We start from the raw sequence: 121,896 nt of genomic DNA, 5'->3' as shown, positions 1-121,896 counted from the left end.
AGGGCAAAAAGTCCTTCACACGATTCTCTAGCTCTTAAAAAATAAATAATTGATGAGCTTAATCATTTATTTGACATAAAGCATATATAGTCCTCAACTGTGCAAAATCAAGACCTGTTCAAAAAATCACTGAACATCTCACTAGACTTAAAGAAAGTGAAACAATCTTTTATCCATATCAAAAATATAAGGTTCTCTTTTCAGGCCCAGTCCTCATTCCTCCACTGGACATCCATGTGGTGGTTTAAATGTAATTCTGCAAACAAATGCACCAACAAACAAACTACAATGACCTTCAGCTATACAACACATATTGTACACGCTCGTGGATATATTAGTCCCCAAATGTTCAAGATCCATGAATTAACTACTGGGAAATCGGTTAAATTGTGATCAGATCAGATCTTCACAAAAATGTAAAAGTGTCTTTACTGAACTGCACCACGTCCTGCCAACAATGTCCCTTGTCATCCATTCGGTTGTTTTTGTGCAATCCTGCTGACAAACAAACAAACAAACCAGCAAACAAACAATGGGATAGTGGTGAAAAAGTAACCTCCTCGGTGGAGGGAATAAATGCTGATGGTGTTTTGAAGGAAATTGAATTCACTTGCTTTATTTAATCACATTAACACAATAATCTCAACAATGCAACAAAGGCAGTGTTCAGAAAAATACAAATATAAAAATCTACATGAACGGAACTAGACACTCCTATTCAAACTATTCAACTTCTACATTTTAACAATACCTGATACCTGGAACTGATTAAGTCACTAAAATAGTGACGGTCTGTTTTGTGTGGCCACTGTAAGTAAAAGTAAAATTCTTCCAATCATAATGAGATTTGTGCCTTTAAGAAATTCTTTATTCAATCAATCAATCAAATTTTATTTGTATAGCCCATATTCACAAATTACAATTCATCTCATAGGGCTTTAACAGGGTGTGAGGGTTTATTGTCATTGTGATTAAAGTTTTAGCAGTTTGTTCGTTTTCAGAAGTCACATTTGACCCATGAGTGTGTCCTCTTAATATTGTAAATAAAGCCCTGTACAATTCAAAACAGCACAACAAAATCAAATCACAACACTTTTCAACATCTTTCAACAATGTTAGTAATCTTTGAAACACCTTTGCCATCAAGGTGCACCGGTAACCCCGTAAAAAAAATACTCTCAGGTCACAGAAGTCTTTTCAAATAGTGTAAAAACCTTGTGTGATCTGTGAAATACTGGGACAAAAAACAAAACAGGACTCTCCAGTGTCAAGATCAAACGATAAAACGAGGGCAAATTCTTTTTGTTTCTTGCTCCTGCTGGGACTCACACACCCAGAAAACGTGAGGGCACGGCAGCAGCCACATTCAAGAACCATTCTTCGTTATCAGTGCCCATCACAGGAAGTGTTGAAGGCAACGTCCACAGACATGGGGTTGGCCGGGTGTCAGCTTGGGCGTGCGTGTTGCACAGAGGTTTCAGTGTGTGTGTGTGTGTTTGATACTGGGAGTTATTCACAGGCAAGTTTGCCGTCGAAGCTGGAGAGCGCGATGGCAAAGGCCTGCAGCGCGCACAGCGGGTAGCTGAAGTCCAGTGTGAAAATGTCGTCGGCTATCCGTCCAAACTGCATCACAATGTAGTCCACTGCAAAAGACAAGGCACAGTTCAGATAGACAGACACACACATGACCCCTGGATATAAGCATACAGCCTAATATATACTGTATATAACATGGTAAGATGGAGCAGCGGATTCTCCGGTCCGATGTCTCAGTAGAGAAGCTGTGGGCCGGAGACAAAAGTATCAAATCTACTGCGGATATTCAAGTTATTGTTTTACGACTCTACAGGACATATACGGAAAGAAAACCTAAATGAATGACCGCCATGGACACAAGGGACGAGTATCCTCCGCTTTTACTGAGAGTTCTAATATTTAGTTTTTATCGACAATTATGACGCCAATACCACTCTCCCATAGAACAGAGAATAAGCTCATCCACAACATTTCTTATAAAAATGAATCATATTCTTGGAAGCTGCATTTATATATTTTAAGCAAATGAAAGATACTCAAGATATTTATTTAAGTAATCTGAAAGGGCAAATCTAAATCACAACAGGTTTTTAAAGACTCCGTGTTGATGTCTGATCCTTCGCTGCCGGTGCTGTTTTCATTTCACAGTATTTAACTCACACTTGTGCTCAAAGTGAGAAATGTGGTTCAGGGCTCTCTATTTCCAGCATCTCTCTCCATACTTCTCTCTTCCTATATCTCTTTCTCTCTGTATCAATCTCTCTCTCTCTCCATCTCTATCTATCTTTCTCTCTCTCTAGCCATCCATCCATCTACCCATCTATTCCTCCCTCCCTCCCTCCCTCCACTCACAGTCCTTGCTGTGGACGATCTGGAAGTTCTTGATGGAGGCCTGGGTGACGCGGCCGTTGAAGTTGAGCACGTGAGAGGACGATTCATCGTTCCACACTGGCGTCTTGTTGTGAAGCTCGATCAGATTTTCCATCCTTCTATTCTGGTGTCTTATCAACAGGCCGTCAAATTCCTGGGATGAAAAACACAAAGTCACTTAACACCAACAAAGAGCAACGTGGTTTTTACACACTGGCCTTGTGTTGCTCCTCATAATGAACACACAGCATTCCATAAATCAAGCTGTGGGCAGTATGGATATCATCTGATGGTCTCGGCCTCACAAACACAAACCAACAAGTCACAGTTAGTAACTGTGTGTCTGATAATCCCAACAACACACACTTTGTTTGCTTTGTGATGTTTATTCCTTTCTTTCTAAGGCACTTTGCTCTTTTCATCCTTCTCTTGGCTAATTACCTCTGACCACTCATTTTTATTTCAGCAGGATTACACAAAAAATCTACAGAATGGATTTCCATAGAACTCAAGATGATGGGACAAGGATCCAGAGTAAGAGGCAGATCCAGGGAATTATTCATCACTTTCTTTAACTTCGTGAGAGTGAGTGTTTATAGATTTTTTTCACCAGTTTCCAAATTCATGGATCTTGATAAATAAAATCAGGCATATTTATGGAGCTGATATCTAAAGCTGTTTTCAGACATGCAATGAACTCTGGATATTCTCTCGAGGTTATCTGAAGGGGCTGCAAATGTCAGGATGAGTTGCTCTGGACTTTCTCTGGAGTTTAATAAAACCTAGAAGATGCCAAAGAAGAATATTTCAACTTGAAAGACAATGACAGTGGACATTACATGGAGTTCAGGACTGAAAACACTTACAAGTGTGTGCAGTTTGGCGGAGGTATGCATTCTCTGAGGGTCATTCGAGTTACATATGACCATGATATACCAGTGAAGAAGAGGCAGACTGATGTTTGGAGTTATGTTGTGTTTGTTTGTGTGTGTATTTAGGACACGTGTTTTCTCTGTTACACTCAACCAAACATACAGTTAACCAACCCTATTATTTGAACAAATTACAGTCTGTGTCGCTCCTGATGTTCTGGTCTGCTCTATAACATGACGCATATGTTGTGTTGTCTGTTCTATTCAAGGCAATATGAATACAAAGATACAAATACAACCATAGAGCAACGAAACAGAAGTGATCTTACATTTCTCGGTCGGAGCGGTACTCGCTCATTGTCCTTGTTCATTCCTGGAATGATGATGGACATCCTTCTGGGTCCTTTCATACCTAAAACATTTGTTTCCTGAATACGAAAATGAGTAAAATTATACATATATCAATACATTTATGTTTGTGTGTATGTATCTACATATATGTATAATATACGTCCAGTACATTATCTAAGAGGGAGCCGTTAGACGACTTACATAGATGATTCCTGCTAACTCCTGCCGTGCGTTGGACATGTCTGGCAGAGCTCTCTCGGGATTCAGAGCGTTGTCGAACACTGTGAACTTAGTCCCCATTAAATTTGACCTGAGAAATGTAGAAAAGAAAACTCAGCAGGTAATACACTTTATCCAGGCAGCTTTTGAATGAATGAATTGTTTTTTCTAAAGCACTGTGTACCTCAGCTTCCCAACAAAGTTCTCTCCACCTCTCGATAAATCTGTGGTGTCGATGGAAATGAGGTAATTAGAAGTTGCACACTTCTTTCTTTTCCTGCCGGCCAACAGGAACGTCTGCAAAGAAACAGACAAGGAGACATTTCAGAATAATAAAACTGAAAACATTAAAAATTAAACAAATAGTGTGTCTATTTACACACATCCCTAAAGCTGTCATAAATAAAATAATAATACTACTACTGACAGGAGTGCTCTCTGGGTGTTATTTACATGAGAACTGCTCATTTGCATCGCTGTAAATCATGCAAACTTTCAAACTCTAACACAGATCACTTCCTGACCTTTTTCTCATTGTCCAGATGAAAGTAGTACAGCGGGTAGAGGCTCTTGTCCATCCCTCTCTGGTCTCGAGTCACTCGGCATTTGATGGTCACGCCCTGCGGAGCCGGCTGCATCACGAAAGTCTCCAGGTTGTCGAACTCGATCTCAGGCGACGGAGACCTCTCCTGATCGAGAAGGATAAATAGGTAAACTGATTTTCTCAGCGTGGTCCATTCGATTTGAAATTATTTGACCGCCTGTAAATAAATGGATCTAATTTGTGGGAATTCACCTTTTTCTTCTTCCCTTTGCCCTTTTTCTTCTTGGATTTTTCCTCTTTTTCAGAGTCAGAATCCTCACTCACATCTGCCTTGGCTGAAACACACAACAGGCGTGTTGTTTACTTGTCATTGACTCAAACAGAGGAGCAGAAGAATACGTTACTTCTAAACTTGCCTTTCTTCTTTGTCTTCTTGGTTTTGTCCTTGTCTTTGTTCTTGTCTTTGTCTCCTGATGTTTGAAACAGGGACGTAGACCCAGAACTGGATTTCTTCTTCGATTTGGTCGACTTTGTCTCTTCTTCGCTGTCGTCGCTGTCAGATTTAGCAGCTGCTCGATGGGACGAGGCGTAAAAGATTTCCCGTTCAAGTTAAACTTAGAGTCAACATTTTGTCAATTGAGCATCACTCTACATGTAAAGTCTCACGTCCAGTAAAATGGGATTACTGAAACTGTTTAGTCTCACCTTTCTTCTTGCTTTTTGTTTCTTTCTCTCCATTTATCTGGAACAGTGAAGCTGGCTCCTTCTTCTTCTCCTTTTCCTTCGACTTAGATTTCTTCTCTTTTCCATCGGAATCTTTGTCGTCTGAAAAATTGGACAAAGGTGACATTTTGTAAAACAAAATTCTCTTATGCCAAAAAACTGGAAAAATATGTGCAGGAATTTCATGTATTTTTCCCTTCAAAAGGAAAATACTGTACATCTCCCCCCTTCATGTACTGGACACGGAAAATGTGTCTTAATTGTGGTGAGCAAGCGAAGGCTGACGTTTGAAATCTGCTCTTACAGTTTCTTGTAGCTCAGATTCTGAACAGTTAATATGGTGAGAAGGATTTTGGCTTCACCAGGACTTGCCTTTATTATGGCTGTTACGTCAGGGTGATTTTTTAGTGTAAGTGACTAAGACCAAGAACTTCCCTTATTTTTCTCCTCAGTGCTCATACAATGGATTCGCGCTAAAACCTAGAATTCCTAACTCGGAAGACGTCCTGGAAAAAGAGGCCAAATTCCTCACTCAGATCTCATGGCGCAAGTGCTGTGTCCTCAGACCCGGATCACACTGAGAATACTGTCAGCGCTCGCCCTTAAAACGTGTCCCAACATGTTCTCACACCTCGACTTTCTGACTGATTACTGCTCCACGCCATTTCTGCCGCTTGTATAGTTCCAGCATCAATGAACGGTGGGGATGGAAAGCACATGGTTCAATATTTTGAAAATCTGCTGAGGTAAACACTTCATCAGCAGAGGTCTAGGATCTGGTGAATACTGGTTTGACCAGTTAATGTTAAATGTCTCTTTTAAACGCTGTCAAATATAAGGTTTAATCTTTGTCTCCCTTTGACAGTATTCAAACGATATACGACAGATGAATGATGGTCTGGGTTGGATACTTTGGGGCTAACATGTTGTAAACACAACATGGACAAAAATAATTTCCCCCCGTTTAAGTTTATATTTTGAATGGCTGCCAGTTCTTGTCATTAATTTAAAGTATCAGTTATTTCTGTCCACTCTAGTTCCAGCCCTGTTGTAGAGTAGTCACCAGCTCCAGAGGGAAACATCTGGTTGTTCAGCTGCCAAGTGCCCTGACATTTGGTCTGTTTTCTTCTTTCAGAGCTTTTTAGCTCAAAATAACTACGTGCTGGAAAAACGACAACAATAAAAGTGAAACGCAACAAAAACAAAACAATTAGCTAGAAGACTAAATAACGTTGGAAAGTGTAGCCGATGCTCATTTTAACACAGACTCAATAGTCATGTGATCCATTTTTAATACAAACACATTGATTATATCCATTTTAGGAACAAACTGAAGTGTATTTTGGTTAATGAATATTATTTAATTTAGAAAAAAAAAGGTGTTCATGGTTCTCCCAAAACACACTTGAAATTCCTTTTCCTAACATGTTTGTTTATTCCTGTTCGTACACAAACCTATTTACCCTGTTTCTTAATTGTTACCTTCACCGAGGATGTTATGTTTTCATGTGAGTCTGTTAGTTGGCAGGATTATACAGTAACTAGAGGAGAGATTATCATGAAACCTGCTGGAAAGATGAGGAGGGAAGAGAGTTCAAGACAGCTGGACAACAAATGAAATGTTAACTGAACCCAGACTTAATATGCAAAATCTTACTGTGCAATTTACAATTCTATAAATTGCATCAGTATAGTACAGCGGACAGGCTCCAACAGTAGCTAAACCGATACACTTCTTAAATCAGGCTTCTGCTTGAACTCAATCTATTGTATTTCCATGGTCACTTTAAACAGAACAGCTGTCTTTCCTTCACATTACTCAAGGAGCTGGAGCCTCAGACACAAGTTAGTGCAGGTATTTCTGAAATGACTGAAGGCCGATCAAAGGGAGAGAGGAAGGTTAAGTTAAGCTCACAGGCAGGAGTTCTGGAGATGATCCAACCAACGCTCTGGGCTACATTATACAATCATTTCAACTGGGAAGAGATAACCAGCTCAATTTCCAGTTAAAAAAAAGGTCAATCTCTACTGATACTTATCTCAAAATAGCAGAAAACTTGTAAGTGCACACTGTAACCTTCTTGAGAAGAGACGTGTCAAAATATTGTTTTTATTCCCAAAGGAAAGATTTGGGAGCTCAGTGCCGAACATGCTTTGCTGAATAACTGAAATATCTGCAGTTTTATCACTGGTAGAACTGGATTGGTGAAGTTAACGATTATGCTAACACGACTTGGGTCTGTAAATGTTAATGCTGCTGATGGCAATTAGGCATAATGTTTACCTTAGTTTTAGTCTAGCGTATTTGCAAATATTATTATTATTAAAGATTTGCAAAACTTGGCCCAAGAAGGGTGTGAGATTAAAAAAGGGATCAACAAAGTAAAGACTGTTCTGTCTGTACCAAACATCTTTGGTTTTGATGTATTGCTAAATGCCAACATTAGAACGGTGTTAGACTGATGACACTTCTCCACAATAATGAAGCCAAACTATCCCAGATATGTATGCCGCCATCTTGACGTAATTTAGATCCATATTCTGCGCAGTAGTGATCGTCAGGTGAAGTAGCGGTATCAAGGTCTCATAGCGTATACGCTCTTGACCTATTTTGTCTCAGCTGCCAATCATGATGTTTCATCCGATTTTTAAACAATTAAATAACTAATTAAAACCAAATTCAACAGAAAACCTTAACCTTAACAAAGCTTAAAGCTCAGATATGAAATGACAGAAATCATCTTTGATGTCATCCTCTCTTACTTTTTAGTTTAAGCGATGTCCAAACTACCCAAGTGAGGGAGTTGGGGTTTATGACGTATACTACAGCCACTAAGACTACCGGCCCAAGATTGCCTTAATTTTTGTGTAGATGTCATGTCGTCCATCTTGTATACTGTCTGTGCTGTACATGCAGCTATGGGGGCAAAGACACAACTGTCTTTCAACCAAAACCTCCACTCAACAGTTAAAATCAACTCCAGGTAACTTCTATATCTAATAACTTCTTTTTCGTTTCAGTTTTCAAGGGGCTAAAAACCCCGTGTTCACGTTCCCACGTACACACCCTACACACTGCACACACCCTGCACACTGCACACACCCTACACAATGTACACACTGCACACACGCTCTTGCCCAGGGCTACACGAGTGGCGCACGGTAGCATCGCTACTTCTTTGAAGATGACATTGAATGATGCCGCTTTGAGACGAATTTGAACATGGGGGCTTAGGGACACTTGGATGACACCACAGGAGCAGAATGGAGGAACGTTTGAAGACGTCATTAATTTCAATTGTATTGGAACGCTGTTTACCACTGAAACTCCAGAAGTGTTTTGTGGACTCAAACACCTCACCCGTCCTCCATCGACATAGTGGTGAATAGATAATGATGATAATTAAAAGTGAACTATCCCTTTAAGGCAATCTTTTTGTCAGTTTTTCCAACAGGTGAACAAACCAGTTCCCTAATCAGTGTTTCTTCTTAGTTATTTTGTCTGCAGGATTGAGCAAAAACTACTGAACCGATTTCCACGAAACCTTGTGGAAGGATGGGACCAAGGCTAAGAAAGAATCCAATTAATCCTGGCAAGGATCAAGATTAATGTTTTGTTTACATTTCCCACATTAATCACTTGAGGGCAAGTTACTCACTTGAACGTTTGATTCTGTTGCCTCTGCGACCAGGTGAGTGTTTCCCCCTCTCTCACCGTTACACAACAAATCATCTAATCCTCAAGAACATCAGTCTGGTCTCATAACTGTTGTGTGTTAATACTTTTAGAAAAGAAGAGTGTTTTGCTGCTTCTTGTCATACCTTTAGATTTAGCTTTCTTGTCTTTGGTGGAACTTGCTGTAGGTGAGCTTTCCTTTGTCGTCTTTTTCTTGGTTTTCTTCTTGGGGGTGTCCTCTCCGTCATTATCGTCATCGTCGTCTGAGCCTGATCCTGTGATCAATCCAAAATATTTCTGGTCTTTTCAGAGATCATTTCCTAAAAACTGTATATTTGTACCCATTTGGTTTAATTAATTTCAATGTGAAAACCACTCACCTTTCTTCTTTTTTGGTACACTTTTAACTTTCTTTTTTGGTTCTTTCTCTTTCACTTTGTCCTTTTCTGGGTCATCCTTGTCTTTTTCTGGTTTCTTTTTCTTCACCTTTTTTCCATCTATAATGTTGATGAGGAAACATTGATGTAACCAACGTGATTAGATTATAGTATATGTTAAATATCATGTTTAAATATAACAAGTAAACTCAAAATGTCCGTGCATCTTCATCTTCATATTCAGTGCATCTCACTTTGGACGGCTGGATTGTCGTCTTCTGAAGCATCCTCATTTTTCTTGATCTTTGTTTTTTTGGGTTTGGCTTCTGTTCCGTTCGATTTGGCATCTGTTGTGACGTTGGCCTCTTCTCTTTTCTTTTTTGGCTTCTATGAAAGACTTGTGAAACAATGCGAGGAGAAGAAAGAAAACCTGACCTTCAATTTGGGGAAAACATTTTTTTTTTGGAGGATGAACTAACTCTTAATTGATAATAAAAACTCACCATTACAAAGACAGATGTGAAGGGTGGCGTGGGGAGGAAAGAAAAATGATAATGTTACCTTTGTAGAATTGAATTTATGTAAACCCATTATGAAATGGCATCTCTTCATTCAAGGTTCCATCATCGTTCAATTTTAAGATAAATACTCGTACTCCAATAACAAAAGCATATATTGATATATTTAGTTTCTGGCAAGGTTGTACTTAAAGCTGCAGATGCCCACTTGTATTTATTAAAAGTAAACAGACATGTTTAGTTACAGCTGGTCAGGGAAGTACCAGGAAACGAGGTAATTACAGTGAGAACTTTCTAGAACTGAAAAATCTATTAATATTTGCTGAGATTTCCTAATAGAAAAAAAAGTTCTGTGACCATTTTATGTAACTTTCTCAGGCCTCCTCCTGAGTACCACAAAATGCTAATATACAAACAACATGGTTGCAAATCGCAAACACAGACATGCGACTTCAAGTCAATGACTTTATGAGGGTTAAAAAAAATTAACTGAACAAAACGGAAAGCTGCTGAGATGCCTGAGGAGAAAATAATGCGACCCAGTAGTATTTAATGTCAGTCTGTATGAAATATGTCCATAATAACTGTATTTTTTCCAAATGTCATTATAACTCCGGTTTGCAGTTCTTTCTTCATGGCCTGTAACACTGTCTTCCATCAGGCCCGTCTAGACACTACCAACTGATGCACTGGTCCGTGTGTATGCGATCATTTCCACTTGTATACAGTCATCTGTGCTATAGGGAACAACATGTGCTGCTTGAGTTTGAGGAGTAAGCTGTGGAGTGTTACAGTCCCATGCTACAGAAGGAGGTCAGTGTGATGGCGGCCAGCAGAGACAGTAAAGGTAATCCTATTACACGTTAGATCCTCCAACGATGGAAGTCTATTTGTGTCCACAGACAATCCACGAGTCTGAGTAATGATTTGGAATTTGTCGAACTGGAATCCGTTGAATAAAAAAAGAGAAGGCCATTATAATTAACTGCCTATCAGTTGTAATAATACTTCAACCTACGACCATGGCTGGTTTTGTTTTTGTATTAAACTTCTTTGACAACAACATATTGAAAAAAGTAGATACCACTTTTGAAAGTGGCCTCAGACTTTAGGTGAGTGCATGAAAATATATGACCTTAGAAAATGTTTATTATTTGCTTTGTAAAATACTGGAGTAGCTGAAACCATCATTCTGGGTAATGGGAGCTACAAAGAGGATTTAGATTTGATGAATCATCTTCAAAATGGCACCAAAACAACACAAATATTAATGTTCCTTCTGCATTTGTAGATGTCTGATTTGCATGACCCCCCAGAAAATGATAATTGCTCTAAAATATATTAATACACAATAAAAGAGGAAAAGAACCTTAAGAAGGAAACAGCATAACAATGTAAATGCTGTTGCAGGCATCACCACAGTAGCATTGATGAATGGTGGCTTGATTACTTCAATCTCTCATGCGTGCTTTTGCAGATGAGCTACTCAGCAGATGAGCTCCATAAGTTTAGACATCATCAACTGAGATGCAAGTCCATGGAGGAGGAGAAAGAGAAGCTACAGTGGAGCTGCCTACAGAGACGATTCCCTGTTGAATGTCTGGAGAAGGTCTCTGGTGGACAACCTGTCTTACTCCAAAGGAAAACCTCCCATGCTGGCATTTGAAACAGTAACCTCAGATACGGGTCAGAGATTTTTATCCACTTAATCGTTTTTAAGAATATCTTAGATTTAACTTTTAATGACCAAAGGATTCTATATCACAAATATAAATTTGAGATACAAAGAAATAGATTGATAATGAGCATGGGATGAATGCACTCACCCCCTGATTGGATATATCTGCATATGTCGAATATTGTTGTATGGAAAATGCAAAGGGTGAATTGTCTTTAGTCTTCCTTTATGTCTCACTCAAAATATCATTAAATGCCATAACTAGGCATCTAAATTTACACTGAGATGCGTGGAAACTCAATAAAAACATCCGGAGCTCGACTGGTTTACCTTCTCTGCAGACATGGTGTGGTCAGCTCTACCACTTCTCCTTTTTCACAGGTTAGAAAATTAAAAAAATACAGGCTCCTCACTGGAGATAATGAAAGAGAGAGAGAGGCCCGTAGTCACTGCATCTCCATCAGCAGAAAGTTGTTAATAGGATTTATGTGTAAAGCCATCTGCTCTGTGGAAACGCGTCAACGGGAGAAACCAACAAAGGCTCAGGAGGAGGGAGGAGAAGACTTGTTTATCACTATGTGTTGTCCTCACACCAGGAACTCAATGTTCTTGAGCTATAACAAAGCCGTCAACCAACAAGATGTTAGTCCATATTCACCTCCTTCACACATGAGAAGCGTCTGTGCTCCTCATTTCAACTGAGGGAGAGAGATTTTCTGTTTCACTTTACCTGAACCTGCTGCTGCTGCTGCAGGGACGAATCAGAATCTTCATCTTCCTGAATCCTGGGGCAAGATAAATTAGAAACATGTGATTACCCAAATGATGAGGATAACGATGACGACGACAACAACAACACATTTCGAACGTCAGCCTATTGCTTGCTGCCGGTTCAAGAGGGAGACATTTATGAAAGCTGCATGTTTATAACATTATCCAGGTTGGTGAGGGAGAGACAAATTAATTTAGTTTGACCAACAGTCACACAAGGATATGGTATTAAGTATTATAAAAATATGTATGATAAAATGTGATTATAGCCATCGTGCACCAATTTTCGACAACCAGCCGCCGTGACTGTGTGAAAAGCTTCTGATCTTCCCCTTCCCACAGGCAGAGAGCTCTGTGGAGTCATTTCTACATTAATAGGTCACACAGGGTATGGGAATCAGGCCCGAGCAGTTCTGCCTGACAGCGGCAAACAAAGCTTTCCCTTGCTACTTATTGGTTTAGCACCACTTGGTTAGTTCCGAGGAAAGTGGGTGTGGAAGCAGGAATAACCATTCAGAAAACCACAGGGCCTCAGGTTGGGCTGAGGGACGGTACACGGAGGGTTGATCACACACATAGAAACCAATGCTCTCATGACAGATGTCTGTGATGCTGTGTGCTGCTGCTGACTCACCTGTCCCGTGTCCAGGCCTCTTTGACGATATGCTTGTGGAGGGGCATGGCTGGTGTGGAAAAAGGTTACATCCCCATCCTGGTCTCAATGAACAAACAGAGGAAAGAGAAGATTCTGGTTGATGTATCACCAACCCATTTAAACCATTTATGTAAAAGGTACTTCATTGTGAATGTGTACAACATGCATGAACACAGTGTCTCACCAGGCGGGGGTCTCGTCAGGCTGCAGTGGGATTGACTCCATCCAGCTTGTGAATGCCCATAAGTCTCGATCCTGCAGCCCAGAGACACAGTCACATGACGCGACTTCTAAGAGGATATTTAACAAAACAGGTCCACCCCCCCCCCTCATCGACTCCCACACAACCAGGAAGCCCTGACCCTTCAAATAGGATTACTCTAATTAGCCACTCACCATCTGTGAGCATTTCTAGGGATTTAATGGAGAGAGTTTTCCTAAAAAAAAAAAAAATGATTCAGGTTAAAATATATATATTTAAATAACTGTGATTGCTGCGTCCTTCATCTCTGTCAGACTTTTTCTTTTGTTAAAATACTGTAAAGATTGATACATTTATGTTAAAAAATGTCTTTTCTCATGATTATTGTCATTTTGTTACTTTATTGAAGTGCTCTGATACAAGCTGCATCATTTGCACTTCTGCCCATCTACAGTCAACAGCTACAGTTATGATGTTTTTAACAATTAGCCTGTGTTTGATCTGCGAAGCAGGACAATGCTGAAAACATGTGAACTTCTCTTAATCAGCAGAGTCATAGGTGCCAATGTGGTGAGTTAAGAGTGTGATTACCTCAGTCGGCCACCAGATGCTGCTGTTCCCCAAGAGACAAAACACATGATGCAGGACAGAAGCTGTGAGGCACCAGGGGGCACATGGAAGTATTGAACAGTAATTTCATTTTACGCCTAGATAAAAAAAAATGACTGACCAGGCCTCAGTAGCAGCGTTGGAAATGTATAATTATCCATTTCTATGGGAGTCCTGCGGCTAAAGGAGTCTCAGAGAAGAGGGGAGGAGACTGATCACAGCTGAGGTGAACAGTAACACATGTGGCAGGAAATAAAGAAGAAGTAAGGCAGTCTGGTCGTTTTAAAAGGCAAGGCCCTATGTCTCTGCTCATCGCTGTGCTGCTCACGCTGTCCAGTCTGCTGACTGATGAAAAGGGTCTAGACTAATGGCTTTGCTGGCATTTCTGCAAACGCTTGACAGTGACATGGCCGTTGGCAGGCGGCCTAAGGAGGGCCAGCGACCTCCAGGGAGCAGCAGTGAAGCCATCAAGATCTCAAAGAGACAGACACCGCAGAGCCTTTCTCGCCACATGCTGCGTTTTCCAAATCATGTTCAGGTCAGTTGTGTTTTATTGCTGCAAGCAAGAAAGTAAACAGAGCCGAGGCGGCGAGAGGCGGCGCAAGAGAGTGCCCCGTAGCAGAGAGGCTGTTAAACCAGCTCTTACTATACCGACAACTGTAACAACAAGCTGGAAAGGAAATGAAAACACATTAATCAAAGTTGTGGCCAAACAGGGACCATTCAAAGCAGTTGTGCAAACACGAAGCCAAGAAGAATTATGTCAAATACATATAAGGTACAGCTTCCAGTGGCAGTGACCGGTGTTTGAGGAGGGGCTCCGATGATGATATTTTTGTTCCCCTGTGGGTTTAGTGCTGAACCAGCGCGTCAGTGGGGACGTGAACTCAGTGGCACTGTACAGGCCGGTGAATCATCAACTCAGAGAGGGCCCATATCTCAGGAAGGACAAACAATGAAGAAGAAACAGGAAAATCTGGGTTAAATGAGTCTATTCCCAAAGGAAGAACTGTAACAGGAATACGGAGGGTTAAAAAAAAAAAAAAGACAATGGCAGGAGGTCTCTTTTATACATATGGAAAGATGCTATTCAGGGAGCAGAGGGTTGTGGGGTTGTAGAAAGGACCTCACAGTCTCAACACTGAGTCAAAGAAAGTCACACTGCCCCATATGTCAATTTTAGAACTAGTTTATAAAAAGAACAAATAAATGACTGTCTATCCAAAGAGGAACATTGGTCATATCGGGATCAAGCTCATGATCACACAGAATTAAATCCACATCCATGAAAAACAGAGTGCTCGGGCTTTCCCCCTCCAGAGCTGTGGAGTTGATCCTGATTCAAATCGGAGTTTCTCAGAACTCTGAACCCGAAGGCCCCGCTTATAGAGAGAAAAAAAAAGAAAGTCATTACAGAATGAATGTATGAATGAAAGCTTTATTTCCCCTCTGGGAATATGCATTGCACAAAGAGTATAACAAAATATATTTCTCATAAATGTCCAACAATGACATCATATAGAAAATAAGCATATAAAAAGCTTAATTTAAGGAGATTAATAAAGGACCATTATTGAAAGTTCAACCAGGGTTTAAAATGCTATGTAGCTGAATGGGATGAATGATGTGATGCCTCATTTAATCTTCAGCTCAAAGATAAGATCACACTTTCAGACCACAGAGGATCATCGGCTCTGTATTAATCTTGTGAGTAAGTTGATGGTGTGCTGGTCTGTCAAGTAATAGTTTAATTATTCTGTCACATAGTTACAGTAAACTCATCCAAAGATCATTGTCAGCCGAGATCAGTCCACCATAAAACTTCTAGGTTTCCTTAAAGCTAGGGTGGGTAATCTTGGAAAAGCTAGCCAGAGCAGGCTACAGGTACAAATGAAGTAACTGGTATGCTCTCGGTTGTGTTGTTTATAATCACAGGTAGCAGAGTAGCCATTGATATGTCTTTAACCAGTTATCCAAGTTGTTAATCTCAGATCTATAACCCGTCCTATCCTCACTTGAATGGCCGTTGCTGCACAGTTATCCTGGTGGATTCGGTTTACCATCTTAACAGCATTGGTGAGAAGACACAACCCTGTGGTGCCCCAGGCAGATGAAAGATAATTGTTCTCCATACATGTGATATAAACACATGTTCTGTTGCCTGTCAGGAAAGAAGCTGTGCATCCATCTTGTGAAGATGTGATTGAAACCCAGCTGCTTTTCTCAATAGATCTGCCTGGATATTATTAAAGGCAGATGATATATCAGCAGACTGTGTGGGTTGAGATGGTCTATCAGACTCATCACGTGCAAAAAGCATTGGAAGCTATTGGCAAACTGTGATGTTTGTCCAAAGCTCGTCTATAGTGAGTTGAGGCCAACCATTGTTTTGACTCCCCACCACGCCTCCCAATCGTTGTCCTCAAGTAGCTCCCTCTCTGCTTGGTGTACTGCGTGTCTGAATTAGTTCTCCTGTGCATCTGACATCTGACATTTAATTCAAGTTCCAAGAAGCGTTTTATATCAGCAGTAACTCATTTAGTTCAGTATTTGCAAATGTTTTTAGATGTTTATTTGGGATTACATGAAATACGAGGATGTTAATATAGCATTTGAACACTTTGGTGTGCTTGTCTATATCTGGCCTTTGAAACCTCTCCCAGTCTGTAAATCAAAATAAATACTAGTAATAGTCATCACTCCACACTTTTAGTGATATTGATTTATGTTTTCAGTTTAAAATTTTTGTCAGCAGGATGGTGGTGAAAACTGAGGATCATTGTCATATCCACATATCGGCTTTTGTTCAAATCTAGCACAGTTTTTATTATTATTGAAAATCAAAGATTTACTAATTAGCTAAAGCTAATGCTAATTAGTAAATAATGGTATAAACACATCTCTAAACAATTATTACATTATAAACAAACTTTTATATGATAGCAATGTTAGTGTAATGATAAAGCAGTTTGACGTGAAATAAACCTTCAACAATCAGTTACTACATTTCAAAGGTTCACCATTTAAACACAACAAGTTATTTTTATCTGGACAAGTTGAACTCATAACTGTTCCGGGTGTTTGGCACTTACGTCATTGATAGAAGTAATACTCCCTTGTATTATGGCATAGTTGATAAAGTGAGCTGGACTCAGATAGATGGTGAGTGTGTCAATTAATTACTAAATCTTTAATTTGTAACTTTTGTACAAAAATTGACACTCGCCCCTTTTGAGTTGGTGAGCGTCCCAACTAATGTAGCTAGAGGCGAAGTTTACTACTAGTTTCATGGCCTGGACTGAAAGTCGTGCCTCTACTATCAAATCTTCAGTTTATAGCTATAACATCTCATCCACATAAAAAAAAATTCAATGCTTTAACTCTGTGTATCTTATGACGACTTCATTTTTTCCTCTGGACTCAGGATCTCAGATACCAGGTGTCTGTTCCTCTCAACACAAAGTTATCTCTGTATTTGTAGCGATAACACGAGACAGTTTGGTGGGTTTGTTGGTTCGGTGAGAAGATAAGAGACAATGCTGAAACAAAAGTTCCCCGTGGAGGCTCGAGCAGCAACGTGCCAAATCTAATAAGGAGCAAATTGAAAACGCTCCTTCGCTCACAAGCCTCTCTGGTATCTCTTGTTGATGAATTCCTCCCAGCTAGATAACCGGGAGTCATATTATGACTACACAGCCCATTGTGCATTACTTGGCCTCAGTGACCCATGGAAGAGAAGAAGTGGGAGGTAAGTTATTTGAAATACACAATGATACACATGATGTACAGTCAGTAGGTGAGGACATTGATGCTTTATTATGAGGAGACTCCATAATGGACAACGCAAATTGGATCGGAGGAGTTCTTAGACTGTAGGGGCTGTTGCGCCAGATATTTTCTGTAACTTTTCCTCCCAGCTCCATAATAGAAACGAAATATTTCAAAAGAACTAATATCTCAGGATGAGGAAAAGATGCCAAGACACGTAGAAGAAGCTGAAGACGACGTCAACTTGGACAGACCATAAGATTCAAGAGCTTTTAAAGAAAAGAGTCAGCACCAGTGTTGATTGTTGTGTAAACAAAAACCCATGATACATGCAGCCATATTTATACATCATCTTCTGCCTCCTTTGCTCTACCCTTGCCTGAATGTTCCAGGTCTTTTCCTGTTGTTGTGAATGTATCAGACCCACAAACACTCCTGCTGCTTCTTGATATGCAAAAGTTTTCCGGATGTTTTGAACAGTACATGTCTGAAATTTTTTTATAGCGATCCTTAAAATCTAAAGAACAAGGTTTTGTGATGATATTCAATTATCGCTTCTTACTGTAAATCCCAAAGACAACTGTGCTTTTAAAACCTCTGAGAAGAAGCAGTTGTTTCTCATTCACTTTTTACAGCTCACAGTCGGTTGTGTGATCTTTGACATGTTTCCTGTTGCGGCGATAGCTGTGTGAGGGGTCAGTGTATTTCTGGAGCGCAGACAACAGTTCGGGTAAATCCAGGCAGGAAGGTGAAAATGTTTAGATAATTCTTGACTTGATTCCAGTTTGTATTGGGTTTAATGTTGAAAAAGTAGTCCTGCCAATATTGAATACGTTCGGCAAAGCAGATTATAAAGACAGAAGTTGGAAAGAGAACTTTGAGAACAAGAGCTCACCCTTGGAAAGTGACAATAGTGTTAGTAAAGGTGAAATTGCTTTGTGTTGTTGAATGTATTGCCATTTAATGCTCTTGAGTGTAGAATTTGCATTGAAACATTTTTGACGACTTTAAAATCTCACAAATAAAGTAATGTGGAACATAAGCCAAGAATCCCTGAGCAACTCCGAGCAGAAATAAAGGCAAAGCAGCCGGGAACCTTGTTTGAATGTAACACAAGCAGCGCTGAGCCTCGTGAGAGTTTGACACACATCTGAAATGGAGGACAGAGGATCCAGGAAACAGCGCTGCAGCTTGCGTTTCCTATTCTCTGGGCGTCCGTGACAGAGAGCTGCTAGCCCGGGGCGATCCAGATGACCGCGGATCTCTAACACAAGAGCAGATGTCTTCTTGTCTGAGCTGGCACAAGCTGGCATCGCCCTAGGAGCAGAGAGTTAAAAAGTCCTGAGAGCGGTCACCGCCCAGACTCCCCCAGGAGAGGGAGAGACAGAAAGGGGGGGGGGTGAGAGTGCAAAGAGCCAGCACTCCCCTTTGCAGACTTGTCCCCTCGTTTTTTCTGAGACAGGCAGTGCTGTTGAACCGGTGCCAGGGGAGGCTGGCCCAAACCCCTTGCAGCTGAAACTTTAACAAGCTCGATGTTTGCGAGAAGGAAGAGAGGGACACAAAGTGAGATTTGTAGACAGGGAGTTTGCAGCTCCCCTCGTCTTCTCTCTCCTCTTGTTCGACCCGCCTCAGATGCCAGCACAGTGATTCACGTTCGATACCCTCCTTGAAGAATATGCAGGGCATGTTTTGGAAGGAGGACTGCATGAGGAGGGAAACGGTATGTGAGGATATAAAAAAAAAAAAGAAAAAGAAAGAGTCAGTGACATCACACAGGAAGCTGTCTTGGATATTGCCTGAGGAGAGAAACTCATGAGTGTCCTAGGCACTCTGTGACATACTCGCATTGTGTCCTTTTCAGCACTTGTACATTGGATTAGATTGGACTCTTCCTTTGCCCTTATTTCATCTTCATCCCTCCTTTAACTGCGTGGGACTTGAACAAATACTGTTGTGAACGTCCTAATCCAATTCTCTGTTATTTTGATAGCAAACCTCGGTTTATATTCGCTGCTAAAGTCAACTTTAATCACAACCCCGGTGGATTTTTCATTTTCCTCCGTCTTGCTGTGCAACAAACCAGTGAGAACACAGGCAGGTGCAGAACAACTAAAAAGAGACGTCCGGAATGACGACCGCAAATGTGAACCGTGAGGCATGTACTACCTGGGAATGTTGCCAACTGCTGACAAAAGGCTTTACTGCCCGGCTCTGAGAGGAGCCGTAAACTCATTTGCTCCGAAAGGCTGAAGCAATATCTGACACTGACTTGTTTGGCCAACTGTAGATAAACCTATCAAACCTTCTGGCTTCGTTTCAAGGCAACATGTAAGTACTCACGTCTGAATACTTTACTCTCTGTCTCTCTCTCTCTCTCTCTCTCTCTGTCTCTCTCTTTCCCTCTTCCCTCCCAGCCCGAAACCCTCCAGTCAAGTGAGTGTCTATTTGATGGCACACAATCTACACTTCACGTGACTGCATTTCTTGAGTGTAGTCAACTCCGTGACTTCACCTCAACACCCAGCTCTCTCTACTTCTCTGCACACTCCCCTGTGGATTCTGTATTTCTAATGGGAGTGTGGAGGGGAGCATTTTTGACTTCATGATTTCTTTTCCTGTCTCCCTTTCTCCTCGCTGTCTCTCCTTCTTGGCAGCGGGGCAAAAGTGGGCAGGCAGAGAGGAGGGCATGGCCCAGAAACTGCTCTCAAGCCCCAGCCCCTGTTCGAGTGGGGTTCCTTGCTGGTGTACTACTCAGCCTTTCCCTCGTCTTGCAGGCGAAAGAAAGGGATGTGGATGCATTCTTGTCTCCTTTCTAACCCGCCGTTTTTTTGGGGGGGTTTCCACCATGGCCTTCTTTTGCGGGCCTGACCCGAACTAAAAAAAGTAACCTCCAGGTATTTCACATTTTTGATTCTGCTTCTGTTTGGGCCTTGATACACTTCTGTGTACTCGAGTTTCCCTTTATTTGTGCTTGCTACAATTGCTAATTTATTTTACTGTTACACGTGGTGCATATGTCTGCTATGGTTGCACCGAACTCGATGCTTAATTCTCCACCGTTTGCGCTCGACTCTTGGGTTGAATACATTAAGAAATAACGACCGAATCGTCTGTATATTGTCTGTTTACGTAGCAGTGTTCGATAAACTTGTGTCCTAGCTACAAATAACTTTTATGGTTGTGTGACTGTCTCATAGAGTAAATCAAGGTATGACTCGGGTAAGGGCCTAAAGACAATGCAACTCCAGTGGCTCGAACAAATAAATGTCACCGCATCAACACAGATTATTACCTGCAACCCTCAAACAGGGAACTCTGCGACGAAAGTCATTTAAATCTTTCTATAACATATGTTTTGGTTTCTGTTTTTGCAGATTTAGCTGTGAGACATCTGCAACCAGGTGCAGCGTAAAATCTCCCCAAAGCTGTAGTGTGGCTAAACAGAATTTAAATATATATTTCAAAAGGTAGAATAGGCCTTTTAGAAAACTTAGTGTCTGTGTCATGCAAAGCGTGTTCCTCCTGAATTGTTTCTTGAATCCTGCTGTTTGATAGATGTGTTCAGAAACCAGTATGAACCAGATCTGTTTGTTGCAAGCATTGTTCTATACATGAAGGGGCTTGCATTGAAAGATTGGTTTCAGATCGAGCTCGTTCGGTTCGTTTGGGGCTTTTACAACCACGAGAGGCACGGAGATTACAGAAACATTAACATTAAAATGAAATACATCCATAAAAGCGACGGCTCTTTACCCCGAACGAATCGATGTCTTATAGAGAAAACCCGTTCTTTGCACACGGACCCAGATAGACACATGCTGTGCGGTTTGCACTTCTTTGTGGTTTTTGTTCGCGTGTAGATAAGTGAGCTTTTTTGGGGTTTGTGTAGTGAGTGTGTGATAGTGCCAGATGAAGGCATACTGTACTGTACAGAAAGGGTGAATGGAGAAAAAAAGGGGGAGGGATTAGGGGGGGATGGGCAGGGAGGGAAACTGAACTTATTTCCTCCTCCCTCCCCCCCAAGTTATCCTCAGATGAACTTTCTATGCTGCTTGATGACATGTTGTTTGGAAAGCCATATCCTCTGCTATTTGCGTTGCTCTCCTCCCATAGTTAGAGTGACTCCGCGGTGACCAGGACCAAAGTCTCTCTCTCTTTTCTTTCTGTCGGATGTTGATTTTATCAGGTCGCACTGCATACACACATTCCACTATCCTGTTTGTTCGCAAAAAAATGACCAGTGGGCTACAAAGTGCATTTGATGCGACCCTTTTGTCAACGCCGATCAGGAAATGTTAATAAAAAAAGCTCTTAGTAAAAGCTATAAGAGAAAGACATCTTCAGAGCATAACATCTGGATGGTCCAGATGTTAGAGCCACGTACGACACAAGCTCCACTGAGTAAAACTTTCACACGCTCTGCTGAGATCATCGAACTTTCAGGCACTCACGGTATTAGCATTAAGTAACGCTGACTAAAACAAACCAGAACAAGAACTTGTAAAGACTCTCACTAGTTAGGATTCTTGAGAATGTTACTGTTGATAAAAGATCCACCTGTTGTACTGTACAACAGTATATTGATGTGATGTTCAGACCCAAAGAGGAAGCTACACAGCCATAACAAAACTTTCACCACAAACTGCAGTTATCTCGCCCACTCACTGTTAGACCATCATGAGATAAACCTACATTATCATTTAAATGTATAAATAAAAAGTAAGATGTCAGCATCAACCTCTGCATGCCAGCAACAACAGCAAATATTTTAGCATTAAAAATAACGTAATAAAATAACGTTTAAACTGTATGACAATATTTTGCTCAAATGCAAATACATATTTATATATTGACAGTGTTTGAATTATCCCACAAACTAGGTCGGATTTTTGAAAAGAAAACACAAAAGAATAGAGAGTAAGCATCAAAACAGGAAAAAGGCCAAAACAAAGAGGGAAATTCAAACTAAAGAAATGACACAGTGTCCAATGATTTTAAGTTTTCTTGCAACATCTGGTTTCTGCAACCCCCCCACCCCAAAAATAAAATGGAACAGACCGGTCTTTTTCAGCAGTTAAAACACCTGACTTTACAGGAGAAATAACAATATGACAGCAACAAAATTATATATCAGAGCTGTCGTTGGTGAAGTTACTGCCGATGTTGATTGGTCAATCAGAGACGGCAGCTAAGTTACCTGATGCTTCACTGAAATTACACATCTTTCTGAAATGAGGATCTAAATAAGATCGTTACTGCCATATGTAGATGTGTGTCTGTGTGTGTGTGTGTGTGTGTGTGTGTGTGTGTGTGTGTGTGTGTGTGTGTGTGTGCGGTTCCAGGTGGACGTAAGCTACCTGCTGAGCTGAGCTTACGAAACCAGATACATCCCAGCTGATGAGATTCAACCGAAGCCTTGGTCTCAAACAAAACGTAACTACCGGTCCGACATATGGACAAAGTCTGCTTATGGAACAATGGACCTTTCTCTGGAACGTGTGAACACGTAGCTCATGTAGCACAAACACTGCACCGAGCATCTGGCAGCAAGCGACGGCACCGAACCCGACGGCGCAATGTCATCCCCCCTTTTTTTATGACACCGCATCCTCTCATTGCATTGGCTGCCAACACTCTCCTCCCCCCCTCAGTGGAGGATTCTGCCATGCTGCATCCACGACATCATCCCCTTTTTGTGTCTCATTCAGATTCAGCTTGGCACGCAGACAATGCCGATTTTCTTGGCACCAAATATTGGGAGAGCAACCTGTAAGAGAACCGCCCTCAGTCTTCTCCCTCACAGCCGTCCCCGAAATTCCGTCGCTCATCATGGATCACCGCCAACTTGTGATGGGTATATTTTTTTGTGTGTCTTCATCTACTAGATTGTCGTTTTGTCTTAAATAATGTTTTAACAACGTAAGATGAAGAAAGCAGCCCTGGGGGCGTTTCTATGTGAATTAGCTGTAAATTAACAGTGTGAGCGATATGTTCATTAGCGTGTTGTTTGTTCCGGAGCCTGTTATTGTTGTTTACGCTGCTTTTCAACAGAGCGGCCATTTTCCTATCACCAGCAGCTGGGGGGAGCATCCTGTGAAAGTCAAACCATTGGTTTCAGGTTTATAGACAAATAAATGCTGTTATTATTGATTGGGAAGTTAACTAAATATAGTTTCTGTTACAAAACGTTGATGCACAATTAATTACAGGATATTTAGAGAAAATCAAGGTAAGAATTTAAAAGAAAAATCTAAATGTACCTGTTTGCAAACGTGATGGAAGAAGTTTAGATTGTTTTACCTTCTCCAAGGAGGTTTTACTTTTATTGGCATAAAGTTTGTTTGTTTTAGCTGAATTACACAAAAAGCAATGGACAGATTACCGTGAAACCTGGTGGCAGGATGTGGTCTGGTTTAGGGAAGAACCCATTAATATTTTGGTGCGGATGCAGATCAAGGGGTGGATCCAGGACTGTTTTCTTATCAACAACAACATTTTACTCAATTTCTTAAATAAACTATTCATGGGTCTTGATGGGGGGAAAAAACTTGGATATTTATGGGGTAATGTGCAATTAAGTGCAGTTCAAAATAAAACTTAAACGTGTATTCATAATTGGACTGTTGGGCATTGGATGGAGGTATGACTCAGTTTAAATCAGACTGACCATTGATAATGTAATGAAAGAATGTGACTACATATGTGGCGTTGTGTTCTGGCTAAATAGACCAGAGATTGAACTAAAAACTTGAAAAGCAGTTTTTCATTTGTTTTGCTTCTGTTTCGTAACCTAAAGCTTTAAGTCACAGTTTGAAGTTCACGCAACTTTGCACAAATAAAAAGTTGCATGCTGTCCTGCTAAGGCTCTGTCCGCTCTGCGTTGGCCAGTTAGAGGAGTTCGATACCATTTACCATCCGATTAATTCAACATCTCAATTAAGGCCTCCCTGATGCCATGGTGCCTTTTCATTCTGCACCGGTGAGCCCGGCCTGGCACCACCGCCGCACAGTCTGCCAAAACATTTCAATCACTGTCAGCATTAATTAGAACAAAGAGGAATTCAGAATGTTAATGAACTGCCCAGACGCTTTTCAACCACCGTGGTTCACATGCTAATTTATGCAAAGCACCCTAGCCTTTGCATGGGTTGACCATCGTCGTCAACAATAACAGTGTCTGGGCTCGGTGGGCTCAGCCAATGTGCAGCTCTGTCGGGGCCCAGACGGCTCGGCCCAGCTCGGGTCCCAGACTCAGGCTGGCACAGTAAACAGTCTCCTTTTTTTCAATTGACATGAAGTGGCTTTTACACTGAGCCAAAAGGGCGATCTTCTGAGTCATTCCTTCAAATTCTCTATTAAAACATCTGAAGCACAATCAGAAAGCAGGACCATGATTCCTTTGTCTACCTTTTTGAATCAGACGCTCCCATCTCTCGGAGTTGATTTGCGAACAAGCATATCCGTCTAAAAAAAATTGATCAAGCTTAGATATCAGCTCCCTAAATATGCCTGATTTCATAATGAAGATTCGTGAATTATTCCCAGGGAAATCAGTGAAAATGTTTAAGTAATCGAAAGATCTACACCGAATTGGAATGTTTTTTTTTCCTGACTCATATTTGGTGTCATGGAGAACCGTCCTGTCGTTTTTGTGTAGTCGTACTTACAATCAAACAAACAAACAGGGGTGAAAACACAACCCCCTTGGTGGAGGTAAATATTCTTCATCATTATTTTTGGGGGAGAAACAAGTCTATATGGATCTGAAGCACTAGGTAGAAGTTAACAGGTTGTACCACGTGTAGGGTCTTGGTGCCAAACATCTCACTAAAATGGCCGAGGTTCTGCCATTTTCCATTCTCTTCCTTTGCTTTGCATTAGTTTCTTGACGAAGAGGCGGACGGGACCAAACGGAGACAAAAGGACATTGGTTTAAACTGAACAAGCTTTTTTTCTCAGCTGCTGTTCATTATGTGCCAGCATTAATGTAAAATGCATTTGTGTTGTACATCCCCAGTGTGCCCTAATGTCCATCACACTCGCCTAACACTGACCGATGTAAGATATCTGACTAAGCCTGATGGACAAAGGTTTTTTCTTTCAATCTAGAATGTGATGGAGTCTCTGAAGGGGTTGGGTTTATACTTTCCTGGAAGGTAAATCCTTCCGAAAGTGTTACCAGACCACCTAACTCCATAACAGCGATTGTCATTTGAATAATGTGGTATGATCATATGTACACGTGCATGTGTTAAGTGATATTCCTCGGCCAAAAGGGTCTGTTTCCATCTGCTCATGCAAAAAAAATACCAACTCGAGGCACCTGTCTGGTTTTGTTTGAGATTGTAAAAGTTTACTGAAATGTAACGCTAATGCTTGAACACTGATAAGAAATCCTTCGAAAGTCTACTTGGCAGGTTTTCGGTGATGTACTGCTTCTAAACACAATCTGGAATTTTACTAGATGAAGTAAATCTTACAATCTCGTCCTCTACGAAGAATCAAGACTACACTTTTCAATCGTTCTTTCTCCTGGTGGATACTGATCATTTTCTCTCTCTCTCTTGTTTTTGTCTCACAGTTTGACTGATGCGTTTCCACTGCTGCCTGCATACATCTCTGTCCTTAAGGCTGAGGTAGTAGATTGAATAGTTGTGGGGTTCGTGTCCTCCCTCTGAGATAACTATGCAATCTACTGTCTTTCCTAAGGAGACAGGCTGAGCTGCTGCGATGCACACGAGGAGCTCCATGGATGAAGGAACTCAAGAACCAAGTACTCAACTCTGCTTTGTCTGTGATCTCTTCAGGGGAGACTTTACTTTAAAGCTGCAGGTTTGGAACATGTTCATAATTAAGCACGTATTGAGTGAGAACTCATGTTTCAAGATGCTGTGCTTGAAGTTGAGCCTAGCAAGGTGAGGTAGTAGGTTGTATAGTTTATGGGATGGAGTCAATCCTACTCAGGCGTTAACTATACAGTCTATTACCTTCCTTGAGAGGTACAATGTGTGCTTGGGCGGAAGCTACTGCTCTTATGGCGAAGGAGCCACTCTGGTGCCACCTAGTGGCTAAAGACTATCCTCACCCTGGAAATGATCTGAGCTTCCTCTCTGTTGTGTGTACGAGGAGATGTTTTCTGAAATCAACCTGAAGATGAAAGTATCTATTAGTCCTTTTGATCTAAGAGGAAGTTGTTAGGCATTTCAGCACTAGAAGTAGATCCTGAGAGATGTTGGAAGACCAGAAGACACAAACACAAACTCACGGTCTGTATTCTTTTGTGTAAACAGAACAATAAAGAACATATTTAATGGCCGTTTCAATTTTCTCAACAATAAATCAAAACAACCCATAACTACGGAGTCGACTGATGGAATAAAATCTATGTGGTTGATGTTTGCAGTCTCACAATCATTTGTCAAATCCAATACATTCAATAATCTGCAACAACTACAATAAACCCAAATAAGAAGGTAGTTGATAACTGCTGAATTAAATCACTGACATATGGTGAAGTACAACTGAATTTGTTTGCAGTAAAAATATCACATGCTGACAGTATTTGGTGCCTCAAACAAAATCCAATGTTTTCATTTGTTTCACATATGAATTAAGATGCAGTTTATAAAATACCAATTTGAAATCAGTCTGGATTCCATTTCCTTTCTGTCTTGCACTCTTTCACAAACTCATACTGAGCTTCTGCTCATTGGTCAAACACCAATTGTTGCAGTCATGAGGAGGAAGTTAACGAATGTGTTGATCTCACACTGAGGGTAATTCTACCACTTCTCTTTATTTACCTTCCGTTTTTAAAGTTGCCCTCAGCAGCTTTAAGAATTGCTCTTGAGAGAAAAAACTATTTTGCAACTTTTAGCACACAGTTGAAGAATTTCGAAGAGTAGTATCGGGTGTTGTGTTAATGCAGCCCTAAAATATGAGGCCCACAACACAACCTAAGTGTGATGGCAGCATTTCAAATTAGTTCTGACCTGGTTTTGACATGGTTCTTTCGGTAACAAATTAAGAACAAAGGAAAGGCCGTATAAAAATGAGTTGTGAGATTCAGGGGGATTTTAATCGAACGATGCACTGCTGAAAAAAAAGAAGCCATAACTCTGTATGGTCCAGGGATCTGTGGATCCATCCCCTGAATAAATCCTTTCTGATTCTGATAAATATGTATATCACAGATACTATTTGTGATTTCTAGCATCAATTTGATCGACACCAGTTTCAGTTTGTCTCTTCTACTTCACATCTTTCTCCACTGCGGTTGCGGTGTTGTGTGTGAGCGAACCTCTCTTTGCAGCTGAGGCGATGACACTGATGAGAAAAAGCCCTTAATAACAACCACAAGTAAGAGAAGAACTGGTACTGAGAAGAAGAGACGATGAAGAGGAAGGAAACGCCCCCGACAGACAGACCCTCTGCTTTGCTTCCTACACACACGCTTGAGTTGAGAATCAAACCCAGGTGTCACGGCTGACAGGTAGAAATGATCCCACTCATTACGATGCTTTCTAAACTTTTGGCAAATTATTTAGTGGTAATAAATGATTTAAGATTTACGCAATTAATGATGCACATACATTATAAATCATGGTTCACTGCTCTCCTCTAAATGAAGCTGCATTAAGCCACTATTTAGCAGAATCAGCATTTTCTGGCCCTGAATCACGAGAAGATTCTGCAGCATCACACGTTTCCTGTAAGTTCTTGTAAAAGTAAGCAACTTAAACACGCATTATTTTTTCATAAAGTGCCTTTTTGAAAATGTTTTGCCATTTTATAACTGCTGTAAGATTGCATCAGTAGAGAAGTAGAGCCCGACCGATATATGGAATTTTGACGGCCGGTGCTGATACAATATTAAATACAGATATATTGGGCGATGTATATTTATTTTAAAAAATTGGCAAATATTGCTAAGATGCTGTAATCCACCCCCTTTAACAAAGAAATGTAACTTGATATTTTACAGTTTAAACATAAACTTAAACCATAATTAACTATAAATAAAAATAAAACATATATAGAACTTTAATAGAAATTAAATTTAAAAAAAATTCAACATAAAAAGGAAAGATAAATGCACAACTTTTCTGCATTCTGCAAAATAAGTTTATTTTTGATATATATATGTTTTTTGTATAATTTATGCCTGTGTATCAGCGATACAATAAACACATCAGTAAATATGAAGATTTGTACAACTTTGAAATAAATGCTATAAAAATAACTTCAACAATCAGTTTGTGCGGACACACATGGTTAACATACAATAAGAGGCAGTGAAGGTAATTTCCAAGAGTGAATATGAAGAACTGGAACTTAGGGAAAACAGAAACAGCAAAAGAACAGTGATATGAAACTTGGAGTTAAATAGTGAGAGTTTAAAAACAAGAGCTTTTTAAACAAGCGGAAGTTCATATTTGTTCTCCTGTGCGGCAGTTTTTACAACACACAAACAACCCCACACCCAAACACCCACACACACTCTAAAAAGATACGCACACACATTCCTAAACATCAGCGATAACAAATGCCTCAGTGCACATGCCTAAATATATTCATACTTTCTTCAGTCACTCAAACTTCGCCCTTAAGAACAGAGACTCACAAACAGTGAACTCTGCCTTTATTCGTCATTGGTCCCGCTGTTGATGCTGTGATTGTTGTTCTCAGCAGAACCGGACTGGGATCCTTTATTCTCAGTCCCACATGCGATGAACCGTGTCCAGATCTGCCGGTACGCTCTCCTTATCTTCTGTATTTTGAACGCATACACCACCGGGTTCACAGCCGAGTTTGCATGAGAGAGCAGGATGCCAACGTGAAAAGCAGTTTCGGGGAGGTTCTCAGAAACAGTGAAGTAAGCGATGCAGTTCATGATGTGGATCGGGAGCCATGACAGAGCAAACAGAGCCAGGACCAGAGCCAGGGACCCGGCCAGCTGCTTCTCTTTCCTCAGGTAGTTCAGAGATGGTCTCTTAAAACTGTGGCCTGGTTTCTCTCGGAGGCTTCCTCGGATGATGTAAAACACCAGGCCGTACAAAATGGTCATAATCAACAGCGGTGTCAAAGTGCAGAGGAAGAAGTCAAAGTAAACCAGGTATGCCATGGGGATAACGGATGTAAACTGGCACACAATTGTGGAGTTGAAGGAGAAAGGCAAGGTTTTGTTGTCATACCATCCGAGCATGGGAGCAAAGCTTAGCGGTATCGCAATAAACCAACATGCTGCTACCACAAGCCACGAATGTCTCCGCGTTACTGTCCTTTTGTACCTAAGAAGAAAAAGATTAATGATGAATGCAGTTAATGCACAGGGCAATCAGAACTCACATGGAAACCTCATGAAGACCTGTTGTTGTAGTGAGGTACAGGAAATAGAAACATTTTGAGAGTTAAGTTGAAATGTCAAGACAAAAAATTGAAGTTTGTGTTGTTTCTCATTCTGTATAGAAGCAGTTTTTTCAGCACAATACTTTAAAAGAGAGAAACAATTTTCTTGTTACTAAAAGTAGTTATGGGGTACAAGTTCACCTAGGCAAGGCATTTTGTAGAGGCAGTCTTATGCATTCGTATATTAGTAGTTTTATACATTCAAATTGAAGGTTTATTCTCAAAATACTGACTTTATCTCAATATGTAAAAATATAAAAAGTATATTTCTTCTCGGAATGTATTCGACTTCATTTGCAGTAAGCAAAATAAAAATATATATATCACTCCTTTGGTGTATTTCAACTTTACTATTGACATTTCAAATTCTTTTTCTGAAAATGTTTTAAATAAATCTTCATCTTCCCATTGTTTCTTATACTTGGTCCTAAAACCTAATATTCTATAAGAGCTGGAGTTTAGATGAAAGTGGATATGAATGTAAAACTCAGCTTTCTAGTGATGCTGAAAAGTAAAAGAAATCCTACCTGAGGGGGATACACACGCGGAGGTAACGGTCCACAGCAATAGCCGCAAGACACAAAACTGAGACCGACATCAGCAGGATGACCACGCAGCAGATGAATTGACAAGTGTGAAATGAAGTAACCATTCGTCCGTCCACCAGCACAGCCAGCGGTATGGCCACACAGCCCACCAGGAAGTCGGCGGCTGCCAGAGAGACGATGAGGCAGAAGGTGGGCAGCTGAAGGCTCTTACTGGTCCACAGAGCCAATATGACCAGCATGTTTCCCAGGCAGCAGCTGACAGCGATGAGCACCTCCAACAAGGTGTAGATCACTCTACCCAGGCTCATGGTGCTCTCTCTGTGTGGCTCCTGTTTGGGCTCTGGAGAAGTGTGTCTGATTGCAAGTCTGACCATGCTGTGCCGCTTATGACTCATCTCGATTCTTGTGCACACTTGAGGAAGTCAAGATGTAGAGGAAGCCAATCTACAGATCCATCTATTCACTGCATTGAAACCGGTGCACACAGTTGACACTAATTATCAGATGAGAGATTTGTTTTCAGGTGTTCTAGGGTTGTTTAATTATGATGGATTCGGGTCTAAATAAGGAGTAGCGACAGCATTGCACAATTTACCAGTAAAGATCATTTCAGGAACCAAGCTAATTCTGAGCTGAGGAATTATTTTGCCCTGGCCCATATCACTAGTAGTGTGAGTAGAAGTGTGGTGTTATACTGTGCATGTCCTCGTACAGGCTCACAAAGTCACCAATCTCACTTCCTTGAACAATCCCCAGTATTAGTAAGCCACAAAAACAAAAGAGACAAGCAAAGGGACATAAATAGATCTCATTACTAATACAAAAGAGAATCGAATGTGATAGTATCAAGCCAGAGTACCCCAAAGAGCTATTTGGATGAAAATGTGTCATCGAGCACGTTGATAGTAGCTTTTGTTAGGTGGGGGAAATGTATGGTGTTTAAATATCACATCCTTATAGCAACTTTCAAACAAACAAACAAACACAGATGAAAACACATCCTTCAGTGGAAATAAAAAAAAACGCAGAATGACAACGACACAGCCAGAGTCATAAAGAACCATCTTCATCAACAGCTGGAGCAGAAAGTCCTGACGACATGAGAGAATTGGTGCCAATTTGAAGGCAAAGGGTGTTCACACCAAATATTGATTTATGTCAATTCCACTTTGAATGGAGTTATTGTTAAAGTAGGGCTGAGCTATACGACCAAGAGTTATATCCAGATGAAAACTTGATGAATAACATCAGTCCATAGAGAAATAAATGTCACATTAAAGACAGATGTTTGCTCCTGAGTGAAGGTTTGGGCTTAAATGATTAACACTTGTTAAACAGCAAACATATTTTACACATAGAAGGTGTAAGCAACATATCAATATATTTTGTCGGATAATAATAAATATAAATATCTGTGTATTACCTGCATATTGTCACATGTGGACAACAATAATATTCCAGTAAATCAGGAGGCTTGTGAAGTGCATTTTGTCCATTTCACTTCACGACGAGGAAACACAACTGTGTATTTTACATTTAAAAATTGTGATTTTCTGCATGTGTGTGTGTTAGCATGACATTAGCTGTTAGCTTGTTATTGCCAGCTAGCAGGTGAGCTAACGTCATAGCACAGATTAAAAGAAAGAAAAACACTGAATCCAGCTAAATGTCAAGCTAACATTAATCAGCCGTGACAACACGTGAGTTACACATCACCCACCTTGTGTGTGTTGATGTCCACAGGTGACAAGCAGCAGGTTGACACGTGGTTCAAACTTGTGATTCCTCCAAGAACCTCCATGGTTCCTCTCATCTAGTTAACTTCTCACCGTCTGCATTAACTAGTCCCGCACAACAACAGCAGGGGGCGCTATCTGAATAATAATAATAGTAATATTAATAATAATAGTAATAATAGTAATAATAATAAAACTGGTTCATTTATTTGTATAGCACTTATCTAAACAAGGTTAAAAGTGCTTCACCGGATGAATTCCAAAAGACAAATGTACAAAATTACAGGAATTCAATTCTATTTTAAATACCAAATCATAACATATTGAGGTCGAGACCTTAAAATTTAAACCAAATGTATCTTTCTCTCTTTTTCCAGATTCGAAGTAAAATCGTAGCGATTCTTTCTCATCACACTTAAGATGACGAATGAATCAGTCTCTAAGAATTATTATTACTTCATGTAGTAGTTCCTTTTTGCCCTGGTGTGTATGTGCCTAAATGAAAGATCACACCTTGTTTGAATCGGGCAATGGATGGAATATTAAAATGCATAAGCATAAACTAACAGACAACATAAAAAAGCTCTCTGACTGGAGCAACACAGACTTTATCTCATGGGCACCGTTTGCCCCTGTGGAGGGAATGGATCAGTACATTTACAGTGAAAATTCAAAGCCACTTCCTGTTTATGTTTTTGATTGCAAATTGATCTGGACACTTTTGGGAGGAAGATAAGCCGATATTAGAGAAACTAACAGACCATAGCAGGAGAATCAGGGTGAAATGATCTTTTAATTAAGCTGCGGTGGTTTGTGAGGACGTTGAAAATCATTTTCCGCTAATGTGAACCGGTAATGGAAGCTTCACCGTTGTGTAATCTCTGCGGCAAATGCACAAGCGGATCCCTGCAAGACTGTAATCACATTCACTGCTATTCAATTGTCAGTTAGATGCTGACAAATGAAAAATATATTTTGGCACCATCAGTATCTCGGGTTGTATCAAATCAACTGGCAAAATAAAACCACAATAGCAGCAATGGTTTTCTTGGATCAAGAGGGGGGAATTAAAGGGATAAAGAAATAGATAAAGTGCAACAGTATAACTTTATGACCCCTGATTTAAATATGTTTCATACATAGGCTACTACATATTCAAATTTTTTGGGACGTTTGATATTTACAGACACAATAATGCCTTCTACCACTTGAATGATGAAATCATGCTGGAGGACCGAGACCCAATTTGACTGATTCAGCGTCTGCTGGCTCACACTCAATGAATACACCACAGTCTGATAATATATATTGACAGTGTCTCAAAGCAACATCCTGACTCATTGCTTTCTTTTAAAAAAAAAAGACTCAAGCGATCAGACTGAATTTATTTACAGGCAGATCCTGAATATGCCTCCTCAAGTAAGTGCAGACCATTTCAGTGATTGCTTGCTCAGTCCTGCTCGCTGCCAAAGTCTTTTCATTCTCAGATGGACAATTACATTAAGTTTTTGAAAGTAAGTGAACCTTTGGAAGCCGTCTGCAGCTAAAACAGCAGAGAGAGAGAGAGAGAGAGAGAGAGAGAGAGGGAGAGGCTGGATTTAAAATGTGTAGAGAACAGTAAGAAGAATAAATGTGACTTTAAAATTTAATGCAAGCCAGTGAGTTCGAGAATAAACATTAATTGATTATATTTAAAGAAAAATATGTGACAATGTGTAAATTAAAACAGAAATGACAAAAACACTTATGTTTTTCGCACCATATGGACAGATTCATAATTAAAAGCTTGGATTTAAAATGCTGCAGTGTAATTTGTGGCTACTGATGGTAATGGTTGTAACAAATGATGAATTACATAGAGGCTACCGGCGAGTCTGTCATTACACAACTCCAATCATCCCTAGGTCTTTCAGGTATTGATGTAGTATTATTAAAATAGAACATGTGCAATGTGCAGCACGGTTGATCCATATGAGAAAGGAGAGACACTGGAGTCACATAAAAGATGATGAATTCCAACATAATCGACCTGCGCATGACACAGGCTCCAGACAAGGAGATGGAACAGAAATTCATTGCAGCAGTAAAATCTATATATATATAGTAATGTGGTGTAGTACACAGGTTGGGCCCATTAAAGGAAGCACTTGCAGAACCTCTAAAGCTGACAGCATGTTAAATTTGCCAGATTTTTCCCGCCTTGGGGACAGTCTCTGTGTTATTCCCTGGGAAATCAGTGTAGGTGAAAAAATGAGAAAAAAAATTAAACGTTTAAGAAAGGGATAAATAAACTTGTTTTCTCTCTTGGCCGTAGCTTTTCGTTGACAAACAAGCCAACTAAAAAAAAAACAGGGAAGGGCAAAAAAGAATCTCCTTGGTGGAGGTTGACGTGATAAGCTGTGGTTTTATTGACCTGTGACTGCGCAGGAAACAAAACGTTTTATCAGCGTCCCTTTATCTTTGGTGATAGATTTGTGTGCAGATACACACCGAGCAGGATATTGTGTGGTTGAGGACAAAGCTTGTCAGGGCTGTGTGATGGACTAACACTATTTCTGACGACACGACTGAAGTCTTGCACTTTCATCGACTCAACAACATGCTGATGCTGAAATGTTGTGATAAGATCAAATCAGCTCTATGTTCCCATGTTCTGCTGAACACGTGTCCTCTTTAACATCCTTAAAGAAAACACCAGCATGCTGTCAGTCTTTATCTAAATAAATAACAACAATGAACACTTAAAGACTCAGCAGCGATGCAAATATTCTGAATGGGAGTGGAAGTCCTGCTGCAGGGTGCTGCAGAAAGCAGAGTCCCTCCCCTCGATTTTATGACTCGCTCTTTACAGAGTAGGGAGGGAGTGAAAAACAGAGAGAATGTCACGCTCTGGTATCTAGTCTTGCGCGGAGCATATGGAGGATTCATTCAGCATCCCGAAGTGACACTCATTGTGTACATGTGTGTAAAGAATACACACCTTTCAGCCGAATCTACACACAATGGAGGATGTTTCTGATCTGAGGCAAAACCCAAAGTGGAGTCAAGAAGTTTCAACAGACAATTTGAATTTTTTCACAATCTGACCAAAGTGAGACCTTCGATCAGTGAGAATGTCTTCCTCTCCTGGCATCAGGGCTCGGGAGAATGTGGACATGATGTACATCTCCATTGAGACGGCTATTGCCCTGGCCTCTGTTCTGGGGAACGTGCTGGTGGTGCTGGTGGTGTGTGTGAACCGGGCTCTCCGCGACACCACGTTCTCCTTCATCGTGTCTCTGGCGGTGGCTGACATCGCCGTGGGAGTTCTGGTCATCCCCCTGGCCATCATCATCAGCCTGGGATTCAACACTGAGTTTTACACCTGCCTCTTCCTCTCCTGCCTGCTGCTCATCATCACCCAGAGCTCCATCCTCTCGCTGCTGGCCATCGCCATCGACAGATATCTCAGAGTCAAGATTCCCATCAGGTGAGGAATCGTCTCAAAACCACTAAGTTTGAAGGACTTTAGCTTTACTCAGATTCTTAACATGAACCAAGGAAAAGAGAGGATGTGTTTGTTTGTTGTTGTTCGATGGCTAATGTAATGACGTCGAAGTATCTGGAACAATAAAATATTCATAACTGATATCAGTAACATAATCTCTTGCTGGTGATGATTGCTTCCCGTCAATTGGAGGTTCCATTTGCCTCGTTTTAAAATAAATCATAGGTAATGCGACACAAAATCTTCAAAATGTCTTAGTATTCCTTCAGAATAAAGATATGGTAGTCGCTTAAATTTATGATAAAACCCCTGAATTTTATGATGAAATTGTTTTCTAAAGTTGCCCCAATAAAATTGTAGAATAACATATAGTAGTAGCAGTAGTCATAGTAGTAGTAGTAGTAGTAATAGTAGTAGTAGTACAGAGAGCTTCTCACCTCACTCCTTCATTAGCCGTAGTACCACAAGTGTTAATGCACATTTTATCCTCCAGCGAGTAAATCAACAGGAGGCGTTTTTTAGCGTTGATGCCTGACATGGCACAATATATTATTGCCTGGTTTGAAGTATATCGATGGGCTGCCCATCAAAAGCTTTTAAGCAAATGAAATGGTTTCTTTCCGCCTAGATTCCTGACATAGGCACAGATTGTGCAGGGATCTGGCAGCTAACCATGCAACTTTGTGTTTATCCGTTGGAACCTGACGTCTACAGCTTGCACACAAGAAAAATGCTTTGGAAGAAAAATCAAGGGACTGGCATTTGTTCATGGAAAACTACTACAGTTGTATGTATATGTGTATTAAGGTAATTAAAAAGTCTTTCTTCCTTTCCCATTCGACATGTGGTCGGTTTTCTCCAGGTACAACACCATCGTGACCCAGGGGAGAGCCTATGTGGCCGTCTGTCTGTGCTGGATCCTCTCCTTCCTCACTGGGTTGGTTCCAATGCTTGGCTGGAATAACCGTGAAGCCCAAGGGAACCTCAGCACTTCCAGCCAAATTGTGTGCGAGTTCACCACGGTCATGAGGATGGACTACATGGTGTACTTCAATTTCTTTGGCTGGGTGGTGGTACCGCTGACCATAATGATCGCCCTGTATGCTGAGATCTTCCGGGTGATCCGGCAGCAGCTGAACCGACGTGCGGAGGCCACGTGCGATGGAGAGCGGTACTACCGGAAGGAGCTGAGGCTGGCCAAATCCCTGGCCTTGGTGGTCTTCCTCTTTGCCGTGTGTTGGCTGCCGATACACATCATGAACTGCATCGACTTCTTCTGCCCAAAGTGTGACATACCCAAGTCCGCCATGTACGTGGGGATTTTCATGTCCCACGTGAACTCAGCCCTCAACCCAATGGTGTATGCGTTCCGGATAAAGCGGTTCCGAATGACACTGGTGCAGGTCACTCGGCGTTGCATGTTGTGTAAACCTGCAGAGCCCACCCCGTGCCCCAACAGATCACCAGCCCTGACGAAGAAAGTGGATGCAAACCTGTGACGAGGACTGGAGGTTTTCTGAGTTCATCTCTCACAGTGTTCATCACTCACAGTGAGACATAGCTGTGATTTTGGGATTATGTGATATTGGGAATATCAACCCATTAGCAGAGACACCAAAGCACTCAGCTGAGTCATGAAGCCAATTAATTTTTGACTCATTCCCATTTTTCGGAGAAAATGATTCTGCCATCAAGGAAAACAAAAAAATCCCCCCCATCATCCATCGTTCTGCATTAATACGTTTTCTCTCAAAGTCTTCTTAATCAATTCATATTGAATTATCATATGTACGTAAACATAAGTAATGCGAAAAGCATTTCATGTTCAAAAAGCTTGTCAGTTTGTTGTACGGAATAAAATACATGTAAATGCTAATCTTACAATTATTATTTCATAATTACATTCACAACACTTTCAATACATTTTGAACAAGTCTGCTAACAAGGCAACAACTCTGTGTTTGAATTGAAAGCTAACATACTCACTATGACAATGCTAAGTAGGTATCAAGTTTACTAAGTTTCTTGCTATGTTAGCATGCTAACATTTGATAATCAGCACTAATCAACTTTAGTTTGCCCTGTATGTAGAGGCTGGCATCATTTCACGGCAACTTAAAGAACAGTTGTTAAGATATTTCAGTCAGGCTCAAAGTGGTGGATTGGCTGAGCAACAGGGTGCTGTCATGAATAAAAAATAAGATGAGGTTTCTTGCATTGAGTTAGTTTGCAGAAGCTAAAGCATCAAACATGCATTGCTGCTCCGTTTACAAAGCTAATCTTCCGTTTTGACAAAAGTTTGAATACATTTTAAAAGATTGAGTCAAAACATTAAAAAATTGCAAATATATGGAGGGAATCCGAAGGAACTTTTTACGGCAACTCCATCACACAATTGTAGAGGAATTTTGGTCAGAACCGAAAGTGGTGAATTGACGGACCGACCCGGTGCCAGCATGGTTAATATAGATTTTGCGCAAAAGTAAACCATGAGCATCAGAGTCCGAATGGGAAGATGCATTGGTCGCAAAGATCGATAGAGAGCAAAGTGTGTTTGTATTTGCTAACAGAGAGAAGGTGAGAGGCTTTTCTTGGAGAGAATATTAACAGTGAAGTTACTGAACCAAAATGAAACAACACACTGGCAACATCGAAGCAATTCAGCCGTCAGTCTTAATCACAGGATGCAGGCACCTCTTCGGCTAATTCAGTTTGTTCCGGCCATATTTCAATAGCTTTGGAAGGGTGATGAAAAAAGGGCTCAGAGGCATTTGTGTAAATTACCCACAGAGCATTAGACCTGACTTGATTTATTCATCCTCTAAACTCCAAAGCTTCTGCTAAAGCTGTGCAAGTTCTGCTTGGTCATCAGTTTGAGTTCCGCCTGATTTCACTCACACCACTTCCAATCACATACATAAAGGCACTCAGTGGAGCGCATACCTCTGCAAAGGCCCAACAGTCCCCTTATAGCCGATCAAGCTGCACCAAATTGCACACACACCTCGATATTAGTCCCACGATTGAAGAATTTTGCATTATAAAAATGGTGAAAATAAAAACACCAAGAGGAAAAGACGCCCTATATCGTATTGTTAAAGAAAGTCATTCAAATCTCTGGATTATTTAAAATGATTGTTCTTTACTTGGCTCATGCACCTTACACCAAGTTTTGTGGCAAGCCGTTTTTTGCATAACACGCTGACTAACAAAGAAATAGACTTGAGTGAAAACCTAATCTCCTGGAGGTGAAAAGGGTCAAATCTGGTTTGGAGATTGATGTTTAAATGTCTTTCGATGTGTTTAAACCATCAGGGTTGTGTAGTTCCTGACAGCTCCACAATACTTGTTGAATTCTGTGCACCCTCTTTCTCTCTGTGTGTCCCTGCCACACAAATACATCATTGGGCATTATACCATCTGTCACCTTCATCCTCGCTGAGGGATTTGAAACTGCTGAGTGTGGTCTAATCCCCAGCCCTCATCTTAGTGAGGTAGGTGCCACGAAACCGATCTGGCATTTACTTCGTCCACACCTGTGACTGGTGGCCTACCGAATTCTGAAGAGGCACAAGCATGATGTAGGTGTGGAGACCAAAGCCAGGAGTCTGTATTTTTGTTTTTGTTCCTAGTAATCTGCTCTGAGGTAAGAACTTTCATTTTCATTCTCAGACAACTGCAAGAAATTTGTGAGGTTTTAGAAACGACACAAAGGGGATTATGCTTCGGTGATTTGAATATTCCCATAGCACTAAAGGAAACTTTAATTTGCAGTACCAAACCACAATAACATGGTCGATACCGATGAAGCCGAGGCCGGCCAAGACCCGGAGTCTCCAGAGACAGAGATGGAGGACGAGGAGCAACTCTTGCATCACTTCACTGCGTACACCGAATCTCGGCGTGCGAACCCTTGGGAGCAGTGGACCTTCAGAGAGAAGGCAAACTATTACATTGACCGCACCTTCCTTGTGATGTTAGTCATTTTCCTGTTTATGGTGCTGGCAGAGTTTGGCTATAAAATGTGGTATGTGACGAACGTGGCGAAGATTGCCGAGTTTGTGACGGAGTCATTGGTCTCTGTGTACGAGTCACTCTTCACGCAGGAGAGACCGGAGGAGCGGGCTGAACTGTAGTGAGAAAACACCGCTGTGCAGCTTCTGCTAAATATCCCCGGCATCTGTGGGAGGATGTCTTCAGGGGATGTGGTTTTTCAAAGGCCCAGATAATAATCGATGTATAGCCACATCTCAACTGAAGAGTCAGTGATGCAAAAATCATTTATCCACTTTACTTTTGTCACTGAATGAATTGAAATAAATTTATGCAATTAACTGAGTTCTTTTTTTGTCCTTCTGTACGCTAAACCCAAGATATGTGGCATCTCCACTTCCACCTTGTGCTTCTTTGTGCTTCTTTGTGCATGTTATTGTACTTTTAGAAATGTTCTATACATTTGTCTTTATTAAATACAATTTAATTTCAAATTAGTCTCAGAGCAGGTAGAGAATGTCAGTTAGCATGTGATGCAAAAGGTATTTAATGTGAATGGACAATAGAGAGTTAACTTAAAGGGGAAATACAACTCAATCAACTTTAATCATTAACCACACACTTTTAATGTATTTTTTAGGCACTGTGGTTCTTACTAGATATCATTGACTTAAGCACATGAAATCACTACAGTCACTCCTATGGATTCTTTTACTGGTCTCTGAGTTACTGATAAACAGACAATCTTAATTTGACATTATCAAACTTGATTATTTTCTCTCCATAGGATAATTTATTTTTATCATGATATTTCAAACAAATATTAATTGTGACAAATGCTCATCTCAATGAAATATTCATGTTGCTCGAAAAATCCCCAAAACAACAGGGAAATGGAGCCACTTCCCATTAGCTTAATGACGATTTGAAAGTTACCTCAGTAATGCCATTAAGCCTGAAACATAAGCCTCAATTAATTTATCAATTACTTCCACTTGAATTGATGGAATTAAGATGTGTGAGATGCCCTTAATGTTTGGGGCAAGTGAGGCCTTCTGTAGTTGTTTGTGTAGTTGCCATTTCATTAATTAAAAAATTATGGATGATAAAGTTCCACCAGATTTTATCAAATGAAAATCCTCTAAAGTGAGACTTTATTTATCTACCTTTTATCGATCCAAAAACTGGTTGCTAATTTCCTCATACTTATATCCTGAGTTAAAAGGTATTGAGAATATTTGAAAAATCGTGTTTAGAATTTAAAAAAAGAATCAGTCAGAAAATAAATCCAATAAATCCTACAGAAGTTTACTGAGGTCAACACATGAATAATATATGGCACAAAAATGTTGATATGTTAATAACAATACGCTTTATTTGTGTAGTACTTTTCAAATAAGTTACAAAGTGCTACACGAAATGATAACACAATAAATGAAGTGAAATGTAGGGTTTACATATAAGTAGATGATAAAGATGAAGAAAAACAACGTGTAGTTTATGTTTTTTTTAATGTATTTACTTTCTTTTATTTGGAGTCACTTAGTGTTTACACTCCACACAGTCATCATGGATCCATTTCGCTTAGTTTTAAAGTATTGATATGAAACATATGGTGTTTCTAAACTAAAATAGATACGATCATATAAATGTCACAGATAATAAATATATAAATATAACTATCTTGGATATTGATGTTTTTGTGGCACAACAAAATAAAAGCCTGGTTGCTTAGGCAATGACGTAGCCGCCTGTCACCCCCTCCCCTGAACTGACCAATGAAACCGCAGCTCTCCGTTCTTGTTTCTACACTTTCCGGCACCACCCCCTTCCTTCTCCCACAGTTCCTGGCGTGACCCACGTTTCGTGTCTGTTTAGACTTAAAGTAAGTGAACGAATCCGCTTCTGAGAGAAAAAACAAGCGTGTCTCCATTATTCATGTTATTCACGTTGTTTACGATGCGACACGAGCTGCTGTGCTGGTTTGTATTGGGAGTGACGCAGCCGGAGCAGAGAGCCTTAATGGCGGACACACGGTCGATACTTGACAGCGGCCGCCATGCTTCCTCACTCGGCTCCAATGTGTCACCGCTGCCGGGTGTTTCTCTGCTGGAGGAGCCGCTTCATCTTCCGTGAACTGTTAAATACCAACACGCACCTCCATACCATCGTCTTCATGTCCGCGTGTGACCGAAGCTAACGCTAGCTAAAGCTAACTGTCCTCCAAAGCTTACGCTAGCTCAAGCTCAACGTGTCCTCCCTGCAAGATCAACACAGTAGTTTTATAGTAATTTGATAGTGATTGTAATACTTGTGTATATATTGTGTATAACAGTGTGTACTCGGTGTGTGTACATCAGTGTTATTACGCGATGGTTAAAGGTAAACAATAAACCTGCTAAAATGAAAAGCATTTGTCCAACCCCCTAGTGGTGACATTTGAGAGTGACAGGATGTTTATATGGAGTTCTTCAGATACTATAAATAGAAATGTTAAACTCCTATAGTATATCTTTGTTAAATTTGATCTTGTTGATAACAAACACAGCTGAACGTATCTAATAAGATAGTGTGGTGCAGAAACCCAATCTCCATTGAAATTTATATTTTCTTCTATATTTTGCTGCACAAAACCAGCAGTGTGAATGGTTTTATGTGAATAGTTATAAGCTGAGTAAATCATTGATAATGAAACTATCTCCCCCCCAGCAACTAAAATGCATATTTTTGCATCAACATTTATTTCTTGTTGAATTATCTTGTCATTAAAATGCTTCAATGTACTATCGTTTGCTCTATAAGGAAAAGATAATTATTTATTCTCCTTTTTTATCTGACAATTATTTCAAAATCCCAAAGATATTCAGGTTAGAAATAGATTAGCAGCTAATCTTTGTCATTTAAGAGATTTGAATTGTGGGGACCTTTGACAATTTAACCCTTGAACATCTCTAATTAATTATCAATACTGCTGCTTATGAATATCATATGCTCAACTAATAATTATGGACATATTTATATTTATTTACACTGGTAAACTCAGCTTGAACTTAAAGACAAAACAAGGCTCCTGAAGGTTAAAACCCCAAAGTTTAGATATTTGTCATTGTGTCTTTTCATTTTTCACCATCACACATTATTCACCTGTTTCTCTTCTGTCAATTGCAGAATGCGTTACGTGGCCGCTTACCTCCTGGCTGTGCTCGGTGGAAACACCAGCCCCTCCGCTAAGGACATCAAGGCCATCTTGGGCAGCGTCGGAATCGAGGCCGATGACGAACGCTTGAACAAGGTACATCAGTTCAAATTATATTTAAGCAGGTTTTAAAAAGATACGATCTGATCATAGTGAAGACGTTCTGTATCTGAAGTTTAAATCTTGTATTTTTCTGTGCAGGTCATAACTGAGCTCAATGGAAAAGATCTCAATGAAGTCATGAACTCAGGTAAAAGCCCCTGAATTAACACGGCTAAAGATTTCAGGTTCTTGTAAATTGAAGATGACTAAAAATCGTATTTCTCTCCTTTTCCCACAGGCCTCTGTAAGTTAGCCTCTGTACCAGCAGGTGGTGCTACGGTGGCACCGGCTGCTGCTGCCGCCGCTACCGGGGCCACCGGAGCTGGGGCTGCGCCTGCTGCTGGTAAGAATATATATATATTAGATTCTCAGCTTGAATTCATGTTTTTCAGCTCCTGCAGGATTATTTGACATTGTTTATTTGAGTCTAACACATTAAGATAATGCGTTCTCAAATTTGTCAATTTAGTCAACTGCCCTGAGCCAAATGTTCTATTTAGTTAGATACGTTCTAGTTGACTTAAGGTTTGGGCATTTCAATTTTTATCTTAAAAGGAAGATATAATTAAGTCTAGTTTTAGGCAATGAAAACTTAAAATTTAAGAAAAGGATATTCAAAACAAATTATATTTAAAACATATAATATCACCATTGGTACTGTATGTGGTTAGAGTTAAATGAGATGAATGCTGTCTTTTCTTAAGCTATGAAAAGAAGATGGTTTTTGTTAACAAGATTAAACTGAATATCGAAGCTCCTGAAAAGTGTTGCTGACCGTCTTTCTGTAGTGTTGACTTTTTTCTTTTTCTGCCTTGTTTTCCAGCGGAAGAGAAAAAGGAAGAGAAGAAAGAGGAATCTGAAGAGTCCGACGAAGACATGGGCTTTGGACTCTTTGATTAAGCTGCCTTCTCCCCGGTTTAAAAAGCAATAAAAATGTAAAAGGTTTACACAAATCACGTTGTGTTTTTGTCCTTTTTATTGGTTTTAAGTCGATCTTATAAATTATGACTGTGCATAAATGAAAAACACTCTGTGAAATAACCGGTAAGTGTTCTAGAAATAAACCCGTCTGGCCTCCAGTGCTGAGATGTTGAAAGCTCGAAATAGTCCAGACTGGACAATCGGTCACGATTGGGCAATCCAGACCCAGCATGTGGTCAGTCCGGCCTGCTGCTGCTCAGATTCCAGAGTCACATGATGCCACAGGCTTAAAGGGACAAAGCAATGATCCAAACACAAAGGAAAACGCACCGCACAACCTGAAAACAGATTTGGGACCTGCCGTCACTTCACACCTGACTGAGTCTCAGCTGTTACTTCATGTAGTGAATAACCACAGTGAAGCTTTGGTAGTTGTGGTAACAGACTTTTTTTTTTATATGACCTGAAAACCCATTAAACCCGGCCTATATATGACTGATTTTTAGATTCTCCACTTGAATTCTTTCAGCTGTGTCGGTAAATGCTAACATCTCTTCAGTTCACAGAATCCACTGTTTCCAGCCTTTCAGAGAACGACTGACGGTAAAAATGTTGATTGACAAAGAGGTCACAGTTTGTCAGACGAGGGCTTTATGAAAGTTTCCACATCAACTTCAGAAGTTTGACACAGTTAAACTTGTTAATCAGGTTTTACACTTTTATGAAGTGTTAATAATGGCTGCTGTGTGAAATCCTGGTGTTTACAGAGACTTTAGGGTGAAACAGAACTTTTTATGTGAAGAAGGATCCAGATCTATTCAAATATTATTTAGTCATCCTTAAACTACTATCATTAACTGGTGCTGCATCATTGTTGCTTCTATCATTACTAACATCATTACATCTATAACCACCCCTTTTATTGTTGTCATTATAACTGACAGTGCTTTAATCGATGGTTATGCAACACTTCCTGGGCTTTCCCTCTTCTCTCCCTTTTTTTTTCTCACTGTGAGACCTGTTGTTTCTCTCTGTAATATCCCCAGGTCTCGACGTCACTGTGTAAAGTGCTTTGACATAATGCATGTTGTGATAAGGTGCTGAACAGACGCCTTCAGTAGATTGACTGCAGTGAGTCAGTCTGAAGCTGACTCAGTGTTTGGACATTGACATGTGACTCAACAATCAAATCATAATTTATCTGTTGTAATTTCATTTTAATTCAGCTCTGATTTCCCAGCATCTCGTTGAATCACCGAACACGTCGAGGTCAGTAATCCTCGAAAAACAAACCCGACCTGATTGGTTCCCTGCCTCCCAGCACGTCACCTGCTGGTCTCTTGGATTTTTCACAAGACCGATGAGCAAGAGCTTTAGATGTCACCTTCGCTCAGAGCAAAATAACATATCTCCACCCAGCTGTCAGTTTGTTATGATGGTTTGTGAGTGAAAGATGAAGCAAGATCAACTGGACTTTTCCACTGATGCCTCTGAGAATAATTCCCCGTATTGTAGGGGACTGATATTTATGAATGTGTGCGATTTGTGGCAGGTTCAAATAGCATCCGGTTCTATTGAATTTAAATGTGGTTTCAAACGGCGGCTGTTGGGGCTTTGGTGAGGTGTGTGCTCTACTTGTTTTCTTTTCTGGAATGATTTGGTTTTGTTGTAAAGACCCTTGAGCTCAGTTCTACACTGTTAAAAGGACCATTCAGTTTATTATTATTATTATTAATGTTATTTACACTAGTTAGATTAACAGCACTGCTCTACCTGGCCTGCTGTGATCACTAACTGGTTTCCACTGCCTCCCTCTTCTCACTGGTGTATATGAGTGCATGTGTTGTGTGTTGCATTGCACCGCGCTGCACTGCACAAGAATCTTGGGTGAACCCATTAGATCTGGTAAGACCTTCAGGCGGTCCTGTGTCTAGTCTGAAAGGTCCCCTGCCTGCAGAGAAACCTGTTCCACAGGCGAGACACACTGTCACATTCCATCCCATAGTTATATCCATCAGCCTTGACACCAGGAGTCTATTATATAAATTGTTCACAACGCCCGCAATGTTCTAAATGCATGTGAATGACACCATTTTAACTTCATGTCCTCGTGCACACATTTTATTACAAAACACTGATCAACACACAATCTGCATGTGGTTGCATCTATAATGATTTCAGTGGAAGTTGTTTTAGGAATGTACTTCTTAAAAAAAAAAATGTTGCAGGCTGTTGTCTGTGCTTGTGAGGACGAGGTGTGGCCGAATCATAGTTGTGTTAATTGCTCTAATCTCTCCACGCATGGTTTCCTGTCTAAAGGTGCTAATGTCTTAAACCTGTGATCAGTTTTTTTGTGAGCGCTGGTACTAGTTTCATAATTCTACCAGAAAACATGACGCAAACTAGAACTACCACCCTGTGGTTTGGTGCCTCCACCAGCCAGTGCAGTTTCAATCCACATACATTTTTTGAGACTCATGTGAAGCCACCATGACCTTCGATCATTCTAATCAGATCCTTCGTGAGTCTAAGTGAACATTTGAAAGGATTCTATTAAAGCATATCTAACATGTTGACTTCAAATGACCAAAAGCATGTTTCATGTTTTTATGTTTCACATAACGTCACTGTGACTTTGACCACTAAATTCGAATCAGTTCATAATTGAGTCCAACTGAACACTTGAACCAAAAGTTGAAGAAATCCCCTCAAGGGGTTCTTGAGGTATATGTATTCTGAAGGAATCCTCCCATCTGAAAGTCTCTTCCCTCCTGAACAAGTCCAAACTACAGATTTCGCCTGCAGCCGTCTGGCACCACTCATTCCATTGCATAACAACTTCTCTTTGATTTCTGGAGAATAAAAAGTACATGAGCAGGAAGATTTTATCTGATGAAAAGAGAAGATAACACATCACTGAGGCCTTTGTTAAGACGTTCGGCCACAGCTATGGAGAGGAAAAGTTCAATAACCAAAGAGTAAAGTGGGACAAGGATGACAAAAAGAAAAGTTAAAATAAAAAGATATTGTTTAATTTGCACATGTGTTGATATGAATGCCAGCACTCACATCAACAAACATTAACAGATATTTCACATTGTAGTTGAGCTTCTATTAAACACACTAAATCCTAGAAATGTAGAAACATATTGCACAGACGGGTGGAGCTTATATACATGAACAGTTTTCACAGCGCTCATTTGGATGATCATGAAATCAATGTACAGAAACGTATTGTTATTGAATGTTTGATTTGAGCATCACATCTTTAGTGTCGGTACAGTGGAACCGGGTTGATGGGGAAACACTGCAGCGTGTTCTGGGACGGAGCCGACAGACGAAGAAGCCTTGAGTCAGCACTTCTACTCCCCTTGGAAAAACCCACAAGCTGAAATGTTCCGAAGCCGCTCGACCACGTAAAGACAGTTTCAGTTTGAAAACAGAAAGTGGCTCGTAAGTGGATTTAAAGGTTTTTGCCAAGCGGCTCTTCTGTTCTTCAAAAGTTTGTAAAGGGAAGTGAAGCTTGCAACACGTCCTTGGGCCACATGGGCCGAGCTGAGAAAAAGCTGAAGTGTGGTTGTGAAGCTGACTTTCAGTCTTCACTGTCGGACCATGGGTGATCTGTACACGCCTGCGAAAAAGAGAACAAGACATTTAACACCTCCTCTGCGACTGTTCAAACAGAAATGTGCAGAATTTGTGCACTGTGCATGGGTTAAAGGGGAGTGCCGGTATTTTTCACCCTTGGTCTGATTTCTATAAATGTCTGTGTGAATCCGTCCAGTAGATCATGGATTTATTGAACTGCTCCACGAAATGTGTTGTGATTAAGAACCATTCATTTAAACCTAGGGCTCAGATTGACAAACATTGGAATTCCCTACTTTCTAATGCTTAGCCTCCTCCTCTCCTCCATTTCTCTTACATCTCAGACTCTCACCTGGTTGTATTCAAATCTGTCCTGTAGGTAGCGGTTCCCCAGTCCTGTAATGTGACTAGCGTTCTGTCTGGAGAGCTTGGCCACCATGGCCGTGAAGTCGAGCGTGAAGGCCAGGTTGACCAGCTCGGGCGCTGTGGCCAGCACGGTGGGAGGATTGTGGGTGGGCGTCGCCTCCTTCTCCAGATAGGCATCGGCCAGTTTCTGGAAGGCATTATAGGACATCCCCTGGAAGAAGCTGTTCAGGGTGGGGTTATCCTTCATCTGGAGGAGGTGAGGGGAACATGGCCGTCAGTAAACCCAGTATATTGCCACTGCTCGTAAACATTTATGGTGAGAGTAAAACATTATTGTGCCTGTAAAGTTTTGTAATTTTCGAGCAGTAAACAGAAACGAAATGATGGCTCATCACGACATTTCAAGAAAATCAGCTCAACCTCACGTCAGCTCAATGCTTCGATGAAGCAGCATTTCAGAATCATACATTCAGATAAGCAGATAACATGCTTTTTCTTTCACTATTGATCCATCTGCAGACCTTTTATTCATAATTAATATATCTATGGTGAAAAATGTATTAAATCCCAAGAGGATGTCATCAAATTGATTGTTTTGTCCTCTGCCAACGAGGTTATGTTTCATCTACATTTGCTTGTAGGATAAGGCAAAAACTGATTACCATGAGATTTTGTGGAGGTCAAGAAAAAATAAATAAAACTTTCTTGTGGGTCAGGACCAGGTTTTGGATTCATGATTTTTTGTAACTTGTTGCAGACATGTTTATTCAGTTTTGATCAAATATAAATATTGTTGCAGCCTCACAGTTGTTTTAACTGTGATAAATGCAGAGCAGCAGTCACATGACATGCTGTGGTTGGTTTTGCACAGCGACACTTTCAGTTTTACTCTTTTCGCATGCTCCATTTAAAACGTTCACTTCCGTTTTCACTACAGCGAACGGTTTTTCCTGGAGCTTTGAAAAATACATGAGTCCTAACTTTGATCTGATTGATTAAATAAAAGCATTATTTTACAAACGACCAGACAATAAGAACTTATAAACCTGCAGTCAACTCAACAACAGGAGCGTGTACCAACCTTGATGTCTATGGCGTCCCCCTCCTCCTTTGTCAAAGCAATGATCCTGTTGATCAATACCTCTAAAAAACAGAGGGAGGAGAAAGTGTGATTAACGTTTAGAACAACTCATGATACCAGAATCTGTTGTTATAATACAGTTTTAGCTATTAAATTAAATTAATTTAAATTAATTATTTCGAGGGAGACTAATGTGCAACCTGCAGAAATGCAAATCAGAGTGAAGACAGAAGGATGAGAATTTCCAGCAAACTGTCACGAGCGGAATCAAGCAGAGGAACAAGTTGATTGTGACATTTTCCCCACTGTACCGGTGGTTTAATGAGAGTGAAGAGAAACTGTTTCTCACCATCTGACAGAGCCCGATCGTCCTCCTTTTCTTTGACCTCCAGGACAATCTTTTCCAGTTCCTCCGACACCTTCTCGTAGTACGCCTCCGTCGGCTCCACCCTCGTAAGAGCTGCAAAGGAAAACTCGGTTATTCATCCCAGATGTGTTCTAATCCCCAATGAGTCTTTTCTTCTCTCAAACACAAACAGGTCATTTATCCATTGAATCCTGAAGTTCACCTCCAAAGTCACTGATGTCAGCAGCGATGAGATCTTTCCCGGGCCTGTTTGGTTTTATCAGAGAGATGCGCCTCTTGGAGAACCTTCTCTTCATGGACTTTTTCCTCGAGGACTTCTTCAGTGAAGCTGCTGGAGTCGTGGGCAGGCAGGTGATCGTGGCCTCGGAGGCCATCTCCAGCGTGGAGTCCCTGGACGGCTCTGTGGCGCTGTCCTGCTCCTCATCTCTCTCCTCGCTGCTCTTCCCGGAGAAAAAGCCCACAATGCTCTTCCAAAACGAGGGTTTCCTGTTCTTCCATGACCTTTTCTTCTGTTTCTTTGGTTCTTTGGCAAACGTTTCAGGCAGATCGTTGGAGGGTTTGATTGCAATAAATGATCCAATTTCACTGTCTTCATTGTGGAGGTGAAGGGACGGGTCGCTGGAGTGTCGTCTGTCCTTTTTGGTCACCCACTTTTCTTTCCTCTCCTTCCCTTTCTTCGACAGGGACCCATCGTTGACGCTGAGGCTGCGCTTGACGAAAACCTCCAGCAGGCGGATGGTGTCCTTGTGAGGCACATAAATCAACTGGCCGTTGTTGAGCCCTTGTTTGTGTGTGTGTGTTTCCATGGTGGGGAGACTGTGGAAGAAGGACAACAACATCACACACACGCAATACTTATCATTCATTAAGCTCCTGCTGTGTTTGGTCCAGTTGACCACAGCAACTACTTTGTTTTGCATTGAACTTCTGTCCCTTTCAGTCCAAAATCAAACAACCGAAAATGTCTGAGTTATTCTATAAAACATAACTTTCAACTATGCTTATGCTTCGTCCTCTGTGATAAGGATTTACTGCTCCACCGTTTCTTTAATTAAACAAAGAAACATTTCCACAGCGGGAGGGTGGAAAGGTTTACACTCTCTGTAACATTTGTTTTTTTTAACATTTACACTGCTTTTCGAGGGAATAACTCTTGGATCTAGTTTAATCAATTTCTCATACTTATCTGATATTTATGAGTTTGTGCAATTTGGACTGTTGGGCCTTGGCAGAGACTGCTCGCTTTTATTGTCTTACAATAAACTAAAACTGAACTTTTGGTTTTAGAGGGTGCGTTGCAATAAATAAGAATTAAGGGTTTTGAAATAAGCAATGGGCCTTTTTCACTGTTCTCGTATCAACTTGTACATTTTTTGTACAGGATTAGTAATTAAAGTAGATGCTTATCTTTTTATTCAGCTGGGGAAAAAAAACATTAGACCCAGCCCTAAGCTTAACCAGGTATTAATTATTTCCCATAGACTATTATTTACATTTAATCTAATCAATAACATCACTTTACTTAACTTAAACTATTATATACTTGTAAACAGTTAAAAACATTCATCACACAATGTCAGAAGCCTGTGTTGACTTATTCAAATGACCTGTTTGCCTTCAACAGTCACACGCAATATTAAAGTTACTCAGTAAACCACCAAAATATGTTATAACCTTTCACAAGCAGGAAGCCTACGCATTTATTTAGCTTCCGAGTTTTTTTTAAGAAGTAATCATTTGTCAAATTTTTTAAACAGTTCATTCTCTGTCCATTTATGGATAAACATGTCATGTTTGAGTTAAACAATGGCAAATAAGTAAATATTGAGTTAACTTGACTTGTGTATTTGTATTCTATTCTAATACCAAGACTATGAAGCTGTACCTGCAGAAAAGCAGAGACGTTTTCAAACGCTGTTAAAAGTCCAAAGGGAGAAAGAGGAACAGTAAAAACTCGAGCGTGTCATGGCGACAGCTGTTGTTCGCTCCCCTTAAAGCTGCAGACCGAGGATTGAAGTGAAGAACTCACCTGGTCTCAGTCATGGTCCGTGATGTGGTCTCAGATCCGTGTCAGTGGTTTCCACAGAGGTGATGCACACTGTGAGGGACTGTCGGCAGCTCGAGGCTCATGTGAAACGTGTCGTCTCTGTTCTGAAGGGAAGCTCCACCGTGTACATACCTCCTCCCTCCATGTAAGGACACGCAGCCCTGATCTGTACCTGCAGGCAGCCGGGGGGGGGGGGGGGGGGCAGCATATCACCTGTCTTCCTGCTCCCTGACGTCACTTGTTTGTGGTTTCACTCTTCCTGCTCTGAACGTAGAGGAAGTGAAACCAACGACTTTTTATTAGTTTAGGTGGTTGAAAAAAAAATGTGGAAAGAGGTTTACCTCACACCGCTTAATCTTTTTTATCTATATATAGTATTTATTGCAATAATTTAAGAAACATGGAAAAGGTGAAAAAAAAAAGAAAAAAAGATCCTGGAACGTTTTAAACACGAGGAAATTATTAAAAACTTTGAATTGATTTCACTTTTATCTCCTTAAATTATCTTGTGAGCATTTTGTGCGACAGGTTGTACGCGCAGTACACAACACAGGTGTGTAATAATGCAGGGACATGAGGTAACACACAAGCCCACATACTGCAGGGCCCCTAATGATACACATCACGTCCAATTCCAACAGTGTAAAGGTTCCTCAGGCGTCAGGTAAAGTCGTCATATTGGTCTTTTCACAACCAGCACGTCCACGACCCAGACACTTTCAGTTTACTGCGGATTTCCCCTCATTTGCAGCTCGAGACTCAGATCTGCTATCAGTAGTTCCATGCTTTCTATAAAGCAAAGGTTGAAACCCTCACTAATAAACCATATCTGTTCACCAGCGTCTTCACCTTTAAAGTTGTTAATCATTTACTACACAATCGCTTCCTGGAAATCTTTCACCCACACACACACACAGTTAAAAAACAGTTTCCTCTGTTATCTAATCACTATGATGTCTCCCTAGGTCCTAGACGTGTGTGAGGTGGGACTGCCCGGCTTGTGTGTGTTTGTGTATGTGTGTGTGTGTGTGTGTGTGTATGTGGGTGAAAGATTTCCAGGAAGCGATTGCATAAAATGTCATCTGATTTCCATTCAATAACAAAAGCTTGTTTCTTAATGGACAAGTGTATTTGAATCATGACGCATGAAACTTGATGAGTCATCTCTTATTTGGCCTGTTTAGAAGGAACAGGAAACCTTTTACTGTAAATTAAACTTTCTGTAACATCACTGGTCGTCCTCCTGTTGGTGGAACTGGTTTTTGAAGCAGCTTCCTTCGTTCTTCCTTGCAGCAGGGGACGGTCATTTGATTCTGGTTCAAATGACCGTCCAGTTTTCCTGTAACTGTTATACCTCACCATCCCATCACAGGACTGCATGGTTAAAACCCTTAATTAAATATAAAGACTTCAGAGATTTGCTAATTTGACAAAAATGACCAAGTAACCAACACACTTCTGCCCCCCCCCCCCCCCCCCGCTTGTATTTGTGTAGTACCATATGCAAGCCACAGAGTGTCAGACTAAACACTGATATAGTTTCTGATGCTCCCTCTATCCCAGCAAATATTTCAGATTGTGACATTACATGTTTGTTTCCTGTCGACAGAGGTGATATGTGACTAACCACATTTAATGAAGACCTATATTTAATGACACAATACTATTCTTGAGTATTTCCATTCACATGCAACTGATTTTACAATTAACTCCATGTTACTCCATCGCAATGTATTCAACAGATTTAGTTACTTTAGAAATCAAGATCTTAAGTGTAAAAACAACCCGGTGTTAATAAAACACAATTAAAACTTTTTGTTATTGTCAGTAAAGTTATTGTCAGTAAAGGTGGAGTGTGAGTCGGCGCATTGTGTGTCAAGCGGTTTTGTTGTGATCACAGTCCACGATCAGCTGCCACCATGATTCACAATCCACCACCATGATCTACCAGCATGATCCAGTTCAATATCCATCCATCCTGCCGACACGCCAAGTCAGTACTGATGAGACATTAAAGTGATGAAGAGGGAGATGGGGAAAGAGAAGTTCCATCATGTCTGTCCCCTCGTACTGTATCAGTACAAGAAGTTTAGTATTTTACCAAGAAACAAAAATAAATTTGAAATGAAATAAACTATAATAGATAATAACAGAACAAAGGGGAGAATAGTAAGAACACAAACACTCTTCCATTGCCTAATCTAATTTAATTTATCTGTTGGATTCATCTTTGTATGAGTCAATAGCTGGATGAGCATTATTATTCTCTGCACATTAACAACTCCCCTCTCTGCTCAGTCAGTGTTCTAAATGTTCTAAATGTCCCAGAGGTGAAAACGGGCCTGTGGTCACCTGCGTGTCGCCTGCCGTCTGATCCCAGGTGATACTCCAGGTCACCTTCTTCATTTTTTATTAGCGCTAAGCAGGACAAACGTGAGACTCGCGTTTCATTCCACAAAGTCTGGTCGTTGACCTCCAGGCCGACGCGCTGCAGCACAGCAGTCACCTGTCGTAAATCTTTATCTCCCCCCCCCCGGAGTTAGGGGACCTCTGCTTCTCTTCACATGATAGATGGGAATTAACGCACCCAGGCGGAATGGAGCAAACTGAGCAGGTACCAGAGAACAGAAAGGCTCCATTGTTATCTCTGCATCCCAAATTATGAATTACTTGTTCATACAGTTAGCCTATAATATTAATTATAAGGGCGTATCTGATTATATACAGGGAAATGCACATTGCTTTAAGCCACTCCCAAATATCAAATTAGTTCAAATTGTCAATGGGAACAAACTGAACAAACTTTGTTCATCATTTGATTCTTTAGGTCAATTGAAGTTTTTTATTTGTCCATTCTACCTCCAGCTGTTTTTGTTAAAAATGGTTCATTTGTTTTTAATATGATTAATTTGCTTTAAATTATTTGTAAGTAGTGTATTTATTACTAAGGTTTGCAAACTTCTTTTTCTTGGTTTCTTGGAATGTTCTATTTATTAACTGTTCTCAGTGATGTATTGTAAATGGGGTCTCTACCTCAGTGTATTCCTGAGTCAAATAAATGTTGAATTAATAATATTATAATAATAGAAATGATAAAAGCCTTACTCTCGTTGCAAAGACAGGATCTGTAAATGTTTTACACATTTTTATATTTTCTCTAAAAGTCTGAAACACTTACACGAGGGAGGAGTGTGTTATGACCCTGAACCTCCATCACTTCCAGTAAAGAGTGTGGGACAGATCAAGATACAATACATTCTACCTTCTGACTTAATCACATTCGCTCTGCATCCAGTCAATAAAGAAGTTCTGAAAGTGATGCAGAGGCCACGTCTGGACATTCCTGGTCAGCAGAGTTGGTGCCTGGGGGGGGGGACTATAATCAATAAACACCTTCATGTGCTCCAAAGCTCCTATAGTGTTTCCTTCTTTGATATAAAAAGATTCACAAGGTCACAGCAGCGGTGAAGCAGCCTGATACTCTCCGTCCTGCGTCCAGCCGGAGACACTGGACACTTCAGAGGGTTTCAGCACAAACACAAGACGCCCGGCTCCAGGTGACTTTGCCCTCTGGAGGGCGTGAACCACGAGCAGGCTGCTGTCTGTGCAGCTCTGGAAACGGACTTAGAACGTGTCTGCTGACAAAACAGTAACTCAATCCACCGATCAGCGACTCACTGTCTCAGCTTTGGGGCGTGAGATCCGTCCCTTTGTTTCCCCTCCAGCAGCGGGACACAGTTTGTCGCCGACTTGCAGAGTAAAGCACCCGCAGAGCAGAGGTGATATTTTTAGATGCATTAGGGGCTGTGGGCGCAGTCTGCTGTGTCACAGTGATTGGACCCTCCGTGCCGCTCTGTGAATGGATTTCTTGGAGGGGTGAATCTTTATCAAAGCCTTCGGATGGATGTGATCCCTTCATGGAGCACTCGCTGAATTATAGATGACACGCTCACATTGGCTGTGACCTTGCAGAGCCACCTGTCTGTTAAATGCCAAATGTCGTCAGGCCTGGTGTGTGGGATATCACACAGGGATCAGCGATCATCAGGGCAGAGTGGCGGCGTGCCGACCCATCAGTTAACCAGTGATTAAGATTAATATTAAGATTAAGATGCATTTATTTGTCCCAAACACATGCACAGACATGCAAAGGCACACTCATGCAGGTAGGGAAATTTAACTTCTGCTTTTGACCCATCTGGTGCAGGACACACAGAGCAGTGAGCGACCATGTACAGCACCCGGGGAGCAGATGTTGGGGGAGTAAGGTGCCTTGCTCAGGGGCACTAGACAGGGTCGGGAGAATCCTCTTGGATTTTTGGACAGATCAATCCAGGTTCGTCTTTTTGCCTGTTTCTTTTAGAGTTAACAGGCCTGTGAAGAGTCCGTAAAGACAAATCCAGGGGGTTTCAGTTGGGTAGGACGTCAGCAGGGGGAGGAATCATCTCAGAAAAACTAAAAAATCACAAGTATCACACACACAAAATCCACTCAGGTCAAACGTAATGATCGAACACTGGCTGAGAGCACGGCCCTTGATGTGTCTGCACAGGAGAGTGAGGCATCAACTGAAAGAGCCGGTTCCCAGCCTCCGAGGCTAAGATAGATAATCCTATAAAAGATTAATTTAGACTGCATATTTAATTTGGTGCTTTTGCTTTTGAAGCTATCCCTGTCAAAGACATTGTCGAGCTCACAGCAGCAGAGCAGAGTGGTATTTATAGAGAGAAACCGCTAATTGTGGGTTTTTTATTCTACTAGCGACAGAAATCATGCCAGAAATCATGGCGCTGGACCGCGGCATGATTTGATGATCTATTTTGATTTTTGTTTGTTTGTTAGTTTGCAGGGGAATGCAAAAAGAAAATGACTCAATCGATTTCCATAACATTTTGTCTGGACTTTTCTTTTTTCCTTTCCAAAAATCTGACATGTTTAGGGAACTGATATTGCAATTTGGTGCACACATGCAAAACATCCACATCTAATGAATTCACTGTAGTTTCAGAGGAGAGGTCCTTTGTAGATTGTGGCCCCTGTATTACCCCTGATTCAGAGAAATCCTAGATCTGCCACTGGTCTGTCATGCCATGGTGGAAGTCGGCACGTCTAGTTTTCTTCAATAGAAACAGAGTTGTTGCAGGACACACATGTGCTTAACTCAGCCATCTACACCCCCACACCACACTTACATGCACACTCATGAACAGAGAGGAAGAGACATGACGTCAGTCCTGAGAACCAGCAGTGAGACAGCGTTAAGAACAGCAAACATGAGGCAATGATGAGCATTCAGCTACTTACACTGCAAAAACATGTGCATTTCATTTTTTATAAATCTGCCTGATGTCACGAGAGATGAAATCATCCGAGGGGAAACTTCACGCAGGTTAGGATACGCGTTTAATGAAAGGCACTCTTTACAGGGTTAAATGAAACATATGACACTGTATACTGCACAATGTTGACACACACACAGTAACAGTCCTCCAACATGAAGTGCTCCTCACCGTAGTAAAGTGCAGAGTAACCATGTGACTAACTGACGTCACCTTATTGCATTTTCAACAGGTATATTGCTCTTTCCCGCTAATGGGGGGGGGGGGCTACAGCGTTTGTTCTCCACCTGCATGTCATCATTATTGCATATTGGGGGGGTTATAAGAAAGGCATTCCTTGAGTTACAACTACATCCGGTGTCATCTCAATGCAAGCTGAATTTTATATGTATCATAAGATTGTAATGTGGCATGCATATAGTGTATTGTACCGATTCAGGATGAGACACAAACGCCTTCATCATATCACAAGTCCAGTTGGAGTATTGGCTTTCCCTATCACATGGACTTAATAATTATCACAATATGATTAAGATGCAATAAGATATTTAGTTTCAATAAATATGTCAAACTCCATATACTTATATTTAGAGTTAGTTCTTATTTCGGCACACTATGCCATGCAATGGTACCAAGAGAGTTAAGGTAAATGGAGAAGGTTTTTTCTCTTAGTTTACTCCTCTGTATTCTCATTCCGATGTCAAATATACATCTCGTCTCACATGTATTTACAATCTAAAGATAAATGCTAGTTTTTCCTACAAAACAGCTGATGGTGTAAAGCTCCGGAAAAAAGTGCTTGTTAGATTCGTGAAAAACAAAGAAAACTCTCAGTGCAATTCATCTATGTGCTTTTGAACAGGGTCGACCCACATTAATAGCCTGCTACACGTCTGCATAATTTAGTGCAAAATCCCAAATGATAAAAATAAAATCATGTGGATAAAACAATAAGTGACACTGCTGAACGCACATGTTATAGTACAACCATTGCGAAGCAGTTTCCTGGACGTGCTAACGTGCCAGCCGCTCATCACGGAGCTATAGTTACGCTGTGTCAGAAGGAGAAGTGCCGGCGCTGAGCATTCGCAGCTGCAGATTTGCTGATCAGACAATGAGTGTGCCGGAGTCCTCTTGCCTTGCACTGGACCCGCCCTTGAAAATCAGAACAAGCAACATCTAGATTTTCGCCGTAAAGGACGGAATGAAGACTAAGAGTGGAGCCGTGATGGAATATGAGCTCTGAGTATACATTCAGCTTTAGATGCTTCTTTTCTTTGTGTGTGGGATACACTTTCACCATTTTACAAACCAGAAGGACGCTTTACAACTTGCTTTTCCTCTCGCATCTATATTCCCTCCTTCCAAGGTCAAACGTTTGTCTGTAGCACAAATGAACAATCACGTTTTTCTTCAAACTGCACTGAAGGAGATATAATCCTACCCCTCAGGTCCTGTCCTCAAAGGTTACTGCCATAGTAGCTGCTGAGTTGTGTTAATTGCACTTTGACACATCCACAAGTTTACAGACAACTTGTGTAAAGGCTGTCTCGCCACCACACGGTGCCTATTAATACTGTGATAACCTGCACAAATGCTGACGTGTCTGAAGTACAAAATAGTGAGAAACTTATCAGCGTGTCGGACTTTCATGCCATAAATAATACTTGAGTTCCTCCATCAGTGCATGCCGTTCTTCTCATTCTGCAACGTGCCGTTACTTTTGTTCAGTGAAGGCGTGCTTCCGAACTTAAACGCTGACATTTTCTGGGCAGCCGCCGTTGCCGCGTCTATCATCTGCTTCTCTTCCTGCTCGGTCTCCCGGTGGTAAAAATAATTAAAGTTGGAGACGATGACGGGGACGGGCAAGGCGATGGTCAGGACACCGCTAATTGCGCAGAGGGTGCCGACCATTTTGCCTCCGATGGTGATGGGGCACATGTCTCCATATCCCACCGTGGTCATGGTCACCACGGCCCACCAGAAGCCGTCGGGGATGCTCACAAACTGTGTGTTGAGCTCATCCACTTCTGCAAAGTAGATGGCACTTGAGAACAGGATGACTCCTATGAACAGGAAGAAAATGAGCAGCCCCAGTTCCCTCATACTGGCTTTCAATGTCTGACCCAGGATCTGAAGGCCTTTCGAGTGTCGGGAGAGCTTGAAAATTCGGAAGACTCTCACCAGTCGGATGATTCGTAGGATCGCCAGTGACATGTTCTGACCAGAGTTCATATCATCGTCAGGGGTCGTAGCCAGCTCCGTACCCAGGGTGACGAAGTAGGGAACTATCGAGACTAAGTCAATGATATTCATGAGGTTATTGAAGAAATCACTCTTGCTGGGGCAGACCACAAAGCGGACACCGGCTTCAAAGCAGAACCAAATGATGCAAATAGTCTCCACTATGAAAAAGGGGTCCGTGATATAAGCAAAGATGTCTTTAGTGGCGGGACGAGGAGCCGAACTGTCTCTGGAGCCGTTGATGAGTTGGGTCAAACTGTGGATCACGTCAGGGTCGTCCCTAAACTCCGGCAGAGTCTCCAGGCAGAAGATGAAGATGGAGATGACGATGACGAACACAGAAACCAGGGCCACAGATCTGGCTGCACTGGAGCTCTCAGGGTATTCAAACAAGAGCCAGAACTGTCGCTGGAGTTCGTTGTCGGGCAAGAGGACTTCCGGCTCTTTGACAAACCCCTCGTCCTCACGGAACTGCTCCATCGCTTCGTCGCCCAACTCGTAAAAAACGATTTCGGCTGCAAAAACATCTAAGGGGACGTTGGCTGGTCTGCGGATTCTGCCCCCGGACTGGTAGAAGTACAAGATCCCATCGAACGACGGACGGTTTCTGTCAAAGAAGTATTCGTTTTTTATCGGGTCAAAGAAATTGATCCGCTTCATGGGGTTCCCAAGCACGGTGTCTGGAAACTTGTTCAAGGTGCTGAGCTGGGTCTCGAACATCAGCCCTGAAATATTGATGACGACTTTCTCATCTCTTTCTTCCACGCAGTGCCTCTCGAACAGGTCCTCGCTCTCGTAGCAATCCTTTGGCATCTTACTGAAGACGCTGCCGCCGGGAGACTCGCTGTTGATGAGGAGCTTTAGATGAGAGATCAGGCTGCCGCTGCTCGAGTTGTCTTTGGTGGTGACGGTCGGTGGGGAGGACGGCGACCGCCCCTCCTGACCGGACTGATACCTGCGTCGGCCTCTGCGGGGCGACGGGTGCGGAGAGGTCACACGTTGGGTCAACAGATTCTGATCGGGGGCCTCGGAGGTGGGTGTAGTCGGGTAACCGGAGTCACTGGGGTCGCCGAGGTTGATTCCGATGTCCATGTTCTCAAAGTCAACAAGAGGCACCTCCATCGCCGGTCTTGTCCGTTACCTACGGTCACTCGTCTGTCAGCCTGGTTCGAGTGCAGGAGACACCACGAGCAGTGCCGCGCCGATCCCTGCAGGACCCCTCTCCTCCGGGATCATTCAGGCAGCCGCTCCCTTTGTCTGGAATCAGCTCTTTGTGTAATCTGTCAAAGAGGTGGAGAAGCAAACCGGTGTTATAATTTTCTTAAATGGAGCAATAACAGTTTTCTTGTTAAAGAGATTTTTCTGTCAGCTCCTGTTTGCATCAGCAGAGCAGCTGCCATCTGATACTGTTTCTTTCCCGTCAAATCTCTCCCATGATCGAAGGGAAAACCCCCACTCTGCAGGTTCGGCTGTGAGAGTGCTCACAGGGAGTATGGAGAGTGCTATTGCTGATCATGTGCTTGCTACAGACAAGAGCGTGGTTCAATTCCTCATGGACAATACATATGAGCCTTCACTTACGACTGAGAGCGAAAAAAACTCATAGAAACCCCCAAAAAACACACAAACACATTTGTCTCAATTCCTTCTACCACTGACGCGGGTCATCCAAACCCGATCCCGCTCGGTGCAGTCCGTCAGCGTCACGTTTGCTTTATCTCTAAGTAGCTGTTTATCAGTGCACTTGTCTGATTTGCACCAGTAACCAAATCCTGACACATGCGTTTAAGCGGCGACCTCTGTGTCCACTTGACACCGAGGGCCCTGCGCACTCAGAGCGGCTCATCGGGCTCTGTTTCCACTTGCTTTGGAGCCGATACGGTAACACTCTAGGAAATAGAGTTGAATCTTCTTATGCAAGGATTCCATTAGTCGGGCTCTTGCAAACAATAAGTGTATTGATTGTGCCATGTCAGCAAAGAGGGGTCAGAAAAGGACTAGGGAAGATGCAGAGAAGAGAAAAGTGCAGAGAGATTCACATCCTCTCACTTGTTTTCTAAAAGCTGCTTCTTGATTTATAACCTCACAACTGAGTGAACTTTAGCTCGCCTCACATTGAGCTGACATTGACACAGACAACACGGCGTCAGCCTCACCACGGCCCCTCGTCACATCTGATCATCTGATTCCTCACAAACACATGCAAATAATCAGACGTGTGGAGTTTAAATCCAGTGTGCAGATGTCCGCACCACTCACCCGTGTTGCTGTAGCAGAAGTTGCTGTGCCCTCGCTTCCCTGCCTGGCAGCTCTGCTGCTCCGCTCCCCCCTGCCTTCCTTCACCCTCCTTCTCCTCCAGACTCACAATCAAGACTGCCTCCAGCTCTATTAAACCTCCCATCGGGTAATCTGACACCTGATACGAAACCAGAGATGCCAGAGGTACCCACACACGCACTCAAACGTACGCATGTGCCCACACACGCACACAAGACCTTAACACACACACACACACACACACTCACACTCACTCACACACACTCATATGCAAGTCATTGTATTTTGAATGTGGGGGTCACCTGGCTTTATTCTCCCTGCTCCCTCCTCCGTCACTGGGATAAGCGAGCACACTATAGGAGGCTCTCTGATAGGAGATTTACTTTGCTCGAGCCAATCGCTGTTTGAGGTGGCAAAGGGAGAGTTTGGACCTGCTCCCCCCCCCTCTCCCTAGTTTCTGCAGAATAAGCATCCACATGCAGGATGATCCAATCCACCCTCACCTTGGGGATTAGACTGTATTCTTCCCCATGTTGTCATGTAGCTGTCAGCACCTGCAGCAGTGCACATCTGACTGGGGGGGGGGGGGTTCTCTTGTTTACATCCTCAGTAACACATGCTGACGTGAGCTGTTGTTTCATCTGACTTTGATGAAGGTCTTTTATTGAAGCTGTAATAACTGTTTCCACACATCTTCAGACGACTTTTCTTTTCATTTTGATATAGTCCCGTCTGTTAGTTTGGATGAAAATCTAACATTACAACAAAAAAGGACTTTAATACAGAATGAACTTTATCAATAAATTCTTGTTTATTTTGGGAAGAAATTCCCCTAAATGTTCTTATACGTCTAGATTAAACGTATTAAGTGAGTTTGAGTAGCTTTACAGCTGCCAGCTATTGGAGATGTGTCAGAGTAATAAAGCTTAATTATTGACAGGCCTAATTAAACGGTTAAATTCAAATTGGAAGTTACAATTTCCTCTTTTTTTTATTACCTCTGCTGAATTCTGTCATGGAGCAGAAACTTTAATCAAAGTTAGTGTTGTACTTCTCAAGGAGGGCGGCCAATTTGGCAACTTGGGTTGAATATCGTGTTACCTGATAGAGGACCAGTTGCCTGAAGTCAGAATCCGTTCCCCCGTCTCCCTGTCGTCCTGCTGCCGCAGCCGGGACTTGGCTGTGTGCTGGTCCTCTGTAACATTGCGGCGCAAGCGGCACCACTGCATGCAAGGACACGCGGCATCAAGGTCACAGAGAACTGTTTTAAGGCTTTACACTCTATGCGTTTCCATACATCATCACACACCAGCCCGGAATCTCATTATGTGTGCTCAGGGGAACATCCCGCAGACGCGCATCCATGAATTTAAACTTGACATGTATGTACCGGAGATACACATTCAAGGGATGGCCGTGCATACGAAGTACAGGGACCCAGGGACGTCCACGTGCCCACACACACAAACATCACACTGACTCATCATCCTCGATATATGTGGATCTGTTGCTCGTGTGATCCTGCACGGTCCTGGGCGAGTCATTGATAAAGCAGTCGGCTGAAGCCCGATCTGTCACTTAAACACTTGGTAATAGGATTTGCTGCAGGCAGAGGGAGACAGGAAGATGGAGAGTGAGGAGGAGGACCACAGACTGCACTCAGACGTCACACTGAGAGGGGAAAGAATCGATCCACCCCCCCACACACACACACACCCAACGATTTGTGTCAGTAAAAGTGGGAAACAGGAGGAAAATGGTTGAGCTATGAACTGCATGATGAGGTGGACGGCAGCTGCTGCAGTTTCCCCCCCTCTCACGAGTCCTGACGGGGGATAAAGTCCCTCCCTCCCTCCCTCCCTGCGTCCTTCCACACAGCCCTCCATCCATCATCCGTCCCTCCTCCATCCCTGCGTCCAGCCCAGCCCCCTCCCCTCCTGGTGACACCTTCACCTTACCCGTTAACAGGCTGAGTTGACATCAGCATGTCTAAACTCTAGTGACTCTTGGTGCAAACACCTACTGCAAACCTCTGACCCTCAGATGACTGGTATCAACATCTGCTGAGAAAACAAACCATATCCACACTGAAGTTATTAGTTAAGGAAGTGTTTCTACTTTAAAATGCTACGAAAGCAAAAGTAAATGTAGTGATGACCTGTATGCTTTATTTTACAAATATAAATATAGTTTTATGTTTTAACATGGCTCCACACCATTATAAAAATGATTTTAATAACTTCAATAACATTTGTCAATGAACTACAGATTCCTCCATCGTTAGAGCAAAGCTTGCCCATGTGTAGAGCCCCTGATAAACCACAATTAAAGCATTATTTACACCCCAATATCCTTTTTATTTAACTTGATTATTATAACTAATACATTAATGTTGAATGTATATTATGGTTAGACAAGATAGAGTTAATTGTGTGTGTAAGTGCTTTAATAATACTGAAACAGTAAAATAGTAACTTCTGTTTTTATATGTTTGCTTAAATTTAGTAAATTTGGTATCATCCATCGGTACTGCTCTTATTTTGAAGTCTCAATTCGTCAAAAATATTTGTAACTTTGCACTAATGAGAAATGTAAAATGTTTTTAAATACAGTAGTCCGTTGATGGAGGTGACCAAAGCTTGAAGTGACTCATCTTGTGCACACGGTCACATTCAAGGGGCATGTCAGGTAGCAGGGATTAGATATTCCATCCTAGTAATCTTATAGCTGTTGTAAAGGCAGCCGGTTATTCCAGTCTAGTATTGCTGCAGCAGTTCCCCTCATAGTAAATAACATATCAGGTTGGGTCAGGGGCACACAAGGGCATCAACAGCTGATATACATACCCCCCCCCCCCCATAGACTGAAAACTATAGTGTTAGGTAATATAAAGAGGCTCGTCCACTCAAATCCTCCCAGTGTCACCAGTTCATGTGCTAGAAGCTCTCAAAGGTTAATTATCGTGTCTATTTCATTCTTGTCGAGCTTCTTCTTTGGTCGTGAGTAATTAATAACTATAGAGACGTTGTAGTGGACTGAGGGTTAAATAATTGCCTAACTAGTGACCATACAGCTGGAATGACTAGAATTAAACAAACATCAAAATAAATCGGAATTGCCATTCTCAAATCACAGAAGGGACATAATCTAAGAGTTTTTGTGAGATCAGTTGTTGCATGTTCTCCCTCCTCTCACTTCATGTCCTGTCTTCTCTCTACAGTCACTATGAAAGAAAGTTTAATACAATGATTAAATCCATGTGACAAACCTGAATAAGGTATTATGAGAAACATGTTCTACTGCCTGAGTTTAACAGGCTCTGTAACCACATCCAGTGACCTGTCAATGGTTCACTAATATCACATGATATGATATCATAGCTGGTCACATACAGTATTACACATCCTTAAAGGGTTAGCATTAAAGGGACATGCTATAAAACAGATGGGATATTCTACTATGATTGATATTTTCTGTTTGAAATCAAATGTGTTTATTAAGTTGCTGGTTACAACTTTTTCCATCAAACAGTAATTAAATAACTTTATGCATGCAGTCAGCGACTTTTGTTACTTGCTGGAAACAGTAAGTCAAATTTCCTCATAAAATTAACCCTTTAAAATGTGCCGTGGGACACTCATGACTTAAGCTGTTTTTTGATCTGTACCAGAGTTAATATTCATTCAATGAATTACACAATTATGTTTCCTTTTTTATGCCAAAACATTACCAGATGAGACATGATCTATTCCTGCACAATATTTCTCTGGTTTGAACATTTTTGGAAATATTTGGGATGATGCAAGTCAATAAGATATATAACCATAGGTAATTCTTAAGTTAATAAAGCTGATCTTTAAATCCACCCATCTTTAATATGTCTCACCTACAGAGAAAGTTTTCCATCGTCTGTTTGCTTCATCGTTTGGACGGAGGATTTGACTCGGGGGCGATGAAGATGCCCTGTCCCTGACTCTGAGCCCTGTTTGTCCACTAAGGAGATTATGCAACGCAAGAGATCAGCCCCGAGAATCACCCCTCGCACAGAAGAACCGTTTGGACTAAATACTACAGACTTAATTGAAATGTCAGGATTGTTTCCAGCCCCACTTATCAAAAGACAGGCGCTAATCTTGGCCGACTCCTTGGACCCGACGCAGCAGGAGACGAGTGTTCAAGACCAACCGATCAGAGTGCGGCGTCAACATTTAACACTGAGATCAACCGCTGGTTTCAAGTCACTGATTAAATTACACTTTTCTTTTGCGAGCTAACCCGTCTTTGGTTGTTTTTTTATTTTTCCTTCTCTTCATCTGAAGTGATGAAGGGTTAGGTTCATGACACACTGCAGATTCCTTCAATGCCCAGACACACAAGGAGGAACCGGGAGGATGGGACGGATCAGCTGCTTCTGCTCACCTTCGGAGACAGAGGGTCCCTTTCTGCAGAGGCTCCAGGCTCATCCACAGCTGCTTGAGTTTCCTCCTCACGTTCCCTTAGGGCCTGTTGTAGAGTCCTAAGCTTCACCAAGAGAAATGATCATTCACATATAAGATACAAACTTGAGAAATTAAAAATGCTAGGTACGATTTTCAGCATCTAAATCCTTGAGGGGTCAATAGCTGGTTTATTTAAACATTACCACGTTTTCCAATATTCTCATCATTTATTAATTTAGTCTGAATAGTGAAAGCATTAAATGGTGTTTAGCTCATTATCCAGTGGTGGAAGAAGCGGGTTAGGTACACACACTCATGTATCCTCTCAGATTAAGGAATCGGCCCTGTCGGTGGCAATCTCTCTGAAGCGCCAGGTTTCGAAAGAAGGGGCTTCCAATTTGAACGACTACACAGTTTTCAATCGATCTGATCAGTGGGAGTAAGGAACCATCACGCTACTTCCTGTTCTCATTTATTTGAGCTTTTCACGTGATGACCCTTTGAACCTTCAGGGTCTGTAACACACAAATGTTGCGGCAGCAGCAACGAAATCAACGCAACCTTCACACAAGGTCAGACGATGTCACTTGAAACCATTAGGTTCTTGTTCTTTCTCTCTCTCTGTCCGTCCATCTGTCCTCCTCCAGCCGATCAAGCCAGAAACCGAACTGAACTTTTGTTCAAGCATCACAAGGCTCATTTTTCTCACTGCTGCTAAAGTCCTGAACCCGTCCATCTGCCTGCCAGGTGCTGCCGCTTGGCTCTCGATCATATTTCACACCCGTGTGTGGGATTCACTGGTCTCACACCAGTTTTCTCTCTCACCTCTGTCGCCCTCTCTCTTGTCTATTTGGTCTTTTTTCTGACAGTCAGTGGCAGTTGACAGTTGACACAGTTCCTTTCTGCAATACAGGTCATTGTTTATTGTAATCTGATTGGCCGGCATTAAGTATGATACAGATTTTTAAGGCCTGTTGCTGTTTATCAGAGATTTCACTGAAATTGTATAGAAGACTCAGACATCTGTGACCAACTGTTTCCTCTCCTCCTGACCTCTTCTGGCACAGGTGCAAATTTAAAATCTCTCACAGCCTGTTAGTATGATGGATGAAGGTCAATATGTCTGCGTCCATCTCGTGTAGGTGAAGTAATTTTGGGAGGATTTCAAAGTCCCACCAATACACATGCTTCAGTCCCAATGTCAATAGTGATGATTCATCCCATTCTTACAGCATCAATTAACCATCTTTGGATCAAGACTCTCTGGGATATGAACACTATCACATCCACCGCGATTACACACAATTAAGGAATAATAAAGAAAAATCATATTTCTGTTTTTTAAAATGATTTGTGTTTTTCTAACTTTTATCCACATAAGCCGTTTTTCTGTTGGATAGATTGTCATGATATTTTCTAGAAATTCATGTTCCCCTGAGGATAATTGCAAATAACTTTGGCGATGCCTTAAATTTACATCTAGAACCACGAGTGATTCAGAAAAGCTGTAATTTGTCATTTAAGAGCTGGGCGTTTGTTACCATAACCCAAGAGAAACGATTTCTGCTACATGACACAGGGCCGAAATCCAACACTCAACAAACTAATTCATTTTGTAATGCCCAATAAATATAACTCTTAATCAGCACTTGTCCTGTGAGGCCTGTTTGAGCCTTATCACCAACATGCAGCTCTTACAACCCCCACACTACCCATCATGCATTTCCCTCTGCTGCTCACATTCCATTTCTTCTCGCCTTATAAAATATTTCTGCACCAAACCCTTGACTTGAATCCCTGTGAAGTCTCTAGTGTCCTGGTGCAGCGTCTGTGTTTTGGTGTGTGCCGGAATCAGACACCCGGGCATGCGTGTCTCCGAGGAGAAGCCCCGATGGCTGCCATGTCACTGGGGGCAGACGGACAGGTAGCTCACTTGAAACACCGGGTGTCTTCTTATCCAGTGGAACAATTGTAGGCTTGTCATGGGACAATAGAGCCGCTATAAATCATTAAGATTGACCGACAGGTTTTCACACACACTCGGCTGTAATGAAAAGAAATGACCCTAATGATATCTAACTGACGAGCACAGATATTCTTGCTGTGTTTTAAGCCATCCTGTGTTCCTGTTAAAACATTTTGAATTCATGCCGTGTTTGAAATATGATTTGTTTCATGTATACTGTGTAAATGGATTTGTCGAAGTAGGAATAACATACATGGAGGGGGGGGGGGGGGGGATTTCTTCTGTATGGAGGCTTTGTTCTCCTCTGTGGGTTTTCTCCAGTATCAGCATCTTTGATCAAACATACATAATGAATGAAGGCAAGTTTTTTAAACCGGCTGCACTATCTCTCCTCCCCATCGCTCGCACCAGGAACGCCCCGCCCGGCAAAGGACGACCAGCTCCGGTTTCTGACACGATAACAGACATTTACTTTTTAATATTTTATTCTGGAGCGAGACAAAGCCGTGCGTATCGGACTGCACTGTGTTTACAGCAAGTGTCGTGTGAACCGAGTCGCTCTGTAGAGAATAATCACTCGACCATAAAGTTTCCATCAGCTCCGAGGAACGTTTGTGCATCTTTAAGCTCATTATTTTTACGGCGCCACAACTTTAATCACTGTGTAGTCATCACACATCAGTTCTGTTTCATTTTATTCTCATCATGAAGCTATAGAGCTTTTTAGAGGTAGATGTATTGACGGATATTTTTCTCAGGAGATTGTGAAGATAAATATTAAAAATAAAAGGCGAGCAAAACAGGACTTGTGTTTAATAGTAAAAATTCTTGTTTACTTATTTTACCCCACTTCGACAAAGGGATGGGGCTTGGTGGGAGGAGGGTGTGGGGGAAATATATCAAAATATGGAAGGATATTTATGTACATGCTTTTATTCACTTCACTGTCTTCAAATAATGAGACTAAAAATGAGTTATTATAATAAAAAAGAAAAAGAACTTCCAATGAATGCTAACGTTTCTTCTCATTTGCTGGATATGTAAATAGCAGTGTTTGACATCTTGGCCATTATCTTTAAATCTTGTATGCTAAAATTGCGTTAAAAATATATTTTTATTGATAAAAAGTAGAACAGTAAAATAAAATAAAAGATACAAAAGTTAGTAAAAAGAATAAATGACACTGAGAAGCCTGAGATACATTCAGTTTTATGTCTTTGGAGATGAACACACATTTGAAAAATCTAAACTGCTCCAAACAATAAACTGTTTGGTTAAAGTAAATGTTTTCTCTGTCAACTAATCTTTGTTGGCTTGTTTCAAACGGGGTCTGATCCTCTGACTGCTCGATGTATGATGAGCTTTTCCTCTAGCTACACGTTAACAACAACACAAACGCACAACCACCTCACTCCCTTTATGTTTATGCAGAGAGAGACACGAGCAGCGTCGTCCACACACTGATGAAGACCTTGTTTGATGCGAGAGGCCCTTTCTTCATCAAGAGATCATCGCATACATAATGAATAAGCTCGGTGAATGCAGCAGGAAACATTCACCATAACCACACACACACACAAACACACACACACACACAATCACACACAAAGACATCGCCTTCTCTTCCCCGCTGAGCTAATTCTCTGTGGATCATTCTGAATTGGACTGCTCAGCAAGCACATTTGATTGTCCTCATTTCATCAAGATTTCTTTTTCTCTAATTCACTCCTCTGAGTTCTGATCACTGCGATAAACCCAAACAAAATCTGCTGTGGAAAGAGGAACAGCATTTTTTAACATACAACTCTTGATGCACATTTTCTAACCAACAAGCAATAAAAGGAACATTTACTCCAAAGAAATTGAGATTAACACACTATATATGAGCTGGTGGAGGGAGGGGAGGGGAGAATAAATGAAGAGCTATGGGTCTGAGCAAAATGCAGTGCATGTGGGGGCACTTCAGATTTCCTGTTCCTGCTCTGTGCAGAGTTGGAAGTGGGATGTAAAAGGGGGGGGGGGGCTTGGGAACGAGATGTTGATTAAATATTAACTCACACTGGATATTTAAAGCCTCTGACATTATTTGCCGGGTCGGCATGTTGGGAAGTGCCTCCCTGTGATGAACTGTCTGTAGCCAGCAGCAGGGAAGCAGATTTGAACTCTCAGTTTAGTGATGAAATGATCCTGTCCATTGAGGCGTTTCACATCACTGTCCTTTCATTCACAACTACTGCTGCCTTCCAGACTAACCTCTAACCTTGAGGCACAAACATCTCCGTGGCTCCTGAACATGAACTTGCTTCATCTGGCCTCCATATGTTGTTGTCGTCTCAGATGACACAGGATTGTCCAACCTCCACTTCCATTATTCAGATTAAACCCCCTCCCACTACACTGTTCATCAATCCCCTCTACATCTCAGGTCAGAAGGCCACTGTGTACGGTACAAGCTCCACATTGACACCTGGTAGTGGCTCTTATTGAGCCCTGCAGCCTGGTAATCATTGGTTCCACTGTGACCTCCCCCCCCCCCCCCCCCCCTTTGTTTATTCACGTTGTCATTACATGAAAGAGGATTTCCCCCCCCAGTTTGTGAGCTGCTCGTGTTTTCCAGATGACTTCATGTCTCCTGGTCTTGAGAGCGCATATGAGCTCTGGAGCATCTGTCCATCAGCTGAGCGGTGAGCGCTGACAGGTCCCAGCGTCCCCAGTGAGATGGGATGCATGGCTGGCTGACCCAGCCCATTTGCCACCCCTAGAGGGGTGGAGGAGGGTGTGTGCGTGTTTGTGTGTGTGTGTCTTCAATTCATTGGGTCCATCATATAATCTGAGTGTATTGATCCTCCATAGGGAACATCTGTCCTATTGTTTCTGAAAACCTAAAATTACTTTGACTTACTTTACTGCTAGAGAAGACTGAATTACTTATTAGACCCATGAACAAATATTCAGATACTGTACTTATGTACAGTGATGAGAAAAATACTCCATTGCATGAAAAGGTACTGCATACCGAGTACCAAAACAATCTAGAATCTGTGTGTATGGTCAAGATGGAGCTAATCAATTTAATTTATTCAGTCATGCAGTTTAGCACAGTGGTTTATAACATAGAGGTCAAACCCCTCAGAGGGTCAAAAGATAAATCTGATTTTACATTGGGCTGCGTTAAGAACTAAAGACTTATTCTGTTGTTGTGAAATATTGGATCATTTTATCTCTTTGGAGCTGCATCAGTATAAAATAGGGGCCCAGAGTAAACAGTGATTTATGGTCAGGGGTCACAAGCACAAACATTGTGTACCCGCTGGATTCATGTTTAACAAAGCATTGCATTATATAAGCTTGTGTATGTTTTTTTAAATTTAAGATTATTATTAAAAAATATTGATTCCCAGGTCAAGTATCAGATTAATGTACATAATCGCAGAACTTTAGTGGAAGTATTTACTTTCTGTCACTGGTATTTAAGCAGGAAAATTAACAGATGTTTGATTTATTGACTCATTTAATGGTGTCTGCGGTCATCTCTTCAGAACCACCCCTAGAGGGCAGTACTGCTTTTCCCTGACACGGAACAAACAGGATTTCAGGAGAAACTGAACTGAACCTCAACCATCATATTCAAATCCTCATCTCATGTCAAATGTAAAGAACCCAGTGACCTACCAGTGTGCAGGAAGAGAACCATTAAAGAGTCACTGTGTTTTCTCAGGTGAGGACAGAAACCAGGCCAGGAGGGAATGAGTGTAGAAGAGGAACACCTCCTAATACCTGGGTGTGGTCCTGGGCCAGGGGCAGACCTGTTGGATTGGTCCCACGGTGCTCGTGCTCTCCTCATTACAAGCTGATCAGTGCAGTGGGAGCCTGTGTGACTGCTCAGCCCTGCTCCTGTGGGGCTGCTAGCCTCCCTGACAAACAACACGCTCCCTCACTATCCTCCCTGACAACAAGGACAACGCTGTGGCAGCCACCTGGCCCATGTGTCCCCCCCCCTCGCCGCCTGTGTGCCGCCTCATCCTGCCTCTCTCGCTGCTCGCCCTGGCTTCAGCAGAGAGTGCTGCAACTGCACCGGCGGATCAAAGCAAAACTAATGTCTACAGCAGAGATGGAGCTACGGCACCGAGGGGCCCCAAGTGTTCCCGCTCACTGTGCAGAGCTGTAGTTACACCCGAGAGTGGACTAAAGATAGCAGACAGCCGCCGTCATGTCTGGTGCCGACTCTTTAAAAACCTGCTCTCAGGTGTAGATGTGAGGAGGAGAGAGCATCAACTCCACAGAAGTACAGCTATCAACTTTGTTGTATTTTTAGATTGAATTCTCTCAGATCCGTGCAGCAGAAGCTATGGATCGTTATTTTTCCCTGGATAAAAAGGAGTGGTATATAAGGAAAGCAGCAATGACTATAGAGGGGCCCTCGGTAGAGCACACACCTCAGCCAAACTCACTAAAATCACTAGATTATTTAGATCTGCACGAACTGTCACACACTCACAAATATCAGTCATCAAGATCCATGAATGACTCTATGAGAAATCAAGGACGATGTTGAAGAACATGTTGAAGAAAATTGTCTGACTCAAACCACATCCTTCCATCAAGTTGCGTGGTAACACACTCTGTAGGTTTTGTCTAATCCTTTTAAACTAACACAAGAAAACACAACCTGAGGTAAATATGTCAGATCTGTCTGAGTGTGGCTTCTAACACATGGACGTCAGGCCTGTAGTGACACCTAAACTCGACAGTGAAGATCTTTCCTTTCTCCTCCTCTGCTCACGTTCCTCCTCCTCCTCCTCCTCCTCCTCCTCCTCTTCCTATCTCTTTCTCCAACAAAAAGGCTATAAATAGAACACCCTGCTCGCTCTTTTAAACTGCAGAGAGCATATATACCGTGCACTTAAAGGGAAGGAGAAGAAAGAAGCCTGAGATACCAGGAGGCGTTTGAAAATGTCCTCCTGGCTGCCCGGGGCTACAAAGACTCTGGATGTCCTAAGAATAACAACAAAGAGCCCTTTGATCGATTCATGGCATTGGCGCAGACACCTCCTCGGCTAAATTTAGCTCCTCATCATTCGCAGACCTAATACCTTGAGAACTATTTACTGGGAGTGGTGGGGAAACGGCTGGATAAGCATTCGAAAACAGCTCTCCATATTTTCTGCCGTTAGTGCAACTTCCGTATTAAATGAAATGAATCAGGATGAAAGACGTGTCACACACAATAAAACACACAGAATCACCTCAGTTCAGTTATTATTGGCTTCATTATTACTTTGTCGGGGTTATGATCATTGCAGAGGATAATATGCATTTTTTATTTCACACGTAGATTGTCCTTTTGTCTCGTAAAGTGCAGATAATACTACGTCGTTGAAACTCCAGACTTCACAAACAGTATATAAGTACATGGTTGTTGTTTTTTTGTCTCCATCATCCATTGGTTATTATTTACATTATTCCCTCACGTTTTCATTTCATAGAAAGAAAATCCATTATCCACGAACGTCAATGGATGTTTTCAGGCCTCGATGATGGGGGGGGGGGGCAGAGGGCGGAGTGAGGTGAACAAACTGTACATTTAGTTTCGGGGGATGCCACACTTTCAGGCTCTGGGGTCAAATGAACCAAAGACAGAAAAATGATACATGATATTTCCCAGACACACACATGCGTACAGATTGCATATTGATCATCTCGTTTCCCGTATGAATGAGTGTTTTTTCTTTTTCTCTCTTTCGTGTCAGAGCCTTGTGTCAAAGAGCTGCCGTCGCTCAGTTCAAAACCAAAACCTGAAAGTTCAGAACACACGGCAGCAGGATATCGCAAAGTGTTGCACTTCTGCTTCGAGGTTTTGTTTCAAAAAACTCTGGCAGCTCTCCGAATCAACACAGAAGTTTAGTGCCAGATAAACACACACACAAAAAAAGTCTGTACTAATACCAGCTAGTAATCATTCTCTGCATAGATTTCTCAGTGTATTCACCGTTGGGCACCCTGCTCATTGGATTTTGCTGGTGTGTCCCTCAGCAGGTGAGAGATGATGCTATTTTCGAGGCTGTGTTGCTCCCTAATAAAGCAACACAACACCATCTTTTTTAAATTGACTTGGGTCAACATTGTACAGGTCAAATCTGCAGCTATAGAGAGGTGGATGATCCCACTCGTCGTTGTGCTTTAAGCAGAAATTGTGTCTTCTGGTCAATGAGTTGCTACAGTGACTTTGGCTGAGGTACAGTGATGTGCCCGAATAAAAAAAACAACACAACACATAAATGTTAACACGGGTCCGCAACATTTATAATGAATAACTGTTCAAATGAATTGAATGAAAACAAATAGATAAAAATGCATTTTCATGCATAGACGAATATTTTTGGTCAGACTATGAGTGATTTTTTTCCCCTTCATGTACAGATATGCATAAATGCAGCTGTACAACCGAGACACAGACATTCAGTGGTTCTTTCTCCCGCACACAGACACACACGCGCAGCCACCCACGTCAAGTATGATCGATAACATCAGGGTTGGACCTTGTAGGACCGTGTTCTCCACACAGTCCCCTCCACCAGAAGGATAACAGGAATATTGCTAAACAAACTATTTCAATCAGATTTTACCTCGAGTTACTGATTTCCACGCGTCAGTCCACCTCAATGCTTTCATCTCTTGATAACGCGACAAATATACAAACTAAATGTCTCCTAAAAAACAACAATTTGACAGAGAGTCGGCTTCAGAAGCCTCAGGTCAGGCAGGTCAACGAGGCGTCCTGAGCACACACTGGCAGCGATGGCGTAAAAAAAACATGTCAGCTGCTGCGGGTTAGAGGCTGAAGTGAGCAGAACGAGACCCTAAGAGTAAAGATGTACATCCTGGCATGATGGGATTCATTCAGACAGCTCCTGCTACAGAAGTCCTCCAAATCCAGCACCTTTCTCTGACACCCCACGGAAAGATGGAGAAAGGCCGGACCCCCGGAGGATCCCTGTAGCTAAGCCAATACCTGCTACACTGCTGCTAATTATCACTTCCCGTATTGATGTCTCCGCCTCCGACTGCCACCGTGGCTGTGGGGAGCTAACGGTGGAAAGAAATCTCGGCTGGACACGGTCCTAGAGTCGGGAGCTAATTCACGTTTCGATGCCAGCTTTTGAAGACAGATTGAGCTCCTGGCATCAGAGGTTTCTCGGAGGAACGGCCAGACTCCATTTCTATTCTGATGTGACGATACGGTGGAGAGCAGCGGCCTGCCTTTCAACAACTACTTCACAGAAGGCAGTTTGGAACTTGTTTTAAAAGCTGACCTCTAGTGTTTTTTTATCCAGTGGATGTCAGGTTTGGTGGAGAATCCAACAGTACATAATGAAAAGTGCTTTTTGGGGATATTTTGAGTGTCTGAACAGGCTCTGAAACAGAAGAACATAAAACAAGTCTCGAAACCATTCAAAATTAAACTCATGGCAATGATCTGCGCATTGTGGAAAGGCTCTCATTTTCCTTTAAACATTGATATTTGAAGTTTCTTTTAATTCTCTAATAAAAGTGTATGTGTTCTGTTTGTATACATGTATTTTTATATATTCATATATATATAGGAAATAAATATATCATTATCACTGTACTTTTTTCGTCTCGGAGGCTTCTTCTCTCAGCCTATATGCATGCTTCTAGGAATGTTTTTGAGGTCATGCAACACTAGAATAGCGTAAACCCAGATAAAAAGGCAGTTTAGGGGAAGCATTATTCTATACATGAGTCCAGAACAGTTCCTATTTTTGATCATGAGGACGTGATAGTCTGACAAACCTGTGAGAAAAAGACGCCGCTACCGCGTTAACCACGACTGGGATCGAAACTAGAGCGTGAGTTTAACGCCTGAAGTCTCAGCTCGGCGGCAGCGAAAATTTCAACAGCAATGACGTCTACGTGGAATGTAAATATTGAAGAGGCTTCCCGCATCCCATTACGCGGAGGATGTGGCCTCATGACGACTCCTTTAAGAAATCCTCTAACATACAGCTTTAGGTTTTTTTTCTCGCAAAAACAGCTACTGGCAGGCATACGTTTTTAAACCGTGGATTTGTATAGAAGGCAGTGTACAGACAAATATACAGTCGTGTGATGAAGCAAGTGGCAGTCGAGAAACAAGTGGACGTTCTCGTTTCAGATTAAAAAATGTCATGCAATTATCTACTCACTACGTTTACAACTAACAGCACCTACCTAGCAGCTATCGGTTTCGTCACAGTTATCCTACCTATCTATATGAATAAGTGCTTTGTGTGTCAAAGTGTGAAAAACTAACCAAAAAAACAAGAAGAGACATTCAAGCTGTCCTCAAAGCTCTGCAGTAAGACCAGTTTGGGTGAATGGAGGGGCAGGGGGAGCTTGCATTGTAATACATACAGTACATGTAAGACCAAAGCAGTGAAAAGTCAAGGCCATTCTCAGTCATTCATCAGATACTGATGTCTACTGGGAAAAAAATAGGTGTCGAACCATAAGCATAGCGCTGATGGCTGTCATTCATCCTTGAACATAACGTGGCGTCCTTAACCACGGACCTCATCACGAGTCGCCCACAGGCCAGGTCAGCACTGGGGGGAGCTCGCTTTGTGCTCACACATCCACCTCTCTAGAGGTGTGTAGCATGAGACAGTTTTTTTTTTCATTGGCTCCAGGAAGCAGCATATGTGTAGCGCGCTAGGTGCTCTGCAGATATCGCAGGGCCGAGCGGTGTGCCTTGGGAAATGAGGAAGCAGGGGACTGAAGCAGGCTGTGTGTTGTGCTGCTTTCTTTAAGCGAGACTATATTTTTCTATCTTGCAGCTTCTCCCTTTTTCTTTTTTCTCTCTGTGCACTACTGTTGGCCACTGTAGTGAGCAGGACATTTTTAGTCGTGTTTTTCTTTTTCTTTTTTCTAACAGCCACACAGATGAAGGCAAATCCATGCAGGAATACAAAATTTAAAGATTTTGCTCTCTTGGAGTTTTTGAGGGACAGGATGAGCGCAGGGTGAGCGAATGGTCTATGTCATATTAATCACTGTCTATCGTTATCAGCATCATCATTAACATCCTGAATTCTATTGCCTTGATTTTTCCAGCACACCTGAGGTGGGAGGCCGAACACCAGTCCCACCCAGCTGCTCAGCTCCAAAGTTCCCGCTGTCACACGGAGGAAAACAGCCGACGGTTACACGTCTGTGAGCATTTTGGTGATGTTGACATAGTTTGTGTTGGCCAGGGTGCAGTTGGCTGTCTTGAGGTTCTCCTCCTGAAGGTCTTCGTTGCTGTTATTCACGACCTCCTGAATCTCCATATAGTCCGACTTGCTGATGGTGGAGCCGCTCCGGCTCTTCTTCAGCTCCTCCGCTGAATCGGTCTTGGCCACGTTGGTCTGCAGGTACTGAGCCTGCTCTTCGCCTTCAGTCTCTCGATGATAGAAGTAGTTGAAGTTGGAGACGATGACAGGCACCGGCAAGGCAATGGTCAGCACGCCAGCGATGGCGCAGAGGGAGCCCACAATCTTCCCACCGATGGTAGTCGGGACCATGTCCCCGTAGCCGACTGTGGTCATGGACACCACAGCCCACCAAAACGCATCCGGGATGCTCTCGAACTGCGACTCGGGCTCATCCGCTTCAGCGAAGTAGACTGCACTGGAGAAAAGGATGACCCCGATGAAGAGGAAGAAGATGAGAAGGCCGAGCTCCCTCATGCTGGCTTTCAGGGTCTGACCCAGAATCTGAAGGCCTTTGGAGTGACGAGAGAGCTTGAAAATTCTGAAGACTCGCACTAAGCGGATGACCCTGAGAATGGCTAAAGACATGGCTTGCTGACCCGCTAGACCATCCTCTGGCGTGTCGGCCAGCTCTGTGCCAAGGGTGATGAAGTAAGGGATGATGGCAACAATGTCAATGATGTTCATTATATTACCAAAAAAGCCTGCTTTGCTGGGGCAGGCGAAGAAGCGCACCAGGAACTCAAAGGAGAACCATATAATGCACAGAGTCTCCAGGATGAAGAAGGGGTCGGTGAAGTAGGTGTTAGTGTACTTGATGACTGTGGTGTTTGTCTCAGGTGAATAGATAGACTCTTGAAACTTGTGCATGTCGCCATCATCGTTGCGGAAAACGGGGAGGGTCTCCAGGCAGAAACTGACAATAGATATCAGGATGACCATGACAGAGATTATGGCAATAATCCTAGCAGGACCTGAGCTCTCTGGGTACTCGAACAGCAGCCACACCTGTCTCTGAAACTCGTTATCAGGAAGGGGCCGCTCTTCCTCCTTGACGAAACCCTCGTCTTCTCTGAAGATCTCGATGGCCTCGTCACCCAGCTCGTAGAAGCGAATTTCCTCTGAGAAAATATCGAGGGTGACGTTGACCGGCCTTCTTAGCCGGCCCCCTGATTGGTAATAATACAATATGGCGTCAAAGCTGAGTCTGTTCCTGTCGAAAAAGTACTCGTTCCTCAGCGGGTCAAAGTACTGCATCCTCTTTTTGGGGTCCCCCAGCAGAGTCTCTGGGAACTGGGAGAGGGTTTTGAGTTGCGTCTCAAAGCGCAGCCCTGAGATGTTGATGACCACCCTCTCACAACACTCATGGTCCGCGTCCGGGTCGTAGTCCTGCGGGTGCCCCGGGCGTGCAGCCGCCTCATCAGAGGGGTCGCCTGTGGCCACAGTCATTCTGCTGGGGAGGGGAGGCCTGCACTTTTCAGTGAGTCTGGGTCCCGCAGCCTGAAGAACTGCAGGCAGGGGCCAGGAGAGGGAGGGGGCTCAACACCGTACAGACCTGACGGCCACAGGATGTCACCTAGGGTCTGACTGCATCTAGGACAGGCAGAGCAAAGACAGACAACAAGGTCAGTTACACCGGAGACATGATTCAGCACTCAGTTCTGCCGCCGCTCAGCCCATCAGGACTTTGCTTTAGCTGGAAGAACAAACAGTTAAAAATAGATGAAGATGACGCCACGCTCTTCATCAAAGTCAGATTATTGCGAGAAGATAGTCGATACCAGAAGGAGTCAGCTCTCGGAAACTTGAGGCAGACGATACCGCTCCTGACTCGGACAAATGAATATGCAAATAAGCAAATCTCCCTGCATATAACTGGCCCCGGTGCAGGTAGATGTGGAGGCCAACTGGCACATCAAACGTACAGACGCTCACAGACCAGGGCACTGATCTTCGGCTGTGGCTGATATCCAATGAAATGAATGTGAATACCTTCATGCAGTGAAGCCATGCATAGATATATGGCAATGCAGCAGGCACCAAAACCATACAGACAGCATCCTGTCTAGAATGTCACCGACAACCCACTGCAGCTTCTCCACAGATGCACAACACACTTTGAACACTTACTGCAGCGCCATGGCAAACACACATATACCTCACGTTAACTGTCTCCGGCTTAGTCGGGGGGTTGGAGCATTTTGGTCTGGAAATGGTGCCTGTCTCTGAAATATTCAGAAACATCTATAAATAATTTATCCGTAGAAGGAAATAGGTTCCAGGAAAAAAAGCTGTATCTCTGGTCTGCATCATCTCCCCCTCACAGAGTGGGAGCCCAGTGTTTTTTAACAAGAGAAAAAGCCTCATGATGAACCGTAAATCAAACACTATATAAGTCTGGCTTTATTGGATATCATCATGGAATAGAAAAGAAGTGTAAATCATTGCAATAGCCTGAATGCCAGGAGAAGAAAAAAAAAAGAGAAGACATTAAATGGAAACTAGAGAGATGAGATGATGGGTGAACAGAAGCTGCTCCATCCGTTCCTCATACATACCTGCTGACATCTTCCTCATGTGTGGATGAGTTCCTGCCCCCGCTGGACTCGGGAAGGTGAAAAACCCGCTGCGACGACCAGGTCCTCTGACTTCATGCAGAGACGCGTTTTTTAAAAGAGAATTAAGGGATTTTTCCAACGTGGGAGAGTCGCGGATATTCACCTCATGTTGTCTGCAGCATCCTCGCCGTGTACACCGGGTACTGTATGTGCGGGTGTGTCCTCGCGTTCCCCCCCACCCCACCCCGACTCATATTCCTCCGGGCAGGCAGGCGGGCAGGCAGGCAGGCAGACGTGGGATGGCGAATGGCAACACACACACAAAAAAAAGGGGGGTAGGGAGGGTGGGAGGGAACCAGTCGAGGAGCTGCTGGTGCTTCCCTTCACAAGCAAAGGTGCTGGTGCTGGATCAGCAGAAAGATGCGCCTCCGCTGTTCCACTGTGTCGCGGCTGCAGAGCGGTGAGCCGCAAAGGTAAAAGCAGATCCTGATGCTGAGGGGCTCAACATCTGCAGAGGAGGGGGGGAAACACCGCGAGTCTAGGGCTGGGGGGGATGGGGTGGCACGGGGCTCAGAAAAAAACCCAAAGACAATCTTATTATAGCAAGAATTAATAAATAGACGATTCAACAATGAAGGGCGCGTGCGTCACCGCGCCTGTTTACCAACACACGACCAGAAAAACAACACCTAGAGGTGGGTCCAGAGTCTGAGCTGCAGATACATGCGCTCACATGCAGAGTCAAGTGCACACACACACACACACACACACACACACACACACAAACACACACACACACTGTCACACGCGCACAGACTGCATGGTGAGCATCTTCAGACACTGACTTGTAACGACATGGATGAAAGAATCGTTGCAGGGATGCGAGATCACACAATTGCACCAAGTCGCAGCCACACACATGCATACAAAACAAACATGAACAAAGCGGGTTGTCATAATTGGACCTGCAGCTCTGGAGGGGGGGGGGGGGGGGGGGGTCTTTATTGATTTCATTCTGCAGGTGACAATGGGAGGTTTTCTGCCTGAGCTGCTTCAGCTGGGCTGCTGCTTGGTTAGAGCTTGAGTCTAACCTGCAGTCGGGCATTGCTGTGCATACCAAGAGCCACGAGCAGCTGATGGAGAAGGGCGAAGAAACGCGCTCTCCATCCGCACTGTAGTCAACCACTCCTCACCTCATCTGCAGTGTGGCCAATTTAAAGGGGCACAGCCTCTCCTGCATTGTTCGGCTGCGATGCAACGCTGCTGCTCAGGTAACCCCACTCAGATTAACTTAGGGAAGTTCATCTTCAGTTTTCATTTCAAGTGACAACCTTAATAATAACAATTACTCCTTTATAAACACATTTACAAGATGCTCCATGCGAGTAATAATGAAGAATTGCAGAAAAACAATGGCAAACAATAAAAGGAAGAGTTCTTTTTTTTTTTGTCATCTTCATCCGATCTGCCTCAATGGGATCTGTCTTGGTCTGGGCTACGTGTTGCCCCCCTCTGGTGTCCCATCTCTTTTAGCTGGGCCTCAGAGTCTACCATGACCTTCCAGGTCAGAATCAGAATCAGAATCAGAATCAGAATTCTTTTATTTGCTTGCACATACAGGAAATTGCCTTGGTGTCGTTCGTTGGTGTCCTGAACATATCAACAATATAAAAACAACATAAAACAACAATATGGAACAAGATATATATAGTACCAGAGTTACGGGCACGTGCAGTGCTAAGGTGCAGAGATTGGTGATAGTGCCAATAATGTGCAAGGGGGGTGGGGGGGGTGGGGGGGGGGGTGGTGTCCATCTTAACCATGCTGCTCTGGTCCATTCTGAGGACTTGCCCAAGCCGTTGGATCTGTGATCTCATCTCTAGCACCTACACACTGGTAGTTTTTAGAAGCATGAAGACGGTGCTTGTTTTCCTGAAGCATCTGTTTCGTGGAAGGTCACATTCTGCTACGCACCAGCATTCCAAGCTCTGCACAGACAATACAATTGCTGTGCCTTTATTAGACTGGGGCTTTAATTTCTGGAGATATTTCAGCGTGCTCATTCAACTGTAACATGAAACCATCTGCATGTTTCAGATAAGACGTTTAGATTTGTCATTCAGGTGTCAAACCGTGATCGGACCTTCACTTTCTGCTGTGTAATTCTTGTACATTTGTACTTTTTGTGCAGAGCAGTTACACGTGTAACCTTTCCTGCTGGCGAGCGCCATTAATAATAGATAGCAGGCGGACAAAAATAGAGTGAAACCTTCATCATTGTGCCTTGATTCACAGAGTGGACGGGTGAAAGGTATGATCAATAGTAAATCCTCTGCCCATTATCACCACTGACGTTGGGAATGGCCAGACGTGACCTCCAGAGGAGCCAAAGGTTAGCGGGAATCCCTCGGCCGCTGAGAGGAAGGAGGCGAATGAGGAGTATCAGAGGGCGGAGGGCTGAGTGTTGGATGATTTGTGTGAGACTCGGTTTTGCCAAGGTTACTCCCGGCTGAGCCTTGACCATCACGGCTCCCACCGTCGTCCCTTCTGTCCGTCTGCCTGCCTGCTGCCACACAGCCGGATACCTCTCACTATCTCCTAATGGCTTTCCCAGGTTCATCATGACAGCACAGCTATTATTTATGAGCAAGGGGCCCCTCTACAAAGACAGTTAATGCAGCCTGTAAAGCTCAGTTCACTCAGTATTAGCTCACTGGCTTTAATTAAGAGTGAAGGGACGTGCCACTGTAAACCCTGTTAACGTTTTAATCATTTTTTAGGACGTGAGGGTGGTGGAGAAAGTTGGCGGACGACGGTGTCAATGGTGGATTTGTGTCCAAGAGGTATTGATTTCAGGAGTCGTCTCCTCGTCTCCATCCGATGTTGTCTTGGCGTGGATACAGGAAGCAGAGAAACATAACTGACTGACTGATGGGTCATTTCTCTGACTGCATTTTAAATGTTTTCCTGCTGCTGTTTTGTATTTAGCTTGTTTTGTTGTATCTAATAAAGAAGAAGTTCTTTAGTTAATCGAAAAAAAGTAACTTGTCTGAACTCGATTTCCGCTTGTGAACAATCTTCCTTGTTTTACAGCAGTAAAAGTACATACTATTTAATTACAATATTCAATGAAGGTATATTCAATACTTACCATGACTTCTCTACAAATACTCTACTCTACTCTCTACTAATTATATATATTCTTTAATTAAACTAAACATGCTTCACATATCAAATGTTGGATACAATCTAAATACAAATTGCTGTTGTCAAAATTTTGTTATAAAGATTTAAAAATGGCAAATGTGTGAAGATAAATTAACTAGTTTTAATGGATAAAAGAGAAAGTGGTACCCAAGGATGTAAAATAATTTAAGCTGAAACCAAACTGGTGACATTACAGTTAAATGTTTATGTCTAAACCACTTTCTCAAAAACAAGCGTCACACTATTTAAGCATTTGACCACAAGAAGAGTCGACAAGTAAATAAGACACAAAATCTGAGCTCACATTTGGTGCCAGCACTCATTTGAAATACTTATGTTCTCTAGAAAAGTCTTCATTACAACTGGGTAAAGTTGGGCCCTGAGGTCTAAGACCCGAGAGGAGCCAGAAAATCCCCAATTCCTTAACTGAATTAACTGTAAATTCACATTTTTGAAGACCAACATCAAATATAGCCTGTGCTCAATTTATTTATTAGTCATGACTTACAGAGCGACACTGTCAAAATTAAAAGATTTATTATTTTTATTACCACAATCTAACACAAAATACACATCTAGGAGTGTAACAAATTGCTAGTAAACAAGTCTATGAATCTGTCCAGATATTTCATTCCAATTTTCAGTCCTTGACAAATTCATGATCGATGTTAAAACCATGTTTCATTTGGCTCAACAAATACTTCATAATGTGAGAGGCGATCAATCTGTCTTTATATTTTCGGACCACATGAAAACCCTGAGAGGTCAGAACCAGTCCGGACTTTAAACCAATAGGGCGGACTATATATTTGAATGTACATTTTATCTTTAATCAGCTTAAAAGTGTAAGAAGAACATTGTGTCTTATGGACCAAAAGTACTCACAACAAGCTGTGCCCAAAGCACCGACGGGACACACATGTTTATCGAGTGTCACTGCTGGTTAGTCCCTGGAGTGCAGTGTTCTCTTCATGGATGTTTATTGTAGCACCTTGCTCCAACATACTGCAATGCAGCAGCCAAAGGTTTCCTGAACATACAAACACACACACCTACAAACACACACACACACACACACACACACACACACACACAACACCCAGAGTGAAAAAGGATTCACACAGAAACTGTCCAAATCCCAACATGATTCAACCTCAGGACCCAGCTCCGTTAATGACAAGCTCAATATGACTTAATAGTCAACATGATGCGGTAAGATGGAGGAAATTATCTCTGATTATAATGTTCACGCTTGAATCTGCTGCCGAATTAAAAGAGATTTTCTATAAATCACACAACCTTGCTGTTAGACACTTGTCTTTCCAATGCAGCTTCATTGAGACTCAGTTTATTTAACTCTGTGGGAGATGAGTCATTCCAGCCTCAGTGCTCAGGAGACTGAGGTGCCCTGCAGAAGAGGCCAAGATGCACACAAGCCTGGAAGCGGGCAGACAGTGGAGGCAATAAATAAAAAAAAGATCGGATTAGTTACACAAATATGAAGCCTGTGTCCTTCTCTGTGTTCCCTGGAGCTACCTGGACATCTGAGGCTGTGGCCACAAGTTTCCAGCTCACTGTTTGATAAGGGCTGCAAATAAAAAGGTCAGAGTACCAACACGATTCAACTTTAAGACCCCGCTCTGCTTATTACAAGCTCAACATAACAGTGAGCACGATGCAATGACACGGAAAAGATGAGTTCTGCATATCGTGTGCATTTCAGGACGTCCTGCTGCATTACACACAATGATTCTCAGATTGTAGACATGATGGAGAAGAAATAGGAGACGAGGAAGAGACGGGACAGGGCGGAGAGAACATTGTGCAAAGAGGAAGGAGAAGAGAAGGGGGGGGGAGGAGAGAACATTGTGCAAAGAGAGAGTGAGAGAGAGAGAGAGGAGAAGGAGAAGAGAAGGGGGAGGGAGGAGAGAGCTTGTCAGATTGAGGCCCAGCAGGATGAGGGCAGATGCTGGAAACGAGCCAGATACCAGGAGAGACACAAGGACACTGGTCCACTGCGGTATACTGCCGAGCTGCAGCTCGCTGTGACTGATGCCCTCACACAAGTCTGCACACGCTCCCACTGCCAAGCTTATTATCCCAACTGGTACAACACTTTACCTGGAGACATTTTCCATATGATTACAGTTTACTGCGTCAACACAAGGCGGCCGTTTCCGGAAGGGAAAAGTGACAGCGTGCCACATTTGTCTGACGTGAACATATGTCTACTTTACTGCACGGCTCTTTGTCATGTGCAGCGACAGCAGCAGCAGCACGAAGAAAAGTCCCTGCTGCTGCACTCAGATCAGTGAGCTTCCCTGATGCTGAGGAGAAGGACTGTGAGTCAGGGAGAGAGTGAGTGAGTCTGTGTCACGGTTTGCAGGGATGTCCTTATACTGCGATATGCAACGAGTCACATTGTGCACACCGGGTACAGTGAGTGCAGTGAAATCCAAGTCAAGGTAAGTGCCTGCTGCAGTAACACTGAGTAATATTAAACCAAGGTCATGGCAGAAATACCATCCGCTTTGCTACGAAGGTGAAAGAATACAAATAAAACCATCTGTGGCAATGAGCTTTTTCCTCCTACACGCTGGGTGGTGGTTTACTGACATTGCATTCAGCAGTGACTCCACCCCTGAATACTTAAGTCCTTCTCCACCTTTTCTCGTCGGCATATACTTGAAAAAAATATGGAATCAAAAGCACGAGCGATAAACACAGTGTGCTTCACAGTGTGTGACAATGACAGGGCTGCTGTGTTTGTTTGTTGAGGCACATCAAGAGACATGTGGCATTCACAGTGACAGCTGCAGAGTCGCTCCTCCTCTATTTGTCAGGAGACCGGAGGAACCAAGATGTTTGAGCCTCCTCGTGCAGAGGGTTCATTCTGCTGCTGGACTCACAGGACACCTGAGGGACGAGCCGGGACAAGACATCCTAACCTCTAATGAAATCGCTCCTGTAATTCAAGGCTGAGCTATAGAGACTCCTGGAAAGTGCCTGAGAGCGTGAGAGGGAGATAGTCCGAGGTCAGCACTTCTTCTGTAGTCGGGCGAATTCTTTTTTTGCTCAGCTTCATTGGGTTGCTACGTCGACCGCTTCTGGGGGCAGGAGTGGGCGGAGTCTGTGCGGTGACATCACGCCCACAGTGTCTCTGGTGCCGTGGAGATATTTTTGGGTGAAGTTACAGCATGATGACAAAGCACCTTTCCGTTCCCCCCCGCCCGCCCGCAGTCAGCTGCATCAGTTAAAGATGAATTAAGTGTAAGATATGTGGATTATCATTTCTCCTGCAGACACGATTCCACACCTGGGACGTGTCCTCCATTCGTACAGCTCAGCTGCCTATAGGAAGCTGGTTACACAGCGGGGGTGGGGGGGGGGCTTCTTTCACAAGCTCCATGGGGCTTTTTCCTTTTTCTCACTGAAAGCCGCTGATCACTGAGTCTTGATGCAGAAAAGTGAACTTTAAGAATAGCCCCCAGAGTGCTGTTACACGATCTCCAAAGAGCAGATGGATGAATGGCACCCAGAGAAACAATGGCAACATGTCTCGTGGGTTTCTATTTTTAGGCAGCGCTGAGTTACAGTTTTAGGGCAAACACTGTACCACATGATAAATATCATCGGAACAGGGAGAAAAAATGTGCAGCCGCTGCCTTCCCTTCCTCCCAACACTGACGAGTCATGAGCGAGCTGTGGTAAACTTCAGGGGTGACAGGCGGCACCTCTCTGGGCACACGCCCATTCTGGCATCCATGGCGAGCGGCTGCCAGGCGTCATCCCTCTGACGACGACAAGGAGACGTGACGGGAGGGGGGGCCCGGGGTCTCCTCTATATACTGACATACCGACTCACATGTTCAGTGTGCTGCTTGCTTTATCCTTCTTAAAGTAGTATTAAACTTTGAATCTGTTTTTATTGATAGTGCCATGTAGGGGTAATGATGTTATGTATCATTTTGAAATGTTCCATCCTTGTTTGAATTCAATACTGAAGTTTCTCTACATGTCACAATCTTTTTAACTTATACTTCTGATAATATAAACGTGTCCTTTTCTACAAAACTCACTTTTCAGTTAACAACAGAGGGTATAGTTTTTTTTATCCAAATATATCTCAACCCCGGCATAATAGCACTTTAGATTCCTTCTCAAACAGCTTCACTCACAGTTACTAATCCAGAGCAACATGAGCATTCACTTGGATTTGGATTTCTGGCTACATGATGAATTTAAGTCCACTATCTTTGTCCTTTTAACAGTTTTCTTCTCCTCTTCGGGGAAACACATGTCTCTATCGTCACTAAATCCTTCTCTACTTTCACCAACTAACTTTTGCTAAACACATGATTACTAAGAGCAGAGCCTGTGTCTGGAAAACAGGAAGCAGAAAGATGCTAAGACATGGGGAGCTGAGGGGAAACTGCACAGTCAGATGATAATAACATGTTTTGATGTCCTATTCTATGCAACATAAAGACATGAAAATTGTTTATTAAAATAATATGAAAGAGTATTTTCCCAATATTTACATTGACAAGGACAAAATTCTAAATGAATATTGATTCTTGTTAGTTAATCTTCTTCTAATAAGCTTCATAAAACCCTGAAGAGTAAACACAGAAGTCACTGATACGTTCTTGTTTTCATTTTAAGAAAAGCAGCATCTGGAAAAAAAAGAAGGACACAAGGCTGATCGTCCCTTCTCCACAAACCAGAAGAAGACGGGCTGAACTGCAGGTGTCTCTCTCTCACCAGCGCTGCCCTCAACCTCTGCAGGACTTGATTAACGGCTCTGGGGAACCTGGAGGCACGTCTTCAGTGTCCCCTGGGTACAAATAGAGGGAGGAAGGACTTTAATTCCGGTAGAGGAGACAGATGGAAAACGAGCCGCTCAGCAGTTCTGGGGGCGCAGCACCTGGAGCTGTGGGACACGTGGTGTCTGGTCTGTGAATCTCATGGTAAAAACTGCTTCACTTGCAAATGATCATGACATTTATGATGTTAAGTCATTTTGCCCTTTCTGTTCTTCAGTTGTCGCATTAACTTTCCTAAAATAGTTAAATTGGTTGACTGTTTAGCACTTGGGTTTTAATTTAATTCAACATTTAAAAACTTTGTCAAAGCAGCAAAGAGAATTATAACTTATCTTAACTCAGCTAAAATATTTACTAGCAAACTTGACAGTATTTACACAAGCTCTGGAGTTTTTGTATATCATAAGACCCATTCTGCAGGTATTTTGGCATTTGGCATTCATCAACTATTACCTTAATTAACTTCAGGTGTCCTTCATCATCCTTTTTTTGGCTGGTTCAAAGTCATGCAAATTGTAAGTAAAGAACAGGGTTGTGTTTTTTTTTTCTCCTTTCGCTCTCTCTGACTCACAAACTGTAATTTCCTTTGTCTCAAGGGAAACATAGAAATTGTGGGTCAGAAAAAAAGCCTCTGGGTGAAATATTCAGGAAACTTCCTGACCTGGTTGACAAAACAGAGGACGGATGTAGGACAAAAACATTGTTTCTATCACTGGCATGTAAAACATAATAACATTATCACTAACTGTCATTATAATTCTTCAGTAAACACTTTTTTGGATCTTAATAAAACCTAATACGTCACATGTACTGAAGCTGTAACCCCTGCATATATAAGTATCATCAAATGCAATCCAATACCACGGTCATAAATTCAGCTTTAATGACATGTACGATATTTCGTTTTTTACGACACTGTTATGGAGGCATAAATCAAATGTGTCTGTTTTGCAATAAAGTCCTAGATAGTGGTTGTATGGCACTGCTCTACATCACATGCAGAGGTGTTTCTGATATTCTGCCCCCTTGTGTATGAGAGTGGGAAAGACACCAGATGAAATAGAAACACCTCACCACATATGAGGTTGTCCAGTCCTTTAATTATGCCTTGAAAAATAATAACATATCACTGAATCTACACAGTTAGGATAAGAAGAATGCAAATGACTTTGTAAAGATTGAAATTATGGCAGAGCTGTTAATTGGATTCCATTAAATTATATTGTACCTATTAAAGTTGCTTTATGTTGCCCAGAAATCTAAAGTGTGTTATTTTGTAGCGCCATGACTCATGTTTGTGGTCAGTACCCGAGAGAGCTTTCACTCCCCGTTGACCTCATAAAACAAACTATTCTCAATCTCTAAAAAGAGAAATAAAAAAACTACTCATTATAGGAATTAAACACATTGATTTAACAACCTACAGAGATAAACAACCTGCCTTGTGGCACATTTCTGTAACACGCTTGTAAGCAATTCTCATTCATCTTCTTTTAACTGTTCACAACATTTATGTCCTGCTGTTCATAAGCAGTATACACACATTTAGTAAGTGGCTCACTATAGTTCAGGTGGATGCACTGACTTTTTAATATTCAACAGTGTTTGTCAACATTTATAACTTATTTAATGTTTTTCATTCATCGTCAGTTATCTATCAGCATTGGGGCCCACGGGAGGAGTTATAGCTGTTGAAAAACTCTTGAGTAAACACATTAATCCGCTTTTAACTGAATTATAGTGTTTTTATTGCTATTAATCTTGAAAGAATAAAAAGGAATTAAATATCATTGAACTCAACGTTAGACTCCTGTCCAACAGTAATAGCACAGGTGATCCACTAGGGGTCCGCACTGAGCTATTTACAAAGAGGCTCTCTCTTTGTGGGTACAACAACAACAACAACACAGTGCAGCGTGAAATCAACAATAATGAAACCTACTGATAAGCAGCTTTACATAAACACGTTCTACCCTTAATTTGTTTTTACTGGTTTCTAAGTCTTAATTATAGGCAAAATAAAATAACTTTGAGACAGCCCCTTATTGACAGACAAAGTCAATTAATAAGGGATTGAAGTATTGGCAGGTATTCTAGTAGCAGATTAAACAATCATCTACATTTAGGTAATTAACATTATACAATTTTTTTAAGCAGTAACGGCCTGGTTCCCCTGTCCAGGCCACTCCTCTTTGAACGTGCTTTTCTCTGCAAACAGAACATCTTTGGGTTTTAAGCTGCAAGTCAAAGAATTTGTAGAATTTGAGAATAATTACTATCATAACCTAAAAAAGGGGGAAAACAGCCATTAGCTGCAGCAGCGTCTCAGATGGAGCTTGGTGAGAAGCTCTCATACATATTCATGCTGCGGAACCCGGGACACGCAGTAATTAATTTCAGCGGTCTCCTTTGAGTTGCACATGTTTGTTTGTTTGTTTGTTTGTGTCACTTTGTGCTACAAAGAAACACATGCGAGCGTGTGTCTGGGGAGGGGGGGGGGGGGGGATGAAAGGTAGGTGACGTCAGACCTAGTTGGCATGCCAACTCAGAGAATGGAGCCAGGGAGGTGAAAGGAAACAAAAGGTGAGGCTGCACGGATACAAGAGCTTTTTATATGATATTCATATTTATACGTATCAAACAATTCACCGCCCGAAGCTGAGTTGGCTTCACCTGTAAAAGGACCCAGAGCATTGATGCCCCCCCCCTTTCACACTCACACACACGTACGACAACTGATAAATTCTGCACATGGAAAATATTTAAAAAAAAATCATACATCCACAGCTGCCACGTGAAGGACACAAAGATGATGGCGAACAGGAGATAATGAACAACACTGGGAAAGTCTCCCAACAGGATGCCATGGTAACGCTAGAGGGGGGGTACCCGGGAAACCACCGTCGTCATGGAGACTGCATCACGAGGGGGGCGGGACGATGATCCGCCGTGTTTTGCATCCTGTCACCACGTGACCTCACACTCACTCACACACACACACACACACACGGTCATTCACAACGTTGGTTGTTCCCTGAAGTTGACACTGACACGAGGCTGATAATGACATTCTGAGTCGGTACCAGATAACTTGACTCGTTTTATTTAATAGAGGCTATAAAGGCAGTTCTGAGTTAATAACCACAACTTGTACGTAAAGCTTGACGTGTTATTGGTGATTTACACCATTAACACCACCGTGCGGTTTGTTACCTGAATAATGATCTGCACAAGACTCCAACATGTCGACAGGTTATGATATTAGATATAACCTAAACAGGCCTTTTCGGCCATATAGTCTATTCTTTCACATTATACTGGACAAAGAAACCTTTTCTTTCCACGAAGCACATGACGTAGTTTTTGGACTCACGAGTAAGATGCAGTAATAGGCTACACGTGTATCCCAGTCATAAACACAGATATGTTGGCATCTTCACTGGAGAAATATCAGTTTTAACAAGCAGCTATACATGTTCATTATATATATGTTATTAATTGGACCCAAATGAATACGTTTTACAGTGCATATGACTTTTGAATACTTCTCAATCTCTTAGAAATACTAAAGACACGTGAATATGCACCGTAGATGTAATTTCTCACGTGTGTAAATGCTAATATAAACAACAAGATGCTTGTTAAAAGGGACATTTGGCAGAGTGCATCCACAGATATCGACAGACACATTACAACTGGCTATGTTAAAAAAATAAAATCGGTATTTATAGATTTCCCTTCGTGCTCATTTACACGTCCGTGAAGATCTTTTTGATGTTCACGCAGTTCTGCTTGTTCTCGGTGCTGAAGCTGGGCTGCTTGATGCCCTCCTCTACCACCATGTACTCGGTTTTGCTGAGGGACGAGGAGCTGCACGACCTCCTCAGCTCCTCCACGGGGAGGTGCTCGCAGCTGCCAGGGTTCGCGTACATCGGCATCTCCTCTCCGTCCGTCTCCCGGTGGTAAAAGTAGTTAAAGTTGGACACAATCACGGGCACGGGCAAGGCAATGGTCAGCACGCCCGCTATGGCGCACAGAGACCCCACTATCTTCCCACCGATGGTCACCGGATGCATGTCCCCGTATCCCACCGTGGTCATGGTCACAACCGCCCACCAGAACGCGTCCGGGATGCTGGTGAAGCTGGACGAGGGGTCGTCCGCTTCTGCGAAGTAAACCGCGCTGGAGAAGAGGATAACTCCGATGAAAAGGAAAAAGATCAACAAGCCCAGCTCCCTCATGCTGGCTTTGAGAGTCTGACCCAGAATCTGAAGTCCCTTGGAGTGCCGGGACAGCTTGAAGATGCGAAAGACCCGCACCAGTCGTATGACCCTCAGGATGGCGAGGGACATCGCCTGCTGGCCGCTGTTGGTCTGCTGCTCGGCCAGCTCCGTCCCCAGGGTGATGAAGTAGGGGATTATGGCGACGATGTCAATGATATTCATGATGTTTTTGGAGAAGGTGGCTTTGCTGGGGCAGGAGAAGAATCTCACCAGCAACTCGAAGGAGAACCAGATGATGCACAGGGTCTCGATCACAAAGAAGGGGTCTGTGAACGGGCTTGGCACGTAGGGTGCTGTGCCATTGACCTCGGGTGCCACTGTGGCTCGGTCCTTCTCATCCCGAAATTCCGGGAGAGTCTCCATGCAGAAGATGACGATAGAAATCAGAATAACCAGCACTGAGACGATGGCGATCCCTCTGGCTGGCCCCGAGCTTTCAGGATACTCAAACAAAAGCCAAACCTGCTTTTGGAATTCATTATTGGGCAAAATGCGCTCCTCTTCTTTTATAAACCCTTCATCCTCCCTGAATTTCTCCATGGTCTCCTCCCCCAGCTGATAAAACCTGATCTCCTCGGAGAAAATATCAATGGGAACGTTGACAGGTCTCCGTATGCGCCCCCCGGACTGGTAGAAGTACAGGATGGCATCAAAGCTGGGTCTGTTCCTGTCGAAGAAGTACTCATTCCGCAGCGGGTCAAAGTAGCGCATCCTCTTCCTGGGGTCCCCCAGCAGCGTGTTCGGGAACTGGTTGAAAGTTTTAAGTTGCGTCTCGAAGCGTAAACCCGAGATGTTGACCACCACCCTCTCGCAGCATCCCTGGCGGCCGCGCTCGTATCGATCCACGGTCAGGTGAGGCGCCGAGTGCACGGCGGACTCCTCCAGCATGTTCTCCACCGTCATGACGCCCTTCTCCACCTCGGCATAGCCCCGGCTGTCGGACGCACTGTAGCCCCTGATCCCGGCAGACGAGGGCGACTGGATCCCGCCGGAGGTCCGCTCATCCATACAGGTGGTTTTCGGTGTGGGGGGGCCACGGGCGCCACGCCTCTCTCAGCCAAAGCCTGCAGCCCTGGAGAGCCGAGGCAGACGCCACTTAATAACATATCTTGTAACCATCACCTCTCTGCATCTGTGCGTAACCGCACACTGAGGCGCTGCGCTCTCCTCTGCCTTTTCCTCTCCTCCACCCAAACACGTCCACACCCGCCCACGGCGCGCATATGTCTGACATACGTCCACCAGCCGTCCAATCGGAAATTAACTTGGCACTTAATGGCGAGCACACACCTCCATTCAAGTGTGATGGCACAACCACAACAACAACAAGAATCACCTGCTTGATCCAGGTCACATTGTTTTCCACTGTGGAGCTCGTGTTCACTGACCCCTGCATGGGAATGAAAAACAGATAACAACTGTTGATGTTTGTCAATAATCACAAACCAACAAACGTCAGCAGCAAACGCCCACGTATCAATATCATCTCTTTTTCCAAGCATGGCATTGTTTACAACCAACACTTTTTTCTAGTCACTCCTTCTTCCTCTTCCCAGAGAAATCCTGCGCGTTAACGTGTTTTATTCGAGCGCTTGTTATGTTGGTGTTAATATATTCACTGCCCAGAATGAAGCTGAATATCTGACCGCTCGCTCTCTTTTTAACTGTGCGTCTTATTTCTTGTTGAAGGGCTTATTGCTCTCCGTGGTGCTGAAAACAAGCGCGCACCGCGGTTTGTGGAATCAATGCGCGCACTCTCCTCAGCAGAGGAGGGTTGAATCAGGATCGAGTGAGAGTAAGACAAGAGGCAGAAATCGTGAACATTACGCACGAGCAGATAAGTCTTCTCAATATGAGGCGATAAAAAGAGCGTCTCCTGTGTCAACCTGTGCTCCAGCTGCGATAATTAATGAAGCAAAATCGAAGTGAAGTGAGTCATATACTGATAGGCTTCATTTAAAAGGCGTCTGTCACCGTCTGTGGTTTCTGCAGCACGTGTGCTCAGTGTTTTCATTTGGCCACTCAGGGTTTTAATTTAAACATATGATTCCCTGAGGATACGCCCCCTGATCCTCTCTTCTATCCAAATATGGCAACATCTACTACACTCAACTGTAAACATATTCACACTGGTCTTAAAAAAAAGAAAAAGAAAACCATTGACCTCTTTCGCAGCTGCCTGAAAAAAATAAGGTCCCAGGGCATGGGAAAACCGCACCACCAGGGATACTGCAGCTACTTACAGCAGGATAATAAAATTGAAAAGGTAGGTAATAAATTCGAGTTTATTTTTGCCTGTCGTAGGAAATCCCACAATTTGATTTAATTTTTCTGTTTCACTGGAATCTCCATTTCACCGGGGAGTTGAAAGCTCCACAGAGACTTCCTGGTTTAGATATACTGAGGTTAGTCCAAATTGGCCAAATGCAACCTCCTAAGAAAGTTTTAAATGCCATAAAATCATTGTAAAATGTATTATTTAATGTTTTAGAGTTATATTCTTCACAAGTCTCTCGCCACACAATGATCTAAATGATTCAACTCAACAAAAAACCCTGAACTGAAAGATAATTAGAAAACACTTGTGTGTGATATCTCCTCTTGTGCCTAGAGAAATGGTTTTGTTTCCATTATTCATAGCAGATTGTGACGTGCACAACATGCACAAAAAAGAAAAATACAGGAACTTTTCCTCTTCAGGTGAGTTCATGCATTTTTCTGACTCCAGTTTTATTTCAGTCTTATCTCCTCTCTGCAGCCTGGAGGCAGAATGACCTTTACCTCCCCAGTCCGGTCTGAGTCTCTCCTTATTTTCAGCTCAGGCTGAAACTATCTCCTCTTATTAGAGAGTCAACTATAGTCAACCTTAGAAAGACATGTTTAATAGAGTTGAGTACAGGGCTTCTAAAATCCAGCCCTGATGCAAAACCATGATAAAGATAAAAGCTTTGTCCACAGTGGAAAGAGAGAATATTTCAGACCTTCAATTTAGACCAAAAAGGAAAAAAAAATATTCAAAACAATAAGCAAACACATAAAACCGAACATAAAGCTACTACTGTAGTTAGAAAATCCTGTACAATCGGATCTCCCTTGACCCCCGACCTCCATCCTGGAGCCATGAAGTTCTGAACCTGAACCAGGGCTCACATCACATCTGAGACACATACTCAATTATTCAATAAGTGAACTGACAGGAAATTAATAGGCAACTATATTGATAATAAATGAATCATTTAAGTCATTTGTGAAGAACACAAACGTTTTCTAGTTCCATCTCAAGGGATTACTTGATCAATTGAGCAAACAATGTGCAGATTAATTCATACTGATAGTAATTGTCATTTGCTGTATTCTCTTTCCCTCCCACAGACACAAACAAGGCGCTGGTTATCAAATGCTGATGAGAGGAACAGCGTTACACAATTTTCCTCTATTCCTTGTGTAGAGAATAGAGAGCATGTGTACCGTTAATTAGTGTGGTAATCACTGTGGTGATGAGTTGAATCTGCATGCTCTTAAAGAGCAATGGGTCCAGACCAGTGCTCCCTTCACATACATTGTTATCATTGTTATCGTTTGTGCAAACAGGTTGATAGTGGAAGTAATGTATCACACCATATAATAGTGATTTTGGATATTTCAGGATCTGTCACTGTTTCCCTGTTTCACTGTTCAAGGGTGCTGTCACAGCAGAAAAACATGGTAAGACCTAATTAAGTTGAAGTCAAACAAAAATAGTTTTGAGTCTCAGCTCAACAGAAGATTCAACAGTTCTTTTCTGGATGGATTTTCACTTTGTCTACATTGTTGTAGTCCTTAATTTCCTGAAGAACATAAAGTGCTCCTCTAATCCCTGATAAGAAAAAAACTTCACCAAAAATATCTTCACAACAAGGTGCAACATGCTTTGTTCTTAACCCTCAACAAGATTTAGGAAAACTACCAAAAAAAACTATTAACAGGGGTCGTAGAAAAACGTAGAGCCACATGTGAGGGATGCTTCTCCATGGAAGGACAGAAGTGCATAGATACAACATGTAAATGAGAACAAAATAACAGAATATACAACAGTGATTAGAATTTGTTTTTTTATTGTGGGGTCAGAGATATTTGCAGAATGAGCGAGAGCGATATTGACATGTACTAAATAAAGTAAATGGGTGCACAGAGTGAGGTAAGTGCTGCAGTGCATGATGGGAGTTCCTCCAGTAGTATAGGCCTATAGCAGCATAACTAAAGGATCTAATGTATCAGTGCTTCAGTGAGTCATTTCAAACTATAAGCTTCATTAATGAGTACTTTTTAGGTTGAAACTTCAAAGTAGAGATGGCATCTGCCTCTGGAACCCAAAGAGACACAATGTTATCTCCACCCAAAATATCTGCACTTACTGTCACCAATAAAAACACATCAATGTATTTCTGTTCCTGAATTGATCAAAGGAATGAACAAAGACATCGTGGCGAGCTTCCGAGCCGAAATCCTCCAAGCCATAAGTCAGATTAAGGCTCTGAAAGAGGACAACTCATCTCTAAAGGAGCAAGTCGAGCAGCTCCAGGAGCAGGTGAAAGTAGGAGAAGTTATCTTGCAAAAGGAGAAGAAGAAACAACGTCGTCGCTCCAGGGACTACATATACTGCATGGAAGAGCTCACTGTGTGTCAGGCCAAGTGTGAGACCTTGGAGGCCAGTCTGCACCAGGAGCCGGCTCAGTCTGAAACAAGCCGAAGCAGGGAGGTGGAGGTCGACCAGGAAAACCAGGCTCTGCAGGTGGAGGTCAACCTGCTCAAGACCGGACAGAGGATTCTTGAAGATGAGCTGTAGAAGAAGGACGAGCTTCTTCAAACCAGCCCCTACCTTAACTGCCCAGCCACGCTCAAAGAAACAAAGGAGGTCAACAAGAGTCAGTTAAAGATGCAGGCAGCGAGGCTGCGGAAGGAGACGACTCTCACTGAGGGAGTGAGCAGCAGGAAGGTGGAGGCCGTTGAAAAAGAAAACAAGACTCTGAAGAAGCAAGTTGACGATTGAAAAAGTGAACAGAAAAATCGAACGTAAGGAGGAGCTGGTGAAAAAGGAAATCAGGAAACGACAAGCTTCTACCAGGTCGTACATGGACTGCCTGCACAAGCTCAGTGACCTGGAGAACGAGCTGGAGAACGTAGAGAGGACTTATGGACAGAAAGCTGGAGCAGCTTGAGGCTCTGAAGGTGGAGGACTAAGATGAACTCCTGAACCAGGAGACGGATCAACCTCCAAAGATGACAGGAACGATGGGACGTTTGCCCTGAAACCACTCACCCTTTTTCCTTCACCCCTTCTTACCCCACCCCCTACCTACTCCTCCCCTCCTCCCCCTGCCCACCTTCCACTCCCACCCCTTTCTCTCCCACCCCTCACCCCTTTCCTATTCCCCAAAACTAACCCCTCACTGACAACCTCCGACCAATAATGTATATAATAACAGATGTATAACATCTACCTGTGTGTGTTTTTCTGAATATAAAATAAATGATTTAATGGTCCTAATCAATTATGACAGTGTCATTGTTTTTTAATTTTTTCTTTCTGTATTTGAATATGTCACAAGATGACAATAAAGGTTCACATATGGTTAATTAGTGTGTGAATCACTGTGGTGATGAGTTGAGTCTTCATGCTGTTAAAGAGCACTGGGTCACCACACTTCCCTCTGACAACTGAGAGGAACTAAATTAAATGTCATTATTGCGTCTTTTATACCAAAATGATCAGTTATACGCAGGTTTAATAAATTCTGGTAAACCCACTGCAAAAGAGACGACTGACTCCCTGTGAAGTTTGCTTCTCTGTTTTTGAATCTGCCTGACAGAAATAATGTTCATGTTTGTTTCACCCACAGCCGACCCACACACCTAGTTCATCTTTACAATTAACTATTATTTAATACAAATAAATATATTGACCTGTTACATATAATGTTTTCAGGTTTCCTCCAGGTACCCAACCCGATACAATCTTCCTTTTAGATCACATTCGTGTTTACCATGTAGGTGATTGAACACTTTTAAAGTAAAACGTTTAATATATGTGTTTTTACTCAGCTCCGTGTGGAACAGTTCATTGGGAACATGTTAATCCAGGGGTCAAAGAAAGATTTGTCAACAAAGCATTGATTGTCTCCTGAATCTGATTCCAATAAACTGATTGCTGATCTGTGGTTACGTGATTGTTTAGTGAATACATGTTTGTCTCTACATCACAGTCAACAGCAGCCACATCAGCTTAATAATAATAATAATAACAATAATAATAATAATAATAATAATAATAATAATAATAATAATAATAATAATAATAATAATAATAATAATAATAATAATAATAATAATAATCACATAAAAGAAGAGCTGCAGTCAGGTAAGTCATGCTGCTATTAACAAGGTCCCAGTGGTTCCATCTCAGGAAACACAGGGAGTTTTGTCTGGGTTTCCGTCTCCAAGGCAACAAAGCATTGAGTAAAGAGAGTAGAGTGAAATTGAAGTTATGTAATTTCCGTTCCAACTTGTAGACGAGTGAGCGAGTCGACCGGAGACGATTCTTCACATTCCCACTGAGGAAAGAACACGTTACATATCAGGATTAAAAAGGTAGCCAGTCGGTTTTTCTTTGTCCCTGTGTGTGTGTTCGTGTGAACTTGTGTTAATGTGTGTCCGTGTGTGTGTGTTTGCTTGTGTATGTGTGCATACGTGTGTGTGTGTGTGCACGCGCTACAAGGCCACTTATCAGACACACAGCAATCAGCTCAACAAAAAGGGACAGATATAATAGGATAGCTCAGACCCTGGGCTGGAGAGTCGCTTTCATTTCACAACAACGCTCGTTATCGAACAGCCTTTGGCTATAATCCCCTCGCTCCCCCCCCTCCCCCCCTCCCCCCCACCAGCCCCCCGTCTCCCTTTTCATTTCTTTTTTACCCAATTCGTTCAAACCCAACCGCTATAAATAAATTACATTGAATTTATTTTCTTCAGGGCCATGAAGCAGTGTTTACACTTGTAACCACAGGCCAGTCAAGTGCATCCGCTCAGAGTCTGATCAAAGAGGTGGGGGGGGGGGGACGGGGGGACGGGGGGGACCTGATGAGCCGCTGAACAAAATAAGGGTCAGGAGTCATTGATTATCATAGCAGCAAACAGTGTCCTGCTGTGCATGAAGAGAACTGCTGCCCAGATTTCAGTGTGGCGAGTCTGAATGCATGCGTGTGCCTCTGCAGGTTTAGAACAAATCCCACCCAATACCTTGTTATCATGCAATTCCCACATCAGACCCAGTATCAGGACTGTTTTCTGTGCACTGCAGGTGATTTATTGTCTCTGTCAACACAAGCCAAAGAATTTCCCCCGACACTGACCCTATGGAAAGCACGCCTATGTCCAATCTCACATGTATTCAAAAATGCTTAATAGCGTTTCTATCAGTTCAGTTTCCCCATAATTTCCAGGCCCATTCCACTGGCTGCCTGCCGAGGATAAAAACTGGCCCATTAAATTGCATTACATTATCCAAACCTCTGGAGTTCCAAGCAGCTAAAGATAGACTTGTTATCAGTCTGAGAAGTTAAACAAAATTAGTTTTTAACTCTGGCAGAAGCTGGACTTTTAAGTGACGTTACAAATGGCATTGAACCTCTGGTCTGGAGGGGGACGAGGGCATTTGATTAATAATAATCCCCTCTGAAAAAAGAGCGTTTATTCATTCTTCAACTTTGCAGACAGTTTCAGGGAAAAGAAGGCCCCGCTGGTTTCCATCAAACATGAAAATGCTCGGACCGCTCACTGAGTAAACGAGGAGCAAGAGTCTTTTTCTCTTTTTTCTCTCCCGCTCTGTCCGTTCAGTCTGGCTTGCAGGCACACGCTGGCCGATCGATAAAGGCAGAGAGAAAGAGAGAGACAGGCCAGCGTCCATCGATCAGCCGCGCACTGGATGTGATCCCCGCTCGAGCTGAATCATTACACATTCACACCGTCCGCTGCCGCAGCCATCAGGAGCCAAGGTGAAGGCCAAGGTCATAAATTATGCTTCAGCACTTTCCTTGCTACGATCAGTCAAGTGAGGGGTTAAACGAGCGATGGAAAAAAAACTTCATGTTGCAATAAGTGAAGAGTCCATCAGCATGTCACTAGCATCTCACTATTCTACAGAGACCAGCACTCGAACATTAGGGTAACAGTGTATGGACTCTTGAAGCCCATCCTTTCATGATGGAAATAGCAAGAGAGGCAAGACTCAGGCTACAACCAGTTTGCACTATACAAGTGGCGACCAACATCTGCTGATCCATAAAATTGGCTGATTGGCAATTTACCCTCAGTTTGGTTTACCTTCAAACATTTTAAATGAAATTCACCATATTGTCCAAAAAAAATAAAATATAAAAGGATCTTGTAATGTCTTCTTGTAAAGTGCATGTGTCAGGAGGCCAGACCTCAGTTTCCTGTCATATAGTCTCCACCTCTGCAGGTCTGTTCTTTGCATATGTAATGTAAATGAGACTTAAAGGGGATGTAACAGGGTTTCAATTAGGGGTCTGACAATTTGGTACGTTAATGCTAAGAGCTTGAATTGGACTTGACATGTTAAATGCTTCAGTAAGTCAGTGTCACCACCGTGGAAATGTGAGCAGCTGCTGCCACCGTGACGCAGAAAAATGAGCGTGACACACACAGAGACATGGAGGGAATAGAACCCAGCATCTCGTCAACTCCTCCGCCTTAATGTTATGGTTTCGCTTCAAAAACAAGCACACAAAACACAGCAGAGACGTTCCACTTGGTGAATACTGAGAGAATACGTTATTGTGCTCGCATGTGTGTCACACGCACACAGAGGAAATAACAAGTCAACACAGGCTTTTCAAGACTGTGATTCTCTTTCAAGTGTGAAACTCAAAAAAAGCCTGTTCCTTCCTTCAAACCACAAATCCCCAAACTGAATAATAAAAACTTCTGATTAGCATCATCTGACCTTTTACGTCCCAAACACGGAGAGCAAATATTCATTTGCATCTGTGAGTTAAACTGGCCTTTGAGGCACAGCTCAGGGAAGCCTTGCAAGACGTAACCGGGTGTGATGCGTGTATCAAGAATTACGGGTGTCGTTGTAATTCTAACCGGCATCTCAGAGATGAAATGTGAAGGTTGTGTAGCAATGAGGGGGGCGTGTGCTGGGGAAAAGATCCAGCCTCCTGGATTAGAGATCCCTGGGGAGAGCAGGCTCTCCGGCCCCGGCATGACATGCTGTGACGGTTATGGATTGGTAAGAGCACGTAAAGACCCCCCTGAGAGCTGGTGTGCTGCTTTATATCTGGCCGGAGAGGCGTTTGTTTTAAGAAGATGCAAGACTGCAGGCATGTGACTGGGTGCTAATAAAGTCTCTTCAATTGATTGTGGACTGGGCTTGGTCATATATTTTGACAAAATGTTGATGGGAGGACGGAGATAGGTCAGAAGTTATCAAGTGAGGAGTATTAGCCCGCTGGGATTCGCTTAAACACACACACACACACACATACGCACATGCAAACATAACACACACCTTTTAGTTATCTGACACAGAATCAGGTTGAGAGTAAAACCTCCAAGTCCACAGGAAATGCTGCGGACATGCAGGGACCTAATCTCCCGCCTATGGTGCAGACTGATGCGTTTAAGATTGCCTTCATTATTGATCAACATGCATTTTGATTATTTAGCCAATACAACAACAAAACAAAGGGAAAACAGTCATTACTAGAATGGGACTCACTGGAGCACATTCAATCAAGCTGCAGCATATGTAACACACTCAGATACCAGATGGATTTTTAATTATTCCCTGGGATAAGGGTGTAAATGTAAATAACTCTAGAATTCATTGACGGCATACATTCAACAGGTTCTCATTGCCTATGAGGATTTGAGTGTAAACAGCATCAATGCTGGAAAAAACAAACAAACGTTATTCCTTGACCTTTTCCGTTCTCTCGTATGTCTTGGAGGAGAGCACCCTGCTGTATTATCTGTGAAAATGCTCCGGCTTGCACCTCCCTGCAATAGCTGGTGCGAGAGACATCTTTGAAGTGCGACCCACAGTTTGCAAGGAGCAGATGGGCTGACTAATGGAACTCCTGACTGGTGGCGTGCGCGTCTCGCTGCCAAATCACAGTGAGAGATGGCAGATCGGCTCATTTGGGAACGGGAGCAGGCTGCAGAAGGAATCACCAGGACGGCGAGAGGAGCAAGAACTCAATAATAAACAACACCAGACATATGTTTATTTGATTCCGGGCCCTCTCAGCTACTGGTTCTCTCGTCGCGAGCCTCGAGATGTAGGCGTGCGCGAATATCTCAGGACAAAAACACTGATGCTAAATATCAGCCAGTCATTTAGAGGAAAGAATCGACTGTGAAAGTTAATTGAAGGCAGAAATGTGATCTGAACTGAAGGAGTTTCAGCTCTCTACACTGTCAGTAAATGAGTGGAAACACAGGCAATGTGCTAAACGCTGCCAAACTGCCATTTAGGGACAATTTGTATATTCCAGAGTCAAATATCCCTGAGGCGAGCCGACCTTTTGGGGAGAATCTGACGTAAGGAAAACACAATGTGCCTCTGCAGCGGGAGATGAGCCGAGACATTCACATGCACAAGTCTCTATCTAAAAAAAGAATTTGAAATTGGTGATTTAAAGTGTTAAAGCGTTAATGAGGAATGATTCCGCAGCACCATTTATAGAGATATATTTAATTATGTAACATCTATGTGCAATGACTACTAATACATAGCAAGAGCCTTCCACCATTCATTATATGCCTTAAAGAATAATATAACAAAAAAACGACCTTCTATTTTACAGATAAAAATAGAACCGGATCATGAATGACTCTAAAAAAGTCCCAATACATGGGCGTTCTAGCATGACTAAAATCCCAGTTGTGCCTTGAGGCACTCCTGCCTATCAATCTGCAGCAAGGCCCTGCAGATGGGAGGAGGAGGAGGAGGAGGTGGAGGAGGAAGAGTGACAGGAAGAGAAAAATAAAAAAATAAAACAGCTTATCAGCCCTCCTGGGCCTCCCAACTAATAACATACAGTAAACTATATTATATATTAGATATAAATATATACTGTATATAAGACCAAATCAATCTATATCTCTGTGGACACAGACGCTGGCAGTGCTTTGATGGTATTTTGGCATGCTGGAGGTAGCCATAGCAACCCTGGTAAAAGGGAGGGGGGGAGGGGGGGGGGGTCCCACCGACTCAGTGATGCAATGGGAATCTTCCTGCCCATATTCCAGGCTGTGAAATTAACACTTTGAGATTAAATTTCACAGCCTGCTGCCAACTAGTACAGACTGCTTCTCCATAAGCAGCTGAACCCCCACATGTGTATTAACACACACAAACACCAAATGCTTCTACACACACACACACACACACACAAACACACACACAGAGAGTAGTAGGAAGATATGCAAAGAAGGATTAGAGACATCCTACTTATTTAGGCTTTAATTTCCTACAACAGGAAGAAAGGATTTAACACGGACACATGCAGAACAGTTTTATGTTCGATGCCACTTGTGAAGACAGGAGCATCATTACTACTCCAGTTGTTCCTCGGTGACACCGGCTGTAGAGGGCTAGGGAGGTGGAGCTCTCCTTATCTGTGATTTATTTCAAACTTTGCTTTCAGTTTTACATCCAATTAAATTGGTTTAGATAAAGTTCTCAAGCCGCAGCAATTAGTAGAATCTTACTATGAATAACAGAAAACACGGCCGAAGCCACAACACGAAGGATCTCATTAGTTTTCATCTTCATCCTCTTCAGCCTCAGAAGACTGTATTCATGGGAGCAGCGATTCGCTCCTAGTGACGAGCAAACTGACCATCTTGAAATCCTTGAGTGTCTCTTTTGTCAATGAAAACTTGAATGCGATGAATGCCTCTTTTTGTCGTTTCCATTTAGTCATTTTATCAATGGATGTCTCGAACATCTATTATAACTGAGATCCCTGTTGCAGCAGAACATTTGACATACTGTGATTAAAAGGTTTTATAATCATCACACGCCTCTATACAAGAAAACACAAACACTAAACAAACGCTAAAACAAGCCGGGCCCTTAGGTGGTGTTAAAGTCTCCATCAGTGATCTGTCAAACTCCAGCTGTGGTCCAAGGGCAAGGCACACACCTGCGAATGGCTGTCGAATGTCTCACGGCCGCTGGGAGGATATTTGTAATGAGAGGCCCAAACCCAAAGGACAAAGCGTGGACAGGGAATTATATCACTCAAAGTTGTTACCTTTACAAGCCTCTACAGTAATCTGTATCTGCAGCGACTATTATCCAAAGATCCCAGATGCCTCTTAGTTCCTTTACCCCCACGTGTCGACAGATGTGCATCCTCACATGACTCTGTGCGACAGGACCATTTACATTTAGCATTGAAATACTTACCAATAGTGCAGAGAGGACCTGACAGAGGTAATGATCCGGATCAGTGGAGGAGAGGGCGAGAGAGAGAGAGAGAGAGAGAGAGAGAGAGAGAGAGAGAGAGAGAGAGAGAGAGAGAGAGAGAGAGAGAGAGAGAGAGAGAGAGAGCGATGGCACAGCTGTGGGAGAAGACCCAGTGGAAGAAAAACACATCCTGTGTTAGCTCACAGGGACAATGTATTATAGAGGAGAAAGCGGTGTAGCGCAAATTCAATCAGCGTAATAATTTATTTAGAGTATTTATTTTTGCCTATTTATGGTAGTATTTTAATTCATTCCCCCATATTTCCCAGGAGTGCATCTGGAAGACACGTCTTGTACCTGCTGCACACGGTTTCAGAGAGCTCCATCTTAATGCGCTTTATAATGAGTTCATTGTGCAGGCAGTGTGTGGAGAGGGCTCTCGTCCTCCGTGGACCACGCTGTGTCATTTTCAATGGTTATAACAATTACCAAACCATAACAATCAGATCCAATCAGCCAGATAATTCTAACCGAATGCCTGAGTGATTCACATCCAAACAAAAGAGGACAAGGCAGGACGCTTCGTGAGGACAGACTTCAAAGTCCTCACCAGAAATCTTGTGGCGTTGCAGAGACACCATCTCAATCGCAGATGGATCTCCGGGCTGTTTCCTCCTACTGGGGCTCCCGTGATAATGAGCACATGAGCAGGATGTATTGTTTACGGCTTTAAATGTGTCGTATCTGCAGCTCATGAATTGGAGGCTTGGTTGTGGGCGTGTGCACAGTTTTACTCTATCACCGCCTACTGTAATCAATTCCCCTGCCGGCGTGTGGCTCCCTGCAGTGCAGTGCAGTGCCACAGTGGACACATGCATCCTGTGGAAGTCCCATTATTGGCTCTTTTCAGAGGTTTGGCGGCTCGTGCAGATTCTGGCTGACGAAAAGTGATAGAAATAAGGGCAATTACCGTGGAAAACCTTTCAGGAAGCGGGTTGACTGCTAATTCGGGATTAAGGATTAACCCCTTAACAGCCACATCCTCTCTTTTATTTCCCCCTTATATTAATAGGGACTAGATCTATTTGAAATCATCTGGAAACCCACATTTTCATAACGAATTATTCTACTGATTCTCTATATATCCATTGCTGGTGTTTCCTATTAATAAGAGAGATCCTATCTTTTATAGCTTGACTGAAGATGTAAACAAAACCCCTTTGTTCCCAAAGCCAGCCAGCTTTTGTCCGACCAACCGTCAAAACCCAAACACATTCATGATTTATGATGAAATAAGTCGCATTAAACAGCAAATCCTCACATTCGAGGAGCTGGAAGTCGAACCCGAGACTGTCAGGACATCAAAAGTTCTGTTACTGGAGTGAAACAGCATTTGAGGAGCTTCTTATATTTTCAAATCAAGAACTTTGCTTCCTTTTCCAACCCAGAAAAAAGTGAGGGTGAGTCACGCTTGTTCTCTCATCACTTCTGATCCCAGAGCTAATATCTGCCAGCACTTTGCACTGATCTGACAGTGATGCTCTTCTCCCCCCTGAAATTTAAATCTGTACATGTCACTGGGTGAAAATCATTTTCAGCCTATGGGTCAGAGATTGGTGGTGATGTAGCTTGTAATTAAACGTGGAGTTCTATTTTCAGAATATTCAAAACCAAACAAGAGACATTTCTACATTCTGTATATTGATTAAACATAGAGGCCCCTGGTATTATGATTATTAATATTACATCCATTAGACATTTCTGATATTGACTGCAGCTGTAACCCAACACCCAGGCACCCATTCTCCTCGGCAATGTTTGTTATCTTATGCGAACATATTTGTGCAAATGTGATAAAATACGGGGCGGGCTCGTTTGCTGGAGCGAGCCGAGCTGAGCAGGGCTCTCACTCAGACACAGTTATTCATGCACACAATGAAGACAGCAGAAAGTGACACGTTCATTCAAAAACAGCCGCCCCGACTTTAAATGTGTCACGTTTGATACCGCTCACATTTGTTCTCCCGGCACATCTCACTAAACAAACAAGTGAGAGATATTGGACCCAGTGGCTGCTCCTGACACACCGAGGGGAGGTCGCACTCCTTCCTGTCTGTGCAATTGCTTTTGCTCAATGATTTATGAAAAGGAGAACAATCTGTGCACAGATTGGACATAGACACACACACACACACATATATATATATTTATATATGCTGACCTGTCACTAGGAGATCACATGCTCCTGGCTTTAGGTGATCTCTGACACACAGAGAATTGGAGCTGTGCACCGATAAGGTACCAGAGTGTGAATCTTACCAAAGGTGAAAAAAGAAAGTGTGTGTTTGTGCTTCAAATGCTTATCAAACTTGTTTTTTAAATTCTAATCTTTTATGCAACTAAACCACTTGAAAAACAGATGTTTTTCCAGGGACGGATACAGATTCAGCCTCGGGAATCTGCATGTGTTATAACTGAGTGCGTGGTAAGTCAGGAGAGCCGGGGTTGTGTTCTGCCTACACCTGATCCAACCGGCACATTGCCAGGACAACACATCAGTAGGTTTTAGTTTTTTTCACTCTTTCAAAACCCCCCCCGGGAGAATTTGAGGCGATGTTTCTGTGATGAAAACGGTAAAACTGAAAACTCCCTCTTAAAAAACAATATCCTCATTTGACTGTTTTATTGATTTAGGACAGTAAAGTACATTTAGATTTAGCTTGGAGTGTAAATCAGAGCAGCAGGATATCATAGAGCGTGGCTGATGTTTTTCCTTTACTTTATATTATATTTATACTGGCATATATTATATTTACCATAAAAACAGACTGCACTTAGATTGACTCATGTCTTGTCTTATGATCTCCCTGACAAACACATGTGCTAACATATAGTCTGTCATTAAAAAGGCTAACAGAATTATATATATTTAACATATCAACACACAAGTTTCTGCAGCAAGAACATTTTATATACAATTTGATCAAACATTTATGGTCCCTTTTTGTATATAAAAAATAAAGTTGCATATTGATCTTGTTTGAATTAGTTTTGTCCTGTTTTTTCTACCTTATTAAAAAGCAAATGTTTTTCATACAATTATTTATATGCATGCTACATAATGAGTACAAATATAACTTGTTTTATATATTTACACAGAAAGATGCTCTGAAATCTTATCTGAAAGGGCCGGTGTGTTAAGTATAACATCTCTCTTTATGTCCTTGACTTATCATGAATTTGTCAAACGAGTCATCGACACCAGCACGACATGATGACCTGCAGAGTCAGACCATGAAAACCATACATTATGCTTGAGGTAATTCCAAAGCAGTGTCACTTCCGAGTATTAGCCTGTCAATCAAAGACGTGACACTTTTTTTAGCTGTTAAATGTCACACTCCAATAAAACTCCAATCATTACATAATAATTTGGAGCCACAATAACTGTTTCTCTATAAAAAGCCTTCCATGCTGTCTAGTGTAATGGACTCTACATCACTGGTAAATGTTTTGATGGGAAGAGAAACAACGTTCAAACAACAGATGCAATAACACGGCAGAGTGACAGAAAACTACGTGATCCATCATCGTACACGTTCACAACTCTGCATCCTACATATACGACACCCTGCTCCACATAGCACTCCTCTAAGGCTCCGTGCAGCTTGAAATGCATGTTGCCGTCTATATATAGTCGTCATTATTATGCAGGGATACCTCACAGATGTGCATGCATAAAGCATTCGCTCTGAAGTGGCAGCATGCATGGCTTTTGTCTGTCCTTGAACAATCAGTCACTGTGCATCATTGATACCATGGTGGACCACGTCTTCACCCAGTCAGACCATAATGCATTCCACTCTGAGACTGTCACAAAGAGGAAGTCCCTCGTGCCCCGGGGGCATTATTCTGTATGCCCTGCTACCGAAATTGCTGCTGCTGACATTTTGTCTCCTTCCACGGGTCCTCGTGATACGATCTGGGTGGACCTTCCCCTTCACAAAAGAAAAAGCTTAATTAACCAATACTTGGAGTTTTCCAGCAGCCGGTCTGTGCATCTGTTGTTGTTGTTGGCCTCGCATAGTGAAAAGATCCCTGAGAGGATTCATTTTCCTCTTTCTTCTAATGAGCAGTTAGACAGGCATACCTGCCCCACTGCTGCTCCTCTGAGGATATAGGCATCAAAACAGGATGTGTTATTCTATACAGCAAATGGGGTGGCTGGGTACCGAGGAGAGAAACAAGCAAATGAGGAAAAAAAACACCTCGAAGACTCGGGGCATCTACATTTTTAGAGACATTTTATTTCTCGTTTTATGAATATGACATTTGAAGCAGTAGAGCGGAATGTAAATATTCAGGTTCAATGCACAGAACATACATTTTACACTGATTACATTTCACTTGCAAGATGTTGGTTCAGAAAAAGTTAAAGTAAAGAAAGATGAATGCATGAATAAGGCGAAACACAGTACAAGTGATTTCAATCAGGCTAGACAACAATCAATCTGTAAACATGACAGCCACTTTAGGGATGATTTTTTGTGACTACCTATTATCAATCTAGTTTTCTAATATGAACTATTTCCCCGTGAATCCACAAGGGGGCAGCAGATAGATTGTGCTCATTCAACACAGCTCTCACTCATTGCAGACTGAGGTGTTCTTTATCCCTCTCATGTCAGTTCTGTGGACGCTCAGCAGCAGCACCGTTATAAAAAGAAACCCCCAACACCTCAGCCATCTCCTGTTGCAGACCCCACACACACAGACACACACACCTCAGACTGGATTAAGGATGTTTAAACTAATAATCACATGCTCGCCGCCACTTCAGAGCCTGAGGTCTCCGCAGGTCAAGGACACAAATGGGCACCTAGGTGTGGCGTACTGGAGTCTGTGTTTTACCCTTCAAGGTTAACTCTTCTCTGAAGGTCACACACTGGATCGTGAACATATTGCCTTGTAGCATATTCAGTCAATGGTGGCACCTTTTTAGGAGTTATTTACGTTCCTGTCGATAATATTCACTCTGCACCTCTAGGAGACAATAAAATCAACACGGTAAATGATTAGCCCATTAATCATTTACAGTGCATCAATGTTTTGTGTTAGTGAGCAGCCGTGATGGGAATTGTGTTGATATGGAGTCAACACATCTGGTGTGCAGACAGCCAGATATCTGGGATACATCCTGTGTGTTAGCATTCGTGTTACAAGTGGGCCTAATTAATCCCAGGTCCGTTTGTACAGAATGATTACAGAAGAAATGCCTCATATGATTCATGGGGCGGTGTAATTCAATGCAGGATATCCAAAATCAAATCCCCAGGATGATATCTGGCAGGTCTAACCAAAGTGTCAGTGTTCTATCTCTGGCTCCTCTAGTCAGACACTGAACCCCAATTTGCTGTGTGTGAAGGATGTTGGATAGAAAAGGCATAGAGTGGGATTTACAGTGAGTGTGAAGGGGGCTGTCACTTTTTATCCTACTGTAAAGACCTCTTTCGATTTCAAAATATTCTGTAGTCTATCGGACCATATGAAGTAGTTTGCCTTTAGCTCCAGCAGAGGGCGCTCACTATCAGCTTGACCTGTTGCATGCATTCTTTACCCATCAGTGAATGAACCAGTAACTGTTAAGCTGTTTTACAGTAACAATGTGGGATGCGATTAAGCAGGGCCAGCTCCCTCATATACATAACCTGTATCTCCCAGATGTGATAACTGTGGATCTTCCAGCTCTGTATGATCTCATGTACGTCCCTTGTTCCATTTCGTTTCATATCTCTGGCAGGACTTTTTTTAAACATTCCAAACTGCAACGGCCTGATAACATCAGAAATGTTACACAACAATCTGTGGCACTTCTTATATGAACACAACTATGCAGTTCTTCTTGGCGAGACTGACAAATCAGCAATGTTATCCCCACATGTTGTCCCCACACACTACCTGCTGTCTCTGTCGGGGTCCCTGGTATGAAATCAGAACAGTAATGACACTGTTGGCTCTTTACTGTATTCATAAACATCCAAGCAACACAGGTCTGTTTCCTTCTGTGAGAGAGAGACGGTTTGATCAAATACGCAGCTTCACAAGGTGGAAGGGGGGTGGGGGGGGGGGGGGGGGGGTCACCTGATCCTCTACGTGTGTGGGGTAGTCGGGGGTCTTCATGCTTTGGGGCTAATAGCATAATAGTTACCAACCTGCCCCAGGGGCCAGCGCTCCAGCCCTTCAACAAAATGAGCTGCCTCAGCCATATTTGATTTCAAGGGGCCGAAGCTTTGAATCAAGGACTTTTCGAAAAGGGTGTAAAGAGACAGAGAGAGCGAACTGTGCATCGCTGTCAACGAGGTGCAACTGAAAATATTAAAGCTGGTAAAAGATCAAACATGTATATTGATTCCTCTCTGGGTTTTTTTATAGACAAGGTTTTGTTTAATTCTGCAATTGAGTAAGAGCAAGTTGTTTAAAATCTGCTGCAGGCTTAGAAGCCACATGAGATGTGGTCAGCTCTTGATCCTCCAATTGTTGAGGCTTATAAACCATTGTGTAGATTATAAGTGGAGTAAATATGCCTTTAAAGGCTGAGTAAGCAGATCAGGATTTTTTGGTTCTCTGGCCTCGACAGGGAACTAGAAGAGATGCGAATAGGGCAACTCTGTTACAGGTAGCAAATCTACAATTAAATTCAAATATGAAAACAGCAACTAAGAGGTTGGCTCTGATTGTACAAAGATATAGAACATTTCACTCAATAATACAAACAGTTTATTGTTATAGACAGACCTATCACAGTGAGAATGGAGAATAATCTGTCTGTTCACATCATCATTTTTACCGTCAGTAGATATGTTTACATAGACACCAATATTTGAATATTATCCATGGAAAAGGAAAGGAATATTCTTTAATCAACTCATGTAAACATAATAATCAAAATAATGAATTTTTCCCAATAAGGTCAATAGTGTGTATGTAAAAGTGAATTTAGAGTTAGAGAGTTATTTAAATTGATAATTCTCTGAGATGAAAATGTCTCGACAAAGTTTGAAATATATTTATTTGTATATGTGGATGATTGTGTGTGAAGATCCACCTTTTTGTGTAAACTTGTCACTTCCAGCGTGTTGGTTGGAAGCTCAGTTGTCGTTCTCTCTTTGCGTCCGATGGCCAAAGGGATTTTGAAAATGTTAACACCCTAGAACCAGAAGGGGAGGAGAGTGGCACATGGGGAAAGGCGTCCGATGGCAGGTTTACACCTCCAGTCTTCATCCAGGGAGTCAGACCATAAGCAATTTACAACAAGTACAGTTAATAAAGGGAAACATTCCAACTGAATAGCAGACATAGTATCCATGGAAAAACCTCGGTGGATGTGACAGCAAATTCCTTCTGTCAAAACGGGCTCACCCTCTGGCACAAGACTTCTGTGCGGTGGCGCTGAATCGCTGCCGCAGGGCATCGGCAGTGGGCAGCGAGCCAAGCCCGAGATGTAGCTCCTCGTAGACAATCACAAAACCCTTATTGTGGCAGAAAGCCATTTCAACTGACGTACTTCCTCTGGCATCAGGATCACAAAGAAATAAACAACTATCTTCAAACTATCATGGAGGAGGCCGGCCTAATCAGACTGCAAGTGTGTTCAATAAAATATAACTGGCAGAGGTTTAACTGTTCGTTCTGGTGTTATCTGGAGGTCGATCACTTTTTAAGTGAGCAGCTGAAATTGTTAAGAAAATGAGAGGAGGGTTGTGTCCAGAAAATACGTTATCAGCAAAATCTTTTCTGAATCTCATAATATAGTATACAGCAATAAATAATTAGGAGCGACAAACAGCCCATTCTGTAGGCTTCACTAGAGCATATCCAATTTATCCTTTTACAAACAAATCAGTTTTCGTTTGTTGACATAAATGCAGCGACATGAAAGCACTTATTTTACAGAATAAACAATGCAGAAAAGATGTGCATTCATGTTTATGTTTTGCAACAAAACAAATACTTTCTTCATTCAAGATCTATGGATTTGTTTGTTTGTGTGTTTTGTGTTGTTTTATTAATAATATTAATAATGAAAGGTTAAACCAAAACTATCAAGCCTTAATTATGTTTCTTTGTTATCAGCGTTCAATGACAAGATCTTAGGAATCTTTGCCAACATTTTAATTAATATAATGGCACTGAGACAAATATACTGGGATGCAAAGGTGATATATGCAAATAATATTGCATATAGCATTAAATGAGGAGGAAATACACAAGAAAAGTAAAAGACAGAGGTATAAGAGTTCAAGGCTTATTTAAATTTAAGATGTTTAGCTGTCACAATTGACGAGTGTGAGATATTGTGGTCATTCGACCCTCAGAGAGAATAAACCAGGAGAGAGAAGTGAAATACTGTCCTGGTGTGATTGTTGGAACCATCAGCACATCCTTCTGACAACTGTGATAAATGAGAGCTCATCTGTCAGCAGTCTGTCCTCAGAGAGCGACGCACCCTCCCACCAACCACACACACTGAAGCCTTTGTAAACAATCGCTAACTAGAGAGAATATAGATCCCCCGATCACCATCACACAGCTGTAAACACAGATGTGCTGAGGATCGAGTCGTGAAACAGAGACGGACAAGGCGGACCAGGAAGTACTGTAGGTTGTGAGCATGTTGTATGTACACATGCAAGAGCTGGTGTAGCATACAGTCTTAAAAAGATAAAAGCATTAATATTTATAACTAAGAGGAACGGTGGAGGGCTTAAATTTAGTTGTAGATATGGATTTAAGAACCATTAAACTGCCAAGACAGTAGCAATTCAAACAGTCAGACGTGAAATTACACAGAGTGGATGGGACATTTTTTGAATTCTTCTGTTCTATACGAAATTTAATCCAATGCAGAAATAGTCTTTTCTGTCAAATACAACAAGTCCATTGTCCTCCAGAGTTCGAGGGCCTTATCCTGAAAGGCTATCTGCCTGGTGGCCCCAGGCTAAGCAGGGCGGGGTGGAGTGCAGGTCACAGGCCACATGCTTCGCCTGGTTTTGGCCGGTGGTCTGAGCACAGATTCCTTCAGATCACTGCTCAGGTCAGGTGCTCAATTAGCTTGAGACAATCTGACAAAAGGGCTCACATACCTTTTGAAAAGATTTTCTCTGCTTTGGAACTTTTGTCTGAGGTCATAAACCCTATTTGTCGACCTGAGGCCACATGTCAAACATAGAGTCTGCTCACATGCACCCTGATATGGAAGTAGAGTTGTAAAAAAAAAATTGTTATAAAATTGTGTTAAAATAAACTCCAACAAAATAATTATTTGAATCATTTCAAATACAACCCATGTAGCCTGTTCAAAAATACATTTAGGCTGCATTAAAACTGTCTAAATATAAATATATAATAAATATAATACATAAATTTGTTGCTATTCACAAACAGCACAATACTGATCGGTAGTGGAAGGGACACTAAAGCAAGAAAAACAACAGTTTGGGAAAGTGCATTTCCCAAACTCTCAAAAAGAGGTAGCTTGGATCTGTCCTAATATTACTGTAGAGGAGAAGTTTGGCAGAGGTCTTACTTTAAATTGTGTTTTAAGCTGTTGTTAGCAGATCTAACAATGGCGGTCAGCTCCAAAAAGCTAGTGTGGAAGGGATAGCATATATAGCATTTTATACAGTAACTTGTATGTTACAAGCACAGCCACTACTGAATTTTTCCCCCTATGGATACCGATTAGGGAGAAAATAATTCTGCCATTAAATATCAGATTATATAACAATTTGAAGTCCTGGGACCCAATTCCGATTTACTTTAACTCCTTCACTTGAGGCAGCTAAGGCTTGAGGTGCATCTGACCAGCTTCTCACCATAAATATCACTATCAGTAAAGTAATCTATACATCACTATAATAATATGATATATTTGAAGGCAATATAACCCAAACCAACGCAAACCATCCATTCTATTATTCACTGGGAATTTGCTGCTGCACTTGATTGCAAGATAATATTACAAAACAGTAAAAGGCTAGTAAATAGACAGTGGATTTTAGGAACATCACTCCACCCTTACATAAATATTCAAGCTGATTATTACAAGATGAAAATTTAATGGACTCTTTGTTAAAATAGTTTTTTGCATCCCTAACATTATCTATAAAGATCTCTGATGTTCACAACCAGAACAACGAAGTTAATAGAAAAATATGGTATGAATAATGTGGCAGTTGTCTGGAGCCGCATCGGACATTTTACCAATCACAATTCAATGATGATTCATAAGCAAAAGGACAAAGTCCCATATAATTAGCATATTTGAATATGACCTCAGATCAAGCGTGCATCTTAAAATAATGTGCAACATGGCCACTGTTGACCAGGAATGCTACAGCCGGCAGAGAAACATGACCTGCGCCGCATCTTGCTCTGCTATGTCTTTGTGGTAATCAAATCTGAATGTTTCATGGAATTAAGATTGAGCCCTTGCTTCCTGCTCGGTTCCACGAAGTCAGCTGTCTCTTCAAACGCCGGGTCTGAGTTGATGTGGCTGATGAAGGCCAGATGTGGATCGCCACACAGCGCACACATTTTCTTTTCTTCAGAAAAAAATTGAGAGTTACAGTGTCGCTCTGCAAACACACACAAACTGATCTGTGGTCCCTCGCGAAATACCGCTCACGTCACAAGGCTATCAGGCTGAGTTAAATGACATCTTGGTTTTCTTTTTGGAAGGGTTGAGTGAGTTTAATGGGACTTGCATGTATTATTATTTCATATCTGTTTTTTATTTCTTTGGCAAGAAGTTGACTTTAGCAAAAAAAAATAAACATTGTCGGTTTTGTTTTGCAGCCAGGGGGGAAAATACAGAAAATATTTGACAAATTAATATTTTCTCTCCGTGATGTTAGACTACATTACATTTTACATTTTAATAAAATAAGAGAATGATACAACTGACCCCCTAAATAAGAGTGTACCATTTGCATGATCAACCTACATCCCATTATATAGGAGCAGATCTGGGTTCTCCAATTACAATGATTATAATATAAGTAATGTACAGTCTGTCCCATCCTGACCTTCAGACAGCAGTGCAATTACTGGAATAAATTGTAAACACATAGCTTCCCATGGCCGAGGACTGGCAGCTTGCAAATGCCAATCACTAAAATAACCATTTTGTGCACACTTGAACGAGGAGACATTGCCCAAATCACATCTGTTACATCTCACATATTGTCTGGACGTTTAGCCTTCATTCAACAGGGCACAATTAAGTGTGGAAGAGGAAAACATGCAGCAAAGAGGCAGACCTGGACCTGCGGCTGCTGCAGGAGGACTCGAGCCTCCATGCACGAGCACCCGCCCAGAACCACTTTTACTTTCAGCCATGCCTCCTTCTCTGTTACGTTTATTCCAGGCAATGTATAAAGATGTCCAAAGTCCTAATAAACAGCAGAGAAGTCTGGTCTGGCCTGAGTGACTAAATGGTCTCTGGCAAATGGGTTTTACAGGATATCAGTGGGAGGCCAGCTTTTCAAATCCCCAAAGCCCCAAAGCAGGAAGAAACCACTGATGCAACTTGTCATTCCCGGGTGTCTGGTTGTTCAGATTCTAACTGTCACGTTCATCATCGAGAAATTGGATCTAATCAATTATGTAGGACAGAAAAGCGACGGAGAAATTCCCACTTAAAAAAAAAGAAAAGAAACTAGAGACGACAACTTTTCAAAACACAACCGTGACCAGTCTTAAAAATACCAGCTGTGCCATGAAGACTTCAGAGCAATGATCCAAGCCAGGGTGTAATACACATATAATACGATAAGCAGATTTTGCTTCCACATGTTCATATTATGATCCAGATGTTGGAGGTCGGTAGTGACATAAATGTGGACACAGTGAAGCCCTTATTCAAAAGAAAAAGAAAAAACCTCAACCATTAACTAATTTACGAGGAGACGGCAAGAAAATAAAATAAAAACTAAAACACAGACTATCAAGTGACCTTGAGTTAAACTTGTTGTGAGGGGGGGAGCCACAACTGTAATTTCTCCACACCTGGATTAGTTTATGCTGTCGCACCTTTAAGCTGAAAATCTTTTCTTGAAACATTAGGACTATTCACTCCAGCGCTCACGCTGTGTAACTTGATCCTGGTGTCGACAATTACATCATTTTGAAAAAGGTTGAACAATTTAGCCCGTTTGACATCTGGAGGAAATTCTCACACCTGCAACACCTCTGAGGAGAAATGCAAATTATTGAATGAATGAATAGAATTCTGGATGCAAGCTGTTTTGCATCTCTATAGGATCATAAATTGCAAAGATGCAGAATATAATCTGCCTTTTGGGGGTTTTCCATCCTCTGAGAATAGCTACATAAACCAACGCTTCAATAGATGGATAATGAGTTAGATTTCAAATGTTTAACTCATTTAAATTCAAAGCATGTTTGAATTAGACATGAAATAAAGCTTTGGCTCGTAATAGCTTTATGAAGAAGAAAAAGATTTATACTTAAAAAAGTACTATTCATCTTGAGAGACATTTCTTCCAAAGAAGTTTAGAGTAAGTATGAATTTAATTAAATGTAGTGTATTCAGTGTATTAAGGGTTTATTCACACTCCAAGCAATAGAAAACAAGACTAGAGTACAACTAATACTATAGGCACATGAGAGCTAAATGCTAAAGCTAGCATGCTTACATGCTCACACTATGCTAACAGGCTAATGTTTGATCAGTGAACAGTCTCAGTTTACCATGTTGACATTTTCCAATTAGCAGTATTAGCATTTGTTTTGCAGATCTGTAGTTTTTTTAAAATTACTCAAAAGTATGACCTGAAGATGCAGCTAGAATCATTGCAATTCATCCTGAGGGGAACATGAATAAGACAGGTATCAAATTACACTACAATCAGTCCAACAGCTACTGAGGCTTCTCACCCAAATCAACAAACACGAACCTCATGGTGGTGCTAGAGAACAAGTCGGGAATCACAGAGGTCAGTATGGGACTAATCTTCTGGGAGCAACGAATGTGTGAGCAAAATTCTGCTGATTTTGAAATGTGTCCCAGGTTGAGTGAAAGCACTCTGGGTACCAATGATATCCAGATTTCATGGAAATTCATCCGATGGTTCTTTCAAGATCTTTTTCAGGAGAAAAATTCAACTTTGAGGGACCATCAATATCTGTAGAAAATCAATGGAGCCACAACACAACTATGGTTCAATAAAGTCGGAACAGAAGATAACTGCAGTGGATTGAGCCCATTCATTCTGTTCTGTTTATTCTGGCAATTGTTATAATGGACTATTATATTAGAAGTAGTTCTTATTCCTGTCTTAGAAGTTTCTCTGAACTACCGTATTCAATGTTACAATCAGGTAAATGATCTACCCTCACTGTTGGAGAGACAGGCACTAGGACCTGCAGCGCTCCGCAGTCAGTCGGAGCCTGCAGCCTGTCGGAGGCTCCTCACTTACTTTCAGAACAATTTTCAAACAAGTGTAAGACTCACAAAGGACTGTTTGAGGGTAATTTGCAAGGAAGTTTCTTCTTCCCCTCCCTGGCATCTTCTGGAGTTGGACCCAAACTGGAATATATTTCAGTAATCTTCACCAGGAGCCTCACATCAGTGGGGAGAAGAGAGAGCTTCTGCAGAGGTAGAATATTTAACCTTCACATGTACACTGCATGGATCACCACACTGAATTACACGGACTGCTGAATAAAAGGCAAACTACTAATTAGATCGGCATGATTTGAATTACAACTGAACAAATGCACAGACAAATTTGCATGTTTCTTTCCTTTTTGAATAATGAATGGTTTTACATGTGCACATGTCCCAGTTGAGGATTAAAAAATCTTTAACAGTTTAGGACGAAGTCTTAACTTTCACATGCAGCACTTTATTACATTTCCTCTTTCGTACTGTTATGATGGTTACCTGCTTAGGATTGTTTAATACAAACTGCAATGTATTAGGGGTGAGGGCTTAGGGTTGAAGATCAGACTCAACCGGGAGCTGATCATCTCCTCCATCCTCTCAGAAACTGCTGAAGCTTAGCCTCGGGCTCATCAGGTTACAATGGCACCGATCAGACCTGCACTGCTCGTCTCCCGAGGGCTAGGTACCGCTCTCACAATGTTCCAGCAGAGCAGTTTTTTGTATTTGTGTGGTATGTTGGGTTGGAAACAAGAAGCTAGCTGCAGGGTAGATTTCTCAAATTATGTGCGCCACGGAGTTGAAACAAATTATTGCATTCTTGACATAATAGCAGGTGATTATACCGGAGAAGACTTGCTATGCTGTTTTGATAGAGACACTAAATAGAACTTTAAATATAAATAGGATTTATTTTGGATACTTTCTTTTTCACTCTCTGGTTTCGTGACTTTAAACACTCGGACTTGGAAATTGGCCGGGTGTAAAGTTTTCCAAGTATGTACCGACAGAGTGGGTCTGCATTTCTACTACACTTCAAATACGAGAACAGAGCAGCTACTTTCTCATAAAGTATCATATGGTTTTGTTCAGCTGTCGTGAGAGTAGACCACAAAATCCAGAGGTTTCTTCTCTCAAACAAGACAATTAAGTCAGTGATCAGTTTTCAATGACAATGCAGTGATGAAGTCCAGGCGGTGGAATCAGAGGGGGGTGGGCTGTAGGTAGGATGTTGGCCTCAGTGGTTAATAAAGGCACTTTTGATTCGTAAAGAACAAGAAATAATAAAAGCACAACATTTTTGAAGAATCTCTCTGATGGTATCTGCGGTTGGTCCGAAGTTTTTCTGCTCAGCTTCATGAGTGGCAGCTTCGGTTAGCTCTCCGCAGCGAGGGGGTGGAGTCTGACATCCAGTCTCTGACCCAGTGGCCGACACTAAGCGCCGCCCTCCAGGGGAACATTTGTCCTTGTTTTGTGACATGGGACGTTGAGCACACAGCAGTTTGTTTGGCAGCTGTGGTTAAACGCGACACTGGCTTGTCCTCAAACCGAGGACAAGGAAAAATGCAGATGACAAGGATGACCAGTCTCTACAGGCTGCAAATTTAGTTATATCTTGGAATATCTTCATCTTAAAGGACAAATGGTAAAACAGAGGGTAAGTGGTGTCGTATTTATATAGCGCTTTTCTAGTCTTGATGACCACTCAAAGCTCTGTACAGTACAGTTTGCCATTCACCCATTCATTCATACAGTGGATCTATTAGCAGCACTTTTTTGTTCTATGAGGGGCAATTCGGGGGTTCAGCATCTTGCCAAAGGACACTTCGGCATGCAGATGGGGAATGAACTGTCGACCTTCAGGTTGGAGGAAGACCGCTCTACCGCTCTACCCCTCAGCCACAGCCGCCCACTGGGTCGTCCACATAGTCTCTTGAGCACCGTAAACTCATATAATGGCTCTATACTTCTAATAGCTCATTCTGAAACTATAAACTTCAACTTCAGGAAGCTACGTTTTGTGAGACATCCCGTGAGAAACACAGCTTTAATATAAGATATGTTACATAATTTTGTGTACGTGCCTCAAAGCATGTCTCCATATGTGCTTGACTACAGGCTGCTGATGACTTAAACATGGAGTAGTTCAGTCTGAACGTCTGAACCTCCCTAGCTTAAGGTGCTAATTAAAGTGGGGGATCCACGGAAGGTGTTTTCCTTTGGCTTGTCCTCGTCTGGCCCATTATTCTGAATGGGAATCTTCTGCAATATATCATTATTTTCCTTATAAGTTTATTATTATATCAAGTCCTCACACTGCTTGTTCAAAACAGTTCAAAGCTGCACATCACTACATTCAACAAGCTGACACTAAGGAATGTTTATGACAGAAAATTAAGTCTTTTCATATGTGAGAAAACAATCATCTGACTGATCACCTAATTAATCAACTAAATCTTTTAGCAATAACCCAAACTTCGCTCTCTTTGACCCAGTCATAGTGGAACAGCTGCCTGGAAAACATTCATAATTTATAAAAATTCTGAACTATTCCTAAAAATCTAAAAACATTTTAGTCGGCCAGTATTTTGCCAAAGCTCGTACAGATCTGAGAGAAAGTTTAAAAAGCAACGGGCAAGTGTTCAATGGAAAAACTGCACGAATACCATTGGTCATTCAACCTAAAACTAAGCTACACTCCAATTTTTGCAGATCTGTTATCATTCCTTTTTTGTGAGAAGGTGTGTTGCAGCAGCAGATGGTAAAAGTTTTCTTCTTGTGCTCTCTCAGTTTCCATCTCTTCTGGTATGCAGTCAGTAAAGCTTTCTGCACACCAGCTGTAATTCCTCATTTCGGAACAATCTGTTCCACAGGTGGATGAGGACGGTCTGTCAGTCCAGGCTCAGACCCGTCACACAGGTTACAGCTGCTGCTTGGTCCGTCTGAGTTGAACCAGGGGTCAAAGCTTATGTATACCTAGAATCAAACATGTTCAGGCAAAAAACACATCCATCTTCAGTCGACAGTCACTGATGCTTTTATCCCATGTGGCTCAAAATTTTGATTCAAGGAGAAAATGTCCATTGTATCAAGGAGATGCGATAGTCGTACACATGTATTAGGAGGTCCAGGTCTACCGAGCAATGTTTCAAAGCATTTTATTCGCAATACATTTGCATTTATTATTGTTTAAGGGATAGTTAGTGACACCAGGACAAACTTTAACACCAGGACAGACTGTGTCAGGTGTCAGGTGGACATATTTCCATCACGTGCCTGGTGCTCAACCAAACTCATCAAGCAAGCAACAGATATGTTGTTTTATAGAGGATAATGCAGAAAAACATTGGGGGGGTGGGTAACTTAGAAAAGGTGTTATCACAGTTTTCCAGCAGAGCGCAGTCCGACTCCAGTGTTTACACAACGCTCAGCACTTACTGCAGCACAGCAGGGTTTCTACGGCAAGAGACAAGTTCAATCTTTAGAGACCTTTTGGATACCACCTGAAATTAATTTAAGATCCAACTTCTGATGTAAATACACCAAAAGTGAACACTTGTTAGATTCCAGTTTGGAAGCAAATAGGGTGTTTACTTTTCCTCCTCTTGTCAATGCTGCATATTTTAAGGAATGTCGTTCGATTCGGTTTAAATTTCAGTTTAGTTCAACTTTTGACAGCAAAGCCTTGTGGAAATTCAGGTTGGTTCCAGTCACTGTGTTTCTGGACCTGTGATGGTTCCTTTATGTCTCATGACTTTTATTAGTATCCTCCTCCTGCTGGATTCCTGGTGCATCAAAACTATGGTAATTTATGGTTTCAGCTTCCTCTCAAAGGAAACAGTACAGCATATCAGAAACCATTAAGGCTCTATGGGATGTACGTTAAAGCTTGTGTTTAATAACAGTAATTCCTGGACTACAGAGGTGCCAATAAATAATGAAAAAGACAAACAGTTTTTTTCCTGACAGCTTTATAGATAGCAGATGAGGAGTGAAGAGTACATCGGGATACGCAGCTATGAGAGGAATGAGTGGAGGAATTCACAGACTACTGTCTGCCTTTGCTCATATCCAGTACTGCTGGTCAGTCGAGATAAATCTGAAACTATACACTAGTGCTGAAATGATTTAAGAAATCTAATTTGGTCCATTAAATTCATAGAACCTTGATCCGATACAATCATTGCAAGATGAAATCAAACGATCCACATCGGCACCTGAATTTTATCAAATTGAAATTGTTTTGTGACAGCAAATATGATATTGTCCAAAGGATTTGACATATCGTGATGAAACATGTACACAGACTTCTTACTGCCTCACTGCTTAGAGATTTCTTATGTAC

General features: G+C 42.2%; 8 protein-coding genes and 1 long non-coding RNA gene across 12 annotated transcripts; 3 read left to right on the top strand and 6 right to left on the bottom strand.

Annotated features, from left to right (window-relative positions):
* Nucleotides 1-600: 600 nt before the first annotated feature.
* LOC133969981 (tubby-related protein 1-like) lies at nucleotides 601-32,144 on the bottom strand. 3 transcript variants are annotated; one of them, XM_062406756.1, is made up of 17 exons: nucleotides 32,046-32,144; nucleotides 13,187-13,227; nucleotides 12,975-13,045; nucleotides 12,770-12,847; nucleotides 12,095-12,149; nucleotides 9,423-9,555; nucleotides 9,172-9,288; nucleotides 8,938-9,066; nucleotides 5,098-5,217; nucleotides 4,809-4,961; nucleotides 4,645-4,727; nucleotides 4,373-4,537; nucleotides 4,033-4,145; nucleotides 3,831-3,939; nucleotides 3,608-3,706; nucleotides 2,389-2,560; nucleotides 601-1,643 (listed from the first exon to the last, which is right to left on the bottom strand). In XM_062406756.1, the coding sequence occupies exons 4-17, from the start codon at nucleotides 12,814-12,816 to the stop codon at nucleotides 1,510-1,512; spliced, it is 1,629 nt and encodes a 542-aa protein (XP_062262740.1). In that variant the 5' UTR covers nucleotides 12,817-12,847; nucleotides 12,975-13,045; nucleotides 13,187-13,227; nucleotides 32,046-32,144; the 3' UTR covers nucleotides 601-1,509. The 3 variants fall into 3 exon arrangements, with proteins under 3 accessions (XP_062262740.1, XP_062262732.1, XP_062262750.1); XM_062406748.1 differs by lacking the exon at nucleotides 13,187-13,227; XM_062406766.1 differs by lacking the exons at nucleotides 12,095-12,149; nucleotides 12,770-12,847; nucleotides 12,975-13,045; nucleotides 13,187-13,227; nucleotides 32,046-32,144 and adding an exon at nucleotides 11,695-11,886.
* On the top strand, nucleotides 19,830-27,015 carry LOC133969976 (uncharacterized). The gene is made up of 3 exons (XR_009924258.1): nucleotides 19,830-20,263; nucleotides 25,951-26,005; nucleotides 26,079-27,015. It is a non-coding gene; the product is annotated as an uncharacterized LOC133969976 (long non-coding RNA).
* LOC133969998 (adenosine receptor A1-like) lies at nucleotides 28,481-32,030 on the bottom strand. Its single transcript, XM_062406777.1, has 2 exons — nucleotides 30,305-32,030; nucleotides 28,481-29,659 (listed from the first exon to the last, which is right to left on the bottom strand). Exons 1-2 carry the CDS (start codon nucleotides 30,718-30,720, stop codon nucleotides 29,011-29,013), a joined length of 1,065 nt encoding a protein of 354 aa, XP_062262761.1. The 5' UTR covers nucleotides 30,721-32,030; the 3' UTR covers nucleotides 28,481-29,010.
* Nucleotides 32,145-34,941: 2,797 nt separating the features above from the next.
* On the top strand, nucleotides 34,942-37,389 carry LOC133973812 (adenosine receptor A1-like). Its single transcript, XM_062411874.1, has 2 exons — nucleotides 34,942-35,530; nucleotides 36,411-37,389. The coding sequence occupies exons 1-2, from the start codon at nucleotides 35,175-35,177 to the stop codon at nucleotides 37,045-37,047; spliced, it is 993 nt and encodes a 330-aa protein (XP_062267858.1). The 5' UTR covers nucleotides 34,942-35,174; the 3' UTR covers nucleotides 37,048-37,389.
* Nucleotides 37,390-41,296: 3,907 nt separating this feature from the next.
* On the top strand, nucleotides 41,297-43,792 carry rplp2 (ribosomal protein, large P2). The gene is made up of 5 exons (XM_062406730.1): nucleotides 41,297-41,426; nucleotides 42,710-42,833; nucleotides 42,939-42,987; nucleotides 43,078-43,182; nucleotides 43,663-43,792. Exons 2-5 carry the CDS (start codon nucleotides 42,711-42,713, stop codon nucleotides 43,737-43,739), a joined length of 354 nt encoding a protein of 117 aa, XP_062262714.1. The 5' UTR covers nucleotides 41,297-41,426; nucleotide 42,710; the 3' UTR covers nucleotides 43,740-43,792.
* Nucleotides 43,793-46,770: 2,978 nt separating this feature from the next.
* On the bottom strand, nucleotides 46,771-51,368 carry LOC133969961 (uncharacterized). 2 transcript variants are annotated; one of them, XM_062406707.1, is made up of 6 exons: nucleotides 51,192-51,368; nucleotides 49,365-49,978; nucleotides 49,145-49,255; nucleotides 48,796-48,857; nucleotides 47,701-47,961; nucleotides 46,771-47,391 (listed from the first exon to the last, which is right to left on the bottom strand). In XM_062406707.1, exons 1-6 carry the CDS (start codon nucleotides 51,203-51,205, stop codon nucleotides 47,353-47,355), a joined length of 1,101 nt encoding a protein of 366 aa, XP_062262691.1. In that variant the 5' UTR covers nucleotides 51,206-51,368; the 3' UTR covers nucleotides 46,771-47,352. The 2 variants fall into 2 exon arrangements, with proteins under 2 accessions (XP_062262691.1, XP_062262701.1); XM_062406717.1 differs by lacking the exon at nucleotides 51,192-51,368 and adding an exon at nucleotides 51,048-51,152.
* A 5,245-nt stretch (nucleotides 51,369-56,613) lies between these two features.
* Nucleotides 56,614-59,914, bottom strand: LOC133973697 (potassium voltage-gated channel subfamily A member 10). The gene has a single exon (XM_062411714.1). It carries the CDS (start codon nucleotides 59,912-59,914, stop codon nucleotides 58,229-58,231), a length of 1,686 nt encoding a protein of 561 aa, XP_062267698.1. The 3' UTR covers nucleotides 56,614-58,228.
* Nucleotides 59,915-76,486: 16,572 nt separating this feature from the next.
* Nucleotides 76,487-79,453, bottom strand: LOC133969951 (potassium voltage-gated channel subfamily A member 2). Its single transcript, XM_062406694.1, has 2 exons — nucleotides 79,284-79,453; nucleotides 76,487-78,318 (listed from the first exon to the last, which is right to left on the bottom strand). The coding sequence occupies exon 2, from the start codon at nucleotides 78,172-78,174 to the stop codon at nucleotides 76,678-76,680; it is 1,497 nt and encodes a 498-aa protein (XP_062262678.1). The 5' UTR covers nucleotides 78,175-78,318; nucleotides 79,284-79,453; the 3' UTR covers nucleotides 76,487-76,677.
* A 10,408-nt stretch (nucleotides 79,454-89,861) lies between these two features.
* kcna3a (potassium voltage-gated channel, shaker-related subfamily, member 3a) lies at nucleotides 89,862-92,734 on the bottom strand. The gene has a single exon (XM_062406682.1). The coding sequence runs from the start codon at nucleotides 92,605-92,607 to the stop codon at nucleotides 91,066-91,068; it is 1,542 nt and encodes a 513-aa protein (XP_062262666.1). The 5' UTR covers nucleotides 92,608-92,734; the 3' UTR covers nucleotides 89,862-91,065.
* Between the last annotated feature and the right edge of the window lie 29,162 nt (nucleotides 92,735-121,896).

Source organism: Platichthys flesus, chromosome 2 (assembly GCF_949316205.1).
Source record: "Platichthys flesus chromosome 2, fPlaFle2.1, whole genome shotgun sequence".
Classification (NCBI taxonomy): domain Eukaryota; kingdom Metazoa; phylum Chordata; class Actinopteri; order Pleuronectiformes; family Pleuronectidae; genus Platichthys; species Platichthys flesus.
This window is presented reverse-complemented; position numbering and strand designations above follow the sequence as displayed.

Excerpts from the sequence above, each read along its gene's own strand:
- LOC133969961 (XM_062406707.1), bottom strand. Across the intron at positions 49,256-49,364 it reads TGACATCAGTGACTTTGGAG|CTCTTACGAGGGTGGAGCCG; the intron begins GTGAACTTCAGG and ends TTTCCTTTGCAG. Across the intron at positions 47,392-47,700 it reads ACAGATTTGAATACAACCAG|GCGTGTACAGATCACCCATG; the intron begins GTGAGAGTCTGA and ends TCTTTTTCGCAG.
- LOC133969981 (XM_062406756.1), bottom strand. The coding sequence starts at position 12,816 with ATGCCCCTCCACAAGCATATCGTCAAAGAGGCCTGGACACGGGACAG. Across the intron at positions 12,150-12,769 it reads GAGGCCTGGACACGGGACAG|GATTCAGGAAGATGAAGATT; the intron begins GTGAGTCAGCAG and ends ATCTTGCCCCAG. Across the intron at positions 3,707-3,830 it reads AGTTAGCAGGAATCATCTAT|GAAACAAATGTTTTAGGTAT; the intron begins GTAAGTCGTCTA and ends TTTCGTATTCAG.
- rplp2 (XM_062406730.1), top strand. The coding sequence starts at position 42,711 with ATGCGTTACGTGGCCGCTTACCTCCTGGCTGTGCTCGGTGGAAACACC. Across the intron at positions 42,834-42,938 it reads ATGACGAACGCTTGAACAAG|GTCATAACTGAGCTCAATGG; the intron begins GTACATCAGTTC and ends TTTTCTGTGCAG. Across the intron at positions 42,988-43,077 it reads CAATGAAGTCATGAACTCAG|GCCTCTGTAAGTTAGCCTCT; the intron begins GTAAAAGCCCCT and ends CTTTTCCCACAG.
- kcna3a (XM_062406682.1), bottom strand. The coding sequence starts at position 92,607 with ATGGATGAGCGGACCTCCGGCGGGATCCAGTCGCCCTCGTCTGCCGGG.
- LOC133969951 (XM_062406694.1), bottom strand. The coding sequence starts at position 78,174 with ATGACTGTGGCCACAGGCGACCCCTCTGATGAGGCGGCTGCACGCCCG.
- LOC133973697 (XM_062411714.1), bottom strand. The coding sequence starts at position 59,914 with ATGGAGGTGCCTCTTGTTGACTTTGAGAACATGGACATCGGAATCAAC.
- LOC133969998 (XM_062406777.1), bottom strand. The coding sequence starts at position 30,720 with ATGAGTCATAAGCGGCACAGCATGGTCAGACTTGCAATCAGACACACT. Across the intron at positions 29,660-30,304 it reads CGCGTGTGTATCCCCCTCAG|GTACAAAAGGACAGTAACGC; the intron begins GTAGGATTTCTT and ends TTTTCTTCTTAG.
- LOC133973812 (XM_062411874.1), top strand. The coding sequence starts at position 35,175 with ATGTCTTCCTCTCCTGGCATCAGGGCTCGGGAGAATGTGGACATGATG. Across the intron at positions 35,531-36,410 it reads AGAGTCAAGATTCCCATCAG|GTACAACACCATCGTGACCC; the intron begins GTGAGGAATCGT and ends GGTTTTCTCCAG.